At 44.9% G+C, this 137,722-nt stretch overlaps 15 protein-coding genes across 26 annotated transcripts in view; 9 read left to right on the top strand and 6 right to left on the bottom strand.

Annotated features, from left to right (window-relative positions):
- The window catches only part of LOC147272573 (protein FAM184A-like), a 30,666-nt gene extending 17,217 nt beyond the window's left edge, over window positions 1–13,449 (bottom strand). The window contains exons 1-10 of one of the 3 annotated variants that reach the window (XM_086189628.1): window positions 13,378–13,449; window positions 7,368–7,445; window positions 6,040–6,174; window positions 5,809–5,907; window positions 4,487–4,693; window positions 3,946–4,119; window positions 3,676–3,837; window positions 3,194–3,329; window positions 2,767–2,948; window positions 2,502–2,687 (exon numbers count right to left, since the gene is read on the bottom strand). In XM_086189628.1, coding sequence (XP_086045754.1) covers window positions 2,502–2,687; window positions 2,767–2,948; window positions 3,194–3,329; window positions 3,676–3,837; window positions 3,946–4,119; window positions 4,487–4,693; window positions 5,809–5,907; window positions 6,040–6,138 — 1,245 coding nt within the window. In that variant the 5' untranslated portion in view covers window positions 6,139–6,174; window positions 7,368–7,445; window positions 13,378–13,449. Of the gene's footprint in view, window positions 1–2,501; window positions 2,688–2,766; window positions 2,949–3,193; window positions 3,330–3,675; window positions 3,838–3,945; window positions 4,120–4,486; window positions 4,694–5,808; window positions 5,908–6,039; window positions 6,175–7,367; window positions 7,446–12,606; window positions 13,032–13,377 lie in introns of those variants that run through there. The other 2 variants (XM_086189458.1, XM_086189543.1) reach the window with 2 other exon arrangements.
- Window positions 13,450–15,182: 1,733 nt separating this feature from the next.
- Window positions 15,183–34,406, top strand: LOC147272572 (voltage-gated delayed rectifier potassium channel KCNH8-like). Its single transcript, XM_086189116.1, has 15 exons — window positions 15,183–15,514; window positions 21,804–22,037; window positions 22,102–22,233; window positions 22,545–22,690; window positions 23,245–23,503; window positions 23,752–23,909; window positions 24,947–25,154; window positions 26,038–26,409; window positions 26,503–26,702; window positions 27,170–27,419; window positions 29,274–29,488; window positions 32,304–32,572; window positions 33,042–33,151; window positions 33,267–33,319; window positions 33,752–34,406. The coding sequence occupies exons 1-15, from the start codon at window positions 15,439–15,441 to the stop codon at window positions 34,307–34,309; spliced, it is 3,240 nt and encodes a 1,079-aa protein (XP_086045242.1). The 5' UTR covers window positions 15,183–15,438; the 3' UTR covers window positions 34,310–34,406.
- Window positions 34,407–35,879: 1,473 nt separating this feature from the next.
- On the top strand, window positions 35,880–53,600 carry LOC147272571 (DNA-binding protein SATB2-like). Of its 2 annotated transcripts, XM_086189238.1 has the most exons (13): window positions 35,880–36,071; window positions 40,990–41,226; window positions 42,995–43,180; window positions 45,241–45,367; window positions 45,535–45,658; window positions 46,655–46,757; window positions 49,474–49,524; window positions 49,655–50,178; window positions 50,293–50,505; window positions 50,598–50,744; window positions 51,389–51,439; window positions 51,667–51,858; window positions 52,499–53,600. In XM_086189238.1, the coding sequence occupies exons 2-13, from the start codon at window positions 41,034–41,036 to the stop codon at window positions 53,105–53,107; spliced, it is 2,520 nt and encodes an 839-aa protein (XP_086045364.1). In that variant the 5' UTR covers window positions 35,880–36,071; window positions 40,990–41,033; the 3' UTR covers window positions 53,108–53,600. The 2 variants fall into 2 exon arrangements, with proteins under 2 accessions (XP_086045364.1, XP_086045453.1); XM_086189327.1 differs by lacking the exon at window positions 51,389–51,439.
- Window positions 53,601–63,914: 10,314 nt separating this feature from the next.
- Window positions 63,915–67,315, top strand: LOC147272570 (protein boule-like). The gene is made up of 11 exons (XM_086187765.1): window positions 63,915–64,111; window positions 64,805–64,933; window positions 65,215–65,306; window positions 65,419–65,473; window positions 65,575–65,653; window positions 65,810–65,970; window positions 66,043–66,114; window positions 66,190–66,225; window positions 66,307–66,402; window positions 66,584–66,676; window positions 66,979–67,315. The coding sequence occupies exons 1-11, from the start codon at window positions 64,079–64,081 to the stop codon at window positions 67,117–67,119; spliced, it is 987 nt and encodes a 328-aa protein (XP_086043891.1). The 5' UTR covers window positions 63,915–64,078; the 3' UTR covers window positions 67,120–67,315.
- On the top strand, window positions 67,062–69,888 carry LOC147272569 (gamma-crystallin M2-like). Its single transcript, XM_086188735.1, has 4 exons — window positions 67,062–67,115; window positions 68,819–68,899; window positions 68,983–69,225; window positions 69,572–69,888. The coding sequence occupies exons 2-4, from the start codon at window positions 68,891–68,893 to the stop codon at window positions 69,845–69,847; spliced, it is 528 nt and encodes a 175-aa protein (XP_086044861.1). The 5' UTR covers window positions 67,062–67,115; window positions 68,819–68,890; the 3' UTR covers window positions 69,848–69,888.
- Window positions 69,889–70,014: 126 nt separating this feature from the next.
- On the bottom strand, window positions 70,015–70,888 carry LOC147272568 (gamma-crystallin B-like). Its single transcript, XM_086188863.1, has 3 exons — window positions 70,760–70,888; window positions 70,421–70,663; window positions 70,015–70,342 (listed from the first exon to the last, which is right to left on the bottom strand). Exons 1-3 carry the CDS (start codon window positions 70,766–70,768, stop codon window positions 70,073–70,075), a joined length of 522 nt encoding a protein of 173 aa, XP_086044989.1. The 5' UTR covers window positions 70,769–70,888; the 3' UTR covers window positions 70,015–70,072.
- Window positions 70,889–72,820: 1,932 nt separating this feature from the next.
- LOC147272567 (gamma-crystallin M3-like) lies at window positions 72,821–74,749 on the bottom strand. The gene is made up of 3 exons (XM_086188347.1): window positions 74,737–74,749; window positions 74,104–74,346; window positions 72,821–73,267 (listed from the first exon to the last, which is right to left on the bottom strand). Exons 1-3 carry the CDS (start codon window positions 74,746–74,748, stop codon window positions 72,971–72,973), a joined length of 552 nt encoding a protein of 183 aa, XP_086044473.1. The 5' UTR covers window position 74,749; the 3' UTR covers window positions 72,821–72,970.
- Window positions 74,750–75,925: 1,176 nt separating this feature from the next.
- On the bottom strand, window positions 75,926–95,856 carry LOC147272562 (gamma-crystallin M3-like). 5 transcript variants are annotated; one of them, XM_086187887.1, is made up of 4 exons: window positions 77,689–77,770; window positions 77,112–77,225; window positions 76,395–76,661; window positions 75,926–76,319 (listed from the first exon to the last, which is right to left on the bottom strand). In XM_086187887.1, the coding sequence occupies exons 2-4, from the start codon at window positions 77,163–77,165 to the stop codon at window positions 76,041–76,043; spliced, it is 600 nt and encodes a 199-aa protein (XP_086044013.1). In that variant the 5' UTR covers window positions 77,166–77,225; window positions 77,689–77,770; the 3' UTR covers window positions 75,926–76,040. The 5 variants fall into 5 exon arrangements, with proteins under 5 accessions (XP_086044013.1, XP_086044102.1, XP_086044183.1 ...); XM_086188057.1 differs by lacking the exon at window positions 77,112–77,225 and adding an exon at window positions 95,570–95,856 and having other exon boundaries at window positions 75,929–76,319; window positions 77,689–78,701; XM_086188236.1 differs by lacking the exon at window positions 77,112–77,225 and adding an exon at window positions 80,435–80,805 and having other exon boundaries at window positions 75,929–76,319; window positions 77,689–78,701.
- On the top strand, window positions 77,467–78,788 carry LOC147272566 (gamma-crystallin M3-like). The gene is made up of 3 exons (XM_086188991.1): window positions 77,467–77,496; window positions 77,611–77,859; window positions 78,492–78,788. Exons 1-3 carry the CDS (start codon window positions 77,482–77,484, stop codon window positions 78,768–78,770), a joined length of 543 nt encoding a protein of 180 aa, XP_086045117.1. The 5' UTR covers window positions 77,467–77,481; the 3' UTR covers window positions 78,771–78,788.
- Window positions 80,308–81,438, top strand: LOC147272565 (gamma-crystallin M2-like). The gene is made up of 3 exons (XM_086188603.1): window positions 80,308–80,354; window positions 80,446–80,688; window positions 81,128–81,438. Exons 1-3 carry the CDS (start codon window positions 80,346–80,348, stop codon window positions 81,401–81,403), a joined length of 528 nt encoding a protein of 175 aa, XP_086044729.1. The 5' UTR covers window positions 80,308–80,345; the 3' UTR covers window positions 81,404–81,438.
- LOC147272564 (gamma-crystallin M2-like) lies at window positions 83,343–84,794 on the top strand. Its single transcript, XM_086188483.1, has 3 exons — window positions 83,343–83,404; window positions 83,798–84,040; window positions 84,463–84,794. Exons 1-3 carry the CDS (start codon window positions 83,387–83,389, stop codon window positions 84,733–84,735), a joined length of 534 nt encoding a protein of 177 aa, XP_086044609.1. The 5' UTR covers window positions 83,343–83,386; the 3' UTR covers window positions 84,736–84,794.
- LOC147272563 (ETS translocation variant 5-like) lies at window positions 88,114–94,172 on the top strand. Of its 2 annotated transcripts, none has more exons than XM_086187634.1 (13): window positions 88,114–88,218; window positions 90,277–90,342; window positions 90,432–90,516; window positions 90,853–90,900; window positions 91,035–91,085; window positions 92,211–92,319; window positions 92,403–92,636; window positions 92,711–92,985; window positions 93,065–93,130; window positions 93,210–93,278; window positions 93,374–93,525; window positions 93,630–93,731; window positions 93,832–94,172. In XM_086187634.1, the coding sequence occupies exons 2-13, from the start codon at window positions 90,295–90,297 to the stop codon at window positions 94,063–94,065; spliced, it is 1,473 nt and encodes a 490-aa protein (XP_086043760.1). In that variant the 5' UTR covers window positions 88,114–88,218; window positions 90,277–90,294; the 3' UTR covers window positions 94,066–94,172. The 2 variants fall into 2 exon arrangements, with proteins under 2 accessions (XP_086043760.1, XP_086043679.1); XM_086187553.1 differs by having other exon boundaries at window positions 93,371–93,525.
- Window positions 95,857–96,355: 499 nt separating the features above from the next.
- On the bottom strand, window positions 96,356–112,193 carry LOC147272561 (voltage-dependent L-type calcium channel subunit beta-4-like). 4 transcript variants are annotated; one of them, XM_086187272.1, is made up of 14 exons: window positions 112,010–112,193; window positions 110,790–110,873; window positions 105,847–106,017; window positions 105,632–105,754; window positions 105,378–105,505; window positions 103,972–104,048; window positions 103,483–103,502; window positions 102,415–102,495; window positions 101,984–102,042; window positions 101,552–101,661; window positions 101,254–101,405; window positions 100,393–100,488; window positions 100,085–100,270; window positions 96,356–99,980 (listed from the first exon to the last, which is right to left on the bottom strand). In XM_086187272.1, exons 1-14 carry the CDS (start codon window positions 112,070–112,072, stop codon window positions 99,720–99,722), a joined length of 1,611 nt encoding a protein of 536 aa, XP_086043398.1. In that variant the 5' UTR covers window positions 112,073–112,193; the 3' UTR covers window positions 96,356–99,719. The 4 variants fall into 4 exon arrangements, with proteins under 4 accessions (XP_086043398.1, XP_086043313.1, XP_086043556.1 ...); XM_086187187.1 differs by having other exon boundaries at window positions 96,358–99,983; window positions 112,010–112,190; XM_086187430.1 differs by lacking the exons at window positions 110,790–110,873; window positions 112,010–112,193 and adding an exon at window positions 108,664–109,182 and having other exon boundaries at window positions 96,358–99,980.
- A 3,275-nt stretch (window positions 112,194–115,468) lies between these two features.
- LOC147272560 (semaphorin-5B-like) lies at window positions 115,469–123,814 on the bottom strand. The gene is made up of 21 exons (XM_086187056.1): window positions 123,637–123,814; window positions 122,736–122,835; window positions 122,608–122,653; window positions 122,470–122,532; window positions 122,297–122,395; window positions 122,010–122,223; window positions 121,124–121,409; window positions 120,922–121,057; window positions 120,626–120,833; window positions 120,343–120,550; window positions 119,916–120,033; window positions 119,631–119,815; window positions 119,408–119,551; window positions 119,190–119,337; window positions 118,886–119,111; window positions 118,116–118,340; window positions 117,841–118,011; window positions 117,547–117,696; window positions 117,415–117,450; window positions 117,123–117,334; window positions 115,469–117,045 (listed from the first exon to the last, which is right to left on the bottom strand). Exons 1-21 carry the CDS (start codon window positions 123,773–123,775, stop codon window positions 116,884–116,886), a joined length of 3,276 nt encoding a protein of 1,091 aa, XP_086043182.1. The 5' UTR covers window positions 123,776–123,814; the 3' UTR covers window positions 115,469–116,883.
- Window positions 123,815–134,543: 10,729 nt separating this feature from the next.
- Window positions 134,544–137,722, top strand: part of ipo5 (importin 5) — an 8,027-nt gene continuing 4,848 nt past the window's right edge. Inside the window, exons 1-6 of the mRNA XM_086186468.1 lie at window positions 134,544–134,701; window positions 136,462–136,542; window positions 137,039–137,231; window positions 137,321–137,423; window positions 137,523–137,619; window positions 137,708–137,722. The exon at window positions 137,708–137,722 is cut by the window's right edge and continues 90 nt beyond it. Of these exons, the coding sequence (XP_086042594.1) occupies window positions 134,558–134,701; window positions 136,462–136,542; window positions 137,039–137,231; window positions 137,321–137,423; window positions 137,523–137,619; window positions 137,708–137,722 (633 nt within the window). The 5' untranslated portion in view covers window positions 134,544–134,557. The remainder of the gene's footprint in view (window positions 134,702–136,461; window positions 136,543–137,038; window positions 137,232–137,320; window positions 137,424–137,522; window positions 137,620–137,707) is intronic.

Below are 137,722 nucleotides of genomic sequence, written 5' to 3'. Positions count from 1 at the left end.
CACGTCACATCGGCTCCATCTACTCATCAGCTCCTCCAGTGTATTTCTTAAATCTGTCGGACTTCTTCCTTTTGTTTCCAGGTGTTTCATTTTTTTGAAGCACAACTTAAGAACTTTATACAAAGTCGGAAGCTTGAAGACAAACCTGCGCACAGGAGCAATGGGACGTGCATCAAACACAGCATTTACGCTTTGTTACACTGTGTTCTGAGTGGGGGGGTTTGTCTTTGAAAGATGTGTGCAGTTTTGTTTCTATCTCTTTTAATCCATCTGATGTGTGTGATTTGGTGAGTGAATCGACTTCCAGCATTCGATGTATCCATATTTGACTGGATCCTTCCAAATCTCATCAGTTTAGTGCATCTCACCAACAGTCAGGTATGAAGTTATCGATAAACAGATTTACTCTGTATTGTTGGCATTTACTGGTGGGGTGTGTGAAGCGTCCCAAACTGCCACTGTGGGAATTCTTTCAATCTCTGGCTTCCATCCTGTGAACAAACTCCAAAGCAACCGCCATTCTTATCTTACTCACGCGGGAGCCGACCGGTAATCCACATCTTCTCCCTTAACCCAATTAACTACACCTTTATCACGCCGCTTCCACATCAGAGGATTAAGGTTCCTTTTAATCATCATCGTAACACGGAAATTATGGCGTTCAAATCCTGATCAACGCAGTCTAAAACAGAGACACAAAATCCTCGTAAAAATTCAATTATAGCCGAGGTAAAACGGGACGTAACAATGTCGCAAACAAAAAGTGACTGAATCTGCATCCCGAGAGATTCCGCTGCAGCCTCATTTGGTACAAAGTCGTGAATTCGTCGAGAACAGTAATTTAATGGTAATATTTTGCTGAAGGAGATTTTTTTTTTTTTTAAATGACCACCGCCGCTTCCTGTTGTTATCGAAAAATTCTGCTCCAAATAATAATAATAATAATAATAATAATAATAATATTAAATAAAGTCTAAAGATGAAAATTCCCCGGCTCTGCCTTCCACCGTACTTTCCTTCATCATCCCTCCCCATCGCTGTCTTTCTTTCAGGGAATCTGACACCCACATGCGCCGCGCTCTCACTCCGCTCGGAGGCAGGATTTAATGTCGATGAAAATCAACCAATTAGCGGTCGGCTTCAAACGGCATTGCAAGTATGAGCTCAGGAGGGGCGACGTTATGAAAGAATACATTTATAAGTGTGTAATTATCCGCGAGGTTGGGAGACGTCTCCTCCCGGTGCAGGTGCAGCCACGTGAGCATGAATAAAATGGGCAATGCGGTGGAAGGGCTGCACGCATGCGATAAACAAGCGCGCCTTCTTGGCAGGCCACTAGAGAAACATGCTCAGGTTCCTCGCTGTCTTATTAGAAGAAAAACAGCAAATATAAAACATTTGCTCTCAAGTGCCTGCAGACGAAGCGAAGGCCCCCCCCACCCCCCACCCCCCCCCCCCCCCCAGACGTTGCTTATGTCGTGCTGTTGTGGTGTGTAAATGCATTAATGTCCTGTGTAATTCGTTTGGTAGGCGAAGACATTTGTATTCGTGTCATGCGGCCCCTTTGAACTCCGAGGAGGAGGAGGAGAAAAAAAGAGGGGCGGATGAAAGAGAGACGACAGACAGAGAGAGAGAGAGGGGGAGAGAGAGAGAGAGAGGGAGAGAGAGATGTTGTTTTCACGTCTTAATGTTGACCTAATTAAAAGTGCGCACTCGGTTGAGGGAGCCGTTCGTTTCTTAGAGATACACTTATCTTCAACCGAGGCCGTTTTCTCTGAAGACGACGAATTAATTGCTGATGTTTCCGCACAGCCAAGAGATACAAGAAGCTTCTGTGAATGCTGGAATTACTGCTTTTATACGGGAACGGTAGGCGCCGTACGGAGATAAATTAGAAGGACGTGCCCAGATTTGCTCGGTTTGAAATTTTGGGCAACCTCTCTTCAAGATAAATCCTTAAAACAATGACTTCCACGCATTCGTAAGAAGTTTAGGCGCCGTGGGAAAACACAACTGATATAAATCCTTTTTTTACGCGCTTGGGAAAAAAAAAAAAAAGCAGCGGGACTTCAAAACTCGGCGTGTGTGTGTTTCAGTTGTGTGAAATTATCTGAATTATTCAAAAGTTCAAATTAAGCTTAATTACTGGTTCATGAATTATTGAGTTTCAGAGACTAAATAATCATTTATACTGTGAGATCACTTTGTTACCCTTTACTCTTTGTTTGTTGTCAACTAAATGATTAATGGATAAATTCCTGTTTGATATTCTTGCTAATCATTAAGTATCTTTGTAGTATTTTATACTTCTAGTTGATGGTACAAACTAATCTGGGAGGAAATGATAAATGGCTCTGAGGCCGCCAAAACCTTCATGTGCATTCATTTATTTTACCAATACGTTGACTGACGATTTATCTGACCAAAGAAATACAGTTGTCGACTTGGCAGGCAGCATTTGACCGAATCGATCCTTGGGCCACCATCAGTTCTGGACTCACCATCATGAGGAGCCTCTTCTCCTCCTCCTTCTCCTGCTGTGCCTCCTCCCTCATGGCCCGGTGTTTCTCCTCCATTTCCTCCAGCGCTCTGACCTGCGCCTCCTTGAAACGATGCGTTTCCTCCTCGTAGTGCGCCCTCAATCTGGAGAGCTCCTTCTCGTAACCCTGGTGCTCCTCGCGCAGTGACTGAGGAGCAGAGGAGCAGTTAGCGTCGTGTGACCCGTGTCTCCCCTCACGCTCGCCGGGACGGGTAAACTGAAATCACCTGCTCCAGCTTGAGTACTTGCTGCTTGTGCTGCTCGCTGGCAGCCTGGCTCTGGTTGAGGAGAGCCTCCCTCTCCTCCTCCAGACGGCCGATCTTCTCCTTCAAGCGGCTTTGCTCCTGGTCCAGGTTCCGGATGGAGGCCTCGTGGGCCATTTGGGTGGCCTGCAAGGAGCCGATCTGACCTGGAAGAGACAAAATCATCATCTAAAGACAAAAATGGATCGAGTACTTTTGATCTTTTTGGATATAAAATGTCATTTTCTCATTATTCGTGCGTGAATTCTGAACCGTGCAACTTACAACCCCTGCGTGACCGTGCGCTGGCCTTGTAGGACGGAAAAATTAGGAATGGAGCAAAGTTTGCGAGTGATGAATGTGTAAGGGAGGATTTTCTCATGGTAAATATCCCTTTAAAGTGAGCTCTCACTGGCTTTATGGAGGATTTCAGTGGCCTGCTGCTGGACTCGTTCCCTGCTGCTCTCGAGTTCGTACTCCGTGTCCTTCAGCTGCATCACCCAGATCTCCCCGTCCTGGATGGCCTCTTCCAGCTGCTTGTGCAGGTTCTGCAGTGGACAAACACACACAAATAAAAACACACAGCTGCGGCACAACCGTCCAACATTTGGTATCTTCAACATCCAGCTCTCTCTTGCCTGTAGGACCCTCAGTGCACACTGCATTATATTCCCACCACTCGGAGATTCTTGAAAACACTTTTCGCCCTCAGGGGTTTACTTTTATCTTTGTTTTGCAGCAACTGTTTTTCATCTAATTAAGTCCACTTTTCTACATAAATCGAACCAAAAGTCTAACCGTAAATATAAAATTAATTTCATGTGGTTTCAAGAGTAAATCATCCACCCTCCCACACACACACACACACACACACACACACACACACACACACACCTTGATGGTTCCTTCAGCGTTGACCAGCGACGTCTGCAGTCTGTTCGTCTTGTCCCGGTTCTCCCGGGCCTCCTCCTGGGCTTTCTGAAGCTCGCTCCTCAGCTTGGACAGTGAGCGCTGCAGTGCTGCCTCCTGAGCCTGGAACTCCTTCCGAAGCTCCACCTGAAACGAGAGCAGAGAGAGCATTTCAGCACCAGCTCTCGTCTTTTTCACGTTAGATGTGTGTGCGCGCGTGTGTGTGTGTGTGTGCGTGTGTGTGCGTGTGTTAACCTCGGTCCGCTTCCAGGCTAACAGGTTCTCCGTGGTGAGCTGGTGTGTTCTCGTCATGGCCTCCAGCTCTCTCTCGTAATACTCCTGAGCTTTAGCCAGCTTGGCCTCGTACTCCTCCACCAGACGCACCTTATCCTTCGTCAGCTCCTCCACCCGCTCCATCAATGCCTCCACCTACGTGCAGAAACACAAATAAGACAGGGAGTCTTTGCCTTTTGTCCTCAGATTTACAAGCTGCCAGAGTACATTCAGAATTTTTTAAGGTTAGTTTTTATCTAATGTGTTATTTTGGAAAAGGAAATAGTTGATCGGAGGGAAAAAATGGGATTAAAAGAAGGGGATGACATGCAACAAGGTCTTTAGCCAGATTAAACTCATGTAAACCAACTACGCCAGCAACACGACCCAAAGTTTTTCCATTTTTCATGCCAAAAAGTTAACACTAATAAGCTACCGGAACAGCCAACTCTCCAAAAAAAGCCCAAGAAAATATGCCTCATCTTTCCAGAATCTGTCCTCTTTCCTCTCACTCTTGGCCCACCTCTTGTCTATGGAGCTCGGCCAGTTTCTCCTGGTCTTCCGTGGAGGTGGCGCTCTGGTTCTGCTGGTTGTTGAGGAGCTCCTCCACCTCCTGGCGGTGGGTGGATCTCAGCTCCTCCAGCGCTCGCCTCTTCTCCGCCTCAAACTGGGCCTGAGCCTGGCTGAACGCCCGCAGTTTCTCCTCAAAATCCCGACGCATCTCCTCCACCTATTGAAACCACGGGAAATAATCTAGTCTGTTGGAACCGTTGTGGTGGGATTACCAAGCCAAACCTTCGCCAAACTCAATTCTCGCGGCGTCTATTTGAAAATATTTAATTGTCAATACAGAATTTCTCCTTCTTTGCTTCTCCTCCGCTTATTCAAACATCACGATTCATCAAACCATCCGACAGACATGAGGTTGGAAACAATATATAAAAATGTAACATGGGATGTGATGTCACGTAATAAAGGCCATCAATCCAGCTACAGACTCCACAGAAGCGTGTGATTATGACAGGTGACGTGACATGGTTGATGCAAGCCTTCCATCTGTAGTTGTTCCAGATTATTTGAATGCAGCAGTTGAAGTGTTCACATATGCAATGCGATCGATACTTACGGGAAGATTGTGCACGGTGCAGCAGGCTGGCAAACACCTCCTCCACAACTCTCACGTGCGCGGGAACGACCAGTTTTCTGATCTCGCGGAAAAAAAACGTGAAAACGACCACGATCTCTTTAACGCCAACATCGCGTGACGGTGGCGGCGCAGACATGACTTCAATTAGTGTCTGTTTTTCATGGTGGGCACGTGAACTCTCTGGTTCTATAAGATTCAGGGGAAGGATTTTTTTTTTTTTAATGATTCACAAAGTCTATTTAGTATATTAAAAAAAAAAGATCCCGTTCAACAGATTTTGGACTTGTGTTTTTGCGGCCATTGCATGATGTCAAACCAGAAAATACTTGGCTTCCTTTCAAGAAAACATCCAAACTGAATTGCTTTGGTAATGTTTCCATGGTAACACACGACAAGCCACCAACGCGCAACGCATGCGCGTTGTGTGACCTCGCTTGTATTGAGCTTGCTGCTAGGGCTACATGCTTACGTCTGTGCCAGCAATGCCTCATCTGCGACAATCACATGGTTACCATAGCAACAGGTGGACAAAAAAATAGCGCAACTTATCTTTTTTTTTTTTTTTTTTACTTCTTTTGCATCTCCGTTTACCCGGTGCAAAATGGCGCAGTTTTTTCCATGCATGTGCATGCGTGCGTGTGTGTGTGTGTGTGTGTGCGTGTGTGTGTGTGTGTGTGCGTGCGTGTGCCTGGCCGTACCTCTCTGCTCATTGACACCACCCTCTGTGTGTGCTGAGCTTCCGTGCAGAGCTGTGAGTCCTCCATTCTCTGTCTGTACATCTCAAACTCTGCTAAAGCCTGAGAGAATCAAACAAGCCGCAAGACAAACGCGTCACCAACAGAAATTACAGCAAACCTGCCACAATCATCACACCCTCCATTCGCTCGGGTTCAACTGCAGCGGCGTGTGTCTGAGCAGCAGCCAATGACCTGTCGCTTCATGTGCTCGTGGAGTTCCACCGATTCCTCCAGACTGGCCAGGCGTCGCCTCAGGTCAGCCTCGTCCGCCATCTTGCTCTTGTACTGCATGATCTTGTCTCTGGTTTCTGTTACGATGTGTTGGACCTGAGAGGAAGGACAAGAAGAAGAAGAAGAATTTTTTTTTTTAATGTCTGAAAGTTTTACACTTGAAATAAACGCTAATTATATTAAGTTTTCGCGTCATGCTACACTGGAGCCTCTCTGTGCAAGCAAAGAGGCAGCAGGTTGGTAGAAGCTCTGTCCTGGAATAAACTTCCTGCCATCGGACGTTGTTTTTGATCCACGGCCAAACTTCTCTCTCTAGCTTTGAAATTTAAAAAAAAAAATCCACTTTCTGTTGATGTGAAAATATTTGGAAGCTTGGAAACTGACAACTTGCGTGTGGGCGAGCTTTTGGCTGGCAGCAGTCATCACACGGAGTGGTTTGATCGCTCCCGCCACCGCCTGGTACGCGTCGGACCATCTGGATGTAGCAGGTCAAAGGTGCTGATGCTAATCATTCGCGAGTTGCATGGTGGTAGTTTGTCAAGCAGCTAAACGACGTGTATCATTGTGCATAATCCCTAAAATCACTGCGTGAAAAAAAACAAAAAACAGATCCTTCCGGACAGATTAAAGGATTCAATCTTTCAGAAAACTGTCGCCGCGCTACCGGTGGTCGCATATGACAGAAGTCGCTAGTTTTACTTTGCTTTCTCTTCATGGATAAGTTGGAAAAAAGCTCTGACGATCTGGTAGATCTCATCAGGTCAGGTCAAAGGTCAATTCCTCCTCATTTATCAGGAGGAACCTCAACTCAGTGCCAGAATCTTAAAAGGCAAGAATCTGCGGTCAAGATCGCGTCTCCAGCCAGAGTGAGCCGTCTCCTAAAAAGGGGGGCGGAGCAATGGCAACACCCACCTGACACACGCACAGGAAATGACATCTTTTCACTTTAATGGCACACAGTTTGTAACCCAGATGAACAAATGAAATGAGACGTGCAGCAGTGGGAAGGTGTGTGATTTCGTGGTGGTGGCGGTGGTCTGGGGGTCCTCCCACCGCAGCATTAAAACACTCACCAGTCACCCACGTCCCCAGCCTCCCCCGTCATTAATGAAACGGCTGCATTTCCTTACTCACGCCGCTAATTGCAGCGATAAGGAGAGCAGCATTAACTGTCACCACAAAGATGATAAGTGACTTCTCTCTCTCTCTCACACACACACACACACACACACACACACCGATGCTCTGTATTTGTACAGAACTGTCCAATCATAAGGTAGCATCTGTACCTCGTCCTCGTGGGCTTCTTTCAGGGACTCGATCTCCTCCTCGTGTTCGTCGTTCTTGGTGTTGAGAGCGTAAATCACCTGGAGACGAGAAGAGAAGACGATGACTTTCCGAAAAGTTCCTCTGGGGTTTTATTTTTTTCTTTTCTTTTCTGGCTTTCTATTTTTTTTTCATGATGGAAAACTGCAGAATTACACCGGCTACCAACACATGACACGGAAAATTATTATAGCAGCAAAGAAAGAAGGATACACTCCAAAGAGGACTTTCTCTGCATCCTTTTTCCTTCCATCGACAGTTTCTCTACACTCTTTAATCCATTTCTGATTTAAATTACCTTCAGAATGGTCCCAGCTCAGCCCTCTACTGGCTATAACACACACACACACACACACACACACACACACACACACACACACACACACACACACACACACACACACACACACACACAGGCCTTAGTGTGAATAAGTGAGTAACATCTTGTCAGTCATGCATGCCCTCTCTCAGAAATTTAAGTCCGTTTTAGCAGCGCTGGAGGTAAATGATATGCAGGACCCGTAAATGTAGGAGCTTTACAAAAAAAAAAATAAAAAAATAATTCAAAAAAAAAAAAAAGCTTAAGCTTCTGCAAATTGAGGCCACGGGCTAATATTCAGTCACGGACAGCTGGATTACAGACAACCGCTGGGACCAACGCAGCCACATTCTGCCTGGCCTAACAGGTGAGATGAAGAGTTGAGGCGCGTGCACGTGTCACGGATGAACGCCATCGTCGGCGCGGAGGGGCGTCACAGTCACGCATTTACTCACGCATCAAAACCGTTTCAAATAGTCTCGTACGTATCGAATGAAATCCCCCGCGTGACGTCGTTGATATCTAACATGCCTTCACTGCTGACTTACAGATCAATAGTTGTTTTATTTGTACCGTTGACAAGAAGCAACACGGGGGGGGGGGGGCGGTTTTTGCGGTGAGAACCAGCACCGCTGCGCTGATTACCTTCTACGTGTGGCAGTTATCGGTATTAGCAGCGGCTTCAAACCTCCACGGTAAAAACTGCACAGGGACTCCGGGAGAGAAAACTAAGGCGGATTAATCGATAGCCGTGTTCCTGACTTGAGGACACTTGGAGAGAGAATCTGAAGTCAGAGAAAGGTGGCGTCGGGCCCTCTGTTCTCGGCGAGTCTTTGATTCCCAGCAGTAAGTCAGCCATGGAAGTGTTGCTTCAATTATACATGATTATTGTAATGATGGCCGCCCGCCTGCTGCTTTCATCTGCCTCACTTCTCACCTCCTCTCTTCTTCCCTCCACTCCGCCTCACGCTACCATTTGTGTCTCCGCTCTCGACGCAAAAGCAGGAATGAAAAGAAAAACACGGGATGAAAAACACGGCACGTGTGGGAATGAATGAAGCCATTAAGGGTTTTTTTTTCACTGATTAAAATCTTCTCCAATTTCCAGGATAAAACTGACGACCGTGAAGAGAAGACGCGGGGCTTTCAGGAATCAACCTCCAGAATCCAAATGTCACTTTGTTTTTAAGCGCCAATAAAAAAAACAAAAAAAAAACAGAAATGTCATTTGATCAAGCAGTTTATTGGCGATGTTTCCTAGGGATGACAAGCTAAAAACCACTCTTCCTCCTCCTCCTCCTCCTCCTCCTCCTCTCTTGGCCCCAGGCTCCAGTCCAAACGGCGCCAAAGGCAACACAACAGCCTGGAGCTACTACCCCCGTCACAATCACTCACTCAAAAAATAAAACAAATAAACAAACAAACAAATCTCAACTGCGAGACGTTAAAACGCCGTTTTCATTCTTCATCTATGAACACGTGGCTTCCTAAACGCGAGTAGAGAAACCCCACGATTGGCCACTGGCACAAACACTGAAAACAGAAAGCGACTGCAGCGGCAAATTAAAGTCTGGTTTAATTGCAAGATTCTAAACCTCCAGAAACACCACAAAAAAAAACAAAAACAAAAAAACCCCACAGAATCCCTTTAAACTAACAGGAGGTTGTCCTAACCAATGGAGACCTGATCCATCAAACTGCACTGTCATTTCTGCTCTGGCAGGAACGACGACTGGCTAAAGGGCACCCGGCGGGTGGGGGTGGGGGTGGGGGGTTCATGTGGAGCTGAAGGACGTCTTCACTGACTCACATTCCATTATCGTGCAGAAAAATGACGACAAATCGAGTTCTATCTAAACGCCATATTCAAATTTTGGGACGAAGACACGTGGGAGGAATCTCGACGCGTCTGGAGTTAGCAGGTCTCGCTAATGTGGGCAGCTGCACATAAAACCAAATTATTAGCGGAACATTCATCCCAAACCACGCCAGCGTGTTTTTCAAAGGCAGAGACATGAAGAGCGCTTGTTAACACAGACCATAAATGGTTCCAAAGGAGTCACCAAAAGGTAGCAGATGGACCTTTACAGGTGAGGACAGTGAGGTGAGGCTCCGCCCACTTCTACTGCAGGACGAGCTGAGTAACACAACTGCAGTATTTGCTGCAAGGACTAAATTCCGCTGCTGGGCTCTCATCATTTTCAGAGGATTACCATCATATTCACTAATTGAAGGATTAACTGAAGTCCTCCTCTCAGAGGTGCTGTAGTTTGAACAGGATCTCTTGACATCTGAGCTCAACCTCCTGCAGCTTGAAGCGCCGCCGCCGCCGCCGCCGACGACAGCAACAACAACAACAACAACAACAACAACAACAACCGATTAACTGCAGCACGTTGAGTTTGTCCTCTCGGTGTAGCGGCTCTTTGCATCTGTTCAACCCTTTGTTGTTGAGCTGCTCTCATGCTCTGAGGACGCTCAGCGCACGCACACGCACACACGACCGGAGCGTCTCATCACGACAGCGCATCACAGCCTCAGCAGGCAAGAACAGGGGCGCGCTAACAGAGAACATGAAAATAAAAGAGTAGAAGAGAGTCAGAAGGACCTTTGGCCTGCTAAATAATCTGCGTTCCCTCTCATGTCAAGAGTCTCGCTGTCCCAGCTCAAACTCGACTTGTGTGGTTGTGGGCTGACAAGTATCCCAGCATGCATTTCGAATCAACCACTGGGGTTTTTTTTGTTGTTTTTTTCAAAAGACACCGCTACCAAAGTGATTTTTGTTCCGACTCCACTGAATTCATGTTTTTGAAAAGGGGAGACAAAATAAGCTCGGGCTTCAGTCTACGCCATTTTTTTTTCGGTCAAAGAAAATACAATGAAAATGATTGTACAGTTTTTTTTGTAAATGATCAGAGAAATAAACTAAACTACCAGGACAAACGCCGCAAAACACCGGTCGAGACTTCAAGCTCGTCCGTGCGGCGTACGAATCCGTGAACGTCACCTGGCCCACCCGGGGACCGTCGCTGGTCCCGAGATTCCCGATGGGCTGTCCTGGGTACTTCGGAACGTCGCGGTTGAATCTGGACGGACTTTCTGGATGAACTCTTCACACGCAGAGGAAGAAGAGACGTGACTTTTGCTTTTTTAACTTCCGGCTCCATCATCCTGGACAGACTCGTGGGCGACAGCAGGGGTGCTCACAAACTCAAATATTACTTCAAAAACAACTCTTATTCGCAGTGTACCTGCTAAAAATTACCTTTTACTCTCACGTTTGTGAATACTGATGTTGTTAGTAGTATCTAAACATCTGGAAGGGCCGGATTAAGCCGTACGTTGGGCCATTTCTACCCCGCGGGCCCCACTTTGAGCAGCCTTGTTTGGAACAACTACATGTTTATTTCTCTCCTCTGCTGGCGTTACAACCTGTCCAGAACAAATGGGTTTCTCTCATGCACAATAACCGAGAAATGTCCCGCCGCCTGCCCGCAAGCACCGGCAATCCTGACTGGAAGTGCTCGCACAGTTGCTATCACAACGCATCTCCAGCCAGAAGACGTCTGGATACACAACATGGAGAGTGCTGCTTTTTGCTGCTTCACTGGAGATCAGCAGGGAAAAAAACAACAAAACAAAAACAAAACTTCCTAGAATACGTGTTGCACTCTAATCTCAGAAACAGGAAAAACCCAGCGTCACAGATTACGGATCACCTTCCGTGGCGATGAAACGATGCTCCGACGAATCTTTATTTTTATTATTTCATTCAAAAACGGGTCGGTTTTTTGTTTTGTTTTTTTTTTTGGTTGATGTGTGAATAAACGAATAAAGCAACTGTAGAAATAAATCCACCGTAACAATCGAAATTACCCGCCAAAAGATCTTCTATTTTTCTGGCAGAGCCAACGATTTTCGCTGCCCTCTAGTGGTTACCAGCAGCTCTACATTTACAAGCTAAATCCACGCCTGGGGTCAAGGGTCAAGGGCATGATTACTAGCATTCATATCTGTGTTTTCGATCACGACACAGCATCAAAACTGGTGACATTTTGCGGTACTGCCTTTATTAGCCGCTTAATGTATTCAAAATGATACCAACAGCAGCTCGATTTGCAGTACGAGTACACGGAGAAATGCAGTAAATCCTGGTCCGGATGGATACTGGATCCTTTCCCCGCCTGCCACTGGATTATAGAGTCAGAGATCCACTCAAACTCCCACACAGCATCCCACCACATCCATGGACTGTTAAATCTATTGTCCATTATTCATCCGCTGTCTCCGCCGATGCAAACAGAATTACCCGCCGCCTCCATCACCTCCTCCTGCTGCAAACTCAACTCTATTTACACGCCTCCTCTACCTCCCCGCCACCGCTGTGTGGATGCATCTGCCACCTTAAATCTCCTACTACTGAGCACCATACTATCTTTTCACTGGTGTCAGGTGGAACACAAAGAAGCCCTGCATCCACCCCCCCCCCCCCCAAAAAAAAAAGATTACATAACTGGCTGTTCTGTAATGGCACAAAAACACAGGCAGGTTAAACAGCGGAGGTGCCGTCCTGTGGGCAGGGAAGTGTAATCACTCATGAAATACACACTTGTCAGAGGGTTTCTGTTGTTGTTGTTTTTTCAGTCGTAGTAGGAGGCAGTACAAGTACTCTGAAACTCTTTCTAGTTATGAGGTGTCAAATACATTCAGTGGTAAATATGAAGCTGGGGCTTGGGGATGGTGGTGATGGTGGTGATGGTGGTGAAGCTGCAGGGAGAAGACAATAAAAACCCACTTCCCTCCTTCAGCGTGTTTACAACCCAGCGCCTCTAAATACCCCCCCCCCCCACAACCGCCCCCCCCCCACACACACACACACACACCTTGGTCAGCTGCGCTATCTTCTTGCTCATCTTCAGGTGCAGGTCTTGAGTGTATTCCAGCGTCAAACCGCCGTCGTAGAACATGCTGGAGGTCGGAGCAGCAGCGGGGGGGTATTTGGAGCTGCCAGCCGAGGTGCTGTACGGAGGTTGCCAGCCTGCTCCCGTCGCCATTTTCGCCGGGAATAAACCCAAAACAACGACGGCGAGGCGGATGAAGACGGAGCGGGAGCGGCTAGGCGTTAAGCCCCCCCCATCGCCGAGGTCCGGGTGAAGCTGGAGAGACCGAGGAGGAGGAGGACGCGGAGCCGAGCAGCGGAGGTCGTCCCGTCATCCGCAGCGGAGTGATGCGCGAGAGGGCGGCGGAGACGCGCGCCAGATGCTCATCCAATAGTGGGCGCGCGCGACACGCAGGTTGTTTTTTTTTTTTTTTTTTTTTTTTTTAATAAGCGGGGCTCGCGCTCCAGCTGAAAAGGGGGTGGGGGTGGGGGGGGGGGGGGTCACGAGCAACGGAAAGCAGCAGACATGCTGACCGACATCAGTGCTGTCGGTGATAGACCACCACACACACACACACACACACACACACACACACACACTACGGTCGGTCCTCGATGGATGTGGGAAAGTTTTTAGACCCCGAGCACGCGCGCCGATGTCCGATATATATATATATATATATATATATATATATATATATATATATATATATATATGCTGGAAGTATACGTGAGATCTCCACTCAGAAACACACACCCTGAGACACACTTGTACCTCATTAACTCTCAGGTGTTCTCATCTTGATTGGACGGGTGGCCCCTGGGTCCTAGTGCCCTCCCATTCGAACGATGCCTACAAATTCCTTCAACCGGAACCTGGAGAACATCTGTGTCTGAGCTGTGACGTAGAAACATTTAGAAAGAGATGCAAACAGATGATGTATTTATTTTGTCTTCCGACGCTTGGCTCAAATGTACTCGCGCTACAGTTTAGTGGAAATGCTCCATTTTTTCCCCCTTTTTTTTAAGCTTTCATTCAGATTTCACTGCATTACATCACTCTGGAGATGAAGAGGCTGTACATGATCCTGCAGCGACGCCTGCTGGTCAAATTGACAAAATGCAAAAGATGTTTAAAGGGCCAATCCGCTTATATTACATCGAGAATCAAAAGAAGAGGAAGAGGATTCGGGTATAAATCTCCATGATGGGCTGTGTATCGCTTACAATAATTAACCCTTTATACCTGATTAATATTTCAGCATTTTTATTTTAAACGATCCTGCATATTAAAGAAAATTGGACATTTCTATGTATTCTTTTTCGAATGCGCAGAAATGGTCTGTCTGTAGTTTAGAGCTCACGATTTCCTCATACATGATGTTTGAAAGGGTGAAAAAAAAATCTTTAAAGTGTGAAACTGCGTTCATTTGCGCCTCGGCGCCAGCAGGTGGCACTGTTTCCTCATGAATCCCTCGCCTCAAATATGAAGGCAGCAGGATTTTTACACGCTCAACTAACTGAGAAAACTCATCAACTCATGACATGAACTTATTCCTCCCACCACCTCCTCCTCCAACCTTTACCTTCATTTGATTGACAGCTGCGGCATACACCCCCCCCCCTTCCCTCCCCACCATCGCTTCATCTTTGCAGCAGTTCCAGGTGATGACAGGTTCTCTCTTTCCCTTCCTGTGGTTTTCTTCAATTTATCGTCAACCCCTGAGGTTTGCTGTCTTAGTTTGAAGGACGCACGTCTGCCTACATGAGGATTTTTCTTCAGGAAAAATAAAAAAAAGAATCACCGCCGAGTAGCTTGAGGCAAAACCTGCAACAACTAGACCTTCACGCAGATGGAAAATGAAAGGGAACAAGGTGTGTTGGACCACCAGAACGGCTTCTGCGGGGTGGATTTTTGGTCCAAAATCTCCCAAAAAGGTTCTGTTGGGTTCAGATCAGGCCGTAACATCAGTGGCCTGAACCATCTGCGTGGATCCAGATTTCCAACATGTCTTGATACGATTTTGTACTTAAAAAAAAATAAAAAAAAATAAAAATCACAAATTTCCATGCAAGCTTTTGTTAACTTGAACAAAAGCTTGTGATTTTCACGGGGTTTTTTTTGTTTTTTTTCATCCGTTTTTAGGAGACCCAGCTTCTTCTTTTCTGTGGTCTCCTGTAAAAAAAAATTTAAAAAAATAAATAAAAATGAAAAAGATTTTGCACACAGAGAGTGGACTTGAAATATATTACTGTCACACGCAGACCATCATTTCACACATGAGCACAAACGTTTTACTCATCTGTCAATCCCGACAATTCTGTTCGGGGGGGGGGCGGGGGTAGGGTGAGGGGGGGGGGGGGGTTGACGCATTTTCCAGTTGCCTGAGAGATATTCAAGGAGTTTATGACAAAAGGCAACAGAGCAGTTAGAGATGAGATGGAGAAATGGGGTGGGGGGGCATTTTTGGCTGAAGTGAGGGGAGACTAACAACTGTAAGAGAGAGAGAGAGAAGAGAGAGAGAAGGGGGAGGAGGAGAGCGGGATTGCATTGCAGCACACTCGTGCGTAAATGTGACATCCTCGCCGTGGTCGCTCCATCGTCCCTACGTCCCCTTCAGCCTCCTCTCTCCTCTTCTTTATAACCCGGATCACCTGCTCGGTGGTCGGTGGTCAGCTTTGTACCGTGGAGTCCCGGGTGTCTCGACTCGGCGCCCTCCTCCAGGGATTAGGAGGAGCGCCGGGAACCTCGTCCAGATTCCTCCCGGGTTTCGTGACCACCGGCGAGACCCATGGCTCGGAGCGGCGGGAGAGACGCGGCTCGACCCGCTCTCGGATGCCGGTGATGCGGGGTCTGATCGCGCCACAGAACACCTTCCTGGACACCATCGCCACTCGCTTCGATGGGACCCGTGAGTGCAGTTTCTCATCCGTTCAAGTTCCCACTAGACAGACTAACATCTGAACTGAGCTGAAGGAGGACCGACGAGAAGATGCGCAAACGGAATATGAGAGTGGTGATCTGATTTATGAATGAATGAATGATGAAGGAGATGAAGGATTCACGTCCTGAGACCTGAGATTAAAGACCAGTTTCCACATCCAAAAAAAAAAAAAAAAAATCTTTACTCAGATTTGTTTATCATGAAAATCAATCAAATTTAATTCATCGCCAAATAAGGGCTTTTGTTTTGTATTTAAATTAAAAAAAAAAAAAGAATAGTGAGCTGACATGGTGTGAATTGATGCTCAACTATTCAAGAAGCTCCGTCGTGTATTTAGGGGTATTTGTGCCTTCATGCTGATATTTTACAGGTAGGATGAAGCAGCTCCAGCTTCAGCGTTCACCCCTGAACCCCTGCTTTTTTTTGACCTGGAAGCACTTTTACCCCCAGGGGTGATTTTTAGCCCTTTGGAAGCCTCTGTTAAACAAACTATTCAGGGGCAATACTGAACCTGCACTAAGGCTCCTTACATTTACCCTAATTTCCTTTCAAACCCACTTTGAAAACTCCTCACGGTGTCAAAGGTCGCGGCTGATGGTGGCTAAGGGCCGCAACGTCGTTTTGATTCGATGCAAAATGCAGCGTGCAAAGTTGCAGGAAGGTCGAGCTGGAATAATTCATGAAGTGTGAAAAGATGCTCATAATGAGTAGACCCACATGTACTTGCTGACACATTTTAATCAGATTATTTTTGATTTTGAGTGACAAGACAGGAAAAAAAAATGCTTGATGTGGAACATGGAGCACTACAGAGACACCGGGGAGATGAAAGTAGCCTGTTAGCTCACTCGTAGCCTGTTAGCTTCATTTTTTTTTGGGGGGGGGGGGTGTGTTTCTCCAAAGTCCTCCAGACTTTGCGACACCGCTGGAGATCGCTGAACTTCTCATCGCAAATAAATGGACTTCCAGCGCGTAATTAAGACACCGGTGTGGAGAGATGAGACGCGAAACCCAGGAGGCCTTAAACTCAGAGCGCCTGCGGGTCTTCACGCCTGTCTTTATCCTCTAAAACAAGCTCTATGTGAACAGAATATGTCAAACCGTTACATCAGCTAAAGGCAACACAGAGCCCATCGTACCTTCTGCACCTGAGCTTTAAAGAGAATTTGGCGGCGCGGAGGAACACTTCACATTGGACTCACAAACAATTACTCACTTGCTCTCACACCAATTCAGCGTGTGCATTAAGCCCACGTAAATGCAGACAGAAAATTGCTGTCAATCAATATGCATGTGATTGTAGCTGTTACATCACACACTCCTGAGCAGGCAGAAGGTGAGGATCTGTTTGGTGGGAAGGGGAGAGCAGGAAGTGTCTGTTTTCTGAAATAGAGCAGGTGTACAGGAGATATGAGGAGGTTACAGGATGCAAAAAAAAAACAGGACAGGATCGCCATCAGCGTGTAATAATCGCAGCAATCAAGTCTCCCCCGTGTATTTGATGACTGCACGCAGCTGAAGTACCGAGTCTGGCTGAAGGGGATTCGAGGAGGGATTTCACCCACTTCATCAAGGCTCCAAAAGTTCTTCTGCTGCCGTATCCATGCGCCCTCCTCTCCTCAGCCCGCGGCCCCTATCAGAATAACAAGCAGGATTAGCGGTGAGGTGTTGGTGAAGTGTGCTAATACAGGTGTGGCGACACGAAGATCAGAAGGTGAGCAGCGTCGCCCCGCAGGACGAGCCCGGCGTCCGAACTCCTTCCTCTAATGGGATTGGACAGAGCCTCATTATAGCCGCTCAGGGAAAGGTCGGGGCAACCAATTCATCTATGAGTTCAGGTTTAAGCAGCGGTAATAATCTGAGCCGGTGCACCCCCCCCCCCCCCCAACACACACACACACACCCCCATGATGCCCTCCGTCCTCATGATTACCCTCCTCACTATGAACCTTTGGCATGGCCGTTGTTAAATCACAGTTGGTGAATTTTAATGAGACCAAATAACTATGTGACTGAAAAGAGCTGAAGCCAAGTGTGTGTGTGTGTGTGTGTGTGTGTGTGTGGAGTACGAAACCACAGCAACCAAAACAGCGAAGGATTTGTGATGTCACGTAAACAAATGGCCAGTCTGGAGCTTCCTGTGACTCAACTTTTGACAACTAAGCGTTGTTGTAAAATGAAAAAAAAGGCGGCTGTGACGATCCGCGTTGTTACAACATGAAACGACTGATCTCAAGTCTGTTTTTGAAACCAGCAGAGTCGTATTTTAAAGTCAGAAGATGCCCCCCCCCCCTCCATGCAACATGAATACAACCCAATAACCACAGACACTCCAGGAAATTCCCTGTTGTTGTTTTTTTTTTAAATATCCGTGAGGAAACTCTCGCGTTCAATTCATCGTAGAAACGCACAAATAAGGAGATTCTCAGATGGCGACTGACGGGGTTTAAAATTGAAGATGTAGCAAAATACACCCATCAGAAGTTGCCAGAGGTTTGTTTATTTCATCAGTTTCCAACCCAAATGAGCAGCAACGTTAGTCGAGATGACAAAATCCAGTGCTTGACTGCGTGCGGTCACGACGTGGGAGACAAAAGTTGCAAAACAGAAAACGGCCCTGTGCAAAAGAAAAACATTAAAACGCCTTCGGTGGGATGGCTATTTGGTGGTAGAATTCCTAGGGACGGTGCTTACGCAAGTTACGGGAGAGCTCAGTGGCGACCCAGGTGCAGCAGAAGTTCATGCAGAGAGAAAAAAAAAATGTTTAGGATGAGCGAAGCGGTTGAACTCCACGCGGAAATGATCTGTTCATCTCAACAGGGGCTTCCCTCTGATAACTCCAAAAAGATCAAGACGTGTGAAAACAACAACAACAACAACAACAAAAATCAAAACCTTCATTGCAGTCATGGAGCTGTTGTTGTTGTTGTTGTTGTTGTTGTTGTTGTTGTTGTAGCTGCATGTCATGACGGTAAATCACCACAAGACATTGGAATAGGATCCATTTTGATTTCACCAGCGTTTGGACTGAAGAAGAATCTGTGGATTTCAGTGCAGAAACTACACATTAAACAAGATGCCTCATTCAGGCTTCGATGGAATGGAATCGGATGCAGTAAAGTGCTGTGAAATTGTGTGTGTGTGTGTGTGCGTGTGTGTGTGTGTGTTTGGGTTTTGCTTGTGAGGTGCTAGATATTGTGGAGGGCTGTCAGTGTGATCAGGGTTTATCAGGGTTCCCCTAAGCTGCTCAGGGGCAGAATCTGAGTAGTTTTGTAGTTCATCTCGCGCGTTATTACACCTGGGCTGTAGTGTGGATGTGACAGGCCGGCCTTGTGCCCGGGGAGTGTGCAGAAATGGACTTCAACTAAAGAAGAAGAGGATAGGGAGAGAGAGAGAGAGAGAGAGAGAGAGAGAGAGAGAGAGAAAGGAAAAATGATGCAGGAAAGCAGATCACGTCTATAGGGGGAAAAGAACTGGTCATGTGAGGGGGGGGGGGGGGGGCTGTTCCACACACACTGTAATCTTTGCACACACAGTGGAGAAGCACATCCAGGTGGAGAGTTTAGGCTCCTGCCGCTGGATTAAAAAGCTCAGTATTACACACGCTCAGGAACAAATTACCTCAAAAGCTTTATTAGCAAATCAGTGCCTTGATAGGATAAACTGGAATACCCACTCGCCTGATTACCTAGTTTATTGGACCTCATCCTTGGATGCAAGTAAATCTGTGCAGGTGTGTGTGTGTGTGTGTGTGTGTGTGTGTGTGTGTCCGCAGCAGATTAAATACCGGGCTGTCACGCAAGACTCCATACTGGTTCTCTGTTTTAGCAACGATAGCCAGTGTTCTCCAGTGTTCAAAGCGCTGATGTAGCTCAGTTCTTTCATGTCATGTTCTACCAGTTAATCCTGGTTTACGGCGGTGGGGGTGGGGAGGGGGGGGGGGCGGCAGCTGTGTCACTGTTCTTGAGTTCTAACTGTCTTCTTTCTCACTTGGATGATCACACGCTCTTACAGATGTTCCTTTTGTTTTGGGAACATCTGCACGGGTGTCTGTCGAGTGTGAACACATCTGGCTCCACATATGTTGGGGTCGTCCCTGTGACTACCTGGTCCACAGTCACTGTGAGGTTGCCAGGCAACCACAGGAAACCACTACTCATTGTCTCCAGTATAAAAAAGAAATACTCTTTTATATCGAGCAACTTCATCCATACTTTGTTTCATGACAGGTTCTCATGAATCTCTAATAATCTGCAGACAATCTGAGCTGGATTATAATCTCCACTCTTGTGTTTGAATGGTTCCACTCGATGTTTTGCCCGCCAGTCACTGTCAAGGGCCTCCCTGGTGACAGAAAATAACAACTCCAATACATCTGTCCAGGAAATCATATTTCTCCCAATAACGCTGAACTAGTTGTTTTGTTTTTCCTGCTGAAATCAGCATTTTTGCTCGAATTTGTCGTGCGCGAACGACTTTAACATCCAGTGCATCGGGTATTTTGACCCCCCGCCAGGCGGTCAGTAGTTCCAGTCCAATCGGCGTTGCAGGTTTGACGAGCACGCCGACTCTGGACATGCTTCATTAATGCGTGCGTTATTAAATTTCATTGTCCCCGGTTCATCTCTACTAATTCATCCGTCGATTCCTCTCATCCAATCGTTTGCTCTCCTCCGATATTGCTCTCATCCTTCAAAGCTCCCCCCCCCCTCTCTCTCTCGTCTGATTCATTTCTGCACGGACTTTAATGATCTCAGAGGAATGAATGCCTTGGCTGTGGGAGTCACCTGTCATCCCCGACTCAGTTTCATTGTGAATTATTCAAAACTGTCCCCCATAACTCAGGCTGACACATCATTTGTCAGAACCCTTTTCTTATACTTAAAATCTTTTCTTATGTCGGAATTTAGGGATAAAGCCAGCGATGGATCATCATCTTGAGCTTAATTTCCTATTAGTTATGATAACATTGTGCTCACCGACTCCACTGCATCTCTGTCTCCCTCTGATGAGGGTTCCAAATTTGTCCTCAGGACAAAAATAATAATAATAATAATAATAATAAATAAAAAAGCATCACAGTAATCTGAAGGATGCTCAAAAAACAAAAAAAAAGAAGCTCTTCAGACAAAGTAGTTTTAGTGGTTAAATTAATTTTTGTGGGACGTTTTCACAAAGGAAGCGTTGAACGTAAGGAACGCTGCTGCAGCTGACTTTATATTTTGCAATCTAAAACAATTCTGAACGCTGTTGAAGATTTTATAGAGGGCAAAGGAGGGGGGGGGGGATTATTTCACTACTTCAAGACAACAACGGCAGGAAATAATATGAAGTTCATTGAAAAGCAGCAGGCCTGTTAAACGGTCCCGCAGGAGAGGCTCTTCAAAGTGTTCCGAATCCCGCCGAAGCGAATGCAGACGGGAGATGTTGGAGGGGGAAGAAGAAAAAAAAGACGGAGAGAGCAGGGCATAAAATTTTAATCATGTTTTCTTTGAATTAACATGACATCTTAGTCAAATTGTAGCCGGCGAGCCGACGGCTGCGTGAACGTGTGTGCGCGCGCGTGTGTGTGTGTGTGTGTGGAGGAGGAACAAAACAGCTACAAGGTGCTTTGTGCTGCCTTTTGCTTTTAGTGTGAATAATGTTTGAACAACTATACAGAAAGCTGCTTTGAGCGTGTTGATGTACAGTACAAGTGCGAACAGTTGTAGTCCTTGCACGCTGACAATAAAAACAACTGGCAGGGCCGTCTTTTCAGATTACGCCACCTTTTTTTTTTTTTTTTTTTGTAGCCTAGCAGCTGGTGGAGCTAGCAGAACCAGTTTCCAGCCCCGATGGAGGATTTTGAGAGAATACTGCTGTTATTTTTCAATGTCGGTCCTCTATGCATTTGGGAATCGTGGCTCTAAAGTCAGGGGGGGGAAAAAAAAAACAACAAAAAACAGAAAAGGTTGGCTTTGGAATTTCCTGCGGCCACCAATCGCTGCCATAAGCTAATTAGCCCGAGAGGCTAAAAGCTGGGCGGGAAAGGATTCACTGCGGTTCATGAAACTAACTGCTGTCACCGCAGAGTTTTAGTTCGTTTGTCTGTTGAGAAATACATGGATTTTCTCGACCTGGTTGCCGATGACAACTACTACGACATCTTTTTTCTGCTGCTCAGCTGCAGTGATGAAAAGTTGCACTCTTGCTTGAATTCAACCCGAAACATTCTCACCATCGCTTCTCCTCTATCCCCTTTCCTGTGTCCACCCAGACAGTAACTTCGTCCTGGGGAACGCACAGGTCCAGTCCCTCTACCCCATCGTCTACTGCTCCGACGGCTTCTGCGAACTGACCGGATTTGCCCGTGGCGAGTTGATGCAGAAAAGCTGCATGTGTCACTTCCTGTACGGCAGTGAGACCAGTGACCGCCTCACCTCGCAGATGCAGAAGGCTCTGGATGAACGGCGGGAGTTTAAAACGGAGATCGTCTTGTACAAGAAGAGCGGTAAAGCTGGATGTCGTGTGTTTTGGATTGCCGAGTCGTTTCTGACCTCTTCTTTTTTGCACAGGCTCAAAGTTCTGGTGTCTGCTGGACATTGTGCCTATAAAGAACGAGAAGAGTGAGGTGGTTCTGTTCCTGGTCTCCCATAAAGATATCACAGAAAACAGGGACCTGAACCGTGGCAATGAATCTGACACTGGTGAGAGAACGCTGCAAAATCCATTATGATTCACTCGGCTTTGCAGCTGGGTCACCAGAATCGACCAGCAGCCATTAAATAAGTGAACTCTGGTACTTTTTTAGCATTGCATTTGTAGACAAACAGCAAACTGATGCAGAAATGTAGCTGTTATTTATGCTGCAAATGTGTTTATGCTAAAATGTGCGACTCAGACATTTTTCAAGCTCAGAAAGTGAATTGGTAACCTGATGATGAGTGCCGCAGATCCACCCTCTTTACTCTGATGTTTTTCGTAGTTACGCCACGTCTGCATTTGTGCGTGTTTTCAGATGAGGAAACCGGCCTGGAGGTCCATCAGATCAGCCGCCCTCCAGGCTTTAACGCTGAGCGCCGCCGCAGTCGAGCCATCCTCTACCAGCTCTCTGGACACCTCCAGAAGCAGGACAAGACCAAGAGCAAGCTGAAGATCAACAATGTGAGACAGGCTGTCTTTTTACCACCGCCACGCTAAATGCTTATCAGCGATTTTGATGACCCTCACAGAGCAATTTAATCAACTCCAGACCTCAGAGGGAAGAAATTTGCTCGTTTTCATGAATCAGCTGGAATAGCTGAGGACGTAGAAGGTATCATCAAACTGCAGTTGGACGACTAAGGGACACACAAAATATGGAGGCATATAAAATACTGCTTGGTCTTCATTGTAAATGATGCACAGCCAGTATTTTTGACTTATGTTTGAATTTATTATAACGGTAAAAGACTGATTACAATATGGGCTTCAAAGAGAAAGTGCATTTCTGTAATTATGCAGGAAACATGAGAGATCAGGTAGTTTTTCTCGATTTTAAGCAATTTCAATACATGAAACACTGATAGAATCCATGAATAACGCAGTAACACCGGTTAAAGCGGCGCAGGAGAACAACCGTACCAGTAAAATAATGAGAAAACCAACTATTGATCCTGTCATGCAACAAATCTATAGCTGCATCATTAATGCGCATGTATGTTTCTTCTTTTAACAAGAGTGTTCTGGGAGCCAATGCTAATCCCGTCCCAGAATACAAGGTTGCGGATATCCAGAAGTCCCGTTTCATCCTCCTCCACTACGGTGCGTTCAAGGCCGGCTGGGATTGGCTGATCTTGCTGGCCACCTTCTACGTCGCCATCACTGTTCCCTATAACGTGTGTTTCACCGCGGTGGAGATCCGCGAAGACGGGGGCTCTGGAGCACGAAACCCACCGAGTGTTAGCGATATCTTGGTGGAGATTCTCTTTATTATAGGTAAGGTTTTATTCTCGGGAGGCGCTGAATAAAATTTTGTGAATGACATGCATTTTTAATATAATATCTTTGTGGAATATCAGATTAAGCCAGCCTGGAAACCCTTTCCTCTCTAATTGGCTCATGAATGTGCACCGCACTTGCATTGTCTAAACCTCTGGATGTCCTCTACTCTCACCTGAGGAAAGCTTGTCAAGATAAGTGTGTGTGTGTGTGCGTGCGTGTGTGTGTGCGTGTGTGTGTGCCAGACATCGTGCTGAACTTCAGAACTACCTATGTGAGCACATCCGGTCAGGTGGTCTACGATGCCCGTTCCATCTGTATTCATTACGTCACATCCTGGTTGTTTGTGGATCTGATCGCAGCCTTGCCCTTTGACCTGCTCTACGCATTCAATATCAGTGTGGTGAGTGTGCGCACGCACGCACGCACGCACGCACGCACGCACACACACACACTTTTACCCTTGCCATTGATTTAATAAGGGAAAAAAGTGAACACACACACACACACTTTGACTTCTCCTGCTCTCCATTTGCTCTAAATGATTTAACGAACGGAAACTACAAGCTTTGGGAAGAAACTCATTTTAGTAAGTGGTAATTAGGCTGATCAATGAACACTCAGAGGACTATTTGCTTGCAGTGGCGAGGAGATTAAACAGGTGATGCTGCAGTGTTCATAACTGTTTAACCGATCGCCTGAGAGAGATGAACCTGCAGGGTCACAAAAACATTGATTCTCAATGAAAAGATGGGCTGGTTTGCGAATGCAATTTGAAATTGAAAAAGGTTCGGCTCCTATTTGCTGGTGCACGCAAGCCTGAGCGAGCTGCATGCTTCACTGGGTTAACTGGAAACAGAAATCATTGCAGGAATTCATTTTAAAGCGCATAATGTTTGTAGAGGAACTGGTTCTTTCCGAGCTACCAAATGACTAACAAATGCAAGGTTGAGGCAGGCGGTTGTATATACCTGGGTATTTGGTTGCAAATCCCAAACTGGGGTCCACGTGCCCCCTGCGGTGCAGTGTCGAGGAAGAGTAGGGCCGAGGGGATTCCGGGGGTCACCCACAGTAGTCTGATAATCAGGACGCAGGATCAGAAAAACTGGACCCTTGAGCTCTTTTAATATTTTGCCTAACATTTTCAAATATGGATAAAAGCTAACGATCATCTTACCCCGCACCCATTGAAGCAGCTGTGGGCAGCAGAAGACCAAGTCCTGACGGTTAAAACCGTCTGCTGTGGTTCGTCCAGGCTGGTCTGACAAAGCTTGCTCTCATGTTAGCGGTGCTAGCCTAGCCACTGGTTGTGCTAGCACCATGGAAGGGGGTACACAGCAGAAGGTTGAATGTTTCAGGGGTACAGGAGCGCTGTCTTCATAGATCTGGCTCCACCTGGGTCCATCCCAATGACACTCATGTATTGTTCGGCTTTTCCAGAATTTTGGGGTTCACCTGCTGAAGACTGTGCGTCTCTTGCGACTCTTGCGGCTCCTGCAGAAGCTGGACCGTTACTCCCAGTACAGCGCTGTGGTCCTCACCCTGCTCATGTCCACATTCGCCCTGTTGGCTCACTGGATGGCCTGCGTCTGGTACTTCATTGGACGCAGTGAGATCGAAAGTAACAGCCCTGCCTCCTGGGACATAGGTTTGTGTCTTGTGCCGAGCGCATGTGCAATCAAGGGACTTTTTAAAATCTACTGAAGCTACTGTACGACAGGTGTTTTAGTCAGCAGGATTCATCTTCTTCTGTAAAATTATTCACGGCAATCTGTCCAACAACGTCTACAAGCATGGCCTGGAGCATGAGAAAGTGTTAACCGTCGTGACTAACCAGTTAAAGATCAGCAGCAGCACCTCCACAACCAGATAATTGAAGCAAAAACATGTTCCTGCAGTGTTGGACATGTGGCCTCAATACAAAAATACCCCAGCAAGTTAGACAACTAGACAAATATCATCATTTTAGCCAGAGGAGAGACAAGGGGGAGGACAAGCTTATACTCAGCGTGTGGTGAGTGCTTGTGTCCTTTTGGTGAGAAAACACTTCTAATTATGGTGATCTGTTTCCCCTCCTACTGTGCTCACCAGTAATAACAACAGCATTGTGAGGTGTTTTTTTGTTTTTGTTTTTTTGTTTTGCTTTTTGCTGTTTAAAATCGGCAAAATGGACGGAGATAGGAAAAGCCGCAGGAACAGGGATGACGGGGCTGAAAATATGCACCAACGCATTTGCTGAACCCCGCGTTGCCCCTGTGTCTGGGATTGCAGCTCCACCTTTGTATGAGTGTGTATGACCAGGATCCGTGTTCGGGCATATCTGTGCTTCACACCTTTCCTAATTGGAAATTTCAAATGCTTGCGTGCTGTGTCTGGCATGCACCTTTCTGACACACAAACACAAGCACAGAAATAATGATTCTGCCCTTCCAGCCTTGTTACCAATGCTAATAAACCCCTCTTGAAAAGGTCATGGATGCATTCTCTACAAACTGACAACCTCGTCTGGACTGTCCCTCTTCCTCCACCAGGTTGGCTTCATGAACTGGCCAAACGCTTGGGAACACCGTATTTTCTGGCACCACTGACTTCCCTGTTAGGAGTCTCTGACGCACCTCAAGGCACCATGACAGCAGCCAATTACAGCCACTGGAACGGTTCTGGGTTGGAGCTGTTGAACGGGGCGGGTGTGATCGGTTCAGGCCAATGGAACGGGAGCAGGAGCAGAACAAGGACTCTGAGCGGCTCTGGGACGACGCTGAGTGGCGGACCATCTGTCCGGAGCTCCTATGTGACGTCACTGTACTTCGCCCTGAGCAGTCTGACCAGCGTTGGCTTTGGCAACGTTTCAGCCAACACAGACTCGGAGAAGATCTTCTCGATCTGCACTATGCTGATCGGAGGTGCAAGCAAGTGTTACAGTATAATATAGTCGCCCTGAAAAAGAACGGTTGCCAAAAATCTTTCAAATTGGTGTTTGTCTGTCTCTCCTGTAGCATTAATGCACGCCGTGGTGTTTGGCAACGTGACTGCCATCATCCAGAGGATGTACTCGCGTCGCTCCCTCTACCACACCCGCACTAAGGACCTGAAGGACTTCATCCGTGTGCACCGGCTCCCCAAGGCCCTCGAGCAACGTATGATGGAGTGTTTCCAGACGACCTGGTCCGTCAACAACGGTATAGATGTCAGCGAGGTAGGAGGGGCTCAGTCCACTCGAAAACAACACATTCATTTGAAAAAGCGCCCTCTAAAGCCTGGAAGAACTTCGTCACACAATCTGATTCCTCTCTCTTTCCATGTAGAACTGGCTTGGGTTGACCTTGTCAGTTACAACAGGGTCAACAGCACTGGCATCTGAAATTGAAAGTGTAAATCAAAGCAATTTGCCCTCCAGGCAGAGGAAGGGAAACTCTGAAAATCACTGCAGGGATTTGGTTCTATCACTCTGGGGGCTGTTATCTTAATTTAACGGATTAATGGCCTCATAGACTCTTGGCTTCAAATCTAGATAATCCTGGTTAGAGAGAAAAAATGGTCACGGTAATAATCCACAACTTTCCCTTCTATTCTGCAGAATTCCTGAACATTTGCTTTTACAAGTAAAGCTAAAGAGGCATTTGAGAGATTTTGACTGATCCATATTCCCGACTCCCTTCCCAGCTTCTGAAGGACTTCCCAGATGAACTGAGGGCTGATATTGCCATGCACCTGAATAAAGAGCTTCTGCAGCTGCCGCTCTTTGAGTCGGCCAGCAGGGGGTGTCTGCGTTCCCTCTCCCTCATCATCAAGACCTCCTTCTGCGCACCTGGAGAGTTCCTCATCCGCCAGGGCGACGCACTCCAGGCCATCTACTTTGTGTGCTCAGGTTCCATGGAAGTGCTAAAGGACAACACTGTGCTAGCCATTCTGGGTAAAGAGGCTTGTGTGCGCAGAATGCTTAAACAAGTGTGTCTTACTGACATGTGGCCGAAGAAGAGGCCTGAAGCTAGTTGGGGTGACGTTAAATTCTTACGTCTATGGCGTTGTTCCTGCATAGCATCACGTAAGCTTTGTACTTGGCTAACGGTTGCTGCAGAAATAACGAAAACAGTGTCAGTTTGTGAAGGTCTTTTTTTTTAACTCTACATTTATTTGCATCAGAAATTATTTTTTCCATCCATCCATTTTCTACCGTTTATCCTGTTAAGGGTCGCGGGGGCTGGAGCCTATCCCTCAGGTGAGAGGCAGGGTTCACCCTGGACAGGTCACCAGTCCATCACAGGGCCAACACATAGAGACAGACAACCATTCACACTCACAGTCACACCTACAGTCAATTTAGAGTATCAATCAGCCTCGTCCCCTCTTGATGTCTTTGGACTGTGGGAGGAAGCTGGAGTACCAGAGAGAACCCACGCAGGAACAGGGAGAACATGGAGACTCACACAGAAAGATCCCGTGCTGGAGCCGGGACTTGAACCCGGAACCTTCTTGCTGAGAGGTGACAGTGCTGACCACTGCACCACCGTGCCGCCCTTAATTTTGCCAACATTTTAAAATGTCATAAAAATCCTATTGGCTTTTGGTTTAAGGGTTTAAGTTCTGGGTCCGCTTAAAAAATGTGTCAACCCTGCTTGGTCCTATTGGACCAGAACTGGCCCCCAAACTTTTTGAGACAATATACTGGAAAGCCCCCCCCCCCCCCCCAAGAGTCATCCAGCCCAAATCTCATTCAGCTAATGGAAACTGCATTGTTGACTGTAGGGGACTTCGCTGCAACAAATCAAGGTGCATTCATAAATCATAAATATATGAACTTGTCATCTACCAAAACACACCATTAAATGAAAAGGCACAGACCAGGTAATAACAAACCACCCCATGTCTCTTCCATTAATATTACAGCAACCTTTGCCATGTGCAGCTTGAACCTCCCCCAGTATCATCCCGTCAGTATAAAAGCCTCTCCAGAGCCGTGTCCTACAACATTCCCCTCCTCCAGTTCACCAGACCGTGGATGAAACAGCAGAGAGGAACACAAACAGCCTGGAATCAGTTCACATGAAGCGGAGGGAGCAAATTGGCAACACTGCTCTTCATATTACTGATCTAACCGGTGTAAATAATGAAGGGACTGCAGCCTACAGAGGGATGAGGCTGAACTCATTAGCATGTTGGACTTGGCTGGTGTGTATAGACATGCATGTGGACATTCTCCTCCTCCTCTTCCACCCGTGTGTGTGTGTGTGTGTGTGTGTGTGTGTGTGTTTGTGCCACAGCTACACAGGAAAGCAGCAACAAGGGTGTGTTAGTTTTCTCTTGGAAATAAAGCTGCACACACGCGCACAAATTGTTTTGGCATTGCCACTTTAGATTTGCAACTCTGGAGAAGGCAGTGCAGCGGAGGGGAAGCAAAAAAGGATGAAAACAGCAAAGTACTGACTCAAGAATCCAACTGTATTCCAGTCAGCGTGAAGACGGTAATATCAGAGATGAGTTAAGTCTGTTTTAAAGGAGCAGGCCAACCGAAGTGTGTCACCGCTTTGGGTTAGGAAATATCTTCTCATTCCACGACAAGAAATTAAGATTTCCTTTTTCTTTCTTTAATTGTACAATTTGTATACTGTATTTTTACTTTTTGCCTTCATTTATGGGCTTATTGGTAGACATGGTACCACCAACCGATTGCTCTGTAGCACTACTACTTACCCAAAATTCTGAGACTTACCCCCGCAGTTGTACACCAGTATGTTTCCACCATGCAGTTTTGCTTTCTGCACTCCAGGCCGTGGCGACTTGATCGGTTCGGACTGTCTGACACAGGAAGAGGTGATCAAGACCAACGCCTGCGTGAAGGCCCTCACCTACTGTGACCTGCAGTACATCAGCCTCAAAGGCCTCCGCGAGGTTCTCTGCCTGTATCCCGACTACGCCCAGAAGTTTGTCACTGAAATCCAGCACGACCTGACTTACAACCTCCGGGAAGGACACAGCATCGAGGTACCACGACACTACGGGAGACCATTAACAGCTTCTGCAATATTTGGAGGACAGCAGGATAAACCAGGCATGTACTGGGGGGATCCAGAGATGTTCTCCAGCCAGATGGGATACATGGTCCCTCCAGCATGTTCTGCTCTTGATCTCCTCCCGGTTGAAAAACCTCTAAAGGGCATCCAAATCACGCGCACCTCATTCTGTCTCAAAGTATCCAGCCAGTGTCAAAAATGTTGGTCACTTGAACCTTGGATCTATTTCTTGCGGTCATGACCCGCCTCCAGGATACTAATCCTGATAGTGGATTAGCTCTTTATGCCCAATAATGCGATAACTCTGCAATTCCTTGAGGGAATTTCTCCAAATTTATCATGCGGCCATGACAGAGAAAAGATTTTGGTGGTCAAAAGGTCACTCGGCAAAATATGGCTTCCATTACAGAGGAGGTTTTAATGCCTGGATCAGATTTTCTGCCCTTATCTGATTTACATGGACTTAAAAAAAAAAAAGATCCATCAGTGAGACCTGTGCTCTGCCTCCTGCAGAAGTAAACACAGCTCTAAATCTCTGCGTCATTTAAAAAAGGCAACGGACCGCGCAGGTTGTATATTGGAGAAAATCATTTCTTCGGTTGGGTGGCAGGTGGATGAGCGCGCACATGTGGATTGGTCATTACTGGGCCATGATTGCTGATGGCGGCGGTGACTTCATCCGCCGTCCGCTCGCCTGACTCTTCATCCTCACTCATGCTTCTTTGGCTGGTTTTCGGCAGCGTGTGCGTCATAGTCATCCGGACGTGAAGATCGCCTTCTTTTTCACTGACGTCTGACTGGCAGTGACAGGGATATCCGACCCGTCCGCCTTGATGACTGCGATCCTGTTTACACGTTCGCATTACAATCGGATGCAGTTCATCATTAATCAACAAGTTTGTAAGAGCAGCAAATGATTAATTATGAGGAACGAAGGAGTGATCAGGTGCAACTTTGATGATTCATGAACAGTCTTATAATATTTCGATAATGATGACTTATCAGAGAGTTACTTCAGTAAGTAGCTTTCTGTGGTGTTGTATTACTGTGTGTGTGTGTGTGTGTTAAACTGCTAACTTGCTAACTAGCCATTAAAGTACATTATCCTCCTGCAGTGCTGATAAGCCCCCTGATTATGAGGGTTAATATGCAACTAAGATGCATCCTTGAGTAATTAAGGCTTAATTATCCCTGATTCTAATAGTTTTGGCACGTTCCTGTAAACAAAATATTTCAATTCCTTCATTAGAGCTGTTGTTGCAGGAAATTAATTGTTTCCTGTTTGAATGTCTGAAAGGAATGAGAAGGTCAGCAGAATTTGGCACAATTCTGCAGCGTTGCATCAGGACTGGGGGGGTTGGGGGCGTGGGGGGGGAGGGGCGTGGGGGTGGCGAGGAGGAAGCTCCTGCTCCAGATGATGGCAGCGTGGTTGTTATAGGTTGAGTGGTACTAAGAGCAGCTGCGAAAAAAATATTGACGGTACTTCTTTTTGGGTTCTTAACTTCCCCCGATGAGTGTGGCAAAATCCCTTTTCCTTAACTTTGCGAGAATTGTCAGCATCTCTCTGCACGCGCGCGCACACACACACGCACACACACACAAACACACACACACACACACAAACACACACTCAGTGGCAGCATGTGTGCTCCAGCGAGGATGGCACGGGACTAAATATAGTGCTGTCAAGTTGGGTGGGGGGGGGAGGGGCGGGGTCACCCCTGGCTGGATAAATATAGAGCAACAACCAGATGCAGACAAGAACACATCAGGATGAAAGGAAGCTGCTGGGGGGGGGGGGTGAAGAGGATAGATGCATGCACGTGCTGCAAGCATCACACACACACACACACACACATTAACATATCATTACACAGCATCCTTGCAGAATAATACCACACATAACTCATATGATGCAACTGCATACACACATGCACACACATACACACACACACACACACACAAACACACACTAACATGCACACACACACACACACACCGCAATAAACATGCAGCATCTCTAACATGCTGATTTCTTTAACACACCCGCACACTTAATTGGCTCAAGTCCGGATAGTGGCATGCTGCATATCAACGGTGGCACGTGCTCCTGTCTCTCTCTCTCTCTCTCTCTCTCTCTCTCTCTCTCTCACACACACACACACACACACACACACACACACACACACACACACACACACAGAAATTCCTAACAGTCCCTTCTCCACTTGGCTCCCTCCAAGCACAAACCTCTGCTAAAATTAAACCACTGTGATCTAAAAATAGCAGGCCTGGCACGTGAGCCAAAGACCGAACAGAGAAGACAACAAATAAAGGGTGCTGGTGACAGACGGGGGGAGGAAAAGGAGGGAGAGAGGAGAGAAAATGGGATGTGTGCCAGAGTTTTAATCAGCTTTAAAAACAGTGAGAGAATGTGACCTTAAATTCACGCAGTAATGCTGTTGCAGTGTGGCTGGATTTGACTTTGAGAGGTAGAATCTTTCATTCTGGATCCCCAGAAGCATTCAGAAGGTTTGACTTGCTCGAATGAGAACACCCCCCCCACCCCCCCACAGGGAAAAAACTGAATGGATATTTGCACCGTTGCAGCTGTTGTGAATAGCAACTTGTCAGCGTTGCTTCTCACAGCTCAGCAGCCACCTGATCTGGACGAGTTCCCTCAGTTTAGTCATTTTATATCTTTGAGCCCTAAATTAATGACAGGCAATGGTGACGCATGTTCCTCTGTCTGTTTATTTTGACAAATGGTCCTCGTCCCTACTCAGACCGACTGCGAGAGCAACGGAGGAATCCTGAAGAAGCTTCCTTCCATCAAAGAGGACGAGGAAGGCTCTGAGGGAGAACACTCCCCTCTCCCTTCCATGCCTCCCCTGGGCAGGCTTGGTCGAGGCCTGCGCTCCCCCCTGCGCTCTCCTCTGCGTTCTCCGCTGCTTCCGCCGAGAGCCTTCAGAGCGGCGAGTGATCACACTCTGCCCAGCAGCCTGCAGATCCCCGTGGTGAGCTTCAGCTGCCTGCAGCCAGACCTCAGCCCTCGGTACGAAGCCCTCCACTGATTTATTGAGCGGCCATTTAGTGTGAGCTGACGCAGTTGTAGCCAGTTACTCTGTCTTTCATTCCTTGTGACTTGGGACATGGATGGTAAACACACACCATCCATCCACAGGCGAACTGCTCCACGGCGTCCCTGGAGAGGTGGTTGCACAATCAATTAGCTATTTGGTGCATAGAAGCACAAATGATGACACTTTAGCAAGAGAAAGTGTGGCAAAAATGATAATATCTTGATCATTTTTGATGAATTCAAGTTTCGCTTGCACCTGAAAGTGCAATGAACTCACACGGTCTTTCAATTGTCTTCCTACACTGCCCCCGTGTGGAATATGTGCGTTATCGTCTGAAACTGACACATCAACCCCATCAAGGCTTGATTTGTTTTTGTTCCTTATCAAAGAAGTCTCAAATTTTTCACTTCTTCTTCTTTTCCTTCTCCCGTCTCTCCTCAGGTTTGTGGACGGCATCGAAACCGAAAACCAAAGCAGCTCAGCTCCCAAGTTCGATTTCTCTCCGAGCACCACGAACAGTTTTCTAACCAGGCCTGACTCAGCTGCCTCGGGTAGACACACGCACACACGCACACACACACACACACACATTCATCAGTGTGGAGAAGAAAAAAAAAAAGATGGATGATTTGGAATGACTCATGTGTTTACTCTTCATGTCCACAGGGACGCATGACGACGGAGACACAATGCTGACCATTGCGAAGCTAAAACATGAGGTGAGATGAACCAAGTAGGCCAACGCTTGGGTTTTGTAAGATCAACTTGGTTCCCTGGTTTTTGTGTGTGTGTGTGTGTGTTTTGTTTTTTTCAGGTACATCAGCTTAAAATGTAAATCTGAATGAAGAATATCTTTAAAAATCTGTTTTCTGCTCACGAAAGAATGAATGAATGCATTTACCCCGTAACCAGCAGGATAAAGTGGTGCACTAGAGCCCCCCGTGGCCAAAATCAGTATTACAACAAAAACAACAAATGCTTTTCTCAGAAAAAAAAAATGAAATGAAAATGAATTATCTTGGCAAAACTTTTTCTTTGTCTGTGTCACGCATAGAAAAAAAAAATCAAGTTCTTGAGTCATGAACTTTTTTTTGGCCTATCAGGGCTTCTGTACTGATTCTTGCATTTGTTTTCTGTTGCCTTACCACCAGATGAAAGTTCTTTCCAGTCAGGTGACGGCTGTAAGTCAGGAGCTGCAGGAAATGACGCGTCTTCTCAAACCGCTCTTCCACAACCCCTCCATGCTGCTCCTGCCCACTGCTGTGACTCCGCCCCCTAGCGTCTCCTCTGACAGCTGCTCACCAGCGCCACCGCTATTTATCCAACACGGTTCAGAGGGACAAAACCCAGCGCGCATCTCGGTACCTGAACCCTCGTCTCCTCGCAGGAGTGCAAGGGATCAGTCTTCCATCCGAGCTCCGCCTCCAACCGGCAGCTCACACCCAATCTGTCACTGTTCAGCCCCCCCATCACTCAGCCTCCCCCCCCAGGAGCACTCAGCTTTGCCACATCCCTCCTCCTCCTCTTCCTCCATCCCTCCAATTCCGGTAGACTTATCAGGACCAGCAGGTGGTGAGTCCCGATATCACCTCCGCCCTTCACTCTCCCTCCACCAGCCTGAAGCCCTCCTCAGCCTGGGGGAGGAGGGAGAGTGGGGGGAGCACGGCACCCAGTTCAGCTTCATTGATGAAGGACGGCCGTCAGTGTGAGTAGAGACACTGACCTGGGACCAGCATGCCTCACCAGTTACTGCATGACGAGCAAGTTTGGCATGTGATTGACTCTGTAAATGCGTGATTGCTGATGGTGAGCAGCAGCTGTAGCTGCAGAGCTGAAAATAAAAGTTTGTACCTACAGTTTGATTCGATTTGATTGACAGTATCAAACCTCGACAATCATTTCTCAAATATATTTATGTAGATAATCATGAAGCGAATAGCATGATAATTAGCCCCGCACTGCAAAAAAAAATACATTAAATCAGTCCAAATAAGGACAATTAAGTTACCTTCGCCTGATCACCACAAGAGGGCAGCATTTCCTCAATGAAAGGAAGTGTGGGATCCCTGCAGGAGTTTGCAACAAAGATCTGGTAGATCAGAAGCAAGACTTGGCTGATGAATCAATTGAGATATTTGATTGGAAAATGTTTTGATCACTTTCAAGTTTTAAGAGACACCTCTTCTTAGAGAGATTAACATTTACATTTTCCTTGTTTTTTTGTTTTTTTTTTTTGCATTTGGAACATCTGGTTAGATAAAACTCAGACCAGGAAATTGTGGTTATTTAAATGTGACGAGACCAAAAGCGATAAATAGAAGTGACCTCAAAGCTGCCTGAAAGAAAAAGGGGGAACCACGGAGCTTAAAAGAAGTTAAAAAGCATGAATTCCTCTGCTGCAGAGTTGAATTGTGACGTGCGCCCCTCATGGTGGTGAGCTATCAAAGATGATTATGATGATGCAGGACAGACAAGTGTTGGCAGTGGACACGCAAACCTCAAAGGAGGGGCGACAGGAAGGCAGACATGTTGATGATAGGTGACGAGAGCACATCAAGAACCGCTGACCGCGGAGAGGGAGAGCAGGCCGGCTATTTAGACAAGCACACAAACAAACAAATAAGTGATGGACGGATCGAAACCATAAAACATAAAAGCTGCATCTGGGATTATTTTGGTCCCCTTTAATCTGTAAATTTTCACTCGCACCAGTTGGGGGCGCACAATCTCAATCCTGAGATCCATAAAGTGTCTTTTGATCGCTACCAAGCAAACTTCTCAGCTGCAACACCTAAAATTAAAGTGACGTGTTTGTGATTTAATAAATATTTTTATTATATTGGAAACACTTTTGGCTAAAATACACTATTTTATATATATACATTATATATATATATATACATACATACCTTATATATATATAAATATATATATATAATTTCAAAATAAATCTGCAATCTGTGTTTGACAACTTCTTTCACACAAAACAAACCACAATCTGACATAAATGTCAGATTTCTTTTTAGTCTTCTTCCTCTTCCTCTTCCTCTTCCTCTCCTGTTGCATTGTGGAGTTGTTCTTTTTAAATCTGTAACTAATCGGTCTTTACTCTCTCAGTTTTGAAAGCTTGAACTGGAAATTAAGGTTAAAAAAACGGTTATTTGTTCATGTCATTCTGTTTGCAGGTCACACCCCATCTGCTCTCTCTCTCTCTCTCTCCCCCTCTCTCTCCCTCTCTCTCTCCATGTGTCACTTTACTGCTTTTACTCAGCAGCAGCGCTCTGTCCTCATCACTCCTTGTCTCCATATCTCAGCTCACTCCGTCCTCACGGAGACCACAAAAAAAAAAAAAAAAGAAAAAGGGAAAAAAAAAAAAAACGTGGGAAACTGTACATTCTTCCAGGCTGGATTCACTCAGTTTTCCTGATGGATGGAGTTTATTCCCCAACAAGCACAGCGACATCTTAAAAAGTGAGTCATCATTTACTGAAAAGTTCTTTACAGAGTTCTTCGCCTGCAGGTATGTAGCGACTATCTGATACCAAATTCTTCCCCCCAATTTTGTTTTTCTTTGCGTTACATTGATGAGAGCTTTCTTATAAATGTGAAATTCATTCCATTGATTTCGACACTATATTAAAGTTTTTTTGTTGTTGTTGTTGTTGGTTTTTTTAGAATAAAATCCTTTTTTTTTTCATTGCATTTTTAAAAGAAAGAACTCACTTTTCGCAAGATGCGTGACGCTTTTTCTTTGGAAAATGCAACTTAAGCTCAAAAGAGAAGAATTTAACATTCGGTAACTTTTTTTTTTTTTTTTTTTTTTTAACAAATTCAAGATAAATCAGATCTATTTATAGACACCCATCCAAAAGGGATCCAGAGCAGTAGAAAGTCCTGGTTTGACGTTAGAAATTAAATGAGATTTATTTAAACAGTCTTTCAAATTCACCGCCATCCCGCTTCACGTTTGTTTCTCTTCAGCTCGCTGTTTACGTGCATTTCCTCTGTGTTATTTCATTAAAACTATAGAATTTGAGTGGTTTTCAAAATATATTTTTTAATTAAAAAGTCACGTTTGGGTAGGTGTGGCCTGGATCTTATTCTGCAACATTTCCCCAGAGGCTGAATGGAGACCTCCTGAAAAGGTTAAAGTTTGACACCAGGAGGAGATGGAAAATACTAATACTTGGAATCAATAAATGAGGGACAGCAAAAAAAAAAAAAATCAAATTACGACATGCTTTTCCCTGGTAATCTTGATGAACAAAATTGATGATTTTACATGGTAGTTAATGATGAAAAGACCTTAAAACCACTTAAAAAAAATCAACGCCTCCCCACTTTCAAGTATCACCCTCATTTTTTTGGTCTCATTCTTCCGCACTTTTCCACAAGCAGCTGGCGCAAAGTGGCTCTGTGTCAAAGCAAAACGCGACATATCCATATTTTACATGCCAGCAACTATTAATTACTTCAACCTGCGACCTTTTTTATAGACGTGTCATTGCTCAGCTGCAGCTAATAAAATCAATGCGTGGAGTATACATATGATTTAGTGAGGCCATTCAGCTTTAACAATAAGAGGCTGCTTTGTCAACACCTTTCCCCCCCCTGTTTTTTGTCGGTCAATGCTTCCTAGCTTTATTAGTATCAGCGTCTCGTTAGCACACCTGAATGTAAAGGGCCTCCATTATCAGCCTTCTTTTATTAGCTGCAGCTGTGTTTGTCCTGCTGTCCAGGCTAAAGAAGCCTGGACAGCTGATTTAACCCACAAGACAAATCGACCAAAAACTGAAGGAGAATCGGTTATTAATGCAATAAAATTAAAATCAAAAATGACCAGAGGAAACTAAACATGAAGATATGTGGAGATGTTTCCATAGAGATGATGAAATGAGAAAAAAAAAGAGATAGATATCTGGATGAAATCTGATGCATGTTAGCGTACGTTAGCATATGCCTCAATTATGAAAAAAGGATTTCAGGTAGAAGAAAAACAGAGTTTGATTTATCAACTCTGTGCCATAGATGCCGAAATTACCAGAGTAACCTAAATATGAAGATTTGTAAACGTGTTTCAATAGGGGTAAAGAAAGAATGGAAAAATTATGAATTAATCGACATTTGAATGAACTCCGATGCATGTTAGCATACGTTAGCATATGCCCCAATTATGAAAAACTGAATTCAGGTGGAAGAAAAATAGATTTTGATTCAATTTAAATACAGATAATTATAATATGCAACGATACTTGTAGCACTAGGGTATTTAAGATGGTATTAATAATCCACTACACAACTTTTTTTGCATTAACTTTCTTGTTTTTCACAAGTGTATTTTACTGGTTGAGCGGAGAAAAAAAAAAAGAAAGAAAAATCAGCTGATAATGCTGAGATGTGACTGTGCTTATGTAACGTCCTTAAACCCACTCAAATACCCCTGAGCCCCCCTTCAAAGAGCCCAGACACTCCTCCAGGGCTCCTCCAGGGTGTCTCTGTCCATGCACAGGATGTATGGTTTCTCCTTAACCAGGGTGTGTTACTATGGGATTTGTCAGTTGCAGGCGACTGCACAGTACATTTGGCTTCCATGTGTGCTGGTATAAGTGTGTGGGCTGTTTTCTTGAAGTGGTTTTGTGTGTGTGTGTGTGTGTGTGTGTGTGTGTGTGTGTGTGTGTGTGTGTGTGTGTGTGTGTGCGTTGGTGCGTGGGTGTACGTGTGTGAAAGACACTTTTGTTTTAAACATTTCCATGGTCTTCATTATGCCGGGGGAATAATAATAATGAAAACGCAAGATGTCCGATGCTGTTCATCAAATATGGACGTAAACACCTTGACAACAAAGCCTGTCGCTTTGTTTGTTCATTCATCTCAAATTCTTTGTGCAAAATCTTCATCAATAATTTAAAACTGGTACTATGTTGTGCGACTTTCTTTCTTTGAAACATTGCCAACATCTTTTCCTTTCTGTATCTAAAGTTTCATTAATGATGAAGATCGGGGGAGGCGATTCCAATCCATTAACCCAAATATTACAATAACGTGCACATTGGTAACAGACCACAGATCAGAGGACAGTAGTCCACTTTAATCAGAGTATTGTTTACTGTGAGACTCGCATCATGTGGGAAATGAAGTTTCCTCTTCTTTCTTTCTTTTTTTTTTCCAGGACACTTTTCGGTTTGTTTGTGAAAGTTTTTTTTTTTTTTTTTTAACGGCTGAACAGCGGCGGGAGGCTCCACCATCAACAAAAGCTGCTCTTAATTCTGTTGTGTTGTCTAAAGGATGATTTTTTTTAAATTTCGGATTCAGTGAGGTGGCGGCAGAAAAAAAAAAAAAAAGCTTATTTCTTCTTTTATTTTGATAAAAAGAGGAGGAGAGTGGAGCGGATAAGCGAAACAACCATATATGGTGCTTGATCCGACCCTCTTATACAACATGTGTTACAAATCCACATTGTAGGAGTTCAAATTAGCATTTTGTTTAGGTTACAAATGTGGTTTTTAAGGCACTTTGGTTTTGTCTCAGGACTGAAAACAGGAAATGAGGCGCCATCCATCAAAACAACGGTTTCCATCTGCTGCTGGCAAAGAGGACTGAACTCAGGTCTGCCAGACAAAATCTGCCAAATCCTGCAAGATGGCACCTGCCGCATCACTTACGTGTGCGCTAAAAAGTCATTTCCTGTGTCAAAATTCGTGACATCCACCATTAACCCAGTGGTGGAGGTCACGCACTGGCACTGATGGCTCCCAACGTGTTCTAACCTTGATTGAAGCAAAAACACCCGACGACTCCTGACACTTTTGTGCGTGAATGGTCATGTGATCATATTAGATCAAGGTTGAAAGGCATTTATAGATTTTAAAAAAAAGTGGCCAAATGTCAATGAAAGCCGTCTAAATTTGAACCCTGTCGTGCTACATGTTGTTGTTGTTGTTGTTGTTGTTGTTGTTGTTGTTTTTTCATTGCTTGTTTTGTTTCTACTCGTTGGTATTGGACCTGATTAATTATGCATGCAAATTCTATCATCATCATGTGTTGCTTTTGGTTTCACAATCGTGCGTCGCCGTTGGCTTTACAGCCATACCACACATGACCACAGTGAGCGAGCAACAACACAAAGCTGAGAGAACACACACAGCTTGCCCAAAGATGCAGAGTTTATTTAGCTGATTTTGGCCACACTATTCATATTTTTAAAGCTTTGCTGACTTTTCAACACAGAACAAATATTGTTTTTGCTCAGACTATAAACCAGGATTATTGTTTTTACTATTTCTCTGTGTGTGGTTTAACTATATGCAGTAGACGGCATTGTTTAGCAGCTACTGAACGTTACGTGACGACCAGATTGTTGACACACGGTTTCTTAAACATGGGTTGGTGAAAAGGAAGACAATATTCGTAAACTGGGAAATATGGAAACATAATAGTGCATCCTTTTTTTATGTGTACAAATAGCACAACAAAATCCATCAAAGTTTAAGGCTTAGGCCATTCGTGATCAGTTCACATCCTTCCTCACTGAGGAACTTTAAAGGGAAACACTTCAACCTGAACCATATTTTTCAATCTTGTTTTGACAAAGGGAGTGATGGAATTCCCCACATTTGAAATGACCTCAGTATGGAGGAAGGGCACGTTAGAGCACATTGTAGCGTAGGCAACTGGCTACTGTCAAATTAAGCCAACTAAAAGTGCTTATTTTCTCATGCTGACATGCTCGGAGCAACATCATGGTGGAGTTGCTGTGGCCTTCACGGTCAAAAAGGTCAGTGCAAACCAGAGGATGGCAAGGCGCAGTTTATCAACCAGCCGTTGGCATCCATTTGTAGCCCAACTTGCCACAACCTAGCGTGCCTGTATCAGTGTTGCATGATTTGGCAAAGACTGCTGTTTTTAAACTTTTATACAACACCGAAGTTATGCTTTGGTGATTCGCGGTGATTTCTTGCAACACCTCATCTCTCGGGAGATTTCAGAGCGAGACTTCACCCTGAGTGAGATTTGGACAAACAAAGTGGGCTCCAGCTGAAGGTACAGAGAGAGCTCTCCATTATTTTGTTGGATGATTATAACAACAATCTGAGCCTGTCAGTGCAAAATACATAAATAAAAATTTAAAAAAAAATTAAAGCACTTCCAGTGGGTGTAAGCTGATGGTAGTCAGTTGCCCCATTGGATTACATTATAGTGAACTCAGGGGCTGCAGGCAGCTCTGGCCTCCCCCAGACTGGAGTAATCAATCATCATTATTTCCATCAATCATTTCTGTTTCTCAGACAAAAAGTTGGGTTAATAGGGTCCAAGTTGAAAAAAACAAAAACAGAAGTTACCCTTTAAGTGACCTAACATCACCAACATGGCTCGTTCTGTTTCCTCCCAGATTCACACACTGTCCTGGGTGATCCTCCTGGAGTCAACAGGGGGATGGAGCAGCATGGTGGAGCAGGAGGGGGGACAGACAGTCCGGGCCCTCGGGACACTGCCACCCCAGAGGAGAGAGGGGAGAGTCCTGCCTCTAGTGGCCCCCCACCATGCAAGTTGAGCCGTCTGGAGGTCAACGGTGGCCCAGCTACCCCACGAAACCGGCACAATGGCACACCGCTGAGACCACTGGGAGGTGGGCGTTAACACGTACTGTTCAGAAACATCAAGTCAATAAAGTTTTATCTATGAAATTTAGCAACCTTTCTACTGTTTTGTTGGAAAACACACCCATCACACAGATTGTTCTGGTAACGGTTGCTTGTCAACAGCATTTAGTGACTGTTTAAAGCACAGCTGTCTCACTATCGTATTTGCTACATTAACGTTAGCTACAGAAGCTAACGTGCAGCTAATTCCAATCATTTGTTGAACGCTCCATCGCACAACAAGGCCATTTGAGTCGTGCAAACAGGAAGTTATCTTCTGGATTTGGGTGCTCATTCATAAAACGCTCTTATAAAGCCAACTTTGTTCTTGCACACAATAGTTGTCTGTTTGACCTTGAATTTAGACTTCCAGACAGAAACTAAAAGATTAAAGGCAGTTTATGTCTCCCGCTGGTATCTGTTACCTCTTGTAATGAGTTAAAGTGTTTCAGAACAAAATTGTGCAGAAGAATATTTCAAAAAAATTAGGCCAAACTATGTCAAACGCTCTTGACGTAGCACCAAACGCCATCTTACAGTCTACCAGAGAGAGGTGGGTGATGGTGGTGTCTACTGTGGGTGGAGTGGCCACACACACACACACACACACACACACACATAAATTCACGGAGCAGTATGCACACACAAAAATACCTACACAGATGCTCATTATTCTCTCATGCAGTTGAAAACATCATCATGCATCATCACACAAGTGTTGTAACAGCACCCACACACACGTTGTGCCGGGCTTCGTCCCTCCACCCTCACACTGTGTGGTTTGGTTATTGGCTGATAGCGTGCCTGATGCTGCTGTGGTTTGGCTCCGGCTGCCCTGTCACTGCGTCGTTTGGGAGGAGGATTGATAGCTTGTTAATTAGCAGCTCCTCTGGGGCCCCAGCAGTGGACTGAGCTCCTCCAGGGTTTGGTGGAGCTCTCAGCACCGTCCAAATTACTGGAGTTAAGGCTTCGCTCCTGGAAACCAGTTGTACTCCTGATGCTGTGAATATGAATCTTTGAGTGGCTTGAACTGATACTAGCGGCTGCCAGGAGAGAGAGAGAGGAGAGGGTGTGGCTGATCCATGACATCGCGGAAAAAGTAACACAAAAAGACAAGCAAAAATTAAAATTGACTGTTGTTAGTGCCTTGCTCAAGAGCTCAAATTTAAATGAGTCATCCGACAAGCTCTTTTGTTATATTTCACAATTATTTTGCCGGAATGAGCGATGTCGTCGTTTTAATTTACATAAATATGGAGACGTTTGCGCACAAGCGACTTAATAAATGTGAAGGTACGGTGACTAAGCAACTGTCATGAAGTGATTCAGTGGAATTAATGGATTCACTGTGAGCTTATCAGTTCAACTATGACAGTCTTCCCCCGGGAACATCATGGAAATTATTGGAAACACATCTGAAGAGGATCTGAATCAGATGGATGGAGCCACATCCCCTGACTTCTCCGGCTTTTCTTGACAGTATGCCCATAAGGTCTTGTTCGTTAAAAAAAAATAGTAGATTCATCTTCGATGTTTTGTCCGTCCATGCTTTTATTTGCAAGTTAGACCTGTTTTGTCCAGACTTATCTACTGTACAACGCACAAGCGGCCAACGTACGTGGAGAAACTGATTCAAATCTGATGTCCAGAGGCGGTTTGAATCTGACTTTCTTGCCTGTTCCGACTGTCTAAACTCAATCTGGATTCACCAAAAACAAGATCTCAGACTCTTCTTCTTCTCTTCATCCGTTCCAGGTTTGATGATCCCAGTCTACTGCGTGGTGGAGCACGCAGACATGGGCGTGGCCGGCGACTGCGAAGGGCGTGGCGACCGTCAGGCAGAGTTCGTGTTGGTCCGTAAGGATGTCCTTTTCACACAGCTGGTGGAGACGGCGCTGGTCGCCCTGGGATACTCGCACAGCTCAGCCGTACAGGCGCGAGGCAAGTACTGCGTAGCGTCCTCGTGATCTGAGCTCAGGTCAGTTCAGATAACTTTGTGGCACAAATGCAGCATTAAAATATAAATAAACAACTGCGAAAGTATCAATAATTTCCAGTCAAGTCCTGATGAGAACGAATCCAACTATCAGTGACATCAACTCCCTGTTTTTCTGCCAGAAGCTACAAATGAAAGTATTTCAGATTCATCAACCGCTGCATCTTTACATCACATCTGACGCAGCTTTCTAATATTTCCCGTCATTACGCTGGTGGAAAAAATCTCAAGTTTCAGTCTGTCTTTTTTCTGTAATTCATGAGTAATTAATTATTTACAGCAGCAGCTGACCTGATTTCCAGATGGGTGGGGGTGAGCCACATGAGAGCAGGGAGAGCCAAAAAAAAAGAGTTTTTGTTTTGTTCATATATATATATGTATATATATATACATACATATATATATATATATATATATATATATATATATATATGTATGTATATGGAAGGTGTTTTAAAGATGAATTCTCCTGAGTTCATCTTCTCTGGCATGAAACCAAACGCTAAGAATGATGGGAAAATAATTTTGGTGCAAAGACACAGACTGAGAGGGCAGACAGCATTCAGTCAACCATGAAAGAACAACACACACACACACACACACACACACACACACACACAATGTGGGGCAGTTTGACATTCCTGGTGTGTCCCGTAAACACAGGGCACCCTAAACCAAGCGGACGACGCCCTACGACCCCCCCGTCTCTCCCAAATGTCTAGGTTTTTGTTCTGAAAAATAAGCCTTTTCTTTTCAAATAAATAATTTTTTGGCTGGAGGCTTGAATTTTTTTCCCCCAGTGTGGTCATAACCAAAATTACACAGTCTCTTCTATTTTCTTCTGCGATTCAATTGCATTTTACATAACTTTGGCTTGCTGGAGTATTTAAACTCTTAACTGGTGCAGAAGGGGGGTGAGGGGGGTGGAGGGGGGTGATGGGGGGGGTTCTTTAATTAGATCGCACATCGGGGATGATTGAAAACAAGTTCTAGAGTGTGTGATCGCTGTGCCAGGTTGAATATGGGCTCAGGTGAAGCCTTCACCATCGTCTACTTGTTTAACCTGCAGCTAGCACCACTAGTGGTTAGGCTAACCCGCTAATGCTAGCGCTGTCGGGGGGGGGGGGGGGGGGGCTGTAGGGAATCCTTGCTATAAAGAGACCAGAGGCTTGTATCCCGAGTCTAGAATGTGGTTGGTTACTGAAACATGATGAAAGAAATGAAGAGAAAGAAATGGAAGTTTTTGTTGCTAAACGCTGTCTTTTATGTACACCATACGTCTCTCACACACACACAAACACACACTGTGCTTTCTGGTTTCCATTAGCGACCGAGTGGCTTCTCTCCTGACCTCCGCCGGTTGTCAGAAAGGAGTGAAAAAAACCTCAAACTGTTTATTCAGCACATCAACATCAAAACACGCTCTCCGTTGTCTAATTCGCAGATGATTTTACATTCCTCCTCTGATTAATCACCCATCGAGTGCAAGGAGAGGAAACCTTTGCCCCTGCCACCACCATCCTCATGCACTCACACCGGGGACACACACACACACACGGGTTTGCGTCGCTATCCTTATGAGGACATTCCATTGACTTCCATTCATGTGAATATCCGAACCCTAAACCCTCATCTTAATCCTAACCAATTGATGCCTGACCTCAACCTCAAGCTAACTGCAGTTTATACCTTCACTCTAACTTTGACCAGGTGTTCATAAATGAAGTTCTGCTGCGTTAGGACCGGTCTTTGGTCCCCATGAGGACGAGGGGTCCTGATAAGGTAGTGTTTAGACCAGAAAAGGTCTCCAAAAGATAACAAAAACCAAGTACACACACACACACACACACACACCAGCAGGGCCTGTCATGATTCAGAAATCTTAAGGCCTTTTTAGATTTGCATCTCCAGTCAGAGTTGTGGGAATTAACAATGTATGTGATTGCGTGTGTGTGTGTGTGTGTGTGTGTGTGTGTGTGTGTGTGTGTGTGTGTGTGTTCCTCAGGCATCATTAAAGTGGGGCGATGGAAGCCGATGCCCATCCACTGTCTCACAGACGCTCCCGAGGCGACGGTGGCCGACATGCTGCTGGATGTCTATCACATGGTCACCCTGCAGATCCTGCTGCACAGGTCAGTGTGTGTGTGTGTGTGTGTGTGTGTGTGTGTGTGTGTTTATCAGCATTATTGACAAAATGTTTGTTGCACAATAATCAGAAAATCCACTCTTAATGTTGACTTTTAAAAATGGGCAGTAAAGAGGAACAAAGACTGAGTTCTCGATGCTTCCTGGTGTGCAGCTTTGCCCGGCTGGAGGAGCTTCCGTCGGAGCAGTGGTCCCACGCCACGGTGAGGAACGCCCTCAAGGAGCTGCTCCGAGAAACCAACCAGAGCGCCCTGGCCAAGGAGTGTCCTCTCTCGCAGGTATCACGGCTGCAGTGCGCCAGAAGCCCTCCCAGGAATACCTCATTCAGGGACGCTTTGCACTCCGAACATTTCTGCAGTTTGATGTGAAGAACCTCCAAGTCTCCAGACTGACGTCCATTTTGAAATGATGGTCTTGTTCCATTAAGGCAGGCCGGGTCCCTGCTTTGCTCCCTGCTGGAAACTGATTGGAATGGAACCAAAATGAGTTTTAAGGCTGCAGTCGTGTGAACATTTTTCAAAAACAAAACAAAGTAAATTTGAGCTTTTGTTTTGTTTGTTTGTTTTTTAATTTGTAACATTTTCTCCTGGTAACAGTCATCACAACCAGTTATTTTACCCCAAATAAACTTTGTTCCATCAGTTCAGCTCTCAAATACGTTAATAAGAAAAAACACTTTTCTGGTGCTAAATGTTTGTGGATTCAACACACACGTCTTGAAGTATTTTCTGTAAACACGTGTGGTTTCATCATCAGTACACTCACTCACACACACACACACACACACACATATATTGATTAATCCCATCCCATGGGAAAGGATGCACACCTCAATTATCCTCCTCTCACACAAACACACACCCTGCAGTCTTGAGTGTGTGTCATTTCGCTGGTTGATTTACACACAGGCCTGAGTCATGATGAAATTAGTGATTAGGGGAAGTGTGTGGGCAGTGTGTGTGTTTGCAGCCTGACTCATGTGAGTTTTGATCCGCAGTCTTTCCCATGTCAAGCTGTCACTACTCAGCTGCGTCTTCAGCTCTGCTTACTGACCACAGTGCATGATGGGAAAAGGGAGTGTGTGTGTATGTGTGTGTGTGTGTGTGTGGGGGGGGTTTCTTTTAATAAATCAGCAGTTTCTGAGGAAAAAAGTCACTGCCCCTCCCAACAAGCTTTAATGTGATCTGTCTTGTCATTTTCTTACAGAAAGAAATAATTAAATCACATATAATATTGTAATATGATCTATTTTTTCCCCTCCTTCTCTCCGTCAGAGTATGATCTCAGCTATAGTAAACAGTTCCTACTACGCCAACGTCTCCACCTCCAAATGTCAGGAGTTTGGACGCTGGTACAAGCGCTACAAACGCATTAAAGGTAACATCTCACACACACACACACACACACACACACACACACACACACACACACACACACACACTAGTCTCCCTAGGGTGGGTCTTCATCATGTTTTCCTTTTTCTGTCTGTTTTAATTTCACCTGCACTTTTTCCTGCTTTACCCATCAACCGCGGGGAAAATGGGAAGAATCTGAGAGTGATAAATCACAACATCTCCAGTGTGAATTATAAACTGAACGGAGGCCAAATTTAGCTCTTAATGCTGGATTTTAGTGTCATGTGAACTTTTTCTTCTTCTTCTTCTTTTTTTCTCTCGTTTGAACATACTGGAAACGATTTAAAATAATGATGTCGATGGAGATATTTCTTTTTCAGGGTCATCTGTCAGATCTTATGTGGATTTCAACACACACACACACACACAAGAGTTCAGGGGTTAAGTTTCCTCAGAGAAAAAGTGACAGAAATTTTGATCAAATGTAAAAAGTATTTGCTTCCATGAGTTTTATCCAGTGAGGTAAAAGGTGAGGGGGTATTTTTACTGCTAATGCAGCTTGGTGACATGTTTCCCTCTCCCGCCTTGTTAAAAACTTTTTTGACAAACTCTCCTGCGACCGAACCATCACCTGCTCTACTGTTTACACTTTATTTTGCCGCCTGTTGCTTAAAAACTGTCAAAAAGTGACACGCTCAGCTTCATATGACTCACCTGCCTCGTTACTTCAAACGTAATCCTTCTCTAATGAAGTTTTTTTCCATTTTTCTGTCCGCCCCCCGTGTGTGTACGAGCGCACGTGTCAGTCTTTATGTGTCTAATCTGCTGCATGAGACGTCTGTCAGCGACGGCTCTCGGTGGGAAGGAACTGTCACACATGGTTCGCATTAATGTCACCCTTAATACACATGACAAAACTAAATGATCTGAGCTCTTAATGGAAAACAGCAGCAGCAGCCCCGCACACACTAAGAAAACGAGGAATAAGAGCTCTCCTCGCTGTTGCACGCATGCACACACACACACACACACACACACACACACACATACACACAGTAGGTAAAAACTGATGCCCTGCCAAACCTCAACTTTTATTCCCCTAATAACCTAAAATGTGACTCTCAACCCAACCCAGTGGAAGCGTAATGAGAAGCAGATTGGTGAGGAGACGGGTGGAGAGGCTGTTAAAATCCAGAGTTTGAGTGCGGCGATAAAGACCGTCATTCCTCACGTATTTGATCATCGTATGTGACGAACTCAACTTCAGTGTCACTCTGAACCAAAGAACCACTAAACCAAACTGTCACTCTGAAAGGATACGAGAAGACTACACCAGATACACAACAGGCCTCTTCTACACTACACATGTTTTTACACTTTTGTGATGCTGTAAATTACGGAGTTGCTGCATTTAAAGACTTGATAGCATTTGATTTGAAAAAAAATCTAAATCTGAATGTTTAATCCAAATGTTTAATCCAAATGTTTAATCCAAATGTTGAATCTTAATCTGAATGTTAAATCTAAATGTTGAATCTCAAAGAGAATGTTTATCTAAATATTGAATCTTAATCTGAATGTTAAATCCAAATGTTGAATCTTAATCTGAATGTTAAATCTAAATATTGAATCTTAAACTGAATGTTGAACCTAAATGTTGAATCTTAATCTGAATGTTAAATCTAAATGTTGAATCTTAAACTGAATGTTAAATCTAAATGTTGAATCTTGATCTGAATGTTTAACCTAAATGTTGAATCTAAATCTGAATGTTAAATCTAAATGTTGAATCTTAAACTGAATGTTAAATCTAAATGCTGAATCTTAAACTGAATGTTAAACCTAAATGTTGAATCTTAAACTGAATGTTATATCTAAATGCTGAATCTTAAACTGAATGTTAAACCTAAATGTTGAATCTTAAACTGAATGTTAAATCTAAATGTTGAATCTTAATCTGAATGTTTAACCTAAATGTTGAATCTTAATCTGAATGTTAAACCTAAATGTTGAATCTTAAACTGAATGTTAAATCTAAATGTTGAATCTTAATCTGAATGTTTAACCTAAATGTTGAATCTTAATCTGAATGTTAAATCTAAATGTTGAATCTTAATCTGAATGTTAAATCTAAATGTTGAATCTTAATCTGAATGTTTAACCTAAATGTTGAATTTTAATCTGAATGTTTAATCTAAGTGTTAAATCCTAATCTGAATGTAAAATCTGAATCCAAATGCAAAATCTAAATCTACTTAATTTCAAGATTTATCCTGAGTATTTAGCAAAAAGATTTAGGTTTAGTTTAAGTTACCGTTTAGATGGTTATCATATCAATAAACATTTAGATTAAACACGTTTAACTTTAGCATGTAGATTAAGTTTCAAAATTTTGATTTAATTTAGATTTATGCTTAACATTTAGATATAGGTTTTACCATTACATTCAGCATTTAGATTTAGAATTAAGATTTAGGTTTAGAGTTAAGGTTTTGATTTTGCATTGACATGTAATATATACATTTTATGTTTGATTTCTTTTAATTTACTCTCTCACGTGAAGATATTTTTAGTCATTCATGCCTCTCATCATTAAAAATCTGTCCGTGTCAACTCTGTGAAATGAAAACTGTCATCATAAATCTAAATCTGGTCGTGTTTGACGTAAATAAGATCATTTATTCTGCAGCAGCATACAGGAACATTAATATCTGCTCTGTGCTCTGTTTTCCTCACAGGTGAATACATCGAGAAAATGTGGTCTGCGCAGGACAAATCTGATATCAAAGGTAAATTATGTTGTTGTTTCCTGTGTAAAGTTTGGCAATTTAGAAAAACAAAAGTAAAAACTGATGAAAAAGGCAAAAATGTGAGTGTTTTGATACTAATAATTTGCTGTGTGTGTGTTTGGTGGCACAGTGGAGAGGGATTTGGACCTGGGTGTCCTCAACAAGCGTCTCCCTCTACCCTCCCCCACTCATCTGGGCCCCCTGGGCAGCTCTGGAGCTCTTCCCATCAAAAGTAGTCTCCTGGACACCCAGAACTCCACCCATCCTCACATTCTTCCTCACCCTGCCGGCCAGCATCACACTCCTCCGCTGCGTCCTCAGGCTCCACATCTCCTGGGTCACAGCGGCCTCCTGTCACCCCAGCTTTCGCCTCAGCTGGTGCGTCAGCAGATTGCCATGGCCCACCTCATCAACCAGCAACTGGTGGTCAGTCGCCTGCTCGCCCACCAGCACCCGCAGGGCGTCAACCAGCAGTTCCTCAACCACCCGCCCATTTCACGGACATGCAAGGGCCCCGGGGCCACCACAGAGCCTGGTCTCAACTGCTCAGGAGCCGACGTGTCCTCTGACATTTACCAGCAAGTGAGGAACGAGCTAAAGAGGGCCAGCGTGTCCCAAGCTGTCTTCGCCCGCGTGGCTTTTAACCGCACGCAGGTAATTAAACAACCATCAGATCTGAAGCATAGGTCTTTGTTTATTCCTAACTCTGTGTGTGTGTGTGTGTGTGTGTGTGTGTGTGTGTGTGTGTGTGTGTGTGTGTGGCGGCAGGGCTTACTGTCAGAAATCCTACGCAAGGAGGAAGACCCTCGATCAGCCTCTCAATCTCTGCTGGTCAACCTGAAGGCCATGCAGAGCTTCCTCAATTTACCCGAGGGCGAGCGAGACCGCATCTACCAGGAGGAGAGAGAGAGGAACACCAACACTAACCACAACAACTCCACCAACCACATCTCCAGCACCAACACACACAGACACACACAGGTATAGACACACACACACACACAAAAATGGGGAGAAACCACTCTCTTGCTCACAGCAAACGTTGATGTCAATGTTTGTGTTTGTGTGTGCAGACTAAGTGCAGCGTATCTGCTGTGGATCTGAAGCTGGACTCGCTGGTCAACATCACGTCGGGGATCTACGAGGAGATCCAGCAGGAGATGAAGAGAGCCAAGGTCTCCCAGGCGCTGTTCGCTAAGGTGGCGGCCAATAAAAGTCAAGTAAGACACCATAACTTCTTTCTAGAATACAACAACAAGCCAAAACTTGCATCTAGACTGCAGGTAACACTCCTGAGACACAGATGAGATCTGTAACCACTCAAACGAGAACAGTTTCTGCGATGGCACAAGGCCAGATCTGTGTTTTCATACCTTTTCATAGGTTACATAACAGGTACGTCCTGTTTGTTTGTCATGTCTGACTTTTTGAAGGTTTGTGCAAACTTCAACCCACCGATTTTCACCAAAGTCGGTGACAGAGATGTAACTTTCCACGCCAGTTGGCAGTTTTCATCAACTTAAGTTTGTTGGTGAATGACTGTGGTTGGCAGTCTGGTTCTTCTGTAAAACAAGCAGAGATTTACTGACTCAGATAAACTTCTGGATATTTGATTAGTTTTCGTCTTCTTCGTCTTGTTTGAGAGATTAAAGGACTTCAGGACGTTAAAACAAAATCCACTCCGAAAATGAAAACTAAAGTCTGAAGATCGACGTGCTGAAATATGCCTTTTCCTCACTGAAGTGATGATGTTTGAAGGAGTGTGTAACAGGGAAGTGTGTGTGTGTGTGTGTGTGTGTGTGTGTGTGTGGGGGGGGGTTATCTGATTACCCACTGTGACCTCCCATCATGTCTTCATCCTCAGATAAACAATGCGGGTGATCGAGGGCGAGATCAAAGTCTGAAGAAGAAGAAGGTGGTTGCAAAAAAAAACAGAAAAGAAAAAAAAGGAGGATGCAAGATGATGGAGGGATGATGACATTATTAATTTGTAGTCTAGAAAGCTGTGCATAAACACAGCTGGTGGCAGATCCTGGGTCAGCCTAGCAGAGATAATACAATCTAGACACACATAGTCTCCTCTCACTGGTGTTTGAGTCTCTCTGTCTCTCTCTCTCTCTCTCTCTCTCCCTCCCTCTCCAGGGTTGGCTGTGTGAGTTGCTCAGGTGGAAAGAGAGTCCCAGCCCTGAGAACCGCACGCTGTGGGAGAACCTCTGCACCATCCGGCGGTTCCTCTCCATACCGCAGGCCGACCGCGATCAGGTTTACGAGGAGGAGTCCAGGCAGCAGCACAGCGAGCGGCTCCACACCATCCTGCACATCTCAGACCAGCAGGTACGACCAGCTTCCGTCTCATAGAGGTTCTTATTTTCATCTGAGATCTGTGTGAAAATCGGATTTCTCAAACCGCTGGTAGCCACTAAAGGAAGACAATCACAAAATTTACGAGTGGGAAACCAGCTTGGTGATTTCATGGCGGACAGAAAAAGTCTGTCTGCTCCCACCTGCTCCTTCGTCTGTGACATGTTTGTGTCCCATGAATCATTGAAAATAGACGTGGTAAATGACCAGCCCACACATTTCCTGCTAAACACTCCTCCATCCCACCATCCCCCGCCCCCCCGAAAACCAAAATGCTTGCCAGTCTGGCCTAACCTCAATATTATTCAGAACATACTCTGTAATTATTGACGCAAGAAAGAGGAATTGCCATTATCTTTATTTAGGTCCTTTCATTTTGATGGAGCACAGTTTTAAAGAGCTGGATTTGTGTGTGTGTGTGTGTGTGTGTGTGTGTGTGTGTGTGTGTGTGTGTGTGTGTGTGTGTGTGTGTGTGTGTGTGTGTGTGTGTGTTGCTGGCCACCCCACCCTGTTAATAAGCTCTACTTGAGTGATGGTTTAGCGCGACGGAAGCTGCTCAGTCACGCTTTTGCTACATTTCCTACCGTAATTCTGAGAGTTTATCCTCTGACAGGCTCTTCACTCACAACCCCTGCCCCCCCTGACGTCCCCGTCCCCTGTTCATGAAGACCCCCAGTCCATCTTGCCGCTCCTGCCCGGCTCAGAGGACAAACCTCAGCGTGGGATGAGTCCTGGCCTCGGAGGACCAAAGAAGGCTCGCTCACGGACACGGATTTCCCTGGAGGCGCTGGGCATCCTGCAGAGTTTCATTGGTGATGTGGGTCTCTACCCGGACCAGGAGGCCATCCACACCCTGTCAGCCCAGCTGGATCTCCCCAAGCACACAATCGTCAAGTTCTTCCAGAACCAACGCTACAATGTCAAACACCACAACCAGGCCAGGGAGCCGGGTCCAGGGGAGGACGACAGGGAAAGTTTGAGTCCCAGCGAGGGAGGTGTGGCCGAGAGTCGAGGGGAGGAGGGGCTCTCTGCGTCGGAGGAGTCGAGTGAGGACGGGAGGCGATCGGTGGAGGTGTTCAGAACAGAGGGAGGAGGCAGAGATGCGGAGATTGAGGCGGAGAAAGAAGAAGGGGGTGACGGGAAAGCGTCCGCACCAGCGACCTGCTCCTTGTCCCCGTACAGCAGCCTGGACAGTCCCAACTCTGCTGAGCAGCAGAGATAACGGCAGGAATTTAACTGTGAAGCTCACACATGGACAACCCGTGTGGCACATGTGAATAAACACGCATAGCTGAGGAACTGTGGAACAATATTTGACTGAAAAAAGTTTTTTTTTCTTTGGTTTTTTGGGTTTTTTTTTTTTGGAAAATGAACCGAAGTAGCTCCCCCTGCAGGCTCCTAACGCAAGCGCAACCCACTTTTTATGCAGCGTCGTTGTCTTTGGTGCAACAAGGCAGCTGTGTGTTTGGTTGGGATTGTGACAAAAATGATGTGACCAGAATCTGTCTGACCACAGCTGCTGTACTCGCTTACGTTAATTTATCAGTTGAATTATCAAATCAGGCTACAAAATAAAACTACTGTATGTGAGGCTTCAAGGAGCCCATGTTGCTGCTTTCAGGCTTTATATTTCTTTGGCCTATGCACAGACACACACGTACGCGCACACACACACACACACACACACACACACACACACACACACACAGAGTTTCTCAATGGAACAAACATTTGAAATCCTCCCACTGTGACTCATAAGCTCCTTGATGCCGTCAAACAAACAAACCTGGAATTTTCCTGCATTCAACAGCAGTGTGAGAGAAACTGGATTCTGCTGTCAGTTCCAGAACTGGTCAGATATTACGGATTGGGACCCAGTAAAACACCTGAGAAGGGCATTCACCATTGGGGAAATAACACTAGAACCTCCACCCAAACCTAAAATTGTATGTAATTCAGTGTTTTTCCCATGATGTGAAAAAGCAGTTCAATTCAACCAGTATTTATTTCTAACTTTATATTTCCTGAAATCTAAGTATTGTAATGATCTGTTTTCTTTGATTTGTAAATGTGACGATTTGAACTCTGTTACATATCAAAATTTTTCAAATCCTTTTTGAGAAATGATACAACGCTTTTGTTGTAAATGTAGACAATCCACCTGTCATTATATGCAATCGCCTACACTGCTATTGTGTTGTTGTTGTTGTTTTTTTTTTGTCACCCAGGAACGGAGTAATGGTGTTTCATTTTTGACTGTCGTCTCTGGATTTGTTCCACTTGGATGTTCAACTGAAACAACAAAATAATCAAAGATTATGTGTGGAAATTTTGCCCTAATTGCCTTTTATAAACCCTTGGAAGAGGCACCGGCTCTTCAGACACTTCTTTCCTAGTGACCTCCCCGTGCGGACGCATTTTTTTTGGAAGCTAATTTGAGAATGGGTAACATCAGAAGTCTGGCACAGAACCGTTTGTTACTATTGAAGACATATAAAGTGCTGTTCTTTGTACTCGTGTGTTTTTCTGTGTTTGAAATCCTGTGAAAACTCATTGGAGTTGGGTCTCGTTTAATAGTACAACTGCATCAGTGACTGTTGGTAACGCTCCACTGGATTTCTGCTCACACAGCTGGCTATTAGAGCCGTATGGCAGCCCGATACGGGAGGCCATTAGAGGTGTGTACGTGTGCGTGCTGTGGGACGAGGACGCAGGTGCTCTGTGGGCTGATATTACCCAGGATGGGGCGAAGGGGTTATTGGGGGGGGGGGGGGGTGGAGGGAGGCTCTCTACGGAGCTTGCAAACACACCTGTGATCCGCTGCTAGCACGGTCACACACATATACACTGTGTCCCTGCAGCCCCGGCGCTGTAGCACGTTAATACACACTCTGATAAACATGCTAATACTCGCAGCGACAGAAGTTTACACGCCATTGAACACAACACACGGTAATCACTGAAGCCAACACGTGGCACTGTCTGTGTGTGTGTGTGTGTGTGTGTGTGTCATCACCATTTATGCAACAAACAGGGGACAGTGATGTGTGTAAGAGAGAGAGAGAGCAAACCTAAGCATTTGTATATCCCAAAAATAAGATTATGTAAGTCTTTCAGTTAGGATAGCGTTTTACTAAATCTATAACAGGCACGCGGGGACGTGACAATACTGCTTTACAACAGAATGCACAGGACACAAGTCATCAGACACGTTTGATTTTACCCATATTTTCTAAACCACTGATTTAGAAATGGAAGTGGAGATGAATTAAAAAGTTACTTGGTGTGATGGATGTTTAGAACTTAAATCTGCAATGGCTTTGTTTTATTCTAACTTCTACTGAAGTGGTTCAGGTAGGAAACAAATGATCAAACAGTTCATTGACGTGCTTTTTTAAGTGCATCCAAGCTTCCCAAGTTGTTGTAGGTGTAAATGCATCCGTCTTCGTTCCGGAGTGTCTTGCAGGGCGCATAAGTACACGTCTTTCTTGAGCGTCATCATCTACTTCATCAGCTACAAATACTAAAACTAATCAACTCTATGACTCAGGCGCGCAGATCGTGAAAACACCCTTCAAACACCTAAAGATGAAACGAGTCAGAAAACAACCACATCACATCTCCTTCAAAAGCAAACATTTAATTATGGCGGCTCTGCTGCATTAGTGGCGGAGCGTCTGGCTTTGATGTGTGCCTCTAAATAGCTTTTCTGTAAACCAGTACGATTTTTACACCCACAAAAAGACATTCAAAGCAAATCCTTTTGGAAAATAAAAAAAAACATTAAAGACTAATAGGGCTTTAACTATGTCTGGAATCTGATAATTTAATGTTCCATTTATTTCAAGTAGTAAAAAAAAGCTATATTTGTTTTCAACATTAAAAAACTTGCCAGCAAATAAATTTTGAACTAAATTAGAGTGTTCGGTCTCTGTTTTGGAACAGCTTTAAAAAAGGCCATGTTATTTTTGGATTCATCATTGATTCATGTGATTCGCTACAATTGGTTCTCTGCCACTGAAGAGCTTTTGTTAAGCTGTCATACGTTTGTGATCTGGAGACTTTGATTATAAAGTTCAATGTATCCAGGATAACTTAACTGAGCATGAGCAATGTCACGAAAGAATAGCATCATTGTTCTCCGAGGAAATCGATTGGTCAATAGGCAGTGCTTTTATTTCCAATGGATCAGTTACAAAGGCGGTACGCCTCACTTACAGTGAACAATAATGTCCCCGAAAACCCAAGATTAAACCTGAAGTTATGGTTGCTAACCCCCATATCCTAAATTAGTGATACAGCCACATGGCTCACTTCATTGGAGTACCACAGGGAACCATCTTGGGTCCCCTGTTGAGTTTATTATAGAGGGATTAAATTAAGAAAAAAGGATTGAATGCTGATGATTCTGTCATCAATGCTTCGTACACCACATCCTTAAAGGCAAAATTGTTTTAGCTGTGCAGTGAATACTATTATTTAGTTTTTACAAGACGACAAGATGAAATGAATTGACATTTCGTTTCATTCAGTGAGGAACAGGATAGAGATGACGCTCTTCAATCCACTCAACGATCACTGTATTTCCATCTGTTGTTTTTTTTTCTTTCCTTGAGCCCCTGATTTGCACCTTAATCACAAATACCACAAATTGGGTGTCTAAATTTGCACCTGAGAAGAGGAAATGATGAGTTTTGTCCCCAGCAGTGATAGTCAAAGAGCAGAGGTTTTACCTGGTTATGTAAAGCGGCAGTGGCTTAATTCACGGTGTGTAAATAACTGTGTCATTGCACGGTGATCTCATTTTGCCACGATGGACTTCACACCGTATTTACCGCTTTCAGCCTGGCCAACTTGGGGGAAAAAAAAAAAAATCTTAGCAATTTATCAAAGGAATTCCATTTTGATATGTCACATGTTTACGGAGCAATTACTTCTAATTATAAATTATACAACCACAGTCGAAAATTTCCAATAAGTCAAAGGTGAGCGTCCCACAGTATTTGCTCAGACTCGTATCGGTCTGGTGGAAGCCATGGAGGAAGCACAGCTGGCCGGGTGGTTGTGGGCTCTTGACACCAGCTGCAGACACTTGTGCAGAAAGAGCCACCAGGTGTCTGGGATTTCACGCTCCTTCCCTCCTCTGCTGGTTCCCATGTGCAACTTGCTGAACCGTTACTGGGATGGATTAACGCCGGCTGTTCCTCCAAAGTGCCGCCATGGGCCCATGGCAGCACGCTTTACTGCTTGTCAACTGGTGCCTTCGTCTCCCTCGCACAAGACACACCAGGGTGTGTTTGGAGTCATACTGAAGTTTGGTTTGAGTCACGATTTTGTGACTTTTATTAGTTGAAGAGCGCAAGCTGCTCTGCTGATGGAGATCGCAACCTCAGACGAAGCTCCTACTCTACCTTCGCTCCTCCTCCTCCTCCGTCCTTCCTCCCTCTTCTGTCTCTCCTCTATCTAATCATGCCTGTTTGAAGCTTAGCTGGGTTGTAAACAGAGAGAGGAAGTAATCACACGCACGCAAAACCATGAATATAACATACACATTGGCCTATGTCGAAGAAACATATAAAGCTACGCACATTTATGTACACAAAATACACGCACATAAACAATCATCAGGCTGCACTTCCAGCACAGACAACTGCTAACAATTACAACAATTAGAGGCTGAACATTGCCAGCCAGCTACATTGCCTGTTTATAACGTGATCGAACATGAACGTCAAAACACTGCAGCTTTGAGACGAACAAGACGCATCATCGGTATGATGCCTGAAACTTAAGAGTTCAGGAGACGGCTCGACTGCTTATTAAACGAATCCTCGGCATGGCAACCTTTCTTTATCTTCACTTTCTCCGTAACTTTGTGAGACAGCATGGTAAAGGTCAAACAAGTGTGTGTGTGTGTGTGTGTGTGTATGATGTGGCAGAGTTCTCTCTCGTTCAGGTATACAGGGATGATTGGGCTGCATCAGGACACAGCAGGAGAACATTAACGGCTGCTGCTGGATCGAGCAGCTCTAACAGGATTAACCAGAGGGAAGAGAGCTCGCAAGTGACTGAAATGAGGTTAGAGAGTATCTCTGTGTGATCCACGGACACGTTAGCATCCGCCGACCCAGACCGGACCTGCTTGAGCATTGTAAACACACAAATAATTCAATGAATGACGGCTGGATTCCGTTTCCTTGCCGTTTTGATTTCTCCTGAACAGAAAAGAGCCGTCACTTCTCCCACAAGTCAGAAACTTTGCTGTGGTGAAGCTAAAAAAAAAAATGCAACAGAAACGGTTTTGTAGCTCTCGATCTCAGTTTACAAATTTCAAAGAACCTGCACCAAACGGCGGCGTGTTCATTCAAAATGTAACAAATTATTAATCTCACTATCAATATTTAATCAGCATCAGCATTTGTGTGGCGGCATTTTTTTTTTTTTAACGCCATTCTTTTAGACATTGACAACGGTTACGCATGTGTGTTTTAAGTGAATTATCAAAGACTTTGAATCAACTCTTCTTTTTTTTTCAGATTAAAATGACTCCTTACTTTTTTTCTTTCTGAATGCCTGAGGCCTGCTGGTGAACACTTCTGTACGTTGAAATTCAACATTTCCCACCTCCCGTTGCACAAAGTTGAAGGTTGAGGAGCAGAATGTGAGAAGTAAAACCCATGCTCAGGCCCTGCTGAAATAAAACACGCATTATTAGTCTTATTTTTATCTTTATGCATTTGGAGGACACCTGAGGTTTTGGTCAGAGTTCATGATGATGAATGTCACTCGGCCCCAAAAGTCGGTGTCACTCAGTTTGTCCCTCGTCTGAGCGACCGCGGGAGACTCGTAGTGATCGACGGTGATCCAGCCGCATCTGCCTGTCCTCTTCGATCCCCTCCCTCGTCTGTCTTCTGGCAGGCAGCAGTCTATCCTACGCTGGGACTGAAGCCTCCTCAGCAGACACGAGCCCTAATTTCATTAATTATAAACCAATATGCTGCTGGCAGCCCCTCTGGAGAGGACTTTACCCAGCGCTGGCATCTGTTCAGTACAAACACAGCGAGGGGCGAATGGATGGAGGGAGGAGAAAACAAGGACGTCTCTGACTCTCGCCGTGGGTGAAGGATGAGGCGAGGAGCCGGTGGGGGTTTAAAGGTTTCCAGCGTGGATGTTTCACTTGAGAAGATTTCACATTCATTTCTTGACTGTTAAGCACAAGAAGAGGAATGAGAAGCAATTTCAAGAAGTTAAAGACTTTTTTTTTTTTTTTTTTTTTTAACTGGACGTTTTCCATAAGTTTTAAACTGCATTTCCATTGTTTTCATGTCCATTTGGCCAAAATAAACCCGGCTGTGGTTTCGTGGTTTGCCTCTGCTGTGAGAATTGTGGCCATGATTTTTCTGTTTCTTACCCCAGCACCTTTTCTCCTGACACTCACCCTCCTCTCCACATCTGCAGCTGCACCTTTCTGCTTTTTCACCGCCAAAAGATCCCCGAAATGCTTTTTAGAGCGTGTGGGACGCCGCAGGCACTTTTCATTGTTTTCATGCGCAAAAACTGCATCAGTTACGGATGGGGAGGGAGATGCTGCTGTTTAATAGGTTATAGATTACAGTTTATCCATCATATTAATCTGAGGAGGAGTTAAGGGAGTGTCCACAAATTACAAATGGCTAATTAGGTCTATGCATTTGTGACCCTTGACCTTTAATTGCTCAAACAGACCGACAAGAGGAAACAAAGATCGTTAATTCATCTACACAAACACACACACACACACACACACGCAGAGTGCAAAAGCATGTTACCAAGCTGTTTATTCCCACATCATTCATTAATTATACCTAAAAAACACACACACACACACACAGGAGCCACAAAGTGGCGGAAATTGGTGTGAAATAATACAACGGGACAGAAATTAGCTGATAAAATGAGTTGCAACTCCACCTCGTCACCTGTGATACTGTAGGGTCACGGTGACTTTCTGATTCTTTGGGTTTTTTTAATCATTTTTAACAAGTCTTTGCTACTGCCGGGGGTTCCCTGCACCTCAAAAACTCCAGAGTTGCGAGTGATGGGAAAAGGTGAGCTACTTCCTGTATCGCCGAGCAACTTTAATGAGATTTTCAGCTCTAATTAGAGTTAAGTCACTTAGTGTGTTGTAATGATGTTTGGCTCGCAGAGCAGCAGACGCCGTCCATCAGCCAAATGAAATATTAAACCAACCTACTGCTGGATTATGCGTGTGTGTGTGTGTGTGTGTGTGTGTGTGTGTGTGTGTGTGTGTGTGTGTGTGTGTGTGTGTATGGATTTGTGTCAGGAGACTCCTGTAGCACACTATTGCTGCTACATACAGTAAGAACACACACCCGTAGAGACAGACAAACACAAATACACACATTTCTGACCTACATTTACTAAACAAGAGTGTCAAGAGGGGCAACAAATATGAACATATACGTGTGTGTGTGTGTGTGTGTGTGTGTGTGTGTGTAAAAAAAAATCAGGTGCGCTGGGGCGTGAATCTAATGCAAAATTAGTGTTATCTCGCTGCCAAATAATTCATGATGCCGCATCTGAAATGATAGCAGATTGACTGGAGCTGTCGTCCCAGTGGTCTTCGTCACCCCCCTCCTGATGAACGATGTTTTATTCAAAATGTCACATGGAGCATAAACTAGTAAATAAGTACAGGTCTGATCCCATTTAGGCTCAAATGCATTTTTTAAAGGGAGGAATGCATCTTGACGTGCAGCGTCACGTGATTGTTGTTGCAGGCTGGTTGTCACATTGTTAGCATGTCAGCGTCCGTTCCCTCTGAGGCTTTTTAGGAGGAAAAAGATATCGCCTCCATTGATGGAACCACAGTTTTTAAGGATGAGGGGCAACATTTAAGGGAGAGTTTAAGGGTTACGTCGACTTTAGGGACCCGCATGTCTTTTTATTCCTCCTTCGATGTCTTCTGTCTTTAAATTACCCCGCCAATGTTCCTTGGAGACGGTCTAAGCGACCAGCAAACACATCTTGATGGGTCGTTCTGGATTATCTCCACGCACCGCCTGCTAATCTGGACACCCACCTGCTTTTACTATGAAGTGGCTGATAAGTGCACTTTTGATATACGTCGGTGATACCGAGCTATAGGGGGAGAAAGAACCGAGCGAGGAGAGTTTGGCTTCAGTTTCAGTTCTCTGGCCAGAGCCCAGTTGACTGTGTTTACTTTATTATAGGTCAGTGTGTGCACACCCACTAACTACAGCCCAGGCCCCGGCATATAAAACCCTAAATAATATGTCTACATTTAGAGAAATCATCGGGTGTCGCTGTGGAATGCAACACCATTGTGGTGGAGCGTTTTCACAAAAGGAGCAAAGAGAGAGAGAGAGCGAGAGAGTCAGAGAGCGGACAGTGCAGGAGGGGATGATTGACACGTGCAGCTTCTATGGGCTTAATGATGATAAAGTTTTGACATCAACTGTTTGGTTGCTCACCTCATGGGAAAAACTCTGAAGGACGGCTCGTTCTTAATTTTATGCTAAGACATTTTGTTTTTATAAGAAAATAAAGTGTCTGAATGCTGCATCTCTGCTTCCCGTGTTTGAGGTATCTTTTTGTTTTTTATCCTCCTGTTTTATGTTTCATGGGCAGTTTTATTTTGAAATCACTTGTGTCTCTGTTCGCGTTTGCTTCCTGTTTCATGCGTTTCCCTTCTTCGTGTGTGTGGGTTAGGGTTAGCATGTGTGTGTGTGCATGTGTGTGTGTGTGTGTGTGTGTTTGCGAGATCTCGTCAGTCCCTCTCAGCCTGACCTTGTCCACCTGTTGTTCACCGTCAGTTTCATGTACTTATTTCCCTCAAAATTCACCAAAGTGCTCTGTTTGATTCGTCCATTTCCTCCGTGACCCGTTTACTGAGCCGCTGGAGCCTAAACACTCCTACAGTTCCACATATTCACACTCAGGGCCGTGTGTTTTCTTTGGCCCTCACGTGTACGAGGACCGCCGACCCTTCCGCCAGACTACAAAGCCATTCAGTTTATACAAGTTCTTTTGTTGGAGCATCACATCTTCCTCACCACCACCACCCCTCCCTCCCTCCCTCCCTCACACACTCACCCCCCCCCCCCCCTTGCAAACCCACTGCCATTTAGAATAACAGATGAATAAACGGACGAGGGCGAAGAACAGTGGAGTAAAACCGCAGTGGAACTCAGTGATGGTCAGCCAGACCCACCACGCCTCAGCCAATGTTTGTCCAAACCTGTTATTTCTGGCATTGTACTGTCTCAAAGAGATCATTTTATTCTCCTGGAGGAATGCAGCAGCTATAAATAGTCTGGAGATGAAGGAGGGGAAATCAGAGATTTGTAGAGTAATTACAGAGCCGGAGTTGAACCCTTCTGTTATGGCTCATTTTTCATCAACCTCTGTCTCCACGACTGTCTGACTGACTGACCAACCGAGGTAAAATGTTCAATTTGTCTGTGGGAAATGAACGTCGGGGCTCGATATTTGACCTGCATCTCCTCTAAATGTGTTTTTATTTAAAGGAACAATCCGTATTTTGAAATCCTACATTTGTCGAGGCTCAAGAACCCCACTCACGCACACACGCGGTGACTGATTTAATAGCTTTAATATCCTCTTTTGTTGTCAGCAAAGTGGCCCCGACAGCACTTGTGTCTTAAATGATCTTTTGTGGATTCAAAAAAAAAAAAAAAAAAAACGAAGAGAGAAAAAAAAAGACTTTTAGCTGGTTAAATTGCTGTAATTATCAAACATGCCCTTCTCATTTGGCACAGTCAGAACTCATTCGCAAATTCACCCCGCAATTAAGAAAAGCTGGAAATGAATGACAAGTAATGGTGCGGTCCGTACAAAGGAGAAACAATCTGGAGAAAAAGAGGTTGCCATGATGGGAATTGTGCACCAGAGGAAATGTGCAGATTGTCAGAGGGAAGATTGCATTTAAAAAAAAAAATGGTATCATATCCCTGCTCCTGTTGTGCATTGTTCACCAACGCTGGCATCAACTGTTCTCTTTTGTTTTGTTGTGGTTTTAAGGGAAAGAGGAGGAGGAGGAGGAGGAATCGGAGGTATAGGACCGGAGAAATTGCAGTTCCATGAGTTTTGTGCACAACATCCAGTCAGGACAGAAACACGTTAAACTGATTCAAGTGAATCTACGGTGTTTTTGTCAAGCAAACCCAGGAAAAGGTTTGGAAAAGCGGAGGACGGATTTAAAAGAAAAGGTCCAGAAGTGGAATATAAAAGGTCACCAAAAAGATTGAAGGTTATGATAAAATATCTGTCAATTATTTCTAATTTCTTTATCCAAGAAACAAAAAGGGACAATCTGGAGCCAGTTTCAAGAACTCTGACACCTCAAAAGTTCGGTTGTATGTGACATGCAAGCATGGAGACGGCCAAGGACTTGAGGATTCGCAGAGAAACAGCGCCCCCCTGTGAGCGGCTTCTAATAGTGCAGCCTGACGTTGCTCATATGTTCCACCACTTTTAGTAAGCTTTGCAGCCAGATTTAACCAAAACTTAGATTTAATCGGCCTTTTCTTTTTTGAAGACTTTCTAATTCCTCTGCAGAGACCATAAACACCATTCACACTCACTTTCTAACTTGAGGCACTCATTCAGCAACGATTGTTTTAATTTGAAGCATTTGTTTGGTTTTTAATCTATTTATTTATCTAATTACCTTATTAATTTTGCATTCTGCCTTAAATATCAACTCAGCTTTTGATTAAAAACAGATAAATGTGCGCTCAACTTTTTAAAAAATGTTTTATTTTTTATTTTTTGAGTTCTTCCGGCCTTCTGGAGCGTAACTTTACGTTAATGGCGCAGTCCGTTAGTGAATAGCTCTGTAGTTGATATCAATTTTGGCTTCAGCGGCTCATTTTGTCGTTCTGAGTATCTGTATCATTAAATAATAATTACATTTAAAGATACAAAAATGATAAAGGTTTAAAAGTTTATACTGATCATATTTTTTTTTCTGATGTTGGCGTAGAGAATCCCGGAGTGACGTCATGATCGCTGCTGGCTGCAGGCGCCAGAGTCCAAGTGCGCCGGTGGTGGAGAGACCAGGAGCTGAGTACCATTTAGCTTTTACTGACCGTTTATCCCGCGATTTTTACATTCATACGATTCTCTGAAGAGTTAAAAAGTTACCGAAATGAAAAAGGCCGCCGAGGAAGCGAACCAGAAGGTGAGCGGACTGCTAAGTAGCATTAGCCTCCTGGTAGCAAGTTGGCTAGCTTACGCTTTTTAGCTGTTCTACTTGGTGTTATACATTGAAGGAATACCTTACTTATTTTTTAAGGATTTACTTTGCATGATTACGTTTATTAAAATCAACCATGAAAAATAGTAAAAACAAAACAAAAAAACACCTTTATGGCTTCGTGCGGAGTGGCTCAACCTGCTAGCTGCTAGCTAACAAGATTGAAGTGTTAAAGTTCCCTTAAAGTCAGAATTTGATTGTGAAAAGCTTTCTGAAGTAATTTGAAAACTTTTGGATGAAAGAACTTGCGGTGATCCACCATGTTGCTAATGTTATAACCATGTTACTAAGCCCCCCCCCCCCCATGCTAATTTAGTTAAGGCAACTTTATTGATCACTTGATTTCATCATTTCACTTACTAAACTTCGTATCCATGGATGATTCAAGCACACGGTTGGAGGTGATGACCATGTATCCATGAGCACAGCTGAAACTGTTCCCAGGTTCTCCTCACAAGACTCAAAAGGAGCTTAATCAAGTCCGGTTTCAGCTTGTGATGCAACCCATCAGAGGCACTTGTGTGAATGGTGCACTGTGTTCTGGCTCCGGGTGCGTGACAGATCACTTATTTCTCCGTGGTGATGTTGTTAGTGTCCTGCTCCTTCTGTCCGTCTCAGACCGGTTGCGGCGTCTCCATGTGTAACTCGCCTGTGGAGCTCAGCAGCAGCAGCAGCCCGGCGCTCCAAGCCCCCCACCTCGGCACCATCATCCCCAATCGGATCTTTGTTGGGGGGATGGACTACAGGGTGAGAGACTGGCAGGTTTGGCTTTGTGTGTGTCAGTTGGGGGGGGGGGGGGGTGCAGTAGCAGCAGAGCACGTCAATAAGGTCAGAAGGTCAGTATGACTATGTGTACTGTGCTAAAGAGTGTGCTCTTGTCCCATCTTGCTGTGGAGAGACACATCAGATGCCCCCTTGTGGTATTTACAGCACACAGCTCCCTGTAAATGAATAAAGAACCCCTGTGTGTGTGTGTGTGTGTGTGTGTGTGTGTGTGTGTGTGTGTGTGTGTGTGTGTGTGTGGGAAGGTTAATGAGAGCGACCTACGACATGCCTTCTCTCAGCACGGCGCTGTTAAAGAGGTGAAGATCGTGATAGATCGCTCAGGAGTGTCAAAAGGGTGAGTTCCCCCTCTCCCGCCGCCTTGGTGATACGGGAAGTAGCTGAAAAGTCACCATGACGATGAGGATTATGCACAAACCGGACTTTTCTGGGTTTCTATCTTCGAACAGATTTGGGTTTGTCACATTTGAGACTGAAGAAGATGCCTTGAAAGTCCTCCATGATGTCAGTAAAGCACGACAGTAAAGTAGCTTTCATTGTAATTATTGTCATATGTAGCTATTTCACTGCTAATGTTGCTATTACGCCGCTAACTGACGATGAAGGCACCTGGAATCTTTTTGAGAAACAAGAAGCTCAGCATCGGTCAGGCCGTCCGCAAACATCCACCTCCAGGACAACAGAGTAAGTGGACGTCTCAGCCCTGCCACATTTCTGTCGGAGTTCGCGTGTCTTCTTATTCTTATTCCTCGTTTCTTTTCACACTCGCCACAGGTTTTCATCCTTTCATTGTGGCTTTCCTTTTTGTTTTTTTTTGTTTTTTTTTTAAATTTCCCGCAGCTAAAACGTCCAGTGTTCCCAGCTCTAACCGCGTCACGCCCTCGCCCCTGTCCTGCGGGACGGTGCACCTCACCACCTCGTCAGGATATTCCTACACCTACCACGACGGAATGGCCTACTTCCAGTGCCCCAACATGAGCCCCCCTTCTCACCAGTGGCCTGTCCGTTCTCACCATTTCACACTCGGTGGCATTTTGAATCATATTTGGTGATACGCGTGCTTTGTCTCGCAGCCGACCCCACCCGTGATGCTCCCTCGGACCCAACCGACGTTTTACCAGCAGCCGGTGTATCACCACTATCAGGTCAGTTGTGCTGCCTTCACGCTCCGGAGCGAGGAAGAGTTCTGAGTTCACGTCTGCTCGTTTCTGTCCCGCCAGTGTGTCCCGAATCAGTACCAGTGGAATCCCGTCCAGGTGGGCAACAGCGCTGCACTCTATTCTAAAGCAGGTCCTTGGAGAGGTTTGTTTTTGTTCAGTCGCTGTGTGTCTGTGCAGTCGCTGATGCCCTCAAGCCCAGTCGTGTACCCGCAGCCGTCTGAATATCTGTACCAGACCACAGACGGAGGCTCCAGCCAGGACGCCATCCCCGAGGTCAGCAAGTGTGTGTTCAGGGTTTATGAAAAACCAGGAAAAGGAATTTCCAGGGTTGTTGTTTTTTTTTTTTTAAATGAAGAAATAAATAAATCAAGGGTTGCAACGTGAAGTTCCACTTCTGTGCTGCATCCAGTTCTACTTTTTTCCGTGTCACGCCGAGACTCTCTTACTGTTGCAGTTCGCCGAGGCCGCAGTGCAGCAGGTTTACCCCCTGCACCCCCAGAGGACAGACGCCGCTGCACCAGTTTTCCCACAACAAGACCCTGGACAGGTAACCTTTCCGACACACACACACACACACACACACACACAACACTGCAGAACCAGTGTTTGTTCCCACGCTCCAAAGAAATTCACCATAAACCCAAAAGCTTTTCCCAAACATAGTGTTACACCAGAGTGGCTTCTCCCAGAATAGGTTCCTCTCGACTAACCACACACTGCCGAGGCCAGATGTTTATTTACAGTTTGTGGGCCAGACTGGCGGTTTTGGCGTGGACCACTCTTTCTTTCTTCTTTCACCTAATCATGTTTTTTTTTTTTTTCTCTCCCTCCGCCACCTTCCTCTCACAGATTCAGATGTTCCCACACTCTTGGGTCCGTGTGAAGCCGAAGCACCACCGCTACGCCCGTCCCACGGACTGCCGCTACCTGCCCGAAGCCTCTGAGACTCTAGAACCCTCCGTGATCTGTGTGTCCCACCCTGTTGTGTAGGCGCTCAGTCTTAGCTACTTCAGCTCTCCTGCATTAGCCGCTTTTTGTGTGTGTGTGTGTGTGTGTGTGTGTGTGTGTGTGTGTTCTGAAGGAAAGAAAAACAACAACTGTTCAGGTTTCTGTGTAGTTTATTAGCAAAACTGTAAATGAGATCCAAAGCATTAAATGTTGCAGATTAAGACGCATTTATGTGGGCGTCCTCTGGTGTCAGTATGGTCCGGGGGTGGGGGGGGGCAACTGTGCCGGTCTAGGCCCTATGCGTTGATGAATCAGGGCTTTTTGTCTGTGAATGGGATCAAGATCTGGCACGGTGGCGAATGCCGGCTCATTAAAATGACAAAAGGTCGAATCCCGTGACCTCGGATGGAAGTTTATAAGTCAGCTGTGTGTTTCTGTGTCAGCTGTCTGTCTGCGAGCCTCACGCTTGTTTATGTGACTTTCAGGAAACGACGAGCGCGTTCGCTAACGGGACGAGTGACGTGGAAATGCTGGAGAGAAGGGAGGGGGGCGGGGGGGGGGGGGTGGACCTGAAAGTTCCAGAATATACGCAAATGTTTGTCATCTCACAAGATTTGAATGTACAATTGTACCAAAAAAGATCCTCAAAAACCTTTATTTTTCTTATTAAAAGAAGCTGAAGCACTCGTTTATCAACATGCTAAACTGCATGCTCACCCACCACCCATTATTCTCTCTCCCTTCCCTGCTCACCATCTGGTTGTTTCTACTCAGGCATTAATTTCGCCACCTATCCTGCCGATACCACTGACAATTTTAGAGCCACGCTGGACAATTTATAGCAATAACTGGGTAATTGGACACCAAAAGACATCCCTTTTTGGTGTTTAAAAGTCATTTCTCATGATGTCACGTCGGATCATTAAATAAGAAAAAAAGATTTGACATTTCTTGACTTGATTTTGTAGAATATTGCAAAACAGGACAATGAAATACGGAAAAAATGCACTTTTTCGTCAGTAGGTTAAATCGTGTTCGCCACTTTCAGAAGTATACGACTTCTCGAGTTGTTTTGACCTCGTAACCATCAGGTGGGAATCGGTTTGGCTCCCTTTAATTCTTGAGCCATATATTTCCAAATATAAAATGTGTGCATTTTTTTAAAAATGTAATTGAAGTTTGGTTTGCGAGGCGGGAGGGTTCACGTCCGCGCGGTCGCCGGCTTCGCCGCTGGAGGGTTTTCTCAGAACAGGAAGAGAAAATAACGACAGCGATGGATTTGGTACTTGTGCTCCTTTCGTCACGGACCTTTGCTTTAAAAAGAATTCATCCGTTCACCTTTGAAGTATATTTTTTTGGAAAGAACCTTTTTTTTCCCCCAGAGAACCAACTTCAGGTTAGAACATAAATATGATGTCCCCCCCCCCCCCCCCCCAAAAAAAAAGCTTGTCACGGTGCAGCACTATACAGTTACATGTCTTTTTGAATGAAAAGTCCAGAAATAATGGCTGTTGTTTTGCTGAGCAGTGACCCCCCCCCACACACACACACACACACACACACCAACACCCCCGCCCACGCGTCACAAGCCCACGCTGGTGTTTTGAGCAATAGTGATGAACATGTGAAAACTGAACAACAATAACTTCCTGGTCACACTCTCCCGCGTCGCTATACATAACCAGATTTGTGTTATAAAACCTATTTGTATGACAATACTTTATGCTGTGCCATCACACAGCTACATAATATAAAAGGACAGCGGCACAGAGAGCGTCTGTTGAGCGCCAGTCTGGCCCCCACGAAAAGAACAATGGGAAAGGTAAGCAAACTATATGTTGCTGTTTAAAATACAAAACTGGTTTGTTTTATACGCTTAGTTGTGGTTTGTCGTTTCATTTGCAGATCATATTCTACGAGGACAGGAATTTCCAGGGTCGGCACCATGAGTGCATGAGCGACTGTGCCGACCTGCACCCCTACTTCAACCGCTGCAACTCCATCCGAGTGGAGAGCGGCTGCTTCATGGTGTACGAGAGACCCCACTACCTGGGCCACCAGTACTTCCTCCGTAGAGGGGAATACTCGGACAACCAGCGCATGATTGGCATCAACGACTGCATCCGATCTTGCCGTATGATCCCCATGGTAAGACCCGTTGATGAGCCGAGCGGGGGGCCGGCAAGGCGGGAAAACCCATCGAGCAGAATCGACCGATTCCCTAAATGTCAAGAGTGCTAGCGAGTGTAACACGCTGCCGATCGGCGCGTGGTTTTGCTTGCGCCTCTGAAAAAAATTGTGGATGGACGATCTGCAGTTGCGTAGTTCGGAATCTAATCTGGTCAGATATTGCTGCCGTTGCTGGAAAATAATAAAACTACACCGCATCTTAGAAACGAACGGCGTAGAGAGGCGGGCTGAGCCTGCACCCACGTGTCAGAGAAGCTAGCTTTGGAAGCTAACAGGTGACTCCTGTGTGTTCTTCTCCCTGCAGCACCGTGGCTCCTACAAGATCAGGTTGTATGAGCGTCCAGACATGGGCGGCCAAATGCAGGAGGTGAGCGACGACTGCCCGAATGTCCAGGACCGCCTCCGTATGTCTGACATTAACTCGTGCAATGTGGTGGACGGCCACTGGCTGCTGTACGACCAGCCCAACTACAGGGGCAGAATCTACTACCTGAGACCCGGCGAATACCGCAGATTCAGCGACTGGGGAGGCGCCAGTCCAAGGATCGGCTCACTCAGGCGAATCACTGACTTCAACTAGAAGTCTTCTTCTCTCTGTGCTCAATAAACCTGCTGGGCTTAAACTGTGCGTGCCTCTGTCCCAGTCTTGTTGTTTTAGCCCTTTTTCAAGTATAAAACATGTCCACTACACACAAACAGCCGGCTGTGCTACGAAACAAACAAAAACATAGACAGTACGTTGGTGTCTGGCTCAATTTATTGACTTAATCAACAGTCCTTCATGCTAACTATGTACAGACTTTTCTCATGTAGTGATGCGTTTGATGGAACCCACCCTAGGACTTGAGCTCCCCCACTCATTAAACCTCCTGTATTCACCAGGGCGCATCAGGTACTGGCGTCCCCTGTAATTGGGGTGCTCGTAGAAGATCCAGTAGCCTTCCATGGTGTTGCAGGAGTTGATGTCGCTCAAGTGGAAGCGTTCGTTGAGGGAGGGGCAGTCATCAGTCAGCTCCATCTTCTGGCCTCTAAACTCGGGTTGTTCATAGATGGTCATTCTGTGAGAGCCTTGATGCTGCAGAACAAAGAAGGCGCTGCGTTAGCAACCACACAGGGAAGGAGGGACAGAAATGGCTACGGTGCCGCCACCTACCACAGGGATCATGCGGCAAGATCGCACACAGTCATTGAATCCCATCCAGGACTGATAATCCGGGTGGTCGCCTTTCCTCAGGAAGTACTGATAACCCGTGTAACTTGGTTTCTCATACACCATCCAGTCGCCGCTGTCCACCCTGATAGATTTACAGCGGCTGAAGTGGGAGTGTAGGTCAGGACATTCAGTGCTGCACTCAAAAGAGCGGCCCTGGAAGTTTCTGTCCTCGTAAAAGGTGATCTGGAATCAGGTCAGTCGAGGGGAAGACGGTTAAAGGTTTGAGCCGAACAATCCGCGCAGGTATGAAGAAGCACAGCGCTAAACAAGCAGTCTTACCTTAGCCATTGTGTTGGCGACCCTTCGTTACTCTAGCAGCAGCTGGGCGCTCGACTCTGCCTTTATAACCCACGGATGACCTGTGTCATTGTGAGTGCGAACAATGACCTGGCTGGTCAGCTCTTTCTCTCCGTACAGTATTTTTTTTGTTTGGCGTGGTCCAAGGGAATCCATTTTTTTTTTGGGGGGGGGGGGGAGACATCGAGCAGCGGTATGCCCTTTCATTGTGGGTGGAATGCCCCAAAAAAAAAGAAGAAAAAAAGATAATAAAATGACACACTAATGAAGAAAATATAATATAACTGAATAAAAGAGTGAAACCAAGAAGTTGTGACACACGTAGTGTTTGTCTCAATGTTTATTTCCCTCATCATCAAGATTCAGATTTCAGAGCACGTTTCACTTCATCAACAAAACAAAATCCTTTTAATCCGCGCGTTAAAAAGCAAGACTTTTCATTTGAATGTTAACCATGCTTCTACGTTGAAGCTGAAGCTGGTAATACAAGCACTGGCTTCTTCATCTCGTTGCTTCATCGTCAGCGCACTATATGATTTACAATTCCATTCGTTTCTTCCTGTCAGCATAACAACTTGTTGAACGCCGCCGCTCGCTTTGCCTTTGTGTGCGTCTCATATTGTGGTTCTCTGTATGGCTAGCCTGAGTGCTAGCAATGCTGTAACCTGCACGGCAGCTGGGACAGCTGAGGACGAGCGGCGGTGAGGGAGAGCAGGCTGTTGTAGATGTGCAGGTATTTAATTTAAAGCGTTAATCTGTGCGATGGTATAGAATTAAAGCTGCGTGCAAATCAGTAACCGTCTGCAAAAAGCAGATCAGAGCCTCTCTTCCTCTGTGGATCCAGAGACACACGAGAGACCAGAGCATAAAAGCAACATTTGCAACAGTTTCTTTTATTTTACTTTTTTTTTTTTTAAACCCTTACATGTGGGCTCATCTCTCATTCCTCCAGCTTTCCCTCCCGTCCAGGTGTCTGACCGACGGCCCTGATCACGACGCAGGTGCTCCTCATGACGGGGGTCAGCAGAAGGTCACTGATCCCGGACGAGCCGGCAGGTGCCGCACGTCAGCAACTCAGCAAATTGCTGCAGCTGCGTAAAGAGATGGGGAAAAAAACCATCTTGGGGGACTGGTTGTGAGTTGAGGTTGCGTGTACACAGAGCTTTAACACCCCCCCCCCCCCTTATTTTTGAAGTACAATACTTAAACTCTGTCCGTGTAATGCAAAGTGCCTGGTTATTGCAGTTTAACACTTGAATATCTGCTGGGGGGGGGGGGCTGCAGCTATTTTAAATATTAATGAAGCTTTTTCTTTATTTTTTTTTCAAGCTGCTGCATTTCTCTCACTACTAAACTCAGGTTTCTCATTTTGGAAAAAGAGATTTATTCCTCACATTCTCCAAACAAACATTCCCCGAAAAAGAAAAAGTAACAACTTGACTCCTCCGCGCCGGCAGCGCCCGTCTGTGTCAGAGTGGTTACAGGTGGGCGCCTGTGGCCTCTTGTTATAGGGTTGAGTGACAACAGGTGACGCAACACAGGTGAGACAAAGACGATTCGATTAAAATCTAGAGCAGTAATAAAGTATCCATTTTTTTAATCAATTAATATTCTCACATTTCCAACATTAAATTCTAGCCTAAAAATAAAACTGAAGAGGGTGCAACCATTAAAATACACACATTTTTAGTCGCCTCCGTTCCCGTAAATTTAGTTCTTGAATTTCCTCTCCAAATGAACGTACGATGAAGCCGCTCTCATGTTCAAATCATAATTTCCATAATGATTGGAATTCTATTAAGTTCAATGTTAATTGAATCGTTTGTGTCGCACCTGAACTCAATAACCACAAGGGGGGGAAAAAAAAAAACGACCTCGAGAGCTCATTCTTTGGCCGTCGGTGAAAATCTCAGTCGTGAGAATTACTGATGGCGCAACTTCCCTTTCCTTTCCTTTGTTTTTGGTGCGATGTTCCATCTGCACTACGAATCGTTTGAGTCGTGATAAGACAATGCACACAAGTCTGCAGCGAGGCCATTTTATTTCACTGAGTAGACGAGGTAAATTCACATTGGCCGGATTTTACGGTACAGTTGTAATCACGTACAAACAAATCACAAATCACGGTTTCAGGGTTAAAAAGGATCCTTTTCTGCGTCTAATTTGGACAACTGCTGATAAAACAAAGGGTCTTCATGATTTATTAGTCAAAAACAGTTCAGAATCCGTGATGCGTCTGGTAGAATTGAACTTCACGGCATCTCCGGTCACGTCTCTGAGGTTCTCGTACTCCCCTGGCCTCAGGTAAAACATCCGGCCCTCGTAGTTTGGCTGCTCAAACATCAGCCAGTAGCCTTCCATCACGTTGCAGGACTGTGTGTCAGGCATGTGGTACTGGTCCTGGATGGAGTCGCAGTCGTCCGTCAGTTCATGCATCTGGCCCTCAAACTTGGATCTCTCGTAGATCCTCATCTTAAAGGGTCCGCTGTGCTGTAACGTACCAAACGACAGCAAAATATCTGATGCTTGCTGTTCCGGGTTAGCTGCTAGGATGCTAACTGATGCTAACTGATGATTTACCACCCAAAGCAGTTAAGGGCCTTGTTTCGTTGAGACAATAAATGTTCAGGTCAAATTGGGTGTTTGCACAGTTTTATTTCTGCCCCTAAATAAGTTTGAAATGGATCGCTCCCTCTAGCGTTACACGATACCCTTTGATTTAGCACTAGCTAGCTTTTTAGCTAAAGGCAACAACATAAAATTGATGTGTGTATGAAAGAAATAACATCGAGCCACTTGTGTGTCGCACAGAAAAAAACCTTTCTTCATCGTGGATAAGGATCATGCATCCGAAACCCTTTGGAAATTCAACTGACTGCGTGATAGCAGCTGGTGTTGCTAGCTAGCGTTGGAGCTAACAAGGACAGCATATTAAAAGCGAGGCAGCTTTGGGGTACATCTGGAAGTAACACTACATACGTGCAGCTAAACTGCCCCATTCTCGGTTGCCAAAAGTCCCTTCGAAACCTCCTGGAGGTGAAATTGAAAGCAAGACACAAATGCTAGCCAGCTTTGTTGCTAACAGGGAACGTCTTATCAAATATAAGGCAGCTTCGGGGTACATGTTAAAGAAACACTGCTTATTCAACACACATTATGTTGGAGGTGAAACTGACAGATGTGCTTGCTGGCTTTGAAGCTAACAATGTCAAGCATGTTACAAGTGAGCTGGTTTGTGTGGTAGAAACAAAAAAGAAAAATTCTTGCGTGCAACTTTCTTGATCGCTAATGCCTTGGCCTCTCAGGCTGACGGTGCACATAGTTACCAGAGGGATAACGCGGCAGGACTGAATGCAGTCACTGAAGCCGATGGTGTTCTGATACTCCGGATACTCTCCGTGGGTCAGGAGGTACTGCTGGCCCGTGAAGTTGGGCTGGTCATAGACCATGAACTTCCCGCTCTCCACCCTGCAGGAGCTGCATCGGCTCAGGTGAGACGCGATCTCGGTGCAGTCACTGCTGCACTCATATGAGCGGCCCTGGAAGTTTCTGTCCTCGAAGAAGATGATCTAGAGAGAGAGAGCGTAGGGATCTGTGGTTATCAGAAGGTAGCACAGAGGTTATACGCTACAGCAGGGGTGTCCAAACTGGTCCAGTAAGGGCCGGTGTGGCTGCAGGTTTTCATTCCACCCGAGCAAAAGCAACACCTGATCCAACAAATGAGCTGTGTGGTCACAGCTTAGTTGATTTAAGTAGAATCAGGTGTTGCTTTTGCTCGGTTGGAATGAAAACCTGCAGCCACACCGGCCCTTACTGGACCAGTTTGACACCCCTGCGCTACAGCCTCTTTTTTTTAAAGAATTTTATTTGGCCATTCCACAGTCAAATCAGTCGTGAGTGTGTGTGTGTGTGTGTGTGCTGCACTGGCCGCCGCTGCAGTGGTCTGTACCCTTCGTTACCTTTCCGCCCATGGCCACGCTATTTGATTTCTGTTGTTCTTCTCGCAGCCGCGCTGCCTTTTATGCATCATGTGACATCGAAAGCATCTGCCCCTCAATTGTATGAAATGACTGTGTCAGCTCATCCGCGTGGTCGTGGCTACTGTACTATACATCAAAGCCGTGACCCTGCGATCACCTTGATGATCCGGAGCTGCCGTGTGTGGTGGAAAAGCCTCCAGGATGAGGAACGTGCGCGATTAAACTTCCTCTTTAATTAAGACGAATGAAATTCTGGGCTCACTGAATTTTTTTTCTTCACTTCCCTGTTTTGCCGCTGCAGCTCTAAGCTGCGATCAAAACACCAGCTTATATAGATTTCTATTAAAACTGAGCACGTGTGTGACCTCAACAGTAGAGTCGCCATTGTATCTTCACGTGGGCATCAGTCAAGCGCCAAATACACAAGTAAATACTCGCCATGTTACCATAGGCTGGCAGAATTGGACAGAAGTAGCGTGTCATCACATGCAGACTCCCGCTTTTGCTTGGCATGTGTCACCCGGAGGTCACCGCATTTCTCCCTTTCAGGGCAAATCCCGAGTGGCCACTGGAGGAACTGCAGCCTCATTTACAGGCGAGTTCGTTTCGCAGGCTCTGATTTAGCGTTTCATTGTTCAATAAATTACAAAAATGATAAAGAAATTTCCTTTATTTTAAAAATGTTTTCTGTAGGAGCTTATAGCAGATTTCTTGCACATTTTGGGATTTTTTTTTTTTCAGCCAGCGTGCATTTTGAACGTTAAGGTGAGCACTTTATCAGGAAGCCTCGTACATCTTTTGCAGTAACGCCTGTTAAAATTTTGGAAAAACTGGAACAAATCACACATATGATTAGGAATCTTCCAAAAACATAAAAAAATTATACATGCATATAAAATAGGATGAACATAATTCAAATGTTTGCGCAGCTTGTACCAATGAAGCTACGAGCGGCAACGACAGCAAAAATCAGGTTCCGCAAATGAAAATGAAGGTTTTTGAGACCAAAAACATGCATCGTCCCATTCTTGACATTCTCTGCTCTCTACACGACCGGCTCGGTCAGGTGGGACCCTCATCGGGACATTAAGAGCGGGAAGTAATCGAATAACTTCCCATATAAGATTGATTTTTTGTTGTTGTTGTTGTTGTTCTTTAATTGGACGTCTAAGAACGGCACCATTAAATTGTAAAGCTTCGACTCCACACGCGAAGAAATCAAAAGTGATACTTCAAAATATTATTTTTTATTTTGGACCAACAGCTTTTTTCATCAGTGTGAATCAGCACACTTCCATGATGCGTCTGATGGAGCTGATCCTCATCATGGTGCTCAATCCTGTGTCTCTGAGGCTCCTGTACTCTCCTGGTCTCACGTAGATCATGCGCCCTCTGAAATTGGGCTGCTCGAACATCAGCCAGTGGCCATCCATCACGTTGCAGGACTGGCAGTCGGACATATACAAGCGGTCCTGGAGAGACTCGCAGTCCTCCATCAGCTCGTGCATCTGGCCTCCGAAGTTCTCCTGCTCGTAGATCCTCATCCTGAACTGTCCCCTGTGCTGTAGGAGGACACGAAAGACTGTATGAAACACAGCGCATCCGAAACAAAAACCCCCACAAGATAGTTATCTTACCATGGGGATCATGCGACAGGAGCGAACGGTGTCCATGATGGTTCCTCCCATCACGCCCATCATGCTGCTCATGCGCTGAATATCTGAGTACTCCCCTCTCCTCAAGAAGATCTGATTCCCCATGAAGTTGGGTCGGTCGTACACCACAAAGCAGCCATTTTCCACCCTGCAGGAGTTGCAGCGGTTCAGGTGCATGTGGATGTCGGAGCAGTCACTGCTGCACTCATAGGAGCGACCCTGGTAGTTCCTCTCCTCGAAGAAAATGATCTGCAAGAAACCGGCGGCACGTGAGGCGTGAGCGGTTTATTGTGTGGCAGGAAACTGTGGATGGACAAACCCCCTTTTGCACTGCGTAAGTCTGCAGCTGCGGGTTTGGATGCTTTGGCGGCAGCGTGATACAAACATGATAAACATTACCTTGCCCATGGTGACGGTTTTAGTTGCTGCAACCATGCCAGCACAGTGCCCCTTTTATATAAGCATCAGCCTCAGACCACCTTGCGCACCTTTGTGTGAAACCTCCTGACTCATCACAAGGTTCACGTGGGTCCGCATTCTTTTTTTCTTCACCCCCCCCCCCCCCCCCCAACAACAGCCCTCAATAGCTATTATTGTACATTGAATACAGTTTGGGAGGTAATGCCAGGTCATCACAGAAGCAAAACACTCCCCTTATGGCCTCTTGTTAATTGTATTTGTTTTGTTTTGTTTTTTTACTTTTCCGACGTGACACAGCTGACGCTGTGTTGTTCGGCGGAATCCATAGTTCATCTTGCAGTTTGTCCGAGGCCTTTAGTGTTGCCACAAAGGGCGGAGTTATCTGGTGGATTTCTGCAGAAGAAAAATCAATCAAATATTTGAATTTACTGAAAGGAAGCATAACCCGCCAATATTCTATCAACAATAAGTACAGCAGGACGTGACCTACAGAGGAGTCTCACCCTATAGTGCTGGGGGTGCCACAATATAGAGTGATGACTCAAGGCTTTCGGCACAAGCCATGTGGAAATGCTATAGCTGGGCAATGTATAAAAAGGGAAAAGGCTTGATGTCGAAGCTGTATGTCTGAGATTAGCTCACAAATATCATGACCATGGGGAGGGTAAGTGAGCGGACTCAAGTGCTGCCTGACAGAGGTTTACCACAAATTCAAACATTTACAGTTGTTGTTGTTTTTTTGTTTTTTTTACCCCCTCTCCCCTCTTCTGTTTTACAGATCATCTTCTATGAGGACCGTAACTTTCAGGGCCGCTCCTACGAGACCGGCAACGACTGCCCGGAGTTGACCTCCTACCTGAGCAGGTGCAACTCCTGCAGGGTGGAGAGCGGCCTCTTCATGGTCTACGAGAAGCCCAACTTCAAGGGTCACCAGATGCTGGTGCGGAGGGGCGAGTATCCAGACAACCAGCGTCTGATGGGAATTAGCAGCAGCGACTGCATCAGGTCTTCCCGCATGATCCCCTCGGTAGGCCGACCACACACACACACACACACACACACACACACACACACACACACACACACACGCCTTGCATTAGTGCTGCATTAGACGGTAGGAGAGTGCACTAAATTATCATCCTGACTTCGCTTAAAGCTCTGATTGGCATTTTGCGGTGATATTTCATCGCCGTCTTGAACAAATGGAAGCTGCTCAGGCGTCGTCGGTCGCGAGACACCCACCCTGAGGAGTTTGATCGATACCATTCACTGAAAACAACTCGTGGGCCGACCTTTACGTTGAAAGAAATTCCTCCAGACTCTGGTGCAAATATAACACGGGTGCACCAGTACGAATGTGCTCCACAAGGCCTGTTCAGAAGTTGAGTAAAAGAGCAAAGACACGTCCTCTCAGTACGAGAAGTTTAAATGCTGCTGGACATTTCTAGATTTTCGCTAAATTAAACGACAAAGTACGGCAGAGGGGACGTTTGTTTCTGCAGCTTTTAATCACCTGTATGGAAGGAACAAACTCATAGTTTCTGAGGATGATCTGCTTAAATGAAACCATGGCGACCGTTTTGTACAACTTCTATCTGTGTGTGTGTTATAAAAGATTGTGTGCGTGTGTGATATTCATGATTGACGCCCCACCTACAGCACAGGGGACCCTTCCGGATGAGGATCTACGAGCGGGAGAACTTTGGAGGTCAGATGAACGAGCTGATGGACGACTGCGACAACATCATGGATCGCTTCCGCATGTCCGACTGCCAGTCGTGCAACATCACCGACGGCCACTGGCTGATGTTTGAGCAGCCCAACTACAGAGGCAGGATGCTGTACGTGAGGCCAGGAGAGCACAGGAACCTGAAGGACACAGGGATGAGCAACATGATGAGGATCAGCTCCATCAAACGCATCATGGAATCCTGTTAAAAGTGGCGGTGTGCTGCGCGGAGGAAAAAAAATGAAATAAAAGTCAGCTGAAAGTGATTTACCTCTGATGCCTCCCTGTCTCTGTCGTAGCTTCATTCCTTCAACGCCGGCAAGGTTTTTGACTTCATCCCGCAAAAATTCAAAAAAATTCAAAAAAATTCAAGGCAAATCTGCACCAAGCTTCGGGCTGATCGTCACATTTTCTCAAACATATCCAGAAAAACTTCACGGCGGAGACGTGAGTGCACGCCTTGTTTTACGCTGTACTTCTAAAAGTACTCAGTGACGTAGTTTTTGAACTGTTAAAGTGTGTTTTCTGGATCTCACTGGGTTTGGGAGTGATGTGTTCCAGGCACGGAGGATAGCACAGGAGGTGACTAATCAGAACTTTGACGACAAACCTGACTCGTATCTCTGGAAGTTGAGTGTGACTTTTTTTTTTTTTTTTTTTTTTAATCGAAACCACGACGTATCAGAAGACTTCCCAGCATGCATCGAGTTTTAGTAGCAGTGGGAATGCGCGGCGTCTTCGTACGCTCAATAAGACAGAGATGACAAGATGGTTCTTGAGGAGGTTTGCGGTAATTTTCACATTTTTTGGGGGGGGGCGGCGGGGGGGGGGGGGCGGTCACGTTTGAATGATGGTTCGGCTGAGAAAAGACATCCTTTCTTACTGCAAAACTATGAATAAAATGAAAACAAACAGGGAAATTAGATCGGGTCAAGAGTTGAGGAGGAAAAAAAAAGGGAAGTGACCCCATCATTGCTGAGCACAGCTCCAAGTAAACTGATTAAAAAAAGTGTCGGTGCACAAAAACAAACAATCCTGTGCAGTCTTTATGCATTTCAAAATTATTTTTTTTTTTAAAATATCGAGGTTTTTAATGAAAAGAAGAGAAAAATGAACATAAAGTCGATGCTAAGTTAATTTTTTTTTCTGATTCTCAAGGCTACAAACTAGAGACCTCAGCCTCCTTCACCGAATCCCTAAAAACAATCAATACTGTACAACAGATGCCATTTTATTCTTTCTTTCTTTTTTTTTTTATCCTGGGTTGTGTTTCTTTTCTGTCTGTGACGAGGTTTGTTGCATTGCAGCAAATCAGTTTTGAAGAGAAGTTTCTTGCGTCCCGGAGCTAAAAAAAGAAAAAAAAAAAAAAAAAAAAAGAAGCTTTGCACCATGCAGGACCTCCTTTTTCCTTCAATCAGACCTTTTTTCCCCTCCCCCCCTCAAAAATACAAACCAACCATCAGATGTTGTATCTAATATCTTTGCTCCAAGCGATTAAATCTCATTATTCCAGTCGGAGGCGATACGGTTTTGCTAAATCTTTTTTTTTTTTTTTTTTTAATTCCCACCGGCTTCCACCTCTGCCTTCACTGTTCCAGCATGTGTTTGATACGCGCTCATCATCAGACTGGAACAAAGGCACATCAAACTGCACCAAGCCATTTTGCTGATATGTAAATCTACCTCATTTGGGTATCAAAGACTTGCCACACTCTGCACATTCGGTTTATCAATAAATACTTTGATGGGGCTGCAGCAAAGAATGAGGTCTACAGTGCATCATAATGGGGAAGGTAAGATAGAGCCAGAGTTTGGTTTTAGGACATTCAACTCCATCAAATGTTCTGTAAGTGAAGCTCATCTCACTTCTTACCTCTGCTACAGATCACGTTTTACGAGGAGAAGAAATTCCAGGGTCGCTGCTACAACTGCAGCAGCGACTGCGCCGACCTGCACACATACTTCAACCGCTGCAACTCCATCCGGGTAGAGAGCGGCGTGTGGGTGATCTATGAGAGGCCCAATTACAAGGGCTTCCAGTACATCCTCAGTCCGGGGGAGTACGGCGATAACCAGCAGTGGATGGCCTTCAGCGATAGCGTCAAGTCCTGCCGCGCCATAAAGAATGTAAGAGGTCCTCGTTCAGGTTGTCGAGCGTTCGTACCGAATACGTTTTAGGTGTGGTTACAGAGGAGTGTTGGGAAACAGGTTTGGGCAGCGGGCAGCGGGGCAGGAATGCAAAGGGCAACGGACCAAGCTGTGTGAACGCTGCCAACAGGCTGTACAAGCAGACAGGAGCAGGCATTTTTGGCACACTTTTTCAGCCTAGTTTGCTGAGAAGTTTGGCAAGAAGATTTCGTTGCATACCAACGAAAGAGAATCATCGTCGAGAGTCCCCACCAGCTCGACGGCGCGCTTTAGCGCCTCTCACGGGTCCTGTTTTGGTTCTCGTGAAGCTTCTCTTGCATGACAGGTGCAGAAGCAGCGTAAAGACCTCACAAACGCGTCCGGCTTTTGCGACATCTGCGGCACCGGGAGCTCCATTCATGGTGTGTTCTGTCTCCAGGTCTACGGCAGCGCCTGGAAGCTGAGGCTATACGAGAGGCCGAACTTCGGCGGTCAAATGTGGGAGTGTTCTGACGACTGTCCTTCGGTGTACGACACCTACAAGCTACGGGAGGCGTACTCCTGCGTGGTGACAGATGGAGCCTGGGTGTTCTATGACCTCCCCAACTACAGGGGGCACCAGTACCTCTTGGAGCAAGGCGAGTACAGGCAGCACAGCGACTGGGGGGCGTCTTCGCCTGGAGTCGGCTCCTTCCGCAGGATCACAGAGTTTTAAACAGGAAGTGATGTGAATGATCAATAAATGAATGAAGCAGACTCCTGTGTTCAGTATGATCCTTTGTGAAACAATGACACAATTTCATGGCACCGTGACTCAAATATGATCTTCTCGTGATCTCAGCGGAAAGTCAAACAAAAACGAGCAGTTAAATATCAAATCATTTATGGTTTGAAATCAAATCTTCTGCAAAAGAAGGTAAAAGTAGCTCCTAAATAGGAGAGGGTTCATCTTCTGAGGAGCGTGAATGTGCACAGTCGCCTTTAGGGTCCTCCCACTCCTTGTTCAAATGGAACGACCCAAAGAAGTCGTTCTCTTGGGAATGTAATCCCGGACAAAACCATTGAACGTTGAGATTTTATTGACAATTTCGGATTAAAAAAACAAAACAAAACAGAAAAAAAAAAAAAAAACCCTAAAGCCTTCATTCAGTGGTTCCTGGTCTCTGGAGCCTTCCTCCCTTCAGTGAGTTGTGTCACTGACTCAGCTCAAAGCGTTTCATATCAAACCCCAACGTCCCTGCGCTGCTCTTGTTTTTGTCAGCACGCTCTGCTGCACCCTGCGGCTTTGCACTTTGCATTTGCATTGTGTAGGAAATCGGGATCCGGCTGCTTCGGAACAATGTGATAAGCCTGGATAAATATTAGAATCGCTGATTGAATAATCCAGTGGGAACAAAGCAAAGCATGTGTGTGGCTTCATTGTCCTCCCTCAAGAGAATTCCAGGAGGAAGATTGCGTGCGGTTATGAACCATTAAGCCTTCTTAAAGGTACATTTCACAGGTTGTCTCAGCAATTGCCCCACCCATTCAACAATCAGGGTCCCCAACGAACACGAGAGCTGTTCCAGGGTCAGTTCCAGAAGTGAGACGACAACTCTGGTAAAGCTCCAACGTATTGAGGGGAGGATTCTGGGAAATCTATGAAACTACCCGGTCCCAGGTGACTGTAGACTAAGTCAGAGAATTCTAAATTGCAGCCTTTGCATTGCTGGAAAATGCTACAAAACAACTTAAGCCTCGTGTCTGCTTTCACTGGTTTCAAATCAAATATTTTCAGCATCCCGTGGAAGTTTTTTTTTTCCTCCCTCCCACTTCATCATTTTTCTTTTGCACCCCAACTTGAAGGGCGGTTGGAGGGTCCTGAGATCCTCTACTGCAAGGTGTTGAATGACTGTTAGAGCTACAGGGGGCGCCAGTGCTTCCTAGAGGAACCAAAGTAATAAAGAGCTGATACAAAAACACGTGCTATTGTTGCCTGTTGTCTTCGCTCGGCTTTCCACCGTCCGAAAAACGCTCACATTTGCACGCTGAACCGGCAGCGTCTCATCTTCGCTTCCCTCGACATGACAAGAGAGAGCGTGAGGAATGGAAGACGCAAGCTATGATTATTTCAAGGAAAATGATTCGGATATTTGACATGTAAGGTTTTTTTTTTTTTCAACTTGCATTTCCAGTAGAAAGGAGGTCCTGAGCTGAAGGTGTGTACAGCTCAGACTCCAGCGTGACTGTGACAATCAGCATCAGTCCCATTTCTTCCTGTATTTTCCCCCCCTTCCTGTAGCTGACGCTTTCAGATGAGGATCCACCGCTTTGACGACAGAAACTAGAAAAGATGAGGCGTGGGAGGTGAGATGAGGGTATTTACTGCGACAGAAACCCTTGATAACAACATTGTTGGATGTAATCAATCTTAACCCTGCCCACCAAAAAAACAAACAAACAAAACAAAAAAACAATCTTTTTTCTAGTGTCCAACAGCATTCAGTCGACATTTCTGTATCAACACGTATAAAGGCCTCGTGATTTAGAACAATTGCAGCATCAGCTAATGTGGCAAAGTTAATGGGGAGCTCATTTGAATGACAATCGTTCCACTGGCAATGCATTTCATCAGCCTTTATATAAAAGTGGAGCATCGGAAAGGCAGCGTGAATGCAGGGTTTTGATTTGATTGGGTGAAGAGGAACAGCGAGTGATTATGGAGCGCACAGGGAAGGTGAGTACCAGGGACCCTGCACCTCTTCAGGCTGGTGACGTGCACCTTTTTTTTTTTTTTTTTACTACAAAATCTGGTTACATTTACTGAGCACAATTAGGATTTCATACTTTTTAACATAAATTTGCCTGTAAATAGTAGCAGTTTTTTTTTTCCTGCTGTAAAACAGCAAATATCTTTAAGCTGCATTAATTTGTTTGGCCACCTGGTGGCAGATTCCCTCTTTTCAGTCCCTTGGAGAGTAGATTCTCTCAAACTGGACATGTATGGGGGTCCCTTGTGTGTCAGTTTCTATTGGAATATGTATGCTTGTGCAGGCGTTACTGCTTTACATAGTACTGCTCATTTGCAGCAGCGGCGGCGGTACTTCTTGTTTTTACTTCCTTCATTCAGATCTTCTTCTACGAGGACAAGAACTTCCAGGGCCGTTACTTCGAATGCAGCAGTGACTGTCCTGAGCTCAGTTCCCACTTCAGCCGCTGCAACTCCATCCGTGTGGACGGTGGAACCTGGGTGATCTATGAGAGACCCCAGTACATGGGCTACCAGTATGTGCTCATGCAGGGAGAGTACCCCAACTACCAGAGCTGGAACGGCTTCAATGACACCATCCGTTCCTGTCGCCTTATCAGACACGTAAGTTCATGAAAAAGAGAGGCTGTGAGGAGTTTCGTTTTTTTGGGGGAGTCTGCCAGGTTGATTTGTCAGAATATTTCTGAGTTACAGCCGGTTTGGAGAAAATTACATGATGCAGGGTTGTTTTGCAAACCATCAGAGGGCACAGAGAACTGAAAACAACCGAACCGAGAGCACAAGGAGGACATAAACTTGTCAGCTGACGCAAACTGAAGGCACAATGTTTAGATTTTGACCACAAGTAGTACTACGGAGCAGTGGTACTCGTGTGTATTCTCAGACTTGTCCAACACACCGCATCTCATGGGCATCAGTGCGGTGACAGGAAACCCTTACTGCCTCTCTCCTAACCTCCAGCATTTAGCAGATTTAGGAGGATTTCCATCAACCTTTCATCTGACTTCTTCCTCTCCATGTGCCAGGCACCCAGCAGGCACAGGATCCGCATCTATGAACGTCCAGACTTCACCGGTCAGATGATGGAGTTCAGCGAGGATCTGCCCAACCTGCAGGACCGTTGGCGTTACCGTGACGTTCACTCAGCTCACGTCCAAGACGGATTCTGGGTGTTCTACGAGCACCCGAACTACAGGGGGCGCCAATACCTGCTGGAGAAGGGTGAATACAGACGGCACGCAGAGTGGGGGGCTCTTCACCCTGCTGTTGGCTCAATTAGACGCGTGGTGGACTTTTAAACCACATCATTTCCTGTTTCTCCCAACTTGAACTTCCCCTGCAAATAAATATGTAGGCAAATGTCAGCCGACTGGGTGTGATGTCATTTCTCGAGAACGTTCACAAGGGAGAAGAAGCTCATTGAAGCTTTAGAGGGAGAAGCTGCTCATGCAGCTAAGATACCTAAAAATGATGATGATTCATCCTCCAGGGAGCAAGAATATTCTCATTTTCAAACACTGAACCTTTAGGCCATGCAGCTGGTCCAAAGGTCATGTGATCAAGCGCAGCAGGAACTCTCAAACGGGTGATCCTCTAGGAAGCAGGAACATGCTGACAGTTTCCAGGAAGTAACGACCATATGACATCAATGTCCATCACTTTTACTGTAGTGATGTTTCCCACCCTCTAACCTGGATGCTCTGATTCAGGTCTTAGCGTTTCCATGTGTTAACACCTGGTGGCGGACAGTAAAGTCCAGAACCAAAAGGGCTGAACAAGCACTGTGATGATTCAGGAGGATTGTACAGGGGCCCCGGGTCGCCATTGTTCTTAGACGGCTGCCGGTGCCAGAGACAGCAGGACAAAGAGCTGTCCGCTACTGTCCAGCTGATGCATGGACGAGAAATAATTTGATGATTTTTCAAAATTGGAGTCTGAATAAGTCATCAGACAGATGGTATGATCCTCGTTATTGACACTCGTCAAACCAATGCAGAGACCGGCCTGGAAAATCAGCGAAAAACCAGTAACAGCACCACAGCTGAAGCCCAGGAACTGACTGTTGAAATTAACTTCATCACTCAAAGGTCAAAGCACTCTTGACTTCTATCTTCAATGCGACATCAACTAAAACCAACCAGGTGCATAGTGAGGGGTTAACTGACGACTTCCTGACTCCATACTCTCCTACTTTCACACCCTTGCTCAGACACCATGATTTCCAAACCCTGACAACATCGAGACGTTCCTGATCACATCTGTAACAAAACCTGCCCTCGGGGAGGCAGACAGACGTGCCAGCCTACTCAAAACTGCCTCAGTGACATCTCCTGCTACTGTAGGACACACACACACACACACACACACACACACACACACACACACGATAGTGTGGCTGGTACTCAACTCTTCTCTCAGACAGATTTAATAAAAACTAAACAATTAAATCTTCCTCATAGAGGCATTCTTTCCAGCAGGGATGCACTACTCTAACAAGGTGTTCCTACTAAACTGGCAGGCAAACACAGTTTGCATGATGAGGCACGAGCGCCACCCGATGGTCCGAGAGCGTCATTACGCAGGACAGCACCTAACGTAATGTCAAACCTGAATTATTTGTGGAAATTAATCATAAAGTCACATTAAGAAGTCAGAGGAACCTCTTTACAAACTCTTGGTCTCATTGATTGTGTATCTTTCAAAGATTTAAGTTAACTTTAGTCATCAGATAATGAGAACTGGTTACTTAAAGTCCAATTTATCCAAGCTAGAAGATAATTCTGCTTTTGTTTCTTTGCTTATCACATAGCTCGCATTTCGGTGTAAAATCTTGTTGGAATGCAGTCCAACATTGTTTAAAAGGGTCATTTTTGTCATATACAGTAATTGCCATGATTAAAAGCCTGCAGGTAAAACCATGACATGATGCAGAAAGCAAGCCACTGCTAAAAAAAAATTAAAAACAAAAAATTAGCATGAACAAAACGTGCAGATGCATTCTAAGCTAAAAAGAGAGCAGCGGGTCATTTCCTGCCACAGGATATCATATCGCAAGCGCTGACGTGTCAAAATACAGGAATAAATCTCAATAATGTGATATCCACACAGTAGTAGACACGTGACGGCTCAGTAAACAGGAGACATTGCAAATCAGTAACTGAACTGCTGAGCTCAGCTGATGTTTGAACTAGAGACTTTTACCACACACACAGATCCGTTCTGGCACCCCCCCCCCCCCCCCCCCCCCCCTCCGCCGACGCTGATCAAGCACTTTCTAAGTAGAACACAAACAATCTCTGCACCCAGAAAAAAAGAAAACTAAAACAAAAAACAAAAAAAATACTCCTCCTGGAAAGAGTCTGAGGTCATAAGACATGGTCACAAGGAGAAAGGAGTCTGCTCATGGGCCGGTTCAAAGCTGGGCTCGAGAAGTAATGTGGGTCATTGGGATGTCTGTTGGAACTTGACGTACTCTTCTTCCACTATTTATCTTTTTTTTTCCCCCACCCTCTTTCCATACACTAACCCTCAACGACTTCCTGTGAAAATACCAAATTGAACTCATTATCAGGTCACACACACACACACACACACACACACACACACACACACACACACACACACACACACACAATCTGTCTGTGCAACTGCTAATGATGTAGAATTACATCAAAGTGGAATAAAAAGCAAGGAAGCTGTTCCGCCCCCCCCCCCCCCCCCCCCCCCCGAGACAACTGGATTTATACACATTCATGTGTGAAGTCGGATTAAATCGATGTAACAGGGTCTCGGCAGAGGTTGCGGTTCGTCTACGCTGCAGCAAAAGTCTCATGACCCTTTGAGATCCTTTGAAAAGATTAAAAAAAAAAAAAAATGAAAGCGTGAATTTAATGTCCAAGCACATCCAATTAAATGCAGCTTTCAGAATAAATGGGTTTTCACTGATGCCGTAGACTTTGATTAAATGATTATTCATCATATGATCTAACCTCCCCACTTCATTTGTTATCCAAAAAAAAAATTTAAAAAAATAAAATTCAGTGCCTCAACTAGAAAACGCAAACACACGTCATGTGATCCAGCTCACTCCAGAATACTGACGGCTTTTTATGAACCATTTAATTTCATAGTAATAGAGAAAATAGTGTTTGAGTCATTTTACTGTGTGTGTATGTGGGATATGTGCTTGTTGTTTGATGTGTGTACCATTTATATTTTCAACTAATACTCTGTGCTGCTGCCTGGGATTGCTCTAAGCAAAATTCCATAGCGTATTTATATACAATGTCAATAAAGATCTATTTATCTATCTAAAATCCTCAGATTTGCTCAGATAAATGACGTTTGTACTTAAAATTCTGTTTGCATTAATGTTGGTAAGTTATTCGATTGATTTTCTGTAACTTTTACGAACATTAACGCTGACAGGTTAATGTATTTAATCATTCATAAACTTGTATTTACCCACTTTTTATTGTTTGATTATGTAACGGATCGGTAGTCTGGCCCTTTAAGAGAACTCTGGCTCCATGAATGAAACGCAGCCATTCATAAAAACAACAGGGACGGGCGTCAGGGCACTCTCAAAGCGGATTGGCTCATCATTTGAGTGACGCGGGATCTAGCCAATGGAACTGACGCACCGTTTCAGAGCTCCTCATTGAGAAAAATCCACAGGCGATTTTTTTGTTTTTTTTTTATTCGAGGGATCTGCAGGGGATGTAGGGAGAGAAACCTGCGTCGGGTTCATTTCTACACTGCCAACAAACTTCACCTACCGAGTGAGTCCTGCATTATTATTCTGTCACGTAAAGTTTTGTGATGCTTTCCTTGCTTCGTGTTGGCGGTGTGTTGGGTGGCAGCGAGCGGAGCAGATAAGGGTTAAGAGGCGAACGCCATTTTCTGAAAGCCAGAAGCATCGCTGCGTCCATTTCCCCCGCGTCTGTCAGCGCTGCGGAGCCCCGTTTCCGTCCGCAGCAGCTGCCTTTGTGGTGTCTTAGCATCGTGAATATTTCTCTGTGCTCGCTGGTAAATTTTCTCAATGGTGAAATGCCCCCCCACCCCACACCCCCCTCCTCCTCCTCCTCCTCCTGCTGCTGCTGGAATCAAGTTTCACTCCATTGAGAAAAACAAGGAGGTCCCACTGCTGCTCTTTCTCTTGTGCGTCACGCCAAACTCCATTCACAAATCTCGCAATTTAAAAGGCGTTGTTTATAGTCGGCGGCTGGGTTGGGGGGGGGGGGGGTGAGTAACAATCATGTGATTATCTCAGTGTCTGTACACAACTGACGCGACAGTTTTAATCATAATTAACACGAGGCTCGTCAAACAAAAGTAGTTGTTTATCTACGGAAGCCCGCTGCACTCAGACGGTGGGTAATTATAAATCATTAACTACGAGGGAACAGGGAGTTAATTACCACCTAACTTTTTTTTTTTTTTTTAACTTCCTACAAGACCCAACATCTGTTGCGTAAAATGTGTTTTTGCGTGTCAGAGCTTAGTAATGGAGCGTAGTTCCAAAAATGTACACTGAAAGTCGGTCGCTGTCTTCAATCATATTCCTAAAGTCTATATGGGATTTTTCATGATTGATTGGAACCACAATGGCACCTGTTTTTGATAAGTGAAATAGTTGGGCTGACTTTTTTTTGTGTATTTACATGCTCTTATTTTCTCATAACTGTTCACACACATGCGGTGCCATGACGAGGAATATTCATGGACCAACTTTTTAATGCAGGATTCCTCTTCTCCGATGAGCGAATACAATGCTGTTCTTTGTCAAACACGATATTGAACATGTTTTCTGGAGTTTTGAACGGTGAATTCAACATATTAAGAAACACAAAGCCTGGAAGTTTCATTCTGGGAAATTAAAAACGGGAGTTTCTTGCAAAAAAAGAAAGAAAAAAAAAAAGCGAAGGAAAAATGTTTGCACGTTAAGCAATAATGAAATAAATCCTTAGTCGCAGCACCAGTTTTGATGATTTTAGGAGTTAAAATCTATTTCCTGTGTTGAATGTTTGTCTTCTTAAAGAGGCATTTGGAGATGCTTAGCGTAGCATAACCTAGCATGGAGGCTGAAAAGGGACTACAGCTCGCCTGACACTTTCTAATGAAACAACTCACAACTGTCAGTCCACTACCTATAAACTAATAGTTAATCATTATAAAATAGAAACTTAAAGAGGTTTTGAGTTGCTTTTAAGTTGAATATTTTTCCTCTTGATCTGAAAGCAATGCTAGGCTTGAATATTTTTCCTCTTGATCTGAAAGCAATGCTAGGCTAGCAGTTTCTAATCTTATTGCTAAGCTAAGCTAATCAGGTGCTTCCTCCAGATACAGTTTCCATCAAAGCTCTTCCATGAATCATCCTCCAGTCGCTTCGGTGCTAACATTCATTAGCTGTAAAGCTTTACGTGACTGTAATTTTGTTTTCTCGCTCTGCTGACACTTGAAAAAAATATACGCTAAAGACGATTAGCTTCGCACACAAGTCCACCCAGCATGCGAGCCGGTGGGAGGAAAAAGACGTCATGTTTTTATTGGCCCCTGCAGCTGCTTTTTGTTTATCTCCATTTAACTATTCATTCTTTGAAGACTCCTGCCGCTGGCATTCACAGTGAATAGTCGCTATTACGCTGCCACTGACGGCAGCACTTTTACAGCCTCTGTAAAGCTCCCTCGTGGGGTCATGGAGACTGGAAAAACACACATGGCACATAAATGTGACGATATGGAGGGTAAAGGGTGCCAACATTGATAGGAAGTAATTTGATGACTCGATATCTGCGGATGTGAATTAACTGGTGTTACGCTTTTCTTTGCTTCAACAGGGTGAAGACTCCTCCAACATGGATGGCTTTTATGACCAGCAGGTCCCCTTTTTGGCTCCAGAGAGTGTAGGTTTGATATTTTTGAACCATATTTTAAGTTATCTGAATAACTCTGGTCCAAATTTCAAAAACAAGCGTTTGAATTTGTGATGCAGGAATGTAACAGAGGGGAAGCGGAGAGATGTCTCAGCGACAGGAAGAGGAAGTTCACGGACACAGGACTGGCTCAGGACACAGAGGGTGGGTTTATTATGACAAAACTCTGGTATCTATTAGTAATTTACTGTCATTAGAAATGACAAAATATATGAAGTAAAGCCCAACGTAATGACCTACTACTTCGAGTCAAAGGGTTATTTCGGAACATTTAGATCTTTTTAAATATACTCCAACGATATTTTATGAAAACACAAGTGCAAAGAGACTCTTCTGCATGGATTAAAAATTAATAAGTCATTTGACAAATGTCTTGATATTACAGTTTTAACACTTCAATTACATTCCATATTTATTTCAAAACTACTTGCAGGCTTAGTATTTTGAACGAGTTAAGACAATTTCGTAACTCCTTTGCAGAACTGTTTCAAGATCTGAGCCAGCTTCAGGAGATATGGATCGCAGAAGGTGAGCTGAAAGTGGTCCTGTTGCATTGTGGGAAAGGAAGGGGACATGTTGGTGTTCAATATGAGGTTGAATATTGAATGAGATTTTCTGTTTGGTTTTTTTTGTGTGTGTTTTTTTCCCCCCACCCTCAACAGCTCAGGTTCCTGATGACGAGCAGTTTGTCCCAGATTTCCAGTCCAATAACTGTGAGTAGCTTCTCTAATATTTATAGAGCACGCTCAGAGTGGCAGTGGGGGGGGCGGGGGGGTGGAAGGTGGAACATGCATTCTTTATTCAGGCTTTCATAATGACATTGTTCCTACACACTGAGGCAGTGTCAAGTGGGAGAGAGAGAGAGCGCTGGAGAATAATAAAAACAAATGATATCTCATCACAGGAAATGGGAGGTCATAAAAATGACCTCCAGGAAGTCTACCTGTACCTTTTTTTTTCTTTTTTTTTTTTTCAAAAGCGCCAGGATGTCACTGATAAGGCCTGAACACGGTCCGGGCACGTACTGCATGTATTTATTGCAGTTTGACAGCTGCTTCATCAGGCTGAGACATTAAAGGTGGCAGTGATTGCATCACGCAGGGAAACATGAGCAGCATCGATGCAGATTAGAGGAGGGCGTCGATCAAATAGCGCTCGCTTGCTCGCTCGCTCGCTCTCTCTCTCTCTCTCGAGCAGTGAGTGTGACTTACAGGTGAAGCGAGGACAGCTGGGCACTGAGGAGAGGACGAGGTGGACCAGATACTTTTTAGTTTGACTTTTTATTCAAAAATTAATTCAAGTTTTCTTGAGGGTGGGGGAAAAAAAAAATCTGAAACAACGAAACCTGCACGGATAAAGGCGACGACACGCAAATGTTAAGGGCCACGAATTAGAATTATTTTCAAAGACGCACAAAAAAGGCTCTAAAAATTGAACACGCAAAGGTTGTTTTTTTTAAGTCGGCTTTCGTCACTGCGGGAGAGTTTCATCTCTAAATGTAATCTCTATTCCGAGAAGGAGGTTGTGGTTTATGGTCAGTGTGTCAGCAGGAATAAACCGAAGCTGCAGCAACAATTTTCAAAAGAGTTAGCACGAGAGGGGAGGAGCCAAAGTCAAGGAAGAAACCATTAAGGAGAGAGGGGGGGGGGGTTTCACTTTCTTTACATTTCTTTTCTCTCAAATTTCTCTGGGAAAAAAATATGTAAGAAGGAAAAACATTATTTGGAATACTTTTGCAAATATTTCCATTTCTGTTGTGAAAATTCATAAATGTCTCGGATTTTGTTCTGCTCTTCCTAAATTTGTGTGTGTGTGTGTGTGTGTGTGTGTGTCTGCAGTGATGTTTCACGGACCGCCTCTCAGCAAAGTGAAGCGTGAGCCCAGACAGTCCAAAGACCTGTCCCCCTGCAGGACCCCTCGCGCTGACATGTGCCTTTACAGTTACAGGTACCACCTCTGTTCATGTAGGTGGGTTCAGGTTTTGGGATGAACCTGCAGACACTTCACAGCTGCCTCTCTTCCCTCCTCAGTGCCTGTGACACCAAACCGGCCGGGCTCACCGGCGTGGCTACAGCCCCCTCCCATCCTGCTGGACCCCCACCTTTACAGAGGCAGTTACAACCATCCAACCCGCAACTGATGAATAACTGCCTTAGTCCCGCCCACCACCATCACAGCATCCCACGGGCCAATCAGAGCCAGCGGTTTGCCCTGCCGCGCCCCCCTCTCAGCTGCCCTCCTGGATCCTTCAGCTCAGAACAGAGGTGAGCTCTCACTGAAACTCTCAAATCAGTGTACCTGAACGCCGGCGACCTTTAACCCCCCCGCTGCCTGTCAGGTTTCAGCGGCAGATGTCCGAGCCCTGCTTGTCCTTCCTCCCCCCGGAGAAGCCGGCTAACGCGCCCTACCCCTCCTCCAGCCGCGACGGCCGCCCCCTTTACCACCGACACCTCTCAGAGCCTCTGGTCCACCATGGATCCCGAGTGTGCAAACAGGAGCTGGTGGATCCTCAATACCCAGATCCAGGACCACGTCAATCTATAGCTGGGCCACAGACCCCCTTCAACCATGTGACCATCAAACAGGAACCGCGAGACTATAGCTTCGACTCAGGTGTGTATCATGTGACACTTGATGCTTGATATGTTGGGGTGAAGCTTTTTTAGTCACACGTCACACCTGTGTCTTCCAGATGTTCAGACCTGTCAATCATCATCTTTTGGGAAAGCTGCACCCTTGTACCAGAACAACAACACTGGTGAGTGTGTTAGCTCTGAAATGTGTGTATGTGTGTGTGTGTGTGTTTGTACGTTCCAGTAACATCTTCTCCCCTGCAGGATACAGTCGTGAGCGAGAGCCACATGTGTACTACGATGATACCTGCGTTGTTCCAGACAGACTGGAAGGTAATCCTGCTAATATGATGACGTGGAGGAAGAAGTGGTGCTTCCTTTTTTACCATATATGGTTAGAAGTGAACTCTTTATGTTCTATTAAGCAGGCAAAGTCAAGCAGGAGGGTCTACCGTACCAGCGCCGCGGATCCCTGCAACTCTGGCAGTTCCTGCTCACGCTGCTGGACAACCCGGCAAACAGTCACCTGATTGTGTGGACGGGACGCAACATGGAGTTCAAACTGATCGATCCGGAAGAGGTGAGACGGGAAATTATATCCTTAACTCTCGATGGCCACTCCAGGCTTCCGTAGGCACGAGATACTTTGAGAAAACCAAACTTAAACCGGCTTGGTCGGTGCAGGTGGCTCGACTCTGGGGAATCCAGAAGAATCGGCCGGCTATGAACTACGACAAGCTGAGCCGCTCACTGAGGTACTACTACGAGAAGGGCATCATGCAGAAGGTGAAGACAACACGCAACATCCCCCCCCAAAAAAATAAAGAAGCTGTTAATTTCGTTTTGGTCCTAAAAGCTTCTCTCCTCTGATTGGTCCGTCCTGCAGGTTGCCGGTGAAAGGTACGTCTACAAGTTCGTATGCAACCCCGAGGCGCTCTTCTCCCTGGCGTTCCCCGACAACCAAAGGCCGAGCCTGAAGGCCGATCCGGACGCCGTCCCACCCTCCAGCGAGGAGGAAGGCCACCCGCTGCCCAGCTACGAGGAGGAGGGTCCTTACCTGGCTGAGGGGGGGGAGCAGTGCATCCAGGGTCTGCCCTTCCCCGACAGCTACCTGTACTAGACCCCAGCAGCTGGAGAGAATCAACCTGGAAAGACTCAGTGTTTTTCCAAATGTGCTCACATGTAACAGAACAGCTTTGCTTTACGAGCCAGACTTTTTCCTCTTTTTTTGGGGGGGGGGGGGGGGGGGGGTGTTTAGTAATTTGAACTCACTTCCTTAGCAACAGTGCAGTTCAAAACTCTTATTCTAGAGAGCCACTGCTGGAAAACAACGATGTCAATATGAATATTTCTGTCAGCTTATGATGTTTCAAAAAGTTGATTTCTTAAGAATTTTATGACCAAACAAACAAAAAAATTAAAAAAATAAATCACAGTTTCACTCGAAATTTTAACCCCGTGATGTTACATAGATTTATTTGAAGATTTGTTTTGTTTGAAGGTTTTTTTTTACTCACACTCTTTTTCTTTGACTTGATAGCATCTTCTATGCTATATTTTTGCCGTCCCGGTGGCTCTAACTCATAACCTGCATGGCTGTTGCTGTCGTACTCGCACGTGTAAACTCTGGGATCTGTGTTTCAACCAAAAAAACAACATCATATATATATATATATATATATATATATATATATATGATTTGCAAGCCATGGCACTCCTTTATTAATTGACTTCTAATTGATTATTGGGGGAGTAAACCTTTTCCAGCTTGAAAGGGACACACTTGTATTTTCCAGATGTCTTTAGTCAACATGTATATTGAAATTTCTTTTTTTGGTGTGTGTCCTCAAAGCTGATATTTTTGGCATTAAATGGACTTGTAAGTTTTCCTATAACTGTTTTATGACAAAAGTACTGCTTCTATTTTTGATTCTGTAATACTGCCACTACTTATGCTTCAATCAAGCATGGACTTTTCTTACCAACGCCTCACCAGTAATTGTACCTTGATAGTTTTTTTCTGCTTTCTTTTTGTATAGTTGATCTGCTTGGATGTGTAGGAAAAGAAAAAAAAAGCTGTATAATTCTATACTGAATATATTTTTGCTAAAAAAAAAACCCAACAAAAAAAGAGGCTTCCTTTGCTTGACGTCGTGCGAGCTGCAGAGTTCCGCCTGCTAGTGTGCATCGCCCACACCCCTCCAATATTCTCCCACTGAGTCCTAGCGGTCTGAGGTGGGTGTAACGGTATATTTTGGAGGTTAGATGATTAATGACACTGGTGTGACGTCGACCCTCACATACTGTATGTGTGCCTTCTGTTGATCTTTACTGATACAATAAACTATTTTACTCTTACGTCTCTCCTTGCTTGGTGAAGTCCACCGAAACCGATTGATGACGCAAGAGACCCTCATCATCCAATCAGGAGGACACAGGACACAGTACACACTCAGTACTGCCTCAGTACACACTACGTCCATTCAGTACAGGTTCAAACACATATGATGCAATGTTTGTTGCTCATGCACGGTGAAACAGCGTTGAAACGCGCGCACGGTTGCTACGCGACCGAGACCCGCAACGGGAAGTTTCAGACTGACCCGCATCAGAATGCGTCTTACCGTCAATGAGGGGACAGCGCTGGCTCTGGTGACTCTGAAGAGGCCGTAGCCGTGGAGGTGGAGAGTTCTGGCTCGTCCGTGACGGGGTGGACTCTGTTTCAGGCCTGGGTGTTCGGTTCGAAGGTTCCGTCTTAGGTTCTGGTTTACTAAAGTCACTGCTGAAACTTCTCCTCATAGACTCTCTTCCTCAGCCCACCTGAACCCAGACCGGAGCTACCTGGAGTCGGAGCTCCTCACCGACCCTCCCTCATGCTAACATTAGCAGCAGCAGGTGCCGTTGACGCTCCGGCTGCGCGCGTAACGTAAATGAACGTGACCGCGTATCGGTCTGACGCAACACAAAAAAACAACAAAAAAAATCACAAGGAAAAACATTGAAATCCGATTTAAGCACTTTCATTAAAAGTTATGTTCTGTTTTGACTGTATTCTTTAATCTAAAATGTTCTCGATATTTTATTTCTGAAAAAAAACTGCAATTCCTCCATGTACCACATGAGGGAGCTCAGTTTGAGAATCACAGAATTACTTATTTCTTGTCATGACAATGCAGGCAGTTGTGTGAATTTGCGATAAAAAAAAGATTCTTAATTTAAAACGTCATGTGTGGTTCGGTATCTTATATGCAACCTCTTGTTTTTTTTCTTTCTGGGATTTTTGTAGCATCCACAGTACCCCTTTTTCACCACAAGACGTCAGGCTTTGGTTAAGTTTGATTCCTTTAAAATCTGCAACACATCACCATAATAAAATAAATCTAACACGGACAACTTTCGAACGACTTTTATTTTGGAAAAAGAAAGTTCTTAAGTCACTTGTAGCTTTGCCTTTAAACACAGTCACCTCCTGTTCTTTTAAATTCTTTTTTTTCTTTCATTTTAATACAAATTTGAATGGTACATCATGCATGCAATACCGCATTAGCCGCTTAAGGTTTTTCACCTTTCCACAGACAAATCCAAAGAGAGAGGGAGAGAAAGAGAGAGAAGAAAAAAACAACAACACAAAAGTTCCCCTTAAAAGTCCAGATGAAGCTGCTCGGAGAGAGAAAGAAAGAAAGAAAAGGAAAAAAAAAAAAAAAAAAAAGGGCGGTTTTGGAGAGGCCACAGCATGAAGCGATGTACACAGTTTGCGGTTGCATAGTACAAGTACATGGAGTTCCTCATTTTAAAACAGCATGCCGTTTTTATGTATTGCACGTCGCTGAAAACCTTCACTGCTGGACCGACCTTGCTGCTGCTCCAGGCGTCCCACGCGGTCATCTCCGCACATGGAAACAGCATTTCTTAACATTATGTACATTTATTTGTTATAAAAATAATCACCAGCAAGTATTCTATTACTCTTCTACTGTAATACATGTTTGCTGCTTCTTGATTTTTTTTTTTCACCTCCTCTCAAAGACAATTCCTCCCGTTTTGCCTTTTTGTTGTAATTCAGTAAATGTTCTGGTCCGATTCCACGACTCAACAGGGAAACCGTTTTGTATTTGTTTGTTTTTGTTGTTGTTTTTTTGAGGGGGGGGGGGGGCGTTGACAAATGTTGGGATGCTGGTCTAGAAATCCCTTCTGATTGTCTCAAGCAGCCCAGATCAACATTGGTTTGAATGATTTTCTTCTTTCATGTAAAATGGCTCCCTGCTCAATCAACCAATGGGATTGATGCTGTGGGGGCGGAATGAGACATTAGTAACATTTGCTCAGGTGTAGTCTTGGAGTCCGTCAACAAAATAAAACAAAAATAAAGAGATAAACATGGATAAATAAAAGGACTATTCTGTGGATTCACATCTTGGGAACAGCTGCTCAAAAAACATCTTTTTTTGTCTTCTCTTTTGTGTTGTAAAAATAATTTCCATCCTTTCATCCAGATCGTTATAAAATGATCAAAAATGATACTTTTTTTTTTTTTAAATCGCGAAATTAAGAGCATTTTTAAACACCTCGGTATTTAACATCAGGTCAAACTTAGGGTTTAAATATGAATAACTGCTCCAAACAAGTGTAGATCTATATTCCCCAATGAGTCTTTTTCTTTTTTTTGGGGGGGGGGGGGGGGGGGGGGCGCTGCCCTGAAAGGAATGACCAAACTTGACAAATTTAATGAAAGAATTAGTCTGCATTAATTAAAAAAAATAAAATCAATAAATTCGCAAATGTTCAAATTGATCAACATGACCTTTTTTTTACTCTCTGATTTCATTCAGTAAAATAAATCTTTATAAAAAAAAAAAAAAAAAATTTCCCCCCCAGTCAATTTTGGTTGCATCAAGTTTGGTCTCCTGTACATTTAGAACAAAAAAATAAATAAAATTGTGAGCTCTGACATTTTGTAAAAGCAAATGAAAAGTAAGACTTGTGTGATAAAAAGGTGGCACGCTGCCAGGGAAACACCAGCGACACACTGTACTTCTCATATATATACATACATATATACATATATATATATATATATGTATTAAAAAAACAAAAACAACCTCTACCGAGGCCAAAAGCAGACAAAATTTAAAGACTTACTTTAGTTTTGCTAGGGATGTTAAATTCTATTTTCATGGACAATTATCCCATCTGATTATTTCAAGATAATGAATGGAGCCTTTTTCTCTGTTTGTTCTACTCTCGAAGCGGACAGTAGCACACCCTTAGCTTGTTATCCTGAGATAAAAGGGCGATCACGTTTAATTCTCTCCATCATTTTCAATTTCACACTTGAAACCAGGTGGGCGAGCTAGTACTCACCGTCATCAGGAGATAAAGGGATACTTACAAGCTAACAATCTCAAGAGAACAAGATATGTACAGTAAATAATGATGACAAGCCGTTAAACTTCTCTTTTGCGTTGGTCGCTTCCTATTAAATCACATTGTTTCTGTTCAATATCATTATCACGGTTCCGCTTTTGAGTCATGCAATCTACTGACACTTTCTGAAATGTGTTTCAGAGTTTCTGTGGGCCACCTTTTCTTTTCTTTTTTTCCCTTATTTATTTTTTTTTTTTTTGGGGGGGGGGTGCCTTTACAAACATCAACCTTTTTTTCTTTAAGTGTGGAGGGAACATGCTCTGCAGTCAGGACAACATGCCGGCTACACAGAGGATGAACATGATGCAACCCGTCGTGTCACGTCAACAACCACAGGGAGGAACTTGGACTGCCATGAACCAATCGCACGACTGGACCCCTGTTGTGGTAACCAACAGCTGTGTATTTTGAGTTAGCTCTACGCTAATTCTCAATGCTAGCAAATACAGCTCTTTTAGTCCTATCAAACGAAAACCTCTTATCAAAAACACGCTGGCGGAGGCGGAACATCAAACGTTAGCATGTGCCGGTCACTATGCTATTGTCTTAACTAACTCTCTAAGCGCTAGCTGTTCAGAACAGAAGCAGTATTGCCTTCTCCTACCTGGGATCTGATCCCAGTACAGCCAGAATCTGGTCCGCTCATGAGGGCCAAATGAAATCCTAAAGCTATGCTACACAAAGCTGCTCAAAGTGACTCTCAAATAGCAAAATAGTTTGGGAATGTGAAGCACCAGTTTTCAAAACTAGCAGCCAGATATCGTCTACACCCCCCCACAAACACACACACACACACAAAACCACCACCGAGCGCCTGTCCGCCATCATCTAGAAAATTGGACCCCCTTATGTACACCTCGTCACAGGTAAATCCAGAACGCTAGGTACAAAATGATCAATGACGTGGATGCAGAGGTCGATCTTCTATTAGCATGCAAGAAGCTAAATGGTGAGAGGATTTATACATGGCCCAGCAGCCATCAGCAGTCTGTGTGCAGCGGACGTCCCTCCGACCTGCTGCGATGTCCCCGAGACCTCCATCGCCATGTGACCACCGTCCACGATTAGCTTGCTGAAGGCAACAAGCACAATCTGCGCTGCGTGTCTGCTGAGTTTTGTGTGTTAGTAGCATCCCACAAAAAAATGGTCCCAGAAATAGAAAGGTTTTGACTTCACCACCACCTGAACATCATTTCATCGGGTTTTGAGAGAGAAAAAATAGCCAGGTATTAAAAAACAAATGAACCCCCTGAAAAAAGGTACAATTTGGGACCATCTTGGCTCTGATGCCGCGTTTGTTTTTGGGTGGAATCTGGGCCGTTCGGGCACCGCTGATGATACAAGTGGTTTTCAGAGCCGGTGCCGGGAGTCATGGCTGTAGCTGCCCGGAGAGCTGCGATTGCGGTGCGGCTTGTATGAATCCTGATAGGGGTCCTGGTAGTCCTGGTAGGGGTCCTGCTGCTCTCGGCTATGCTGTGAGCCGGACGACATGCGGTTGCGTCCCTTATGCGCCCGCTCGTTGTGGTAGTTTTCGTCTGATGTCATCAGATTGCGTCGTTCGTTGGGGGTGGAATGGTCTCCCGTGTGGTTGCTCTGTTGCATTCTTTGGCTCTGCTGAGGAAAAAAGGACTGGACATCAACAGGAGACCTCAAACTGACAGGGTTCAGGTGGTTCTGTGTTGCTACGAAGGACCCAAACACTCCTCTAAGTGTACCTGCAGTCCAGAGATGCTGGTGGGGTAGGGTGTGAGGGTGGTGGGGCCCAGGTTGCGTCCCAGCAGGGGGTTCAGGGGCGTGGCCATCGAGGTATGGGTTGCTTTCCAGTAAGCCTCCAGGTACTCGGCAAGATGCTCGCAGGCGTCCTCCAGCTGGTTCTCGTCCAGGATGATGTCAAACATTTCCTGTTGGCAGCAGACGGTGGAAAGTGAGATGATGATGATGATGATGATGATGATGAATCATGGGATGACCTCCACACTGACGCTGTGTGTGTTGGATGTGAATATTAACGTGGCGGGCTTACTGGTGGACACTGGGCCAGTTTGTCCGCCGCCACAAGCTGCACATTCAGGTGTTTGCTCTGGGATTTCCCTCGGGACTTGACCAGCCTCTGCAGAACCTGGAGGACAGGGTAGAACAGGACATGATGTTCTAGTTCCAGTGAACCCCAAGTACCGCTGCGTCGGGTGATTAGTGGTCAAATGTAGAAGACATGAAGGACAGAGGAAGTTGTCAGTGAACTCCAAAGTGTGTGTGTGTATTACAAAGTCCTGGAATCAACAAAAATTTGGGGCATAGAAAAAGAATGTATATATATTTTGAGGCCAAGAACTTGTTACCTCAATTGAGGTATTTTGTATTCTTTGACAAAGTTACATCTCATGGCCTCAAAAACTCTTTTTTTCTCGTATGCGGCCACTCCAGGGGCTCCGTAGGTTAACCCCTCACGCCCTGGTGTTGCTGGTGTGAAGGGGAAAAGTGAGGCAAACCAACTCTCCCATGCAAAGGTGCCGTGGTGCAGATGAATCGGTGCAGATTCGAGGCTCCACATCAACGACAACAAAAAAACATTGTTTGCACGTTAGTCATCAAAGTTCATGCTGGTTTAGAGGGAACACGGTAGTGCTGGAGGAAGCCTAACAGACACTGTTACCTTCAATATGCAGGAATTCTTGTGTAAAATGTCTAGATGCGCTTGTGTCCACCAGCTGATTGACTCTGTGGGACAGTAGCTGGGGAGATCATATCATAGCTTTCACTCTCATGCTGGTGCATGTTTTGTTATGCAGCACCTGATATAGATACTGGGGCTCTGGAAAAAAAAAAAATCCAAAAAAAACCACATGAATAAAAGTACATGAAGGTCCTGCAGACTGTACTGCACCTTTGGCGAGGACACTTTGACATGGACGATGATGGGGGCCAAGGAGGTCTTGAGGAGCTGGGCTGGATGGTTGATGGTGTCGGCGTCCAGCACCACAAGCTGCAGCGAGCGAGCCAGTTCAAAGATCCTCTCGATCTCACTCTGCACCTCAGCTGGTGACACACACACACACACACACACACACACACACACACACACACACACACACACACACACACACACACACGAATACGCTGGAAGGTTTTGTTTCTTTCTTGCTTCTACTTCGGGGGAACCTCACGCAAACTGAAAATCCTACCTAAGCTGGATCTGGTGTTGGATCTCTCAATGATGGCCCGCTTGCTGGGGTTGTTCAGGACGGACCTCTTAGCTAGAGAGATGTCGGCTGTGACCCGTGTGATGGATATCCTGCAAAAATACACAGTATTTATGAACACATGGAAACACACCCATGTAGATGATAATGTAAGCTCCTCAGTCATATATACGCTAAATGTGTTCTGACATCTGTAATTTAAAAAAAACCATCATATTTTCAAATGCCAAGAAACATAAAAAAAAAAGAAGATAAATATCAAAGTGAACATGTACAATTTCCTCAAACATGCAGGTTAACTGGGAGGAAATTCTCCAAAGCTTCCTGGCTTTTCCGGGTCTAGAAACGACAGTTTTCACAGTCCAGGACCTCTCCGGGTGTCTCATGAAGCTGAAGGCGGCATTTAAGTCTCACCTGCCGTCAAACCTGTGCTTGAGGAAGTCAAAGAGTGCCTTCTGCATCATATCTGTCACCTGCACAGGAAGAGGACAAGACGTTGGTGGGATGTGTGATGGAGTTTCAGCCTGTTTTATTTCCACGTCATCTGCAGCTGATAAGTGGACGCGTGCACTCGTCTGTGTCGTCTGCGTACCAAACATAACAAGCAGTAATGGAGGCCTGAGACATCTGAGGGGGAGATGAAGCCCAATTACACAACATTTTTTTCGTCTGAACTCTTTGTCCCTGCAATCTGGGTGTTACGTGAGCGATGACACACTCCTGAGGAAGCGCGCCAGCGGCGAGCTATTTCAGGGTACAACTACGACGGGTAATAAATATGAGCGTCACTCGGTTATCAGAGCTGTTTATACAAAGAGCGTTAAAATGCTCTTTACCAATCTCACCTCATAACCCTTCAGCGAGGGTCCCACCAGCACCACGGGCCTCATGGAGGGGACCACGTCATACGGGGGGATGTGCTCCGTCTGTTAATAGCAAAGACGTTTTAATCAGCAGCAGTCGGATTAATCTCAGCAAGACAATAGAGCCAAAATAACTCCACGGCAAACACACACACACACACACACAAAAAACAACCCAAAAAATAATCAGACAGCTGAGTCGGTGAACTGTAGCAAATGACAACTTGTCAAAATATAATAAGGAAATAGAATTCGTTTTCTTAGTGTTTTACTTTCAACCAGTCTGTCAGTATTTTTCAGGTGTTACATCTTCAGCACACTTAAAGGGAACATTTTATTATATTTTGACAAACTCCAATATGCTTTATCATTTGCTACACCAAATGAATGGATATGACTGGCTAAAACAGTCACACAATACTAATACTACACCAGAACTATAGTAGGAGGTAACACAGTGCGGTGCTAAAGTGGTAATACTACGTGTTTCTAGTATTATTTAGATTATGATCCTGCAGTATTGTTTATGCTTACATGTTAACTACATAGCAGCTTTACATAAAAAAAACCTGCTTCGTAAATCTATTTGCATTCGTACGTACGGATCAGCTGCTTTTACAATGTTGTTGACCTGAATTTTGAATCTGAATTTTGGTCTATGAAGCTGCACCGAGAAAACTTCAATCATCTAGAGGTGCGACTACTCGGATTATTTTACGGAGTTGTAGTCAAGTTGCATGCCAGAAATGATTCCAGCCTTGTATTTGTTGAGGAAATCCTCATTACTGACACGTTCTCGTCAGCTGCCACACTCGGATGCCTCATTTTGATGTTTCTTTGTTGCCATGGTGACCTCCTGACCTTTCCTCTCTGCGCGCATCGCGAAAAAAAGCAGGTGTGCGTGCGCGGAGGTGCGGGCCAGCGCTGCGCTAAGCTAACTCATCCTCTTCTGCTTCGCTCTAACGAAGCTGGAGGAGTGGATACTTCCTGTCGGTGTGATGGAGGCCGGTGGATGGATAATGAGGGAAGGTTTCACCGTCACCAACTTACCACTTTCTGTTTCTGCTTTCCTGTGGGAGGGGAGAGAAGACAGTGGGAGAGTCGTCAGTGTCTGCAGCTGGGGGGGAGGGGACGTCGCCACATAAATCTCATTGCTTAACCTATCAGGGACAACTGGTATGATATAGATGAATATTCATATACATATATATTAATATATATAAACAAGTGTTTCTATTGTCCTATGGTTATATTCACAAAGTCACATGAGTGCACTTCAGTGGGGGGGTTCTTAGTCTTGTCGTTGGATTCACACTGTGGTAAGCCCCCCAGTCTCAGAGCGCCTGCAGTCCTCAACTGGAGGAAGAGGAGGATCATGGGAAAATGTACCAGCAACTCTACGCAGTGAACTTAAGCTCTATGCAGAGACAGGGGAAGGCTTTAGAGTCTATGCTGGCGTGTTTCAGGAAGCTGCACGGCTCTAAAACTGCCTATGAACAGCCCTCTCACACACACACCCCCCCCACTCAATGCTCTCACCTGCCGAGGATATGAGGGGTCGGATAGAGGCAGACACCTCATCCTCTACACTGGATGAAGAGTTCCCTCCAGACTTACTGGAAAAGACAAGAGGGGATAAAGAAAAGACAGAAACCACCGTGGTATTAATGTGGAAAATTACAGGAAAAGGAGAAAAGGCTGATCGGATGAATCTCTGCAGAGGCAAGGAGGGAAAAACACTGAATAGACAGAAGCTCCAAAATTTCTAGCCAGGCTAATATCAATACCCCCAAGGAGGGAAAGGGTTCAACTGTCCTCCAAAGTCTGTGGTAATTCTTGAAAGAATTTCCAACATCCCTGGAAGGCAACACATCTCACACAGTGTTGTTGTTGTGTTTTTTTTAATGTTACAGTGAAAAATGTCATCAGGATTCAGCTGTCTCTCCTTGTCTGAGAGGCTTTGGTGACAGGAAGCCACAGACGCCGAGCTAGTAAGTGGAAGCACCGCTGCACTCCGGTCGGGAAAGATTAGCATTAAAACTCGACGTGGAGGCTCGAGGAAGTGCTTTTGAGTTACTGTACAAACGCTGGGTGACAGGACCTTCAAGACACATTATCCACACCGGGAAAACTCAGGAGGCTGATCGCGCCGCTAATTACGGCTACTGAAACTGTTTCACTGTCTGGATGAGTGGAGGAGGAAAGTAGCATGGTCATGAGCAGTGTGAGGAGATAATTCAAAATCAAACGGAGAACGTTTTAGAGATTATCAACCATTAATAAGGACTGATTGTCTTTAGAAGCAATGTAGCATCAAATGAAAGCTTTAAAGTCAAATCGTGTTGGGTTTTTTTTTTGGGGGGGGTGGGCAACAGCACCCTCTACTGACACAAGAGGTGAAATACAGGACGCTGGTGCATTCTAGCACGATTTGAAGGGCAATTTTTATGCCCAGTCAGCTAAAACCTGCTCAGAGCTCGGGGGGAAATGAAAGACGCGCCATTCTGCTCACTCCAAGCCAGAGTACCATCAAAGCAGCTGTGAAACTGTTAGCTGGACTTAAAAAACAACAACAAAAAAAGATTCTTTATGTTCCTTGAGGTCATTTTTATCAACAATCCTTAAGTCTGACGGTATAAAAATGAAACAAATGCTGCCATATAGGACTTCTTTAGGTCAGAACATGATCACGGAAATCATACGGTATGATATTACTGTCCAGCAGTTGTTACAGCACAACAGAGATGAAACAAAGGCAACGAAGGAAATTAGCAGGTGATATTTCAAACCTGTCAAGTCACTACACCTGCAAAATAAAGGTCTTAATCTTTTCTTCTTTTTTTTTGAAATGACATTCATTACTAGAATTTAGGGAGAGTTTTCAGTCGACCAAATCCCCACAACTTTTGAAGACTGACGTTCAAGGGTGTTTTTCTGTTACTTACCCTTGGACTCGTCCTCTCTTTTGCTCCTGCTGGAGCCGAATGTTCTCGAGCTTCAGAGGGCTGGGGATGAAGCCGATCTCACAGCCCTCTTTCACCAACCGACCAATCCACCAGTCATTGTTGAACTTCTGAGGATACCAAAAAAAAAAAGAAAAAAAGAAAAAAAAAGGAGGGACAAAAAGCATTTTTTCCCAGCCGTAGCAAAAAGGTGATGCGACATCGTGCATACAGGAGTTTTAACAAAAGAACTGAACCTCTTTTATGTGAAGGAAGTCCTTGGCATCGAAGGAGATGGCGGTGGCTGGAACTGGAACATCCTCATCCAGAGCGCCACAATAGCTGACGTTGGTCCTTACAGCAAATGCCACAGGTTTCGTCTGGAGGTCAGAAGCACAGTTGTACCGATTATCGGGACTTGTATGGACCTTTGAGCATGCTTGACAGATAAGGAGTCCCACAGAGCGCCTACCTTGGCCCTCTCCAGTTGTACAGTGGCCTGCTGCTCCCTCTCCTGACGGCTCTGTCCCGGTCCTTGGCTCTGGCTGGGGCTCTGGTTCTGGACCTGGGCCTGCACCTCCCGCTCCTCCTCGAGAGAGACATCTGAGTCTGATGGTCTGCTAGTATATGAATCAGCTGAGCCCTGCGAAAACACAGATCAACCCCCCTTTAGATCAATAAAGCACACATGGCACACACGGGAGTGAAAAAAAGAATAAAGACTAAAACTGCTACATTCACTTAAATAAACTCTTCCGTCGCAAGTTTTTGGGATTCACATCAATTTGCAATCAGAGAGCCAAATCCTGAGTGGTGCCTTGGCACTCAAAAAAATAGATGATGGAGTTAAGAGACTGCCAGGAGCATCTCAGACAAAGTGAAGTGTCCGTTCCTGTGCTGTCAGCAGTCTGCATGACCAAACCACGACGCTTACCAACCATTCCAGGAAGTGACACAGTTGATCAATGCAGTTGATCAATGCGGGATGACGGACATGTTCCTGCGTCTTTCAGACCAGTAGTTACAGTTTTCTGGTTTCATGCAGTGACACGCCACAGCATCAGCGACGATAGTGCAACTTAAATGGAACATTACACCATAAGCAAATTATGTCATAATCAATATGATCAATATCTCTCGCCTGAAACAATTTCCTGGTTATTTGCAATGAAACGGAGGTCGGTTTACGTCAGGAAAAGAAGAAAACCAAAGAGGATATGCATGATAAGAATTAGAAATACTGACAGCGGGTCAAAATTAGGAAACACAGACAAAATAAAGCAGTATGTAAAAATACAGATATCAAAAGAATTCATAATTGTAAGAACATAAGATTGTGATTTTATATATACGATCATTACATGGATAAATGTAGGTAATAGTATGTCAAAATGTAGTATCTCATAATTTTAATTGGTTATTTTTACAGATAGCCGCCACCCCCCCCCCCCCCCCCCCCCCCCCCCCGCGCCAGAACAAGGAGATCCGTCATAAATGTGCTGACTGATATTCAGGTAAAAGTCACAGATGCCCTCTAGTGGCCAGAGTTATGAAGATCACACGGAGCAGGGAATCACATGACATCGGGAAAAGGAGAGAAAAACCTGTACACGTCCGTGGAGGGAGCGGAGCGACTACAAGCACTAACGAATATTTGAATGTGCTTTTTTTTTTAAATGAATATACAAATTGTAAATAAAATCTAACTGAATATTAATGCAGCTATTTTCATCTTATTTACTGATATACAACTATTTCCTAGCTTTTTGTAAAATAACTCAAATTTCTGACCTTCACACTTCCTGTGGTTAAATACCAATGCTTCACTTTTCTGGAGGACTTCTTTAAAAAAAAAATTTCTTAATTAAAAAAAAAAAAAAAAGAGCCAAATTGTAAATCTAACATAACCAGCTGGATTATTCTTCTAACACTTTTTAACAGAGATCTTTTTTTTTTTGGTACAAATCTCCACATTAAGCCTGCATCATTTGTGGGCATCAAAAACTGGAGCGTTCAGTTTCTTGTTTTCCACATCAAAAAAAATGATGACACTTCCAGGAAGTCAACATCTTTAAGTTTTTCTTCTTCTTCTTGTTGTTTTTTTTTGCTCTGACACGACTGGACCAAGTACTTCCTCCTGCAGTGTTAATCTAAACAACCGGCTACTAATGATGATTCAATTAAGGAAGACCATTAGTCTCCAGGAGATCAATCACGCCGGGCATCACAGCTAAGCAATTTACATTTGCTTCTTCTTCTTTTTTCTTTTTTTTTTGCACAAGCTAGCAGTAGCAAGACCTGACTTCAGCACACTCTTCATCTGGACCATCGCATCACCACAGGGCACTTTAAGAAGATGGATTGGATTTTTTTGGTAAGAAATGTAATACGGTTTGCTCTTGGGTCAACGGGAACACTCGGAGGCCGAAAACCTCTCTATGACACATGATAATAACATATCATGTTACAATAAGAACAAGCTGGGGTGTGGAGTTTGAAAGGCACGGTCCTGTTGCATCGTGGGAATTGTAGGAACCAGTGTTTTGAGGGCTTAAGCCACACACGGCACTAAAATTGAAATATTTCGCTGCAATCTTGCGACTTGCAGAAAGAATCCTTTACTGTCTCGTAGACTGGGTTATTTTAGGAAGTATCGATAGTGTCGTGTGGGTTACCCTTTAAAACATTCTTGCCACCATTTTACCTCCACGTCAAACCGTTCTGAACTTCATATATCTGTGTGGACGCTCTGGCTGTAGCGTCCCTGGCTGCTATTATCCAATGAGTAGCTTCAGCATGTGACTCATCGGCATCAGAATCCACTTCATGACATCACGATGTATCGCAGCCGCTACAATAAGCAGCGTTAAATAAATGTAGATGTTATCATTTGAGTGGGGGTCTGGTCCTGAGGAGAGGAGCGGGTGCTCTTTCTATCTTCCTGGGTGATTCAGAAGGGGATGAACAATAAACGGCTCCTCCTGGTTCTGGAGGTTTTCTGGCGTTTTTTTTTTTTTATATTATTTTGTCAGACTGCAGCCTTATAGAAGCATCACACACATAAACATATATAGAAGGATACACACAATCGTGTCACACGTCAGAAGCCATCTGCTTAATGTGCCCCCCCCCCTCCTCCCTTCACACATACACCAACACCCACACACCCAACCCCCTTCCATCCAAGCGAAGCCCACGATCACGCTACACTGTACCGCTGGCTAACCCATCAAAGGCCTCTTCATCAACACACACACACACACACACACACACACACTGTGACACTCACCGCCTCCGAGTCTTCAAATCCATGCAGGTACAAATTGTCATACATGGAGGTTTGATATTCCAACCAGCACCTCTAAAAGAATGAGGGGGAAAAACGAGAGTGGAGGCGGAGGAGGAGGAGAAAGGAGGGGGCACCAGAGAGAGAGAGAGAAAAAAAAAGGATGGATGGAGGGGGAGTATGACGACAATCCCCTCTCTCCACAGCCGAGAAGAATATTTAAAAAAAAATCTCTCCCTCCTGTTGGATCACGCCTGGTCCTTCGGAGGCCTTGATGGATGCAGCTTCTCCCTGATCCCACGGTGCTGCTGCCTGGCTGGCTCACATTATAAGATGGAGAGGCTCTCCCTGGAGGTAGCCCGATCCTGGTGTTTCATTTCATCACACACACACACACACACACACACACACACCCCACACACATATATACACACACACGGCGAGCAGCACCAGCAGTAGCAGCAGCAGCAGCAGCAGCAGCAGCAGCAGCAGCAGAGCGGTAGATCCTTCCTCAATATCCAAGCCTGATGACAGAGCCAATGTGCAAAGACCTGATTGGCTGGACGGTTGTCCACTCAGCTGGGATGAGCACTCGGCTAGTTAGTGAGGGATCGGGGGAGGGGGATGGAGGTGTGTGTGTGTGTGTGTGTGTGTGTGGGGGGCATCCTCCATTTCCCTGTTAAATCTCACTGTCACAGCTCATAACACAGCAGGAAATCAGTTAAAAGATTTGTTTATTTCTCAGTCAGTGCATTAACTTTATTGCCTTGTTGAGACATTTTTTTAAATGACAATTAAATAGTAGCTTCACCTCGCATCAATCACTTCAGACGATCAATACCTGATGGGGGTTTTGACGCAGGAGCCTGAGTGTTTGGCTCAAACGGGAAACCTCCGATGCTCCACGCTCATTTGAAGACTGTCGTCATTATCATGTTGAAATGAATGGATTTGAGATGTTTGGAAAATTTCAGTAAAAAAAACAAAAACAAAAAAACAAAACAAAAACAACCTAAAAAACATGAATGTAATATTTATTTTGGCAAAACCTGATTTTGGTGTGTAAGAGTTTGTTAAGTTTACTTCTCTGGATGTCCCAAAAGCGGCATTAAAGCGATACATCACTCAAGTGCATCGTCTGGTATAAACCACTGTTGTTGTTTTTTTGTAATCCAGCCTCATGCTGAATAATCCCCCCCCCTCCCAAAAAAAAGGAAAAAAAACCTCTAATTTGAGCTAAAAAAATTCAAACCAGGAAACTTCCAGTTGCCTTGACTGAGGGTGAACGAGTTCAGAACGCATCACCTCTTCAAGGTCATTTAGTCCCGGTAGCGCGGAACCAGAGACTCAGTTTGTTCTTATCTTAGACTGAAGTGTTTGTGGATTACAGAGCACACAGCTGGACACCTAAGACTTGAATGATACCAAACAATGTGTTTGGGAGTTTTTAATCCGATGGGGTTTTTTTTTTTGGGCAGATCCGCTGTTGTTAGCAGGTGATCTCCATTAGCGTCAAGCTAAATAAACACAAGCCGGTGCCTCCTGATGTCGTTCATAAGTTCGAGACCCTTAACCGCGAGTCACTGAAAGGAAAACAACATCTGTGGTGAAATATCACTTTAAGAGGAAGAACCTGAGGGTTTGAGATGAGCAAGTGTGCTCCTCCACAATTTAACGTGGGAAGGAAAATAAAGGCATATCAAATAATGTGACAATAAACAGAAATGAATCTAAATAAATGGGAATATGATTAAAAAGCTGACGCGCCACTTTTTAGGCCAAATCTTGTAAAAAGAGGTTACAAGACAAACTCATTGTTGCATTGGAACCTTCTCCTGGTGGCAAATTAGCGCCCCCTGCAGTCAGCGTGAAGCACTGACGTTATACAAACAAACCACAGCCTTGAAAGATATTTATCCTGGTATTTTTTTTTTCCCTTAAACTCCAGAGGCTCGTCATTACTGTGGTTTCAAAAAAAACAAACAAAAACAACGACTTTCTTCTTAGTTCGCGCATGGAATTTGAAATTCCTGCACCGTTTTTATGAATAAAACCTTTATAACTTACAAAATCCTTCATCGGCTGAGGAAGGAAAACCCAAACAAGTGTGACGTGTATTTTTGAAGCACCTGTCTGAGGATGAAGCTGGTGGAGGTGGTGCTGCCATCAGATCTCTTGAGGCGACTCCTCCTGGAATAAGTCCCTCGGTTCACCTGCGTGAGAGACAGAAACGCTTGAAATTGATAAAACGACCAATGGATTCCACTCGATTTATGTGACTTGGTGTACTTTTTTTTTTTTTTTTTTTTAGCATTTCACGGTCGTCTTGCCTCTTTTCTTTCGCACTCTTTCTCCTTACCCTCTTTCTTCTCCTCCAAAAAGTCCAAATATACCATCAGAGTCGATCTTCGGGGAGCGAAATTAATTATCTGCCAGTGATTCGCCCCCATTTCTGCTGAGATCCCCTGAGACGATGACAATGTCACTGGTAAAGAAGTCAGAACCTACTTCCCTGAATTCATGAAACAGGGCCATTCATCTGGGTCACCATCGCTGGATGTGTGTGTGTGTGTGTGTGTGTGTGTGTGTGTGTGCGTGTGTGCGTGTCTCTAACTTCAAGCCCTGAAGAGATATGGAGGATACAGCTATGAATATCAGCAAACAGCCACAAGAAAGCCGGTCGTCTCTTCAATAATCTGCCAAAAAATCATCCTAATTCCTGACGTTCAAACACACGTCATCCACTTAAAAGCATTTCATTTCAGTACAATGTAGATTATCAAAATTGGTCCCTGGGAAAAAAAAAAAAGAAGAAAAAAAAAGGTGTCGGAGCCGTTTAACCATTTACAGAACTGATTAAACTCCATGCTGTTGATGCGAGGAGATGAGGACTTCTTCTTATCATTAAAATAACAGCTACACCCTGCACTTCTACAATAATCTCGCATTTATGATGGAAGGAAACGTGAAAGTGAGCCGCAGGAGGAGATCCAAGCTCTCGCCTCCAGGGTACAACTGGAACAACTGAACATTTTTGATGAATGTAAATACATTTTTAAAAAAAACCAAACGTCATTGTGAAATATAATTTCACTCGCATGTCTTTAGATATCATTCCGTTCTATCATTTAAACACTTTTACACCTTTTGTATTGAGGGGGTGTAAAAAGAAACGAGTGACGTCACAAGTCCTCAACAAATATCAGGTTCTGTAGGCTCCTGGTAGAGACGGTTCTGAATGTATGAATACTAACTTGTGGGCGAGTTTTGAAGTATTTGTATCGTGTGTGTGTGTGTGCGTGTGTGTGTGCGTGTGTGTGTGTAGGTGAAGCGTCAGCGACCCGCTCACCTGGAAGATGGGCGCCTGGATGCCCTCGCCGATCTTGTTCCGGATGTAAATGTGACGGGACATTTCGGCCAGGACATCAGTCCAGAGGGCTGGCTGCTCCGGTCCAGCCCAGCGGAGGGGTGGCGGGTTGCGGGATGCGTGCTCCAGCTTCACGCTGCGGGATGCTCCTCTTCTTCTCCTGCTCCTCCTCCTCCTCCTACTCCTCCTCCTCGCGGCACACCGGACAGGTGCTACCGCGCGCGCTGGGGACCGTGCTTTGATGCTGCCGCTACTCCTGCTGCTCGCGCCACTCAGCAGCAGATGGAGCTGATTGATGGACGGAACCAATTTAGAACCCGGGGGGGGGGGGGGCTTAATAAAGCTCTTGGACAAAAGATAATGAGGCGCCGAGCGGCTATTTTTGACATCAATGAGCTATTTTAGGCAACAAGGAGGATTTGTTATTTATAAAAGGTGTTTCCAGGCACATTTTCTAATTGTAGAGAACAACGTGAGAACAAAATGGTATCTGCACGTGCTTCTGACTTTTTTGGGGGGGTTAAATTCCATCCCTTCACTGACGTCACCTTCCACCAAGTTTTTTTTTTCATATCTGGAAAGTTAATGCGGTGTAAGAATGGGACCAGCTGCTCGCATGCGTTCTGTTGAACCCTGGTTTCTTATTATCTCAACTGTTAATTCAGTTTTAGTTAATTAATCATCATCATTTTTAAAAAAGTGTGTGTGTGTGGGGGGGGGGGGTAGTAGGTTGCAGTGATTCAGCTTCTTCTTGTTTGAGAAGGAGATCATATTGGCCAGCAGATGGCAGCATTACCAAAATAAAAGCAACAGTTTTGGGGCCAGCTTGACTTGAGTTGTATTTTTACTGCAGTAGAGGGTGAAAATGTACTTAAGTTACCCGATGTGACACATAAATTTAGTAACATTATATTAAAAAGTGTGTCCTTTGAGCTCATTTTTCCCACAATCCTTTGTAAAAGGTCATTGTTAGTTCGGGGGCAATCAGGGGACATTGATGATAAATTCAGGCAGATGTGAATATGTGTTGATCATTTTCTGTGCTCATTTTATTTTATTGTGTCACTGCGTCTGTTTTTCTGTTATCAGTCTGGCAGAAAAAAACAGTTATATGAACAAATATTGCAGTAATGTTTTGCTGTGTACAAGTAAACGCCGCACGCATCTCCTTCCTGGACGGTCCATGGCTTGTGCAAGTGTCCTACATTTCACTGAGTACTTTCATATCGTCCTGTGACCCAATTAAAACTTTGTTTTTATGGACTTATGTCTTCACATGTTCAGAGACACTTTGATCAGTCCAGTCTCCCAGAAAGTTTAAAGAGGGAGGATTAAGTTGTTTTGCCCTCATTTCGACTGGTTCAGAATAGCCCAGGGCGCTACAACTACAAGCTAACGTTTAAGTTGTAGTAACGGTCTTCAAAAAAGGGAGAAATGCAGCAAAAAGACAGACCTAAACGAAGCAGCGGAAGTTCAATTTGAGGGGATTTTCTTGCCGCTAGATTTGACCCCTCGGGCCGACCTCAGAGCTTAATATGAGCCCTGGTGAAAAATACAAAACTACTCGGCGTGAAAGCAAACAGGTTGAGTGAAACCTTTCTGTTCCGGCGTCATATTCACAGACTTTTGCTGCATTTTTCAGTTTGTTAAATGAGTACAGAAAAAGACAAAGGAAAAAAAAAGGAGTGGAGCAAATAAATAGAGAGCATGACCGCGTGAGGTCTGTGGGTTTAGCGGCAGATTAAACCCTCCCACAGCAGAGCAGCGCTGCTCGCTGGACTGTGAACAATAAACAGAGGAGGGCGGTGATGTGAGAACTTACTTTGGCAGTGGATGGGTGGACATTGACTGACACGATTAAACATGTTATCAGACTAGTTTAACTTTAATAAAATAACTTGCGCTGTGTCAAATCCGGACATAACACGAGGACACATCACAAGTCAATCTGAAAACATCGTTGTACCCCTTTTGTCGTACTTGTTTTGGGCATTTCTGGCTTTTTTGATTTTTGAATTTTGCCCACGAGGCGCAAACTTTTACTGCTGCTACCTGCCCAGAATCAACAGGAAACGCAAACAGGATTACAGCCTTGGCAGTGAGTATTGGCATTTCCAAGATGTGGGCCCATTGGGTTTATTATCGCACAGAAGCACACATAAAAGTTCAAACAAATCCGGAGTAACTCGTTGTTTTTTTTATGTGGCTCTAATTCCTTTCCAAGCAGGACAAGATCACATTCTTCCTTTATGGAGAGCACAAGAGTGCGACGGCAGCGAGGAGGAAACATTGAGGTGTCTCAGAGACGGCGGCCTTCTGCCTCGACCATGTTGGGTCTCGAGCGAAGGGCTCCTCCGCTCTCACAGAATCCGAATCCGAATTAGAAAAATGTTACCGATGTGATGCTGATTCTGAGAAAAGAGAGGGAGCAGGCAGGAATGTGAGAAGCAGACGGAGAGATTTGCAGCGTAATGTCCTCCATTACATCTTTTTTCTGTGGTTAATTTTGCGTTTAATTAAGTGCCTAAACAAATGACAAATTGTAAAGGTTATTTAATATTGCCAGATAAAAGTGTCACTCCCTTCGTCGAGACAGGAAGCTGCGGGAGCGGGGCTGTTTGTGTCCCGCGCTCCACTCCACCAACAACCGCAAAGCCTCTGGTTATAAATCCTCCACCTTTGTGCTGATTTTGTTTTTCGTCAAAGTAATTTGCAAACACAACATATGATGTCACACCTGGGATTATTTCCAGCCTCCATTGGCGCCAAGCTAACTTGAGTTATTGTTATTATTTTGTTTATGTTCCCTGTTTTTGTGTGCGTGTCATGAACATAAATCTGGAACGTCGCTCTAAATGCGGGCAGATTTTTGCCGTCGCTGCAGAAAGACTTCGATGAACTAGCTAAAAGGAAATTAATGGCTTTGTTTGGTAACAATAGATTAGCGCAGCATTAATATACTGATATTTTGCCAAAAGAAAACAATATACTGAATAGTGCAACTGCTGTCCCATTTGGCCTTCTGCCTCAAATGCATTACACGGATGCATTCATAATTTTTATAGCCGCTGAGAACAACTCAGTGTGGCAGGCAGGAATTTTGTTGAAAGGATCTTTTTACTGATGGAAACACACCGGTGTTGTTGCCAGATGATTTGGATTTATTATCTCGAAAGCCAGCATGTTTCCAGTGGCGTTTGTGTGACATTTAAGTAAAATTACACAAAAATTAAGCAGCTGAATTTCACCAAACTTGCAGGAGGAGTGCATCATGAGCCGAGGAAGAGCCCGTAACATTTCAGGGGTTGATCCTTTTGAGATAGCCAGGTTTAGCTTGGGCAAAGGTACACAAAATCTGATTTTAAATTGCATCTACGTAAAGATTTTAAGTTAAATCCAATAAACCCCCCCCCCCCCAAAAAAAATCGAGCAAATGGCACAAAATTGATTTATTCATCATGAATTTTACAGTGTACATTATATAAAAATATAGAAAAGTTCACAGTGTCCAAAAGGCAGTGTGTAGTCATCGCTTTTCAATAAAGTGAGCCAACAATAACCAATTATGAAGGTATATTATAGCTCACGTGGAACATGTTCCAGATTCCTTTAAATCCTGGTGAACATGAATATTTTAGGCCGAATTATTTGTACAGCTGACATGAATATAAGCCGTGTGTTCATGTGCATGTATCCATGCAGTCAGCCAAATATGACTTATTATGCATAATACTGGTGTCCGTTTGCGTCATGCTACATAACACTGTCAGTGGGGACCTGAATTCATTTTCTTGGTCTTTTTACATTGTAGACACACGTTATTTACAGTTTACAGCACACATGACACCTTAAATACGACAAATACTGGTGCGAAAATGGAAACCTAGACGGTAAATATTGGAACATTTCCCAAAATCAAGTTGCTGTTGTTGTTTTTTTTTTCCAGGAATCAAAAACAATCAAGAAATTACACATTTTCATTTCACAAGATGCACGTAAATCACAGTTTGTCGAAACACGATACAGTAATGATATTTATACCGGCAACTGGTGATGTCACACTCAGTCCAGGAGGTGATTGGCTGTATTCTTACTGATATTTTCACATATAACACACGTTGACAAACTAAAAGAGTTCTTTTCCGTGATTGACTTGTTATGCGTTCATTTCAGTGCGCTAACACAACGTAGAGAGTTGAAAACCCGCTGGTGCAAGTTCATCCGTCACTTATTACTGATTTTCTTCTGCATCTCTGTTGAAAAGAATGCAGCCGATTTGTGGTGCTGGTGAGAAATACACAGGTCTCAGCTGTTTTATTGCATATTTTGGTTATTGGTAAGATCAATGCACAAATATCCCTTGATTTATTTTTCTTTTCGTCAGGTATAAAAACACAGCTAAAATCATTAAAACACTGGCAGAAAAGACAGCCAGTCTGCCTCTCTAACAGTACGTAGTCAGGCCTGTCTTCTTCAGTCGATCTCTAAAGATGAAAATTAAAGCAAATAAGACAGAAATCTGCAAGGGCATTGACGCCAGGCTTCATTGCTGTATTTATTACAGTACAACTTTGTCCTCTGGAAGTGCCTGAGGCCTCCAACCCTGCTGCACCTCAGTTATTGATATTCTTTTAGTATTCAAAATAAACAAACACACAGTTCACCTTTTTTTTAATACTAATTTTTGTGGGCACAGCAAAAGTAAGGTAACTATGTCCAAATTTAGGCAAATTACTTTAAAATAGCATGAAAAATTTGGGTGAATTAACCCTTTAACTTCCCCCAGTAATGAGGCTCGATATTCGCCTGGAACTTGAGAGGTTGTTTTTTTTTCCTTTCCTTCTGCTTGGTGTGTTTCAGCTGTGCATGTAGGTCCTGCAGGTGGAGTCTGGATGGAAGTCGTACTTGCCCAGACCGGAGGGGTAGTAGGTGGTGGTGAACATATTGCTGGAGGGGAGCGGGGATGGGAAGTGGTTGCAGCTCTCGTCGTTAGCGTGCAGGTTGTTCTTGTTGAGCGTCTTTTAGCGTAAGGAGAGAACGTTAGCGTCAAATTCCTCACATCTTTAAACAAAGTAGCAGGTTCCAGCGAGCTCACCTTAAATTCCATGGGGATGTACTTCTCGTTCTTTGGCGTGGCGTTGCCTTGCTTGTTGTAGGTGAGGTGGTTGGGCGTGCTGGGGTGGATGACGGCAGACTCGGCTGATGGTCGGTTGAGGTGGTGGCAGTAGGTGTAGGCCAGCGCTGACAGGAGGGCTGATGCAAAAAAACTGGCGGCACCTACAGCTAGCAGCTGGAACAAGGTGAAGGCTAAAAAGCGGGAGAGGGAGACGAAGAGGCATGACTCTATTTTGGGATTCTTGGGAATGAAAGAGTCAACATTCACTTACTTCCACAGTTCTGGTCCTCCTGTCCTGGTGGAATTACTGCAGGGAAACAGGAAGATGTTCCATAAACTGCACAATAATTCACTCGCTGTGCAGAAATGTGACAACACGCAGGAATCTTGTTCCAGTGTTTACCTGGCACCTCGTGTGTCTGGCACGGTCTGGACTGGGTGACGTTACCCTGGCAGGAACTGGACTCAGCCTCCTGGACTTCACTGCAGTGACGAGTGCGATGCTGCAGACCCTCTGTGTCACAGTCCCCCCACTCTGTCCACCCCCCCGAACCTGATGACAAAAAGGAGCGCAGAAATGACTTGTTCCGCATGGACAGGCAGACATTATGATGCGAGATACCGTGAAAAAAAATGGCACATTTAAGATTGATTTTAAAATTGGTGGGGGAAAAAAAAATCGAGTCCCTAAACCCACCCCCACACGCGTGTGTGTTGCAGAGCGCCTCCTCAGTGTGTAGGCCGACACAGATGTCACCTCCGTTAGCAGGAGGTGGACTGTTGCACATCCGAGTCCGCTGATAGTGTCCACTGCCACAGCTGGCGGAGCACTGGGACCAGGATGACCAGCAAGACCAGGCCCCGCTCACTGGGACACACACACACACACACAAACGCGCGCGCGCCAGAAGATATTCAGATTCGGAGACTGGATGAGTTGCAAAGAAAAGTAGCTAAAACCTTCCTGGTTACCTGGGCAGGGTTGAGAGTTGCAGTCCTGATACTCCACCGGGGATCCTACGCAGGCGCTCGGGTTGGTCCTGCCCTGCTGCGCCGTCGCACAACTACGTTTACGGGTTCGAAACCCTCTGGAGCACTGCTGGGAACAGCTGGACCACACTTCCCAAGATCCCCAGTGTGCATATTTGGGCTGTGACAGAGTTCGGCCACTAGTCTTTACCAAGTCTTCAACCAGAGCTTGAAACAAAACAACCTTTTTTAGAAAAGAAACGCTCCATAATCCGAAATGTTAATTTAAAATTCTTTTTCTGTGAAACGACATTGCTGCCATGGGAGAAGTCTGCAGGATTTGCTTCTCCCAGTTCACAATGATGTTTAATGATCCTGCTTTTGATGGAACCATCTGTGTTTATGGTTGCAAACTGGGAGCTTTGCCACCAGGATACAGATTTGCCCAACTGGTTGAACTGGACGATTCAAAGACATGTTGAGTGAAAAAAGAAAAGAAAGAAAAAATCTCGGAATAAGCTCATATTTGGGTACCCCCTCCAGTTTAGCAGGTAATTGAAACACTAGGTGTGTTTCCATGGTAACCATTAATGAAACCATTCATGAAAAGGTGTAATTTTGGCGACCGGGGACGTAAGAAAGGAGGTGGCTGCAGGACACGGGGCTCATTATTCCATCTCTGGTGCTGCAAGTATCTTAACTGCTGCTGAGCGTGAATCTGACAGATTGAACATCGTCGCTACAATGACAACGTGCTGTTTCCTGCTACTCACAGTCAGTCTGGCATGTTCCAGACCCGTCGTTAGGGCAAAACCGGGTCTCCGCCTTCTTCTTGCCCAGCTGGAGCTGCTGGGGGTCCGGAAGAAGAGCCCGGCAGGTGTACCTGAATCTTTGCTCTTGCCTTGATCCATCTTGACTGACGTTAACCGGCATCCAGGGTGTCCAGGGGGTGTTCCGGCGTACCTCAGGGCAGGCCTCCAGGTTACAGGCCTTGTACTCCTGGAGGACAGGAAGGAAAAAGCCACTGAAGGGTCGGAACTCATTGCTTTACCCCCTCAGCTTGAAGTGTGACAGTACCAGAGAGCATCCGGGACAGTTGTCTCCATTCTCACAGGTTCTCGTCCTGGAGTGGACCCCTCCTCCACATTCAGCGCTGCAGTGAGCCCAGGGTCCCCATGTTGTCCACGACATGGATAGGGGGCAAGGTTTTTTCTCATTGCACAGCCTAAAAACACAAAGCTCCAATTAGAATTCTCGCTGTCGTCCAGATAAAAGTACAACTGATTCTTCCTCACCTCTCCTCTCGACCTTGACCAACACAGATTCTCCCGCCGTGTCGGGGCGAGGGGTTGTTACAGGACCGCTGCCGCACTTCAAAACCGATTCCGCAACTGCTGCTGCACTGGCCCCACGAGGACCAGGGAGTCCAGCCGCCATTCCTGAGGGAGCAAAGCAGCATCCAGCAACACTTGCGTCCAGATTCCCAAACAGGAGTCAAACTAGATTGTTAGGACCTACCTGGAGCAGTTGGCCACCTGAATGGTCGGACCTTTACATTCCGCGCCGCCACATTGAGCTACGGGTCCGTCACACGAGCGGGACCGACACTGACAGCTGCTGATGGAGCCCTCGCCGTCATCGTGGTTACAGGGCTGCCAAGGTGCCCACGGGCCAAAACTCCCATCCTGAGTCAAGTTCCTCACCTGAAGAGAGGTTTGTGACATAAAGCCAACAATAGAGGAGTGAACTTATTTGTGTGTGTGTGTGTGTGTGTGTGTGTGTGTGTGTGTGTGTGTGACTTACTGGACACTGAGTGATGTTTTGGGTCCACTGATTCATGTTGGAGCTCTCCTCGATGGTGGTGCAACGCTTCTGTTTGTGATCCCAGCCACAGTAGGGGTCCCGTGCTTCCAGGCATTGACTGAAACGAGGTTGAACAGTTGGTTAGTGAAGAAATAAAACGCAACATGAATCTGCTGAGAGGCTGTGGTGCATTTATTGCCAACAGATTAATAGCCTGCATAAGTAATGTCTGAGTTTGGCAAAATAGAGACTGAAGAAGTCAATAAATCTCATTTCCTACGGACTTTCTCGCGTGCCGCTTCATAAATCGGAGCCAGTAAATGGCCAAGCTCACCACCGTCTGATTGATTACAAAACAAGCCCGTAAATCAGCAATGCAATCAAAAGCACTTTCAAACTGACATCGCAAGCGTGTTATGGTCGGTACCGTTCAGTTGGATAGCTGGAGCAGCGCTCTAATGGGATCTTCACCAGTCTGTCATCGAGCCCCACAAACAGAGACCTGTCATTGTGGAGGATCCGTAGGCTCTTGATTGATCCGGTTTGGCCTTCGGGGAGAATCCGGAGTTCCTCCAGGTAGCAGCCATGAAGGCTTTTATTAGTTGTGGAGAGAGTCTTGAGGATGGTGCCGTATTCTGATTGGAAAAACAAGGAGATATTGTTTACCAGCTTGTACTCATAACTAATGAGCTCCAGCTCTTCTTGCTTACCGGTGCCGATGTACATGACATGGTAGAGGGCGTCGCGGCCTTGAACGATGTCTACCGCCAGCTTAGAGAAGCGCAGGTTGTCCTGGGTGAGTAGAGGGTTGACGGTCACCGGCTGCACCACATCATTCATCAGGAAGAGACGCTGAGCATCCTGGAGGCTGCGCTCGGTCAGGTTACCCCCCGGACCGCCTTCCTCCAGGGTGCCACACTGAGAATCCAGGGGAAAAGTTAGCAGCGCTCATTTGAAATACTTAGGAGTCTTTGCAAAAGAAATTGCCACCATCCATAAGAGCTACCTGGAAATCGGCGATGGGGTTAGGGGTGGAGAGCCAGGCGGTGCGGGGGTTCTCCTGGTAGCGGAAGGGTCCATTGAAAGCCTGAGTGATGGAGCTCAGGTTGAAGGCACAGACCGCAGAGGCTGATATGCTGTTCCTGCGGGAGAGAGAGGGTTTAATTACAGTCTCAGGAATTCAATCTGGGCTGCGTTCAATCACTCACACATTAGTGGTGAAGATGCCATAGATCAGGTCCTGCTCCGGGAGGTAGAAGGTACTCTGCAGCTCGTTGTAGTAGAAGGGGATTTCTCCTGAGCGGGAACAGTTCAGTCGAGCCTTCATAAAGGTGGTCCAGGTGTCCTCTAAAAGAAAACGCCCGCCCATATCATTTTTACACACCCGGGCCACACGAGAGAACACCATCTTCCCACAGTCATTTTCCACGGCGGTTTCCCTCAGGAAGAAGTAGGCGAAGCGGCCGATCTCGTAGACGGACACAAAGTGAGGCTCTGGAAGGAGAGAGGACAGCAAAAAACAAAAAAACAAAAAATCAAATCCTGCATTAAAAACGTGATTTCAATGTGCATTAACACAAAAGTGTAGTTCAAGAATAAACTCCCCCCGTTAAAGTGTTTTATTATTTTTTACCATTATTACATGTTCACGTTTGTTTTTTACTGTTGTGTTTAGTTGAGGTGGAGTCTAACTATTTTGTGTCGCCACTATTATCACTGTTCTTCAGCTAATGAGTGTTTCCATGATGATCAATACAATGAAATGTGGTTTTTTTTTAAATTGTTTTAAATTCAGAAAATATTGATAAATGCTGTCGCAGATCGACAAAGTGACCTCATTAAAATGTTTTATGCAACAAATTCTTGCAATCGTTAAAAGAAGAGTCGTAAATCTTCACCGTCATGAACTTGGAAGCATTTTTTTTAAGAAAACCGATGATAAAAATAAAAAAAAATCTAGATTCTGATCTTTTATTGCCGTATTTACATCGGATTTTATGACCGGTGACACGGAACTAAAGGTGTGTCACTAAAGTGGCCCAGTAAGATTTAACAAAGTACCTTAAATGTGTACTTAGAAGTACAGAAGTTTACCGTTGAGCCATTTGGAGTTGTACTGGGCGGTGCGAAGAGGCGGCAGGTTCCCCAGACTCCTGTAGATGACGGGATCTCGTCCAGAGAAGTCGATCACCGTGGCGGCGTATAACTCGCCCTTCTCTGTTACCATGGCGGTGGAGTTGTGGCGGGGGTCGTAGGGACAGCGGGCTACGCCGTTGACTGTGTCCAGCACCTGACTGATATTATCAATCTCACAGGAGGAGAGAAAGAGGAGTATAAACAGCATGAACCACGATGTTTGGGGGATGAGCGGTCGTACCAACCTGCCGGGTGATGCAGACGGGCGTGAAAGCGTTTGTCCCACAGGTGAAAAGCGTCCTCCCACTGATCAACAGTACCCGGACGTAGTTTTGACACTCCTCCTTTAGATACATAAATCACTTTTACTGTCTCATAAGGCCATGTCATCAATTTAACACTACTTGCGTGTTACAACCTCTGACTTCCCCTTGCTCTGACAAGAACGCCTCGTGTCTTCATCGGGTGTCCATTCTGTCGCCTGAGGACAAGCACAATGTTTGGTTTTAGGTTGATGATAAAATAATAAATCAATACATCGTTCTGTCATAAGTACCTGTATGAGGGAGGCGTTGCTGGAACTCAGTCTGAAGAGGAAGTTTCTGTAAAATGCGTTTTTTTTTTTTTTTTAATGTTTACGAAAGGAATCTTGGCGTATTTAAATCGTCGTGCGTAGAAACTTACCTTGCTCCGACAATGAGCTGGTTTCTACTCAGGTCCAGAGCCAGCTGGGAGAAATCCCTCACTCCTGGATGGGAAAACTCCGACATCCCCGGCCTCAACGCTGGTAGGGAAAGAAGACGGAGAAGGGTGAGTGTCAATCCTGGTAGGACAGCTCCACCGTCCTCCCGGGAGCCTCTGAACCTGACGCCAAGGACCCAAATCTCAGGAGATCTTGTGTGAAAAAAAAAAAAAAAAAAAAATTGGATTCTAGCAGGATTTTGTGTTTGGGATGTACACCCAGTTCAGGAAATATCGTCAAACCCTTTCAGCGTCAAGGAGGAACGTTTAACAGGGCCACACTGCTTATTACTGAAAATAAACTCATCAGCTGTTGTTACAGAATGTGAGGAGATTCTGACTGTTCCAAGACGAATGTCACTCTTGAAAGAAAAACCTGTTCAAACAATTCTCTTAGCACTTGTGGGGCAACTTTCTTTTATTTATGTAACTTTTATTTATATATAAAAAAATAATCATACTTTTTAGGCTGTTTTTTCAGGCTTTATTTATTTGAAATACTTTTCCAGGCTTGGAAAATTTCAAATTCCACGACTTTCCAAAACGTTTCATGTTTTAAATTATTTTGTTCAGTACCAACGGCTTCCCATCAGCGGCGTTATCTTAATGGCATGACCTTTGACCCCATACGTTGACTGTGCAGGACTAGAAAATGAGACTGACAGTCACAGCCTGTCCAATATGAACAGACGGGCGGAGTCCACCTATGCACAACTCAAACCAACTGAATATGCAGACGATGAATTGAATCATTTCAATCTGCCTTCCTCTGTGTTAGCACGCGCCAGCTGTGTTAGCACGCGCCAGCTGTGTTAGCATTCGTCGGTATTTCTGGTTCAGTCACCTTGGTGGGACACGACAGGATGCTCCTTTCTGCTGCAGTCTGCAGGTTTCGTCTGCTGGGACAGACACACAGACGAACACATGACCAACACAAGGCCACAGGGGGAGAGGGCCCACGCCCCCCACCCTGACATCACCATGGTTACAACCACATCCAGTCTTCTATCAGGTCTTCAGGAAACACCTGTCGGAGCAGAAAGGACATGTATTACAGGTCCATTATGCCGTAGTTTATTTGCACGCGCTTTCTCTCGCTCTCTCGCCACCTGTCCATCCATCTAATTTAGCCCTTCTAGCTGGCTCTGTCCATCCAGCCTCTCGCTGTCAGCAGGACACGGTCATGGCGAATTCAACTCAAAAAGGTCAAAGACGCTGATCTTTCTAATGCCGGCTTTGAAACCAAGGGTGCCATCAAGCAAGGTCTTTCTGACTGAGGGGACTCATTCAAGGATGAGACCGGGACCAGAGCCAGGCAGCGGTTGGGAACTTAGAACCGTGAAGGGTTCTTATGACAGGATACACTCATGTGCATCAAATAAGAGCCGACGTGGTGGTCTGACGGTGATGATGAGCACTTTAAAATCCTCCAGATCTTCCGTGTTTCCTTCAGCAGCAGCCTCTTCCTTTCAACTTTGTTTTTATAGTAACACCAGTTTCCTTGCAGCTGCTAGCCTGCTCACCGGGAGCGCTGAATGTGAGTGGAGCACTGCTGGGTGGAACATTGCTGCTTAATGAAGCGACAGTGCCGCGGCCTCACATTTGTTATGTGGCTGTGCTGCTCTCATGGGTGCAAAGGCGAGCTGAGAGGCTTAATGTTCCGTGATTTGTCTGTTGGGTATAACGGGGGGGGGGGGGGGGGGCAGACGGATTGTTCAGTGAGACGAGAGAATAACTCTCACCACCGTGTTTTCTGACATAACTTGCTCGCGTTCACGTCATCTAACTTAAATGATGTGTCTGGATTGTGCCAAGATGAGCTAACAGAGGCAGGGGAAATCCACTTAAACTACAAATATGGCTTTGCTTGATGAGTGAAATGCATTTGAAAACTTGTTTGTTCTCAAGAAAACTCCCGAAGGCACCTTTATGTGCAAACTGGTATGCTAACACGGTTAGCCTAGCCACTACGCAAAAGTTGGCACGCTTTTTTTTTTTTTTTAGCATTTAGCATTTAGCTCAAAGCAAAGTGCTTTAGCATTCAGAATCAGAAATCATTTATTAATCCCTTGCGGGAAATTGCTGGATTTTAGTGCTCCGTTTCACAGTGAAAAAACAATATATAACAAGAAAAAAAATAGAGAATCAAGAATAGAAGGAGATACCTTTATACGTATATACATTCTTACACCGAACAGGATATTTGTATCGCACGACTGAACCGATAAAAGCAACTCTATAGGATGATTCTCGTTTTTGATTGATCAATCCAATATTTAATCTGTAAAAAAAAATTTGAACAAAATTCCACAATTTATTTGTGTTATCTGTTTACACTGTTCTAAAAAAAAGAGTGTTCAGCTTTTTTTTTTTTTGGTTGCTTTTTTTTTTGGTGCTAAATGAGTTTTATGAGCCTTGACTTGCTACATCTATTAGTGCTCGGTTATTCTCACCAAAATATTTTGGCCAATTAAGGTGAACAGAGCGAGATTGAAGAGGAAAACGAAGAGTACGAGTTTTAAGAGGCAGAGACCTCAGTTTCGGGAGCCAAGAGTGTGTCAGACAAATAATAATTCACTCGTGTAGCTGTGTCGGAAAAAAAATACTAGAACGCCTCAACAACCTGCGAAGAGATTAGAAGCACAAAGTGTCCAATTCATGTGACCTGTATGTGTTTGGACTGTGGGAGGAAAACCACAGGAACACGAACATGTGACCCCCCCAGACTGAGAGCCAGGATTTGCGGCAGAAACGTCTCACAATTCTCCTTGCATATGTGATGTAGTAGTAGTTTTTTTTTTTTTTTTTTTTTTTTAAGTGTCCTCTTTGGTTTCCACTCGCAGGATTGTGTTGGTCATTGAGGGTGGCCTATTTGGAAGGATCAGGGCTTTTGTGACCCACAAACGAGATTCAAAAGAGGACGTTCACGCCGGGTTTCACTCCGTCTCTCAACACCAGATGCCCGATTGCAAACATTAACTGGAACCCGAGTAAACAGACTTTGTTGCATTTTTATTTGCGGAATTTACGGGCCCGGGTATAAGTGAGTCGGACCTTACGTTGTCCTACAGGGTACACGAGATGTATTTTTCAGTGAGCCTGTCCTCTTCGTTTCAACAACTTTCTATTCAAGTACTCCCGCATTGTCTTCTGACAAAAAAGAAGCAGCTGAACGTTCGGGTCCATTCAGAAGCCAAAGGCACGGCCCTCCCTCGGTGTGTGTCACTTCCATCTCTTCAACCTTACAGCAGCGAGTTGATGGGATGGAGGAAAGTCTTGAACGGCGCCGCCAAACTGACAATTTAGTTTGCACGATCATATTGAATTTATGCTATAATCTGACTAAAAAAACAAAACAAAAAACCTTTTGTTAACAGCGATTGCTTTGAGCTTCATTAAAATCCTCTTCCCTGAGGTGATTTATGACGGGGTTATTGATCACAAGTCATTAAATCTTCATTCAAAAGCTCTTTTATTTGTTCGCCCGTGACATTAAAAATAAAAGAGGGGAGTCCTGTGTGTGACCTTTGTATATCAGCCAACCAGAGAACTTGGACTCCATCCAAATATCATTAAAAGACCCCCCCGGCTCCACCACCACCTCTCTACACTCCCAACCTGGGATTCCAAATTCCGAATTCCTCCAGAAATAAAAAGGCTACACAAAGGAACCCCAAAGAAATGTCGTCTCTGCCAGGAGCAGCTTCCACCTGACAAAAACCTCTAGAAAGGATAGTAATATTAATTACCAATGAAGTCACTTCATGGAGATTGCAGCAAATGGACAAGAGGGCATCCAAAGTCTCTCCATCAAAATATTCAGAGAGGACCATTTCCGAGGCAGTGTTCTCAGCTCCTTCCTACCGGGGTGAATGGCCTCACTGTGCAACCTGCCAACTATCTGCCAATGGCCGCTCTCTTTTACAAGTGAATAGACTGAGTTTAGCCACAGTTAAAAAGACACACTAACGTGCCATGGCTGCGCCACAATGGCCGCTCGGGGAATTTGCCAAACCTAATGATGCCGGTTTGGCCCCGGCGAGAGGAGGTAGAGAGGAGGAATCCTAAAGAGGCACACAGCTGCACCGGTCCCTCTCCTCCCGTCTCCCTCGCTCCTCTATCATCAACTCCATTTCAGTAGCTTTCGCTGATAAAAAAAAAAAAACGCAGCCATAAACAGCAGCCACCTTCAGCCAAACCCTCCTCTCCGTTGAAGAGGCTAATCAAAGTTTTAACAATGTGGATCAAATTGTAACGTAAAAGGTCAGACAGCAAAATAAAATGTTGGCAGTGAGGGTTTCTACAAAACACAGATGCAGAATCTCAGATGTTTCTGACAAAAGTCGAGGGCAACACAAAGCAGGAACAAGTGTTTTTAGCTTAAAGCTAACAAGGCTTTAGCTGTAGCTATGACAACTTGTAAAAATAATTATCTTTGATCTTTTAATAATTATCCTTTCCGGGGGCTGGTTTATCTTTCATAAGCCATCTCTTCACAATTACACTAACATTTAGTTTGATGCCGACATTTTATTCTCATTTTATACAACATACAAACAACTCTTAATGAATGTGCCTGCTACGGGTGTAAACGGGTAATGCTAATATGTTGGCAATATCAGCTTTCGGATGATTGACAGATGTGTAAGAAACAGAGTGTAATGAGAATTAGCTACATTTTAAGCTAACTTGGTGGTTAGCATTACCATGGGTTAGCATTAGCCACTGAAATTTTGACATTAGTCTTGGGATTATTCCTGAAAATAAGCTCTGAGTCAAACAGAAGTTCACAAGACTTTCATACACTTTGTGTATGCAAAGCTAACGTTATGTACAACTAGCTTGAGGTTTCATGTCCTCAACAACCTTTGTCGTCTCATTGATCCACTTGTATGAAGCTAAAAACACGACATCAGTCAGGTTTTTCAGAACAACTTGGTAAATCCAAACTCTTGGACACAAACTTTGGAGTTTTATGATTTTATTTCGTTTTTTTTTTCTTCTTTTTAACGTTTGAAAATTTGCCTCTAATCACTTCAGTTGTTTGGAGGTCACAGCAACATCTTTTCCAAGTGAAGCTCAGAGCAAATATTTGTGGATTAAAGAACTTCCCTCGGCCTTCCATTGGCGTGAGGGTGAGTAGATCATGATTGAATTTTCCTTTTTGGGGTGAAGTATCGCTTGAAGCACAGATTTTTATATCGGGCGTTAAACCAAAGTCCCGCAAAGAAAAACCCCTAAATTGAAGACGAGGGAACCAGATGTTCAGCAGCATCACCATGAAAGAGTCCTTGCTCCAAATTTGAAATGTCCAGCAACCGTGACGCTTGTTGTCCCTACAGGGACACGCGACTGTCCTCCTTGACATGGACGGGAGCCCATACATGGCATCCAGAGGTATTTTTTTTGCACACATTCATCAAGCGCCAACAGAAAAATCAAGTTGACTCCTCCTACTTGTCTTCAGTGATGCATGTATTCATTCACACTCCCGCAAGTACATTTACTGTATACGCTCCTCTTGCATCTGATCCCAACATGCTATTAGGCGACGACTGATACAAGCCGAATTTCTGCACGTAACTGATGCTGATGTCACAGGGAAACTCGTACAGTTCCATAAAAATACAGTGAGGCAACAGGGAGGTGTGCAAATATGGGAGAAAGGCCATGATAAATATAATTTTAGCAAATGGAGCACCAGCTGCTTCTGGTAGAAAATTCACCCGTGAACACTTTTTTTAAAATTTTTTTATTTTTTTTTGAGAAGTTAGAATTTCAAAATAAATGCGACATGATTAAAAAATAGCACCCAGACCTAATGTTTCAATCCGTGCTTATTGATCCAGGGACGGGGACCTCGTCTCAACTTTTCCACCTCTCTACCTCACCCTCCTCACGCCAATTTCATGCATTAGACAGAACAAAGGAAATATCCAACGATCATTACCTGGACACCCCCCCCCCCCCGAAATGATAACAAGTCTGTCCTTGCTATATGTATAAACTCTAAAGTCAGAGAGCGAGAGAGAGAGAGAGAGAGAGAGAGAGAGTGAGCATGGAGTGAAGTGGGAGGGGTCATATTATATAGATCGTTAAAGGAGAAAATCAGCTCGCAGAGAGGAAACGGACAGACACAAAAACCAGCCGAGTAAGACACAAAGAAAAAAAACACACACAAAAGAACTGCACTAAACCACATGCATGGACACAAACACACACACACACATACACACGCACGAATGCGTAATATATTCTCAAACATAAAGGAAAACACACCTACTTGTTCACCATCACCAGGCTGATTCAGGAGTAGATCCCGCTTCACGTGGTGAGAGAGAGAGAAACACAGGGAGAGAGAACTTGTTACACATCGACACACACGCACTCTCACGCGCGCACACACACACACACACACACACACACTCTCACACACTGGCACAGACCAGCAGTCTGTGTGTGTGAGGGAGGTGGGAGGAGTGAAGGGGTGTGTGATGGTGGATGTGGGGGCGGGGGGGGGGGCGGTTTGAGGCATTCATGTTTGTGCAGAGCAAACTGACCGGACAGAGAATGCTGAATAATGTAAACAATGAAGCACAGAAATGTGTATTTTCCATGAAAAAAATGCGAGGAGTGTGTGCGCGGTTTTGTTGTATTCTGGCTCTGATTTGGGGTTTAGATTATTACACTTTTTTTTTTCCCCCACTAATACCCTTTTCAGACTAATCCAACGAAGTGCTGAAACGCCAGGTAACAACTAAATGTTTAGGTTCACACACTCACATCTGAGGCCCAGTGGTGACACGATGCACTCTTCTGGCGGACGTTACGACAGAAGAAGCTCCCAGGACAATGCTCCTACCACTACTACCACTACTACCACCACTACTACCACTACTACTACCACTACTGCTACTTTTAATAGCGTGTGTTCTGCTTGTGCTACTGTTCTAGGGTTCTTGTTCTACATGTGTTTCCGACTCAGTCATTGAGTCAATGCAACATGTGCTGGTTGCACCATGTCACCTTTGATGGCTGGTCAGTAATTGCAGTCATGTTTCCAGAGTTGTTTCTCTGACTCTCGGCAGGAGAACACAAGAACTACGTAGCTGCATTTCACCAAACTTGATGGAGGAGTGTAGCACGGGCCAGTGAAGAAGCTCTGAAATTTTGAGGACGATCCATTCAACCGCAAAAATAAAAAACAGGTTTTTTTTTTTACATTAGGTTTGGTTAAGTCACTCAGCTGGAGGTGGGCCTTCTTTTTACTTCTGCTGACATTTGTGAGCAAACTAAAATTTGTCCACGCATTGACTTTGAATCACTCGGGTATAAAATGAAGCTGAGTGTTGGTCAAACACAGCTGAAGTATCATCAAGGTGCGAATGAGTCGGGGATTGATTGTGTTGTGTGTGTGTGTTAGTGTGTGTGTGTGTGTGTATGTGTGTGTGTGTGTGAATTCTCAGCTCAGACAAACACAGAAAAAGAAACAAAGAAATCCAATCCAGCCTCCAGAATTACAGATGCAGAAACATTGATGTGATTTGCTAATAGGTTTATGACAGAAAGAAAAAAAAATTCATCCATCTTATCCTGTTAAGGGTCGTGGGGGGAGGAGCCTATCCCAGCAGCCTTCAGGTGAGAGGTGGGGTTCACCCTGGACAGGTCACCAGTCCATCGCAGGACCAACACATAGAGACAGACAACCATTCACACTCACAGTCACACCTACGGTCAATTTAGAGTATCAATCAGCCTCGTCCCCTCTTGATGTTTTTGGACTGTGGGAGGAAGCTGGAGTACCAGAGAGAACCCACACAGGAACAGGGAGAACATGGAGACTCCACACAGAAAGATCCTGTGCTGGAGCCGGGACTCAAACCCAGAACCTTCTTGCTGTGAGGCGGCAGTGCTGACCACTGCACCACCGTGCCGCCTGAATGTAAAAATCCTGTGCAAAAACATGTCCTCAGTCCTGCATTTACTATTTCCAAAGACTCAAATGACTTTCACAACAAGCAGAATGTAACTTTTCCGCTCGTGTGGATGTCCATCTTTCTCTTGTTCTTTCTCTTGTTGTTGCAATAAACTTCTCTGAATGCAACATGTCAGCTAAACTGTCAGGAAATGTGCTTCAAACAGAGACACCAGTGGGACTCGCCTCTGGAAGTGGATGCCAATCTTAAAAAAGAAAAAAGAAAAAAAGGGCAAAGGTGCGACTGCCTATTTTGATATTAATGGCGGCAATAAATCACGGCAGCAGAAAAGCGACAGGATGGTTTAGCTTCCTAAGTTCCCAGCAGAGCGGGTGAGACAAATAGTGCTGTCGAGTCCCATCCTCAACCTCTCCAGAGCAGGTTATTCATCTCTCTGCTTCAGTCTGAGGGTGAAAGACACCGAAGAGGATGAATGACCTGTTCCCGCGAAAACTTCAGGATGACCTCCTCCGGGATGTGTTTTTACTGCCCGGCTGTCACTGCTGGGCCTGAAAGATTACAGAGTCCGAGAGACGCAGGGGACGTCGGGTAGAAAGATGGGCAGGTTTGAGGTCTCGGAGGGGCGATGGACGAGTCCAACAGAGGGCTGGCAAGCTGTCAGCTGACACTTCTACATTATTCTAACTTGTTGCCTGTGCTATGACGATCACAATAGATTATGGTGTCAAGTTTGAGGATACAAATTGTCCGATTGAAGGTTGTTTTTTTTTTCTTTTTTCAGATTAACCTTCAACAGGATTCACATATGAACCGGAAAGGTCTTCTGGATATAAAATAAAACATTCATCCGTCATCATCAGCATCCAAATCGGTTATTTTCTTAAAAAAACAAACAAAAACAAAACAAAACCCAGTCAGCTTCAAGTTCGACTGATCTCTGAGTAAAGTGCTGAGAAGGTGATCCTGGGGCCAGACGTGAGGTCACGCTGACCTTCACCCTTGACAGTAACAGTTTTATCGAATCTTATTGCGAATATTTGTGCGACATTTGTCCTTCGATAGCTTCAATCGATATATTTATAAAAGCGTAAATTATTTCCATCTGACTTTTGCCTTGAACGATGCGACCGATCTTTTTCGTTTGTCTGTTTTGTTTTCCCGTTGGATCCTGTCAAGCATCGTCAAAGCCTCCGTCGTGATTCCCCTCACTGTGTGAATGCACAGATTAAGCTAGCAGGGATTAAACCCCCGTCAATCTATAGACTTCTACATCTGCTCACAGCTGCTTAAAGACATCTCTATGGACTCATAGAGCTCTACAGTAACCCCCCCCCCCCCCCACCAGCTCCCTACCCCCGTCCCCACCCCTCATGTCACATCCCTCAATGGCTTCCTTGTCTGACACACATAACGCTCCACTGTGAACCAGGTCTGTGTGTCACCGAAAAATATTGACTTTTAATCCTTCAAACACTCGCTGGGTTTAAGACAAGCCCGGCTGTGTGGGTCTCGCTCAGCTTCACCTCTCTGCTGCAATAATAAAACTCCGACTAGCAGGAACAGTTTGGTGCGGTCACACGAGACATACATATTAGCCTAGCTTAGCACCAACACTGTTAGCACAGCTCGAAATATGTAGTCTGAGCCCGACAGCTCCAAATGTGTCTCATGTACACTCTGTACATATTTACTTGTGTACTGTAGGCGTAGTGAACGAGGAATGGTTTTAAGAGCAGGTCGCCTGCGAGCATCTGTGGGCCAATAAATGACATTAAAAAACAAAACAAAACATTAAATGGTGACCGGAGCCTAACACTCTGTTCTTTGAGTGTGAGAGTAATGGTTTAGAGCCTCAAACGTGATCAGAAAAGTACAAGCAAGGTGCAAAAAACATCCTGACTAAATAAAGAGTTTTAAAGTCTCTCTGGATTCTGGGCGCGTGGGGGAAGCTGCCTGTCCATCAACTACTCCACACTATAAACTCACTCTGTCTCTCCCCATACATCCATCTTTGTTTTCCACTTTTCCACCTCAGGTGAAACGCGCAGACATCCAGTTTAATGGCACTTCCATTTCAGGGGAGGTGGCGTGTGTGTGTGTGTGTGTGTGTGGGGGGGTATGTGTGTATTGAAGCAAGCAAGTGCACAGTAACAACTTTAAAGACAGTAAACATGACAATAAAAGTATTTTCTAACTGTTTTTCCAAAGTTTTTAATGTTTTTTTTTTATTTGTGATAAAACTGACTAAAATATACAAAGAAAATCTGATGTTATCTGTTTGAAAGTAGAATAATTTGGAGGAGGTTTATCATTTTTAAGGTTTTGTCAGTGAGTAGAACATGCAAAAAAAAACCTGCAAAAGCCATAAGCGTGATCCTTTACCAGTCAGCCTGTAAACACTGAGTTGTGTATGAACGAAGCCCTGAACAGATTTTCTGGATTTACAACTTTTCTAAGAATTAAAAAAAAATAAATCTTTAAATGAGCAGTAAAATGATTCTACAGGGGCTCAAATTGTATCTTTTAACCAATGACTGCCACCGATCAGAGCAAGGAACATTCACACTGGGTTTTATGCATCTCACATTCTTAAATTAGAATTAAAGTTTTTCCTACAACTTATTTTTTTGATTATTTATACTATTCTAGAAACTGACACAAATACAAGGCTTTAACACATTAATACACACAGGAAATTAAAATGTGTGTGTGTTCAATGTTAGAATGTTTCGTCTGTAAAGTTTCTTTAATCTGAATTAGTGCCTCTCACTGTTAATTACAAAAGAATCTTACCGTTCACTTTTCTTTCATCGTGATCTCCGTTGTCAGGTTGCGGGGAGGAATGGAGCAGAGCAGCAACAGTCCGCAAGCCACAGCTCTGTTCTTCCAGGAGCAGTTACATATCCCACCAGCAGGGGCGCTGTTAAGTGCGAGCTAATATGCAGCTCCTGGTGTTTGCGTGTGTGAAGATAACATCCGAGACGGAAGACACCTCATGAATCAAATAAAGCAAACAACAGCTCATGTATGAGTTTTAGGGAAAACTACAAAGGTTACAAAATATTTTGCAGCCGAGCTTCCTGATATGATTGGAGAAAAGAAATCGTGAATTCATTTACAAATTGAACTGCACGACTTGAAGCGCTGAACAACGTTTGACTGCCATCTACTGGAGAAATGAGAAACATCTATTCAGTGACGAGTCCTTCAGGATGTATAATAGTGATGGAGCAGATTCCAAGTCATTCTCTGAAGTAAAAAAAAAAAAAAGATAGTGTGTAAAATATTATAAATATATAATACAGTATTCCTACTTTGTTAAGTTAAGGCAAGGTAAAAAGATGTCATGTTGTATTGCAGGTAAATGCGTTCCAGTGAATATACTTGTCGTAAAATCACTGCAGAAAGTAAACAAATAACTTTGGAGTTCCAACATACGGGGACTTTAGGACCACTGACTCAGCCGTGTGCGTTATTAAAAGATGGGATTTAGTCTGGACAACTCTGGTGATGTTGAAAACGTGACCACAACATGGAAGGAGACGGACCAAGAGGTCCGCTAACACGCCGACTAGATGCGTCAGGCTTTACCACATCCACCGCTCCTCATTCAAAGTGCATGACAGCATCTATTTCCCGCGCGTTGCTAATTAGCTGTTAGCTAATAGGAAGAACGCGTTCACTCTTCCAGTGCCGATTCCCTCCAGTAGGCGACGAGACTTACTTTAATCCAATGGCGTGTGTGTGCGGAGAAGCTCTGCGCCAATAAGCGGTCGGTGGAGTTACTAAACCGAACCAATTAAATAGGAGCGCCGCTGAGCGTGACTGATGCGGGTCCTGCCGGGCTCACTTCCTCCATTCTCCTTCCGGCTGCACTTTCGGGATTTCGCTGCAATGGCGGAGCAGCAGCAGTTTTATCTTTTGCTGGGTAACCTGATGAGCCCTGACAACACCGTCAGGAAGCAGTCAGAGGTAAGAGGAAGGCGGTTTTTTAACGGCGGCGTGTTCGGGGAATGTTGTAAACAGTACGAGCGGGTTAGCCGAAGCTAGCGCTTGTTGCTATTGTGGCCGCGCGCGCAGGGGAGTCGCACGTCAGGCTCGATAGCCCACGTGCAATGTGAAGCCGACACTGAGCACTAGTTGGCTAATGCTAACCACCTCAGCCTTGTTGCGTAGTTTAATGCGGGTGCAATGTAGATTCTAAACATATGATTCTTCGTTATGACACTGCGCAGTTGTGCGTGTTTGCGTCACGCTCAGTCAGTTAGACTTAAAGTGGAATGTCCCGTTGTTTGGTACCAATCCCTAAATTCCCCAGCTGACAGGGAAGCTAGTCAGTTAGCTAGTAGAGCACAGGAAGTAGCATGAGGCTAAGCAGCGATAGCAACTAGTGCAGCTAGGTCTACTAGCCAGTGAGCTGGTTTTGAGCAGAATGTGTGGCGTAAAAGTGTGAATAAATGAACATGGGTGGATTGTTGTTGCCATTGATTAAAGCGGCGGTGGCGGCGTCACTGACGGCGGGCCAGCCCATTCCGAGGGCGAGCTAGGTTAGCACCAAATATTCAGTGGCCTTCAGTGGTTTTGGTTCAAAGTGTGTTGAACTCAGCTGTTGCATCGTGGTATTTCTTGGTTAAAATTTAAGTTGAAACGAGGATGACTTCAGCCTCAGCCTCTTTATTTCCGTGGCTCGTCTCCAATCATTTCTCTTTCACTGGATTGGTTTATCTCAGAGGATTTGTTTGGGCTGAGTTTAGCCGGCCTATTCACTCTTTCCCACCATGATGAGCCGCTTGAAGCGGCAAAGCTTTGTTACAACACTTTCTTTCTCTCTAGTGGTTGGATCTCGTCACAGCCCCTCTCTCCAGCAGTCAGCATGTTTCTTTTATAAAAGACAGACTGTCTGCCGCGATGCTAAGCTCAGTGGATTTCATCCTTTACAGAAACACTCCCTTTCTGTCTTGCACGCATAATGGGAGGTGATTCATTTGCAATGACTGGCTAACACTGTATTCTAACAGACTACAGCTAGTAATCATTAGCTGGGGTTCACATCATTAAGCACTTCAAGCAGAATTGTATAGGAATGATATTATGACGCTTTCTGCTTCTCCAGGCTAGTTATTGGTTCGTAGCACTAGATGACACAAGGCAGAGAGGACAGGCCGTGTTTACATGCACTAGTTTGTCCAAACCCCCCCTTGATAAGACCAGACTCATGTCTTCATGTGTTAAGGCAGTCAGAATTCTCCACCACGACCTCTGCCATCATGCCGCTGCCCCGATACTTCTCCCTTGTCCTGCATGTCAAGAATCTGATTCAGTTCATTGAGATATCTATGACCTGGATGAATGACAATATGCAGAGACACTCCCTTGTCCTGATTTGTTTGTTGTGCAAATGTGGCCACTTAAAACAACCCAAATGACTTTTTTTTTTTTTTTTTTTTTTAAAGGAGGGGTCTTGGGGTCAAAACTAAAACTCTCTTGCTAGCTCGATTTTTAATGCTAAATTTCCCTTTAGTGAGATCCACATTGCTTATGTTGGAAGTGTTTCATCATAAGATAGCTGGCATCTGTTGGAAATTAGTCACAGTGTAGAATTACGTGTGTGTGTGTGTGTGTGCGCGCAACATGCCATTTGTTCGCTGAACGTGACACTGGCTCATCGTTAAAATTGTGTATCTGTAGTTATTCCCCATCAATCTCACCACTGTTCCCTTATGTCTTGGCAGGAGACCTATGACACCATCCCGGGACAGACGAAAATCACATTCCTACTGAGGGCTGTAAGAGATGCCACCGCCACCGAGGAGGTTTGTACATCTTAACAATGCCCCGGTTCAGTAAAGCCTTCATCGTTTGGTCATGGTTGTCAAATACTCTGTCCATAATGATTGGTTAGAGAGCACCACTGCCAGCCAATCGGCTTTGCTGATTCAGTTTTGTCCTGGAAAGCATGCATTTCTGCAGTATTTATTTATTTATTTATTTATTCTAAAGGAAAAACAGCGCCATTTATGGCATTTCAAGAATGCCTTCATCCCGTTAAGGGACTGACAAACACGCTGGTGATGAGTCACAGTTTTTGGCTGTAATGTTTACGCTGCATCTACCAGCTGCTCGGTCCCGTGTGCTTCCACTCCTTGTCTTTACCTCAAGGCTGATATTTTTAGTTCTGAAATGGGAGCAGGCGGCGAGGTCCAGGGAGAGTGACTCTGCCGTTCTAAAGATGCTGTAGCTTTGTTGTTGTTTTTTGTACTGTAGTCAGAAGCATGACGCGACACTGACGGCACTGTTTGAACCCCTCAGGTACGACAGATGGCGGCGGTGCTCCTCCGCCGGCTACTGTCCTCCTCATTTGAGGAGATCTACCCAGGTCTGACCCTCGATATGCAGACAGCAATCAAGACAGAGCTCCTGACCAGCATCCAGCAAGAGATCTCTCCTACCATCCGCAAAAAGGTCTGCGACATCGCAGCTGAGCTCTCACGCAACCTCATCGGTAAAGAGCCTTTCAGAAGCCCATTTCCTCCACGAGGGTGTTCTTTGGAGGCTCTGCATGTGGGTTCACAACTCCTGCTTTAATTCTAGATGATGACGGGAATAACCAGTGGCCAGAGGTGCTCAAGTTTCTGTTTGATTCAGTTAACTCGGACAACGTCGGCCTGCGAGAAGCAGCCTTGCACATATTCTGGTGAGCCCATGTTCACTTTACACCAAAACCCGTAGTGCCGCACCTCGTGTCGTTGCTCATCTGTTCGACTGACCTGTGCGTGCCTCTGCTGTGTCTCAGGAACTTCCCAGGAATCTTCGGCAACCAGCAGCAGCATTATATGGACGTCATCAAGCGCATGCTCGTTCAGTGTATGCAAGACCAAGCAAACCCACAGGTGGAGATCGTTTGTTCTGTTTGCTGTCGCTTCTGCATTTATATTCCTGCAGGTTTTAACTAAAATAACAACAAATGTGCTGTTTCAGATTTGCACCCTGGCT

Source organism: Aulostomus chinensis, chromosome 1 (assembly GCF_037954235.1).
Source record: "Aulostomus chinensis isolate RoL2024-O1b breed Wild chromosome 1, RoL_Achi_v1.0, whole genome shotgun sequence".
NCBI classification, from domain to species: domain Eukaryota; kingdom Metazoa; phylum Chordata; class Actinopteri; order Syngnathiformes; family Aulostomidae; genus Aulostomus; species Aulostomus chinensis.
Note: the sequence above shows the minus strand (reverse complement) of the source record. Positions and strands in the feature narration are given on the sequence as shown.

Excerpts from the sequence above, each read along its gene's own strand:
- LOC147272572 (XM_086189116.1), top strand. The coding sequence starts at position 15,439 with ATGCCGGTGATGCGGGGTCTGATCGCGCCACAGAACACCTTCCTGGAC. Across the intron at positions 26,703-27,169 it reads ACGGTATAGATGTCAGCGAG|CTTCTGAAGGACTTCCCAGA; the intron begins GTAGGAGGGGCT and ends CTCCCTTCCCAG. Across the intron at positions 32,573-33,041 it reads CAGCCAGACCTCAGCCCTCG|GTTTGTGGACGGCATCGAAA; the intron begins GTACGAAGCCCT and ends GTCTCTCCTCAG.
- LOC147272571 (XM_086189238.1), top strand. The coding sequence starts at position 41,034 with ATGGAGCAGCATGGTGGAGCAGGAGGGGGGACAGACAGTCCGGGCCCT. Across the intron at positions 45,368-45,534 it reads CTGCAGATCCTGCTGCACAG|CTTTGCCCGGCTGGAGGAGC; the intron begins GTCAGTGTGTGT and ends CCTGGTGTGCAG. Across the intron at positions 51,440-51,666 it reads AAAGTCTGAAGAAGAAGAAG|GGTTGGCTGTGTGAGTTGCT; the intron begins GTGGTTGCAAAA and ends CTCCCTCTCCAG.
- LOC147272570 (XM_086187765.1), top strand. The coding sequence starts at position 64,079 with ATGAAAAAGGCCGCCGAGGAAGCGAACCAGAAG. Across the intron at positions 65,307-65,418 it reads CGCTCAGGAGTGTCAAAAGG|ATTTGGGTTTGTCACATTTG; the intron begins GTGAGTTCCCCC and ends ATCTTCGAACAG. Across the intron at positions 65,971-66,042 it reads CCCCTTCTCACCAGTGGCCT|CCGACCCCACCCGTGATGCT; the intron begins GTCCGTTCTCAC and ends TTTGTCTCGCAG.
- LOC147272569 (XM_086188735.1), top strand. Across the intron at positions 69,226-69,571 it reads CTTGCCGTATGATCCCCATG|CACCGTGGCTCCTACAAGAT; the intron begins GTAAGACCCGTT and ends TTCTCCCTGCAG.
- LOC147272568 (XM_086188863.1), bottom strand. Across the intron at positions 70,343-70,420 it reads CTTGCCGCATGATCCCTGTG|CATCAAGGCTCTCACAGAAT; the intron begins GTAGGTGGCGGC and ends TTTGTTCTGCAG.
- LOC147272567 (XM_086188347.1), bottom strand. Across the intron at positions 73,268-74,103 it reads CCTGCCGCGTTATCCCTCTG|CACAGCGGACCCTTTAAGAT; the intron begins GTAACTATGTGC and ends GGTACGTTACAG.
- LOC147272562 (XM_086187887.1), bottom strand. The coding sequence starts at position 77,165 with ATGAACTATGGATTCCGCCGAACAACACAGCGTCAGCTGTGTCACGTC. Across the intron at positions 76,662-77,111 it reads AGCTGTGTCACGTCGGAAAA|ATCATTTTCTTCGAGGAGAG; the intron begins GTAAAAAAACAA and ends GGTTTCTTGCAG. Across the intron at positions 76,320-76,394 it reads CCTGTCGCATGATCCCCATG|CACAGGGGACAGTTCAGGAT; the intron begins GTAAGATAACTA and ends GTCCTCCTACAG.
- LOC147272566 (XM_086188991.1), top strand. Across the intron at positions 77,860-78,491 it reads CTTCCCGCATGATCCCCTCG|CACAGGGGACCCTTCCGGAT; the intron begins GTAGGCCGACCA and ends CCCCACCTACAG.
- LOC147272565 (XM_086188603.1), top strand. Across the intron at positions 80,689-81,127 it reads CCTGCCGCGCCATAAAGAAT|GTCTACGGCAGCGCCTGGAA; the intron begins GTAAGAGGTCCT and ends TTCTGTCTCCAG.
- LOC147272564 (XM_086188483.1), top strand. Across the intron at positions 84,041-84,462 it reads CCTGTCGCCTTATCAGACAC|GCACCCAGCAGGCACAGGAT; the intron begins GTAAGTTCATGA and ends TCCATGTGCCAG.
- LOC147272563 (XM_086187553.1), top strand. The coding sequence starts at position 90,295 with ATGGATGGCTTTTATGACCAGCAGGTCCCCTTTTTGGCTCCAGAGAGT. Across the intron at positions 91,086-92,210 it reads AGATTTCCAGTCCAATAACT|TGATGTTTCACGGACCGCCT; the intron begins GTGAGTAGCTTC and ends GTGTGTCTGCAG. Across the intron at positions 93,131-93,209 it reads GTACCAGAACAACAACACTG|GATACAGTCGTGAGCGAGAG; the intron begins GTGAGTGTGTTA and ends TCTCCCCTGCAG.
- LOC147272561 (XM_086187187.1), bottom strand. The coding sequence starts at position 112,072 with ATGTCCCGTCACATTTACATCCGGAACAAGATCGGCGAGGGCATCCAG. Across the intron at positions 105,755-105,846 it reads TACAACTGGAGAGGGCCAAG|ACGAAACCTGTGGCATTTGC; the intron begins GTAGGCGCTCTG and ends TCTGACCTCCAG. Across the intron at positions 100,489-101,253 it reads TCAAAGTGTCCTCGCCAAAG|GTTCTGCAGAGGCTGGTCAA; the intron begins GTGCAGTACAGT and ends CCTGTCCTCCAG.
- LOC147272560 (XM_086187056.1), bottom strand. The coding sequence starts at position 123,775 with ATGGTGATGTCAGGGTGGGGGGCGTGGGCCCTCTCCCCCTGTGGCCTT. Across the intron at positions 122,654-122,735 it reads CAGCTCATTGTCGGAGCAAG|AAACTTCCTCTTCAGACTGA; the intron begins GTAAGTTTCTAC and ends CGCATTTTACAG. Across the intron at positions 119,338-119,407 it reads GGTCAAGGTCGAGAGGAGAG|GCTGTGCAATGAGAAAAAAC; the intron begins GTGAGGAAGAAT and ends TTGTGTTTTTAG.